Below are 143510 nucleotides of genomic sequence, written 5' to 3'. Positions count from 1 at the left end.
GTAGCTTGTAGTGGGCTTTTCGCCGGTCTCCATCTCCTTCTTGGCGTGATCTCCCGACATCACTTCGAGCGGTTAGGCTCTAATGAAGCACCGGGCTCTGATACCAATTGATAGTCGCCTAGAGGGGGGGTGAATAGGGCGAAACTGAAATTTACAAATATAAACACAACTACAAGCCGGGTTAGCGTTAGAAATATAAACGAGTCCGCGAGAGAGGGGGCAAAACAAATCGCAAGCAAATAAGGAGAGTGACACGCGGATTTGTTTTACCGAGGTTCGGTTCTTGCAAACCTACTCCCCGTTGAGGAGGCCACAAAGGCCGGGTCTCTTTCAACCCTTCCCTCTCTCAAACGGTCCCTCGGACCGAGTGAGCTTTCCTTCTTCTCAATCAACCGGGAACAAAACTTCCCCGCAAGGGCCACCACACAATCGGTGCCTCTTGCCTCGGTTACAATTGAGTGTTGATCACAAGAGCAAAAGAGAAAGAAAGAATGCGATCCAAGCGCAAGAGCTCAAATGAACACGGCAAATCACTCTCACTAGTCACTTAGGGTTTGTGTGGAATTGGAGAGGATTTGATCTCTTTGGGTGTGTCTAGAATTGAATGCCTAGCTCTTGTAAGTGGTTGAGAAGTGGAAAACTTGGATGGCAATGAATGTGGGGTGGTTGGGGTATTTATAGCCCCAACCATCAAACTTGACCGTTGGCTGGAGGCTTCTGTTCGATGGCGCACCGGACAGTCCGGTGCACACCGGACAGTCCGGTGCCCCTGCCACGTCATCACTGCCGTTGGATTCTAGCTGTTGGAGCTTCTGACTTGTGGGCCCGCCTGGGTGTCCGGTGCACACCGGACATGCACTGTTTGATGTCCGGTGCACCGGTATGGGCAGCCCTGACGTCTGCGCGCGCTGCGCGCGCATTTAATGCTGCGCAGGGAGCCGTTGGCGCCGCAGAGAGCCGTTGCTCCGCTGGCACACCGGACAGTCCGGTGCACACCGGACAGTCCGGTGAATTTTAGCGGAGCGGCTGCCGCGCGAACCCGAGGCTGGCGAGTTCAGGAGGCCGAGCTTCCTTGGAGCACCGGACATGTCCGGTGCACACCGGACAGTCCGGTGAATTATAGCGCGCCGGCTTCCGAGAATTCCCGAGAGTGAAGAGTTGGAGTCTGAGTCCCCTGGTGCACCGGACAGGTACTGTTTACTGTCCGGTGGCACACCGGACAGTCCGGTGCGCCAGACCAGGGGTGCCCTCGGTTGCCCCTTTGCTCCTTTATTGAATCCAGCACTTGGTCTTTTTATTGGCTAGATGTGAACCTTTTGCACCTGTATAACTTATACACTAGAGCAAACTAGTCAGTCCAATATTTGTGTTGGGCAATTCAACCACCAAAATTATTTAGGAACTAGGTGTAAGCCTAATTCCCTTTCAGGGGGCGCGTCGGGCGTCGACCTCGCGTTTGAGACGAAGGCGAGCGCCGTCCCCCCGCGACACACCAATCCCGAGCAAGTGGACGACGCCAGCGCGCTCGCGGAGGGCCTGCAGGACGTCGCCCTCGTACCTAAGACGACGGCGCGATCAGCCCCCGACGTGACTGTGTCGCTCCTCGTCGATCAAAAGGTACTGACTGATTCCCATCCTACGTCATTTCGACTCGGCCTCAACCCGCCTAGCGACCTCGCTTTGGCGGGCGCTCTCGTTGAGGCGAGTGCAACCCCTCTGGGGTTTCGTATGCGGTCGCCTTGGGACCGATTGACGGACGTCTCGACCTACGGACCCTCTGGGTCCGAGGAAGATGACGATCCCAGCGTCTGTTGGGATTTCTCTGGATTTGGCAACCCCAGTGCCATGCGGGACTTTATGACCGCATGTGACTACTGCCTCTCCGACTATTCCGACGGTAGCCGCAGCCTTGGCGACGAGGACTGCGGCCCAAGCCGCGAATGTTTCCACGTCGAGCTAGGGGATCCCTCCGAAGGCAACCATCTCGGCATGCCGGAGGACGGTGATCTCCCTAGGCCGGTGCCTCGCGCCGACATCCCGCGGGAGCTAGCTGTGGTCCCCGTTTCGGCGGGGGGTCACGACCCACAGCTCGAGCAAGTCCGCGGGGCGCAGGCCAGGATCGACGAGGGAGCAGGAGCGCTTGAGCCGATCTGCCGGGACGTCGGGCAGGCGTGGGCGGACCAACCCCCGGCCGGAGAAATACGTCACCTGCCCCAGGGTCTCCAGCACCGCGTCGCCAACGACGTCAGGGTCAGGCCACCACCCGCATCCAGCGGGGTCGGTCAGAACCTGGCCGCAGCAGCGATGCTCCTCCGCGCGATGCCGGAGCCATCCACCACCGAGGGTCGGCGAATCCAGGGAGAGCTCAAGAATCTCCTGGAAGGCGCTGCGGCCCGACGGGCCGAGAGCTCTGCCTCCCGAAGGCAGGGATACCCCTCGGAACCTCATGCCGCGACTTCCCGATTCATGCGGAGAGCCTCGGTCTACACCGGGCGCACGCGCAACACCGCGCCTGCGGCCCCGGGCCACCTCGGCAACGAGCACCATCGTCGCGACCGTCGGGCCCACCTCGACGAAAGGGTGCGCCGAGGCTACCACCCCAGGCGTGGGGGACGCTACGACAGCGGGGAGGATCGGAGTCCCTCGCCCGAACCACCCGGTCCGCAGGCCTTCAGTCGGGCCATCCGACGGGCGCCGTTCCCGGCCCGGTTCCGACCCCCGACTACTATCACAAAGTACTCGGGGGAAACGAGACCGGAACTGTGGCTCGCAGACTACCGCCTGGCCTGCCAACTGGGTGGAACGGACGACGACAACCTCATCATCCGCAACCTCCCCCTGTTCCTCTCCGACACTGCTCGCGCCTGGTTGGAGCACCTGCCTCCGGGGCAGATCTCCAACTGGGATGATTTGATCCAAGCTTTCGCCGGCAATTTCCAGGGCACGTACGTGCGCCCCGAAAATTCCTGGGACCTCCGAAGCTGCCGGCAACAGCCGGGAGAGTCTCTTCGGGACTACATCCGGCGATTCTCGAAGCAGCGCACCGAGCTGCCCAACATCACCGACTCAGATGTCATCGGCACGTTCCTTGCCGGCACCACCTGCCGCGACCTGGTGAGCAAGTTGGGTCCCAAGACCCCCACCAGGGCGAGCGAGCTGATGGACATCGCCACCAAGTTCGCCTCTGGCCAGGAGGCGGTCGAGGCCATCTTCCGAAAGGACAAGCAGCCCCAGGGCCGCCCGTCGGAAGAGGCTCCCGAGGCGTCTACTCCGCGCGGCGCCAAGAAGAAAGGCAAGAAGAAGTCGCAAGCGAAACGCGACGCTGCCGACGCAGACCTTGTCGCCGCCGCCGAGTACAAGAACCCTCGGAAGCCCCCCGGAGGTGCTAACCTCTTCGACAAGATGCTCAAGGAGCCGTGCCCCTACCATCAGGGGCCCGTCAAGCACACCCTCGAGGAGTGTGTCATGCTTCGGTGCCACTTCCACAAGGCCGGGCCACCCGCAGAGGGTGGCAGGGCCCGCGACGACGACAAAAGGGAAGATCACCAAGCAGGAGAGTTCCCTGAGGTCCGCGACTGCTTCATGATCTACGGAGGGCATGCGGCGAATGCCTCGGCTCGGCATCGCAAGCAAGAGCGCCGGGAGGTCTGCTCGGTGAAGGTGGCGGCGCCAGTCTACCTAGACTGGTCCGACAAGCCCATCACCTTCGACCAAGCTGACCACCCCGACCACGTGCCGAGCCCGGGGAAATACCCGCTCGTCGTCGACCCCATCGTCGGCGACGTCAGGCTCACCAAGGTCCTGATGGATGGGGGCAGCTGCCTCAACATCATCTACGCCGAGACCCTCAGGCTCTGCGCGTCGATCTGTCCTCCGTCCGAGCAGGCGCTGCGCCCTTCCACGGGATCATTCCTGGGAAGCGCGTCCAGCCCCTCGGACGGCTCGACCTTCCCGTCTACTTCGGAACGCCCTCCAACTTCCGAAGGGAGATTTTGACGTTCGAGGTGGTCGGGTTCCGAGGAACCTACCACGAGGTATTGGGGAGGCCATGCTACGCGAAGTTCATGGCCGTCCCCAACTACACCTACCTGAAGCTCAAGATGCCGAGCCCCAACAGGGTCATCACCGTCGGCCCCACGTACAAACACGCGTTCGAATGCGACGTGGAGTGCGTGGAGTACGCCGAGGCCCTCGCCGAGTCCGAGGCCCTCATCGCCGACCTGGAGAACCTCTCCAAAGAGGTGCCAGACGTGAAGCGACATGCCGGCAACTTCGAGCCAACGGAGACGGTTAAGGTCGTCCCTCTCGACCCCAGTGGCGACACCTCCAAGCAGATCCGGATCGGTTCCGGGCTCGACTCCAAATAGGAAGCAGTGCTCGTCGACTTTCTCCGCGCAAACGCCGACGTCTTTGCGTGGAGTCCCTCGGACATGCCCGGCATACCGAGGGATGTCGCCGAGCACTCGCTGGACATTCGGGCCGGAGCTCGACCCGTCAGGCAGCCTCTGCGCCGATTCGACGAGGAGAAGCGCAGAGTGATAGGCGAGGAGATCCACAAGCTAATGGCAGCGGGGTTCATCAAAGAGGTATTCCATCCCGAATGGCTTGCCAACCCTGTGCTTGTGAGAAAGAAAGGGGGAAATGGCGGATGTGTGTAGACTACACTGGTCTCAACAAAGCATGTCCGAAGGTTCCCTACCCTCTACCTCGCATCGATCAAATCGTGGATTCCACTGCTGGGTGCGAAACCCTGTCCTTCCTCGATGCCTACTCAGGGTATCACCAAATCCGGATGAAAGAGTCCGACCAGCTCGCGACTTCTTTCATCACGCCCTTCGGCATGTACTGCTATGTCACCATGCCGTTCGGTTTGAGGAATGCGGGCGCGACGTACCAGCGGTGCATGAACCATGTGTTCGGCGAACACATCGGTCGCACAGTCGAGGCCTACGTCGATGACATCGTAGTCAAGACAAGGAAGGCTTCCAACCTCCTCTCCGACCTTGAAGTGACATTCCGATGTCTCAAAGCGAAAGGCGTCAAGCTCAATCCCGAGAAGTGTGTCTTTGGGGTGCCCCGAGGCATGCTCTTGGGGTTCATCGTCTCTGAGCGGGGCATCGAAGCCAACCCGGAGAAGATCGCAGCCATCACCAACATGGGGCCCATAAAGGACTTAAAAGGTGTACAGAGGGTCATGGGATGTCTCGCGGCCCTGAGCCGGTTCATCTCACGCCTCGGCGAAAGAGGTCTGCCTCTGTACCGCCTGTTAAGGAAGGCCGAGTGCTTCACTTGGACCCCTGAGGCCGAGGAAGCTCTCGGGGACCTGAAGGCGCTCCTCACCAAGGCGCCTATCTTGGTACCCCCAGCTGATGGAGAAGCCCTCTTGGTCTACGTCGCCGCGACCACTCAGGTGGTTAGCGCCGCGATTGTGGTCGAGAGGCAAGAAGAGGGGCATGCATTGCCCGTTCAGAGGCCAGTTTACTTCGTCAGCGAGGTACTGTCCGAAACCAAGATCCGCTACCCACAAGTACAGAAGCTGCTGTACGCAGTGATCCTGACGAGGCGGAAGTTGCGACACTACTTCGAGTCTCACCCGGTAACTGTGGTGTCATCCTTCCCCATGGGGGAGATCATCCAGTGCCGAGAGGCCTCGGGCAGGATCGCAAAGTGGGCGGTGGAAATCATGGGCGAGACCATCTCGTTCGCGCCTCGGAAGGCTGAAAGGGAATTAGGCTTACACCTACTTCCTAATTGATTTTGGTGGTTGAATTGCCCAACACAAATAATTGGACTAACTAGTTTGCTCTAGACTATATGTTCTACAGGTATCAAAGGTTCATCTACAACTATACTAAATCGACTGTCCGGAATACCGTAGATTATTCCGGACAGGAGAAGCTTTTTGGAAAAATAGGCCAAGCGCGGACCGTCCGGGCCCTTGTGGCGGACCGTCCGCGACACAAGGATGACCCTCGGACAGAACCAATGCAAAAACCTGAGTCTGCACTATGGACCGTCCGGAGGATAAGCGCGGACCGTCTGAGACCTCGCGCGGACCGTCCGGCCTCAGGCGCGGACCGTCCGGTAGGTGAGGAACCGAAAAACCCGAAGGTAACGGGTTCGGTAAAATGAATTTTAGCGTCCGCGCGGACCGTCCGGGGTGCACGACCGGACCGTCCGCGCCAGGCTTTATCTGACATCTGACGACGCATTAAATGCAATATAGCCGTTGATATAGCCGTTAATGCTGACCGTTGCATTTTCAGCCGTTGATCTACAGGCGCGGACCGTCCGGACCAGGCGGGCGGACCGTCCGCGGTCGGCAGAATGGAGCAACGGCTAGGAAGTGGTTGGGGGCTATAAATACCAACCCAACCACCTCCATTCACTTCATCCAAGCATTCCAACCTTCAACATTCAATACAAGAGCTAGCAATCCATTCCAAGACACATTCAAAGTCTCCATCTCTCCAAGTTTCACAATTGAGAAAAGAGATCATTAATGATTAGTGACTTGAGAGAGAAAGTGATCCGTGTGTTATTTGTCGCTCTTGTCGCTTGGCTCTTTTTTTGCAATCGTGCTTTCTTTCAATCTTTCATTGCGATCAAACTCACTTGTAATTGAGGCAAGAGACACCAATCTTGTGGTGATCCTTGTGGGAACTTTGTGTTCCAAGTGATTGAGAAGAGAAAGCTCACTCGGTCCGAGGGACCGTTTGAGAGAGGGAAAGGGTTGAAAGAGACCCGGCCTTTGTGGCCTCCTCAACGGGGAGTAGGTTTGCGAGAACCGAACCTCGGTAAAACAAATCCGCGTGTCACACTTCTTATTTGCTTGCGATTTGTTTTCCACCCTCTCTCGCGGACTCGATCATATTTCTAACGCTAACCCGACTTGTAGTTGTGTTTATATTTGTAAATTTCAGTTTCGCCCTATTCACCCCCCTCTAGGCGACTATCAATTGGTATCAGAGCCCGGTGCTTCATTAGAGCCTAACCGCTCGAAGTGATGTCGGGAGATCACGCCAAGAAGGAGATGGAGACCGGCGAAAAGCCCACTACAAGCCACGGGAGCACTTCATCGGAAGAGTCCCACACCAAAAGGAAGGAGAAGAAGAAGAGCTCCTCCAACAAAGGGAAGGAGAAGAAATCTTCTTCTCACCACAAGGAAAGGAAGGAAAAATCTTCTTCCCACAAGCCGCATCGGAAAGGCGACAAGCACAAGAGGATGAGGAAGGTGGTCTACTACGAGACCGACACTTCATCAACATCTACCTCCGACTCCGATGCGCCGTCCGTAACTTCTAAGCGCCAAGAGCGCAAGAAGTTTAGTAAGATCCCCCTACACTACCCTCGTACATCTAGACATACTCCATTACTTTCTGTTCCATTAGGCAAACCGCCAACCTTTAATGGCGAAGATTATGCAATGTGGAGTGATTTAATGAAATTCCATCTAACCTCACTCCACAAAAGTATATGGAATGTTGTTGAGTTTGGAGTACAGGTACCATCCGTAGGGGATGAAGACTACGATACGGACGAAGTGGCCCAAATCGAGCACTTCAACTCCCAAGCCACAACCATACTCCTCGCCTCTCTAAGCAAGGAGGAATACAACAAAGTGCAAGGGTTGAAGAATGCAAAGGAGATTTGGGACCTACTCAAGACGGCGCACGAAGGTGATGAACTCACCAAGATCACCAAGCGGGAAACGATCGAGGGGGAGCTCGGTTGTTTTCGTCTTCGCCAAGGGGAAGAGCCACAAGACATGTACAACCGGCTCAAAACCTTGGTGAACCAAGTGCGCAACCTCGGGAGCGTAAAGTGGGACGACCACGAGGTGGTTAAGGTTATTCTAAGATCTCTCATTTTCCTTAACCCCACTCAAGTTCAATTAATTCGTGGTAATCCTAGATACACTAAAATGACCCCCGAGGAAGTTATCGGGAATTTTGTGAGCTTTGAATGTATGATCAAGGGCTCAAGGAAAATCAACGAGCTTGATGAACCCTCCACATCCGAAGCTCAACCCGTCGCATTCAAGGCGACGGAAGAAAAGAAGGAGGAGTCTACACCGAGTAGACAACCTATAGACGCCTCCAAGCTCGACAATGAGGAAATGGCGCTCGTCATCAAGAGCTTCCGCCAAATCCTCAAGCAAAGGAGAGGGAAAGACTACAAGTCCCGCTCCAAGAAGGTTTGCTACAAGTGTGGTAAGCCCGGTCACTTTATTGCTAAATGTCCATTATCAAGTGATAGTGACAGGGGCGACGACAAGAAGGGGAGAAGAAAGGAGAAGAAGAGATACTACAAGAAGAAGGGCGGCGATGCCCATGTTTGTCGGGAGTGGGACTCTGACGAAAGCTCAAGCGACTCCTCCGACGACGAGGACGCCGCCAACATCGCCGTCACCAAGGGACTTCTCTTCCCCAACGTCGGCCACAAGTGCCTCATGGCAAAGGACGGCAAAAGGAAGAAGGTTAAATCCAACTCCTCCACTAAATATGAATCGTCTAGTGATGATAATGCTAGTAGTGAGGAAGATAATTTGCGTATCCTTTTTGCCAACCTTAACATGGAACAAAAGGAAAAATTAAATGAGCTAATTAGTGCTATCCATGAAAAGGATGATCTCTTGGACTCCCAAGAGGACTTCCTAATCAAGGAAAATAAGAAACATGTTAAGGTTAAAAATGCTTACGCTCTACAAGTTGAAAAATGTGAAAAATTGTCTAGTGAGCTAAGCACTTGCCGTGAGATGATTGACAACCTTAGAAATGAAAATGCTAGTTTAAATGCTAAGGTTGATTCTCATGTTTGTAATGTTTCAATTCCCAATCCTAGAGATAATAATGATGATTTGCTTGCTAGGATTGAAGAATTAAACATTTCTCTTGCTAGTCTTAGATTAGAAAATGAAAATTTAATTGCTAAGACTAAAGATTTTGATGTTTGCAATGCCACTATTTCCGACCTTAGAAGTAAGAATGAAATATTGCATGCTAAGGTTGTAGAACTAAAATCTTGCAAACCCTCTACATCTACCGTTGAGCACACTTCTATTTGTGTTAGATGTAGAGATGTTGATATTAATGCTATTCATGATCACATGTCTTTAATTAAACAACAAAATGATCATATAGCTAAATTAAATGCTAAAATTGCCGAGCATAACTTGGAAAATGAAAATTTTAAATTTGCTAGAAGTATGCTCTATAATGGGAGACGCCCTGGCATTAAGGATGGCATTGGCTACCAAAGGGGAGACAATGTCAAACTTGATGCCCCTCCTAAGAACTTGTCTAATTTTGTTAAGGGCAAGGCTCCCATGCCTCAGGATAACGAGGGTTACATTTTATACCCTGCCGGTTATCCTGAGAACAAAATTAGGAGAATTCATTCTAGGAAGTCTCACTCTGGCCCTAATCATGCTTTTATGTATAAGGGTGAGACATCTAGCTCTAGGCAACCAACCCGTGCTAAGTTGCCTAAGAAAACTCCTATTGCATCAAATGAGCATAACATTTCATTTAAGACTTTTGATGCATCCTATGTTTTAACTAACAAATCCGGCAAGGTCGTTGCCAAGTTTGTTGGGGGCAAACACAAGGGGTCAAAGACTTGTGTTTGGGTACCCAAAGTTCTTGTTTCTAATGCCAAAGGACCCAAAACAGTTTGGGTACCTAAAGTCAAGAACTAAATTTGTTTTGTAGGTTTATGCATCCGGGGGCTCAAGTTGGATACTCGACAGCGGGTGCACGAACCACATGACTAGGGAGAAAAAGATGTTCTCCTCATATGAGAAAAACCAAGATCCCCAACGAGCTATCACATTCGGGGATGGAAATCAAGGTTTGGTCAAAGGTCTTGGTAAAATTGCTATATCTCCTGACCATTCTATTTCCAATGTTTTTCTTGTTGATTCATTAGATTACAACTTGCTTTCCGTTTCCCAATTATGTCAAATGGGCTACAACTGTCTTTTTACTGATGTAGGTGTCACTGTCTTTAGAAGAAGTGATGATTCAATAGCATTTAAGGGTGTGTTAGAGGGTCAGCTATACTTAGTAGATTTTGATAGAGCTGAACTCGACACATGCTTAATTGCTAAGACTAACATGGGTTGGCTCTGGCATCGCCGACTAGCTCATGTTGGGATGAAGAATCTTCATAAGCTTCTAAAGGGAGAACACATTTTAGGATTAACAAATGTTCATTTTGAGAAAGACAGGATTTGTAGCGCATGCCAGGCGGGAAAGCAAGTTGGAGCCCATCATCCACACAAGAACATCATGACGACCGACAGGCCGCTTGAGCTACTCCACATGGATCTATTCGGCCCGATTGCTTACATAAGCATCGGCGGGAGTAAGTATTGTCTTGTAATAGTGGATGATTATTCTCGCTTCACTTGGGTATTCTTTTTACAGGAAAAATCTCAAACCCAAGAGACCTTAAAGGGATTCTTGAGACGGGCTCAAAATGAGTTCGGCTTAAGGATCAAGAAAATAAGAAGCGACAACGGGACGGAGTTCAAGAACTCTCAAATCGAAGGCTTCCTTGAGGAGGAGGGCATCAAGCATGAGTTCTCCTCTCCCTACACGCCACAACAAAATGGTGTAGTGGAGAGAAAGAATCGAACTCTATTGGACATGGCAAGAACCATGCTTGATGAGTACAAGACACCGGACCGGTTTTGGGCCGAAGCGGTCAACACCGCCTGCTACGCCATCAACCGGTTATATCTTCACCGAATCCTCAAGAAAACATCCTATGAACTCCTAACCGGTAAAAAGCCCAACATTTCATATTTTAGAGTTTTTGGTAGCAAATGCTTTATTCTTGTTAAAAGAGGTAGAAAATCTAAATTTGCACCTAAAACTGTAGAAGGCTTTTTACTAGGATATGACTCAAACACAAGGGCATATAGAGTCTTTAACAAGTCCTCAGGACTTATTGAAGTATCTTGTGACGTTGTGTTTGATGAGACTAACGGCTCTCAAGTAGAGCAAGTTGATCTTGATGAGATAGGTGAAGAACAGGCTCCATGCATAGCGCTAAGGAACATGTCCATTGGGGATGTGTGTCCTAAGGAATCCGAAGAGCCTCCACATGCACAAGATCAACCATCCTCCTCCACGCAAGCATCTCCACCAACTCAAAATGAGGATGAGGCTCAAGTTGATGAAGGACAAAATCAAGAAGATGAGCCACCTCAAGATAATGGCAATGATCAAGGGGGAGATACAAATGATCAAGAAAAGGAGGATGAGGAAGAACCAAGGCCGCCACACCCAAGAGTCCACCAAGCAATCCAAAGAGATCACCCCGTCGACACCATTCTCGGCGACATTAATAAGGGGGTAACTACTCGATCTCGGGTTGCACATTTTTGTAAGCATTACTCTTTTGTTTCCTCCATTGAGCCACACAGGGTGGAGGAAGCACTTCAAGATTCGGATTGGGTGATGGCGATGCAAGAGGAGCTCAACAACTTCACAAGGAATGAGGTATGGCATTTGGTTCCACGTCCTAACCAAAATGTTGTAGGAACCAAATGGGTCTTCCGCAACAAGCAAGATGAGCATGGTGTGGTGACAAGGAACAAAGCACGACTTGTGGCCAAGGGATATTCCCAAGTCGAAGGTTTGGATTTCGGTGAAACCTATGCACCCGTAGCTAGGCTTGAGTCAATTCGCATATTATTGGCCTATGCTACTTACCATGGCTTTAAGCTTTATCAAATGGACGTGAAAAGTGCCTTCCTCAACGGACCCATCAAGGAAGAGGTCTATGTTGAGCAACCTCCCGGCTTTGAAGACAGTGAGTATCCTAACCATGTCTATAGGCTCTCTAAGGCGCTTTATGGGCTCAAGCAAGCCCCAAGAGCATGGTATGAATGCCTAAGAGATTTCCTTATTGCTAATGGCTTCAAAGTCGGCAAGGCCGATCCTACTTTATTCACTAAAACTCTTGACAATGATTTGTTTGTATGCCAAATTTATGTTGATGATATCATATTTGGGTCTACTAACGAATCTACATGTGAAGAATTTAGTAGGATCATGACAAAGAAATTAGAGATGTCTATGATGGGAGAATTGAAGTATTTTCTAGGATTCCAAGTCAAGCAACTTCAAGAGGGCACTTTCATTAGCCAAACGAAGTACACTCAAGATATACTAAGCAAGTTTGGAATGAAGGATGCCAAGCCCATCAAAACACCCATGGGAACAAATGGGCATCTCGACCTCGACACGGGAGGTAAGTCCGTGGATCAAAAGGTATACCGGTCGATGATAGGATCATTACTCTATTTATGTGCATCTCGACCGGACATTATGCTTTCCGTTTGCATGTGTGCAAGATTCCAATCCGACCCTAAGGAATCCCACCTTACGGCCGTAAAACGAATCTTGAGATATTTGGCTTATACACCTAAGTTTGGGCTTTGGTACCCTCGGGGATCCACTTTTGATTTGATTGGTTATTCGGATGCCGATTGGGCAGGGTGTAAGATTAATAGGAAGAGCACATCGGGGACTTGCCAGTTCTTGGGAAGATCCTTGGTGTCATGGGCTTCAAAGAAGCAAAATTCAGTCGCTCTTTCCACCGCCGAAGCCGAGTACATTGCCGCAGGTCATTGTTGCGCGCAATTGCTTTGGATGAGGCAAACCCTGCGGGACTACGGTTACAAATTAACCAAAGTCCCTTTGCTATGTGATAATGAGAGTGCAATCAAAATGGCCGACAATCCCGTCGAGCATAGCCGCACTAAGCACATAGCCATTCGGTATCATTTTCTTAGGGATCACCAACAAAAGGGAGATATCGAGATTTCTTACATTAATACTAAAGATCAATTAGCCGATATCTTTACCAAGCCACTTGATGAACAATCTTTTACCAAACTTAGGCATGAGCTCAATATTCTTGATTCTAGAAATTTCTTTTGCTAACTTGCCCACATAGCTCATTTATATACCTTTGATCATATCTCTTTCATATGCTATGACTAATGTGTTTTTCAAGTGTATCTCAAACCAAGTCATAGGTGTATTGAAAGGAAATTGGAGTCTTCGGCGAAGACAAAGGCTTCCACTCCGTAACTCATCCTTCGCCATCAAGAAAAGGACCTTGTCTTTGGGGGAGAGAGTACGAGCCCAAAGCAAAAGGACCGGACTTCGTCTTTGGTATAATCTTAACTCATTTAGTTATGACCAAAGGGGAAGATAGTACTTAATGGGCTCTAATGATTCCGTTTTTGGCGATTCATGCCAAAGGGGGAGAAAGTATGAGTCCAAAGCAAAAGGACCGCACCACCACCAATTTCAAAAACTTAGTTTTTCAAAGAGTATTTTCAATTGGTATTCTACTATGTTCAAGAAGGGGGCGAAAGTAATATTTCAAAAATGATATATCAAAACCCTCTTGAACACTAAGAGGTGGATCTCATTTAGGGGGAGTTTTGTTAAGTCAAAGGAAAAGCATTTGAAACAGGGGTAGAAAATTTCAAATCTTAAAAATGCTTTGCAAATCTTATTCATTTACCTTTGACTATTTGCAAAAGATCTCTGAAATGGATTTACAAAAGAATTTGCAAAAAAAAAACATGTGGTGCAAAAGTGGTCCAAAATGTTAAAAATAAAGAAACAATCCATGCAAGAATTCTTATTGGCTCAATTCCAAGCAACCTTTGCACTTACATTATGCAAACTAGTTCGATTATGCACTTTTATATTTGCTTTGGTTTGTGTTGGCATCAATCACCAAAAAGGGGGAGATTGAAAGGGAATTAGGCTTACACCTACTTCCTAATTGATTTTGGTGGTTGAATTGCCCAACACAAATAATTGGACTAACTAGTTTGCTCTAGACTATATGTTCTACAGGTATCAAAGGTTCATCTACAACTATACTAAATCGACTGTCCGGAATACCGTAGATTATTCCGGACAGGAGAAGCTTTTTGGAAAAATAGGCCAAGCGCGGACCGTCCGGGCCCTTGTGGCGGACCGTCCGCGACACAAGGATGACCCTCGGACAGAACCAATGCAAAAATCTGAGTTTGCACTATGGACCGTCCGGAGGATAAGGCGGACCGTCTGAGACCTCGCGCGGACTGTCCGGTAGGTGAGGAACCGAAAAACCCGAAGGTAACGGGTTCGGTAAAATGAATTTTAGCGTCCGCGCGGACCGTCCGGGGTGCACGACCGGACCGTCCGCGCCAGGCTTTATCTGACATCTGACGACGCATTAAATGCAATATAGCCGTTGATATAGCCGTTACTGCTGACCGTTGCATTTTCAGCCGTTGATCTACAGGCGCGGACCGTCCGGACCAGGCGGGCGGACCGTCCGCGGTCGGCAGAATGGAGCAACGGCTAGGAAGTGGTTGGGGGCTATAAATACCAACCCAACCACCTCCATTCACTTCATCCAAGCATTCCAACCTTCAACATTCAATACAAGAGCTAGCAATCCATTCCAAGACACATTCAAAGTCTCCATCTCTCCAAGTTTCACAATTGAGAAAAGAGATCATTAGTGATTAGTGACTTGAGAGAGAAAGTGATCCGTGTGTTATTTGTCGCTCTTGTCGCTTGGCTCTTTTTTTGCAATCGTGCTTTCTTTCAATCTTTCATTGCGATCAAACTCACTTGTAATTGAGGCAAGAGACACCAATCTTGTGGTGATCCTTGTGGGAACTTTGTGTTCCAAGTGATTGAGAAGAGAAAGCTCACTCGGTCCGAGGGACCGTTTGAGAGAGGGAAAGGGTTGAAAGAGACCCGGCCTTTGTGGCCTCCTCAACGGGGAGTAGGTTTGCGAGAACCGAACCTCGGTAAAACAAATCCGCGTGTCACACTTCTTATTTGCTTGCGATTTGTTTTCCACCCTCTCTCGCGGACTCGATCATATTTCTAACGCTAACCTCGGTAGTTGTGTTTATATTTGTAAATTTCAGTTTCGCCCTATTCACCCCCCCTCTAGGCGACTATCAAAGGCCATCAAGTCCCAGGTATTGGCGGACTTCGTAGCCGAATGGGTCGACACCCAGCTGCCGACGGCTCCGATCCAACCGGAGCTCTGGACCATGTTTTTCGACGGGTCGCTGATGAAGACGGGAGCCGGCGCGGGCCTGCTCTTCATCTCGCCCCTCGGGAAACACCTACGCTACGTGCTACGCCTCCATTTCCCGGCATCCAACAATGTGGCTGAGTACGAAGCCCTGATCAACGGATTGCGAATCGCCATCAAGCTAGGGGTCCGACGCCTCGACGCTCGCGGCGACTCGCAGCTCGTCATCGACCAAGTCATGAAGAACTCCCACTGCCGCGACCCGAAGATGGAGGCCTACTGCGATGAGGTTCGGCGCCTGGAAGACAAGTTCTATGGGCTCGAGCTTAACCACATCGCTCGACGCTACAACGAGACTACGGACGAGCTGGCAAAAATAGCCTCGGGGCGAACAACGGTTCCCTCGGACGTCTTCTCCTGGGATCTGCATCAGCCCTCCGTCAAGATCAACGACACGCCCGAGCCCGAGGCACCCTCGGTCCAGCCCGAGGCACCCTCGGTCCAGCCCGAGGCGACCTCGGTTCAGCCCGAGGTACCCTCGGCCCCCGAGGGCGAGGCGCTGCGCATCGAGGAGGAACGGAGCGGGGCCACGCCTGATCGAGATTGGCAGACCCCGTACCTGCAATATCTCCGCCAAGGAGAGCTGCCCCTCGACCGAGCCGAGGCTCGGCGGATAGCGCGACGCGCCAAGTCGTTCGTCCTGCTGGGCGATGAGAAGGAGCTCTACCACCGCAGTGTTAGAAATATGCCCTAGAGATAATCATAGAGATGAGCATATTTCTTTGTATCCATGATATATATATATTGCTTAATTGAATATCCATGGAAGGCACCTTGTATTGATTAGCAATTATGTGAATTGTTTGTGAGATTCTTTACTTATATGGTTATTCTAAATGATGTCCCTAGTCAGAGTCGATGACTAGCACATGTATTAGTTGATGACTACATTTCACAAGTCATGAACATGGAGATGTTAAACTAATAATGTGGGCGCATGTATGACATGAGGCTGGACCGACCCAACGTGAGATATTGTAATATAGTTCTCTTCTTGCAACATGAATACTGTATCCTTAGACCTGAGATTGTCGCATGTTCTCAAGATGTGAATTGACTTACTTAGGGACTATCAAACGCTATCCCGTAACTGGGTAGTTATAAAGGTAGTTTTGGGTTTGTCAAGAAGCATGCTATGAGGCATGGTCAGTCAAGATGGAATTTGTCCCTCTCTTTGTGAGAGAGATATCTCTGGGCCCCTCGAGTGATTGGATCAAGAAATGCATGGCCGTGCTAGGGTTAAGAGTTAACCATTGAAAGGATTCCAATTCACAGTATCGAGAAAGAGAGGTCAGCTTAGAGCCAGACCAAATATCGTGAGACAAAGGGAACAGCATGTACTTAATGTCGCAATGGTTCGTCTGATATGATCTTTACGTACACATAGGAGTTGACATGTCTTGCTAGAGGCCGCTGTCAATTATTGGGCCAAGTAAGAGTACTCGGGCTATGTCTATTTGTACGTGAACCTATAGGGTCACACACTTAAGGGGAAGGAAGCCTAATTCGGATGAGATCTGAAATTAGACTGGGCTTTAGGGTTAATGATGGGCCTCGGCGTCAGAAGCCCACCATAACGCCTATATATTGAGGGGCGGGGGCGCGGTTAAGTATAACCTAATTCGCCACCAGCGAACTAACAGCCGCCGCCCACCTCTCGCCCTCGCCAAGCCGCCGTCGCGAACCTAGCAGTTCGGTACGCGGCGCTTCCTCCCTGTACGTGTGGATACCTCGGAGGTGCTACATCTGGAGCACTTGGGCGAACCGTGCGAGGACGTGAAGGACGCCGGCGACTGCACGGCACTGCTCGACGCGTTCGTCTACATCGAGACGTCTTCCGCTGCTCTGCGCGTCTAGTGGTAATTCCATGACCTATAACCGCAGTAGTTCTTGGTATTTTGGGGATGAAAATTTTTGTTTTGCGCTAGCGTAGCCTCCCCGTAATCCTACAGTGGTATCGGAGCCAGGTTCTGCGTAAGTTTTAGGTCTGGATCTAGGTTCATGTGATGGATCTACTTGTTGCACGGTTTGATTAGATCAATTGGTAATAAAGGGTTGAAGTAGATTACATCGGATATGACTGGAGAGATCAGTTCGTCCTTCTCTGTTGTATGCGCGACTTGCCCCTACCGGCTGGAATCACCATCGGGGCTAACTGCGTACACAACCAGCAGATTGACGCAACAGATCGACGTCATGAGTGTAATCTTCTTCGGGTCGAAAGTCTCGGATTTGGGTTGATTTGATCAACCGCATGAGATTTCCAGTGGAATTTCCAGTGGACCGCCGTGGCTATCTGCTGTAGTGGCGAACGTATAGAAACGTGTTTGTCTAACCTGTTTTTGCAGGACATGTGATCGGTATGGCTATTATGTGTATGTGATGCATGTTAATAAATTATTCATGACCTGCGTGTCGTGACCAGGGCAATACGGCTGGAGCCAAATGTATTGTCCAAATTTAATGTAATGACCTGCGTGTCAACATGTGATGATCCAAAGCGTATATGTAATTTGTTTACCAGCATACGTTAGATAGGTCTTGAAGGACTCATCACCTGGAGGATGGCATACCTATATCATGGAGATGGAGATCATCGTGATGGACAGATTATTGGAGATGGGGATCACCATGTGAAAGCAAGCCATACCGAATCACAACTGTTGTGTGAATGCCATTCTTATTGTTCTACTTGTTTATATTGCATATATGTCCTTGCGTGCGATGTTATAAGTAGGACGATCCCTCATAAATGTTTAAGCTTTAATGCCTCTCCAAACCTTGCACTATCATAAGTCTTGTACAATTGGTGGTGGGTCTATGAAATTAGGGTGCCACCAGTTTTCCTTGACTAGATAGGTTTGTATCGGATACGAACTGCAGAAAGGGTTGGTTAACTTAAACAAAGTCAGCTTAATGGTTAAGGACTTTGAGGCATAAGGTTGGGAGCCGAGACATAGAGATGTCACCCAACAACAGGAGTCATATATATGATATGATTAGCAAGAAGTTGCTTACCGATCTACCTTGTCTTCTAGCGGTGATGCTAAAGCTCACTAGTAGACTTGTTAGTTGTGGGTTCTGAATCACTAAGTATCAATCGAGGGATATTGATTTTAGTGGGAGTAGACTATTAAATGTTTAATATGATTTACTCTGTCATGGATATTTTTGTCTTAGTATTTTGCATTATTTTGTTGTAGATGGCACCTAGCACACCAACATTTACTTTGCGATCAATTCTTGAAAAGGATAAGTTAAATGGAACAAACTATACGGATTGGATCCGTAACCTGAGAATTGTTCTCAGGGCTGAAAAAAAGGAAGACGTTCTAGACACCCCACTGCCAGAGGATCCTGGTGAAAATGCAACTGCTGCAGCTAAAACCGCTTACAAGAAAGCAATGGATGCTAATCTTGAAGTGAGTTGCCTAATGCTTGCTTGCATGGAGCCTGAGCTCCAGATGCAGTTTGAGTCAAACCATGAGGTGTACGATATGATCGTGGCGCTCAAGGATATGTTCCAGACTCAGGCTAGGACTGAAAGGTTCAATGTGTCCAAAGCCTTTCTGGAATGCAAGCTAGCAGAAGGCGCAGCAGTTGGGCCACATGTAATCAAAATGGTTGGTTACAGTCAGAGGTTGGAGAAGCTAGGCTTCCCAATAAGCCAAGAGTTGGCCACTGACTTCATTTTGGCATCTCTTCCGCCCAGCTATGGAAACTTCATCACGAACTACCATATGCATGGGGCGGAGAGGGGCCTCAATGAACTATGTGGCATGCTGAAAACAGCAGAGGGGGACATAAAGAAAAGCGCTGGCAGCAGCGGCCATGTGATGGCGGTCCAAAACAAACCCAACTTTAAGAAGAAGGGTAAATCTCAAAAGAAGAAGGGCAAGGCAAAGGATACAGTATCCAAGCCAAATCAAAAGCCCAAGGCTGGACCAGCTGCAGATGCAGAGTGCTTTTATTGCAAAGAACTTGGTCACTGGAAAAGGAATTGCAAGCAGTACTTGGCCTCTATTAAGGATCGCGGCGGTAAGGGTACAACCGCAGCAGGTACACTTGCTATTCACATTACAGAAATTTTTCTTGCTGATTCTTATATTAATTCTTGGGTATTTGATACCGGATCGGTTGCCCATATTTGCAATTCGATGCAGGGAATGATAAGAAGTAGAAGCGTGAAAAGAGGAGAAGTTGATTTCCGGGTAGGCAATAATGCAAGAGTTGCTGCGTTGACTGTCGGGACGATGCAACTCCACCTCCCATCAGGATTTATTTTGGAGTTAAATAATTGTTATCTAGTTCCTAGTATGAGTCGAAACATTATGTCTCCTTCATGTTTGATGAAGGATGGTTATTCATTTGCGAGTGAAAACAATGGTTGTGTGATCTCTAAGAATGGCATGTTTGTGGCTTTTGCATCCATTATGAATGGGTTATTCATTTTAAATCTTGATGATGCACCTATCTGTAATATTAGTGCTAAAAGGCCTCGGCCTAATGATTTAAGTCCTACCTACATGTGGCACTGTCGTTTGGGTCATATAAGTGAGAATCGCATGAAGAAGCTTCATTCTGATGGGCTTTTAACTTCGTTTGATTTTGAATCATACGAGACATGTGAAGCTTGCTTACTTGGTAAGATGACCAAGGCGCCCTTCACGGGTTTACCGGAGAGGACGTTAGATTTATTGGAACTCATACATACTGATGTGTGCGGACCAATGAGTACGACAACTAGGGGAGGATTCCAATACTTCATAACCTTCACTGATGATTTTAGTAGATATGGGTATGTCTACTTAATGAAACACAAGTCTGAATCCTTAGAAAAGTTCAAAGAGTTTCAGAATGAAGTAGAAAATCAGCGTGGCAAGAAAATTAAAGCACTGCGATCAGATCGTGGTGGTGAATATTTGAGTCATGAGTTTAGCAATCATCTAAAGAGTTGTGGAATTGTTCCACAGCTTACGCCGCCTGGAACGCCTCAGAGGAATGGCGTGTCTGAGCGACGTAATCGGACTTTATTGGATATGGTTCGATCAATGATGAGCCAGTCGGACCTACCTTTGTCGTTTTGGGGATACGCTCTAGAAACAGCAGCTTTCACACTAAATAGGGTACCGTCTAAGTCCGTAGTTAAGACACCATATGAGATGTGGACTGGGAAGACTCCCAGCTTGTCTTTTCTGAAGATTTGGGGTTGTGAGGTTTACGTCAAGCGACTACAGTCGGATAAACTCACTCCAAAATCGGACAAGTGCATGTTCGTGGGATATCCAAAGGAAACTTTAGGATATTACTTTTACCACCGGTCAGAGGGCAAAGTGTTTGTCGCCCGGAACGGTGTGTTCTTAGAGAAAGAGTTTCTCAAAAGAGAGAAAAGTAAACAAAAGGTGTATCTTGAAGAAGTTCAGGATGAGCCAGTGGGACAAGATTCAACAAGTGATGCTAATGTAGCAGAACAAGTTGAGACGTCTATGGCAAGAGAATCACCACCACAACCATGAAGGTCAGCAAGGCTTCACGAGGCACGAGGAGAAGTGCTATTGTTGGGCAATGGGGAAGTGTTGTTGTTAGACAACGACGAACCTGCAACATATTCAGAAGCGATGATGGACCCAGATTCCGAGAAATGGCATGTCGCCATGAGATCCGAGATAGATTCCATGGGAGAAAATCAAGTTTGGAACTTGGTTGACCCGCCTGATGGTGTTAGACCTATAGAATGCAAATGGATCTATAAGAAGAAGAAAGACATGGATGGAAATGTTCACATCTATAAGGCTCGACTTGTTGCAAAGGGTTTTCGACAAGTTCAAGGAGTTGACTATGACGAGACATTCTCGCCAGTAGCGATGCTTAAATCTATTCGGATCATTCTAGCTATTGCCGCATATTTCGATTATGAGATTTGGCAGATGGATGTCAAAACAGCTTTCCTTAATGGAAACCTAGATGAGGACGTGTATATGATACAGCCCGAGGGTTTTGTCGATCCGATCAATGCTGGAAAGATATGCAAACTTCAGAAATCCATTTATGGGTTGAAGCAAGCATCTCGGAGTTGGAACATTCGTTTTGATGAAGTGATCAAAGGGCTTGGTTTTCATCAGAATGAAGAAGAAGCTTGTGTTTACAAGAAGGAAAGTGGGAGCGCTGTTGTATTTCTGATCTTGTATGTGGATGACATATTATTGATTGGGAATGACATTCCTATGCTGGAGTCCGTCAAGGCTTCACTGAAAAAGAGTTTTTCTATGAAGGACTTAGGGGAAGCAGCATATATTTTGGGCATAAGGATCTATAGAGATAGGTCGAAGAGGCTTATAGGATTAAGTCAAGATACGTACATTGACAAGGTTTTGAAACGGTTCAACATGGAACAGTCCAAGAAAGGTTTCATACCTATGTCACATGGTAAACACCTTAGCCAGATGCAATGTCCTGCGACGGCTAATGAGCGAGAGCGCATGAGTAAGGTACCATACGCCTCAGCGATTGGATCAATCATGTATGCCATGATAAGTACACGCCCAGATGTTTCATACGCTATAAGTGCTACGAGTAGATACCAGGCTGATCCAGGTGAGGATCACTGGACAGCGGTAAAAGGCATTCTTAAGTACTTAAGAAGGACTAAAGATATGTTCCTGGTATATGGGGGTAAGGAGGAGCTCGTTGTAACTGGTTACACTGATGCTAGCTTCCAAACTGACCCAGACGAGTTAAAATCGCAATCAGGTTTTGTGTTCACAATAAATGGTGGTGCTGTTAGTTGGAAGAGTTCCAAACAGGAGACTGTGACTGATTCTACAACAGAAGCCGAGTACATTGCAGCTTCTGAATCTGCGAAAGAAGGTGTTTGGATAAGGAAGTTCCTCATCGAGCTTGGTGTGTTTCCTAATGCATCTAGCCCATTGAACCTCTACTGTGACAACAATGGGGCTATTGCGCAAGCTAAGGAGCCAAGGAACCACCAGAAAAACAAACACGTACTGCGGAAGTTTCACCTCATACGGGAATTCATTAGGCGGGGTGAGATAAAGATATGCAAAATACATACGGATTTGAATGTTGCTGATCCTTTGACAAAACCTCTTCCACAACCTAAGCATGAGGCACACGTGAGATCTATGGGTATTAGATATCTTCTAGATTAACTCTAGTGCAAGTGGGAGACTGTTAGAAATATGCCCTAGAGATAATCATAGAGATGAGCATATTTCTTTGTATCCATGATATATATATTGCTTAATTGAATATCCATGGAAGGCACCTTGTATTGATTAGCAATTATGTGAATTGTTTGTGAGATTCTTTACTTATATGGTTATTCTAAATGATGTCCCTAGTCAGAGTCGATGACTAGCACATGTATTAGTTGATGACTACATTTCACAAGTCATGAACATGGAGATGTTAAACTAATAATGTGGGCGCATGTATGACATGAGGCTGGACCGACCCAACGTGAGATATTGTAATATAGTTCTCTTCTTGCAACATGAATACTGTATCCTTAGACCTGAGATTGTCGCATGTTCTCAAGATGTGAATTGACTTACTTAGGGACTATCAAACGCTATCCCGTAACTGGGTAGTTATAAAGGTAGTTTTGGGTTTGTCAGGAAGCATGCTATGAGGCATGGTCAGTCAAGATGGAATTTGTCCCTCTCTTTGTGAGAGAGATATCTCTGGGCCCCTCGAGTGATTGGATCAAGAAATGCATGGCCGTGCTAGGGTTAAGAGTTAACCATTGAAAGGATTCCAATTCACAGTATCGAGAAAGAGAGGTCAGCTTAGAGCCAGACCAAATATCGTGAGACAAAGGGAACAGCATGTACTTAATGTCGCAATGGTTCGTCTGATATGATCTTTACGTACACATAGGAGTTGACATGTCTTGCTAGAGGCCGCTGTCAATTATTGGGCCAAGTAAGAGTACTCGGGCTATGTCTATTTGTACGTGAACCTATAGGGTCACACACTTAAGGGGAAGGAAGCCTAATTCGGATTAGATCCGAAATTAGACTGGGCTTTAGGGTTAATGATGGGCCTCGGCGTCAGAAGTCCACCATAACGCCTATATATTGAGGGGCGGGGGCGCGGTTAAGTATAACCTAATTCGCCACCAGCGAACTAACAGCCGCCGCCCACCTCTCGCCCTCGCCAAGCCGCCGTCGCGAACCTAGCAGTTCGGTACGCGGCGCTTCCTCCCTGTACGTGTGGATACCTCGGAGGTGCTACATCTGGAGCACTTGGGCGAACCGTGCGAGGACGTGAAGGACGCCGGCGACTGCACGGCACTGCTCGACGCGTTCGTCTACATCGAGACGTCTTCCGCTGCTCTGCGCGTCTAGTGGTAATTCCATGACCTATAACCGCAGTAGTTCTTGGTATTATGGGGATGAAAATTTTTGTTTTGCGCTAGCGTAGCCTCCCCGTAATCCTACACGCAGTCCCTCGGGCATCCTCCAGCGATGCATCTCCATTGCTGAAGGTCAGGAACTCCTGCAAGAAATACACTCGGGGGCTTGCGGCCATCATGCAGCGCCTCGAGCCCTCGTCGGGAATGCCTTCCGGTAAGGCTTCTACTGGCCGACGGCGGTGGCCGACGCCACTAGAATTGTCCGCACCTGCGAAGGGTGTCAATTCTATGCGAAGTAGACCCACCTGCCCGCTCAGGCTCTACAGACGATACCCATCACCTGACCCTTTGCTGTGTGGGGTCTGGACCTCGTTGGTCCCTTGCAGAAGGCGCCCGGGGGCTACACGCACCTGCTGGTCGCCATCGACAAATTCTCCAAGTGGATCGAGGTCCGACCCCTGAACAGCATCAGGTCCGAGCAGGCGGTGGCGTTCTTCACCAACATCATCCATCGCTTCGGGGTCCCAAACTCCATCATCACCGACAACGGCACCCAGTTCACCGGCAGAAAATTCTTGGATTTTTGCGAGGATCACCACATCCGGGTGGACTGGGCCGCCGTGGCTCATCCCATGTCGAATGGGCAAGTAGAGCGTGCCAACGGCATGATTCTACAAGGGCTCAAGCCTCGGATTTACAACGACCTCAACAAGTTCGGCAAGCGATGGATGAAGGAACTCCCCTCGGTGGTCTGGAGCCTGAGGACAACGCCGAGTCGAGCCACGGGTTTCACGCCGTTCTTCCTGGTCTACGGGGCCGAGGCCGTCTTGCCCACTGACCTGGAATACGGCTCCCCGAGGACGAGGGCCTACGACGATCAAAGCAACCAAGCTGGCCGAGAAGACTCGCTGGACCAGCTGGAAGAGGCTCGGGACAGGGCCTTACTACACTCGGCGCGGTATCAGCAATCCCTACGACGCTACCACGCCCGAGGGGTCCGACCTCGGGACCTCCAGATGGGCGACCTGGTGCTTCGGCTGCGGCAAGACGCCCGAGGGAGGCACAAGCTCACGCCCCCCTGGGAGGGCCATTCGTCATCGCCAAAGTTCTAAAGCCCGGAACGTACAAGCTGGCCAACAGTCAAGGCGAGGTCTACGACAACGCTTGGAACATCCAACAGCTACGTCGCTTCTACCCTTAAGATGTTTCCAAGTTGTTCATATACCTCGCACCCACGCAAAGTTTAGTCAACAAGGAAGGGTCGGCCTCGCCTCGGCAAAGCCCGACCCTCCCTCGGGGGCTAAAAGGGGGGAAACCCCCTCTGCGTCAAATGTTCCTCGAAAAAAGATCTCTTTTACCAGAATATCTTTCGTGCTTTTTAACTACTTCGAAAAGTGGGTCCTGGAAACGACGGAGTACACGTAAGCAGCCAAGGCTGACCGAGCCGAGGGACTCCTACGCCTCCGGGATACGGATACCTCACTCATCACCTTCTGCGATAAGTAACTCGCGTTCGGATAAAGTGGCTCCGCGGATCGAACAAGTCTTTACGTTCGGAAGCCCTTCTGCCGAAGCGATCCTTCGAGCCCTCTCGACCGAGTCGGTGACAGGGCCTCATGGACGGGTGAAAGTACGCGTAAGCGGCAAGGCCGACCGAGCCGAGGGACTCCCACGCCTCCGGGATACGGATACCTCACTCATCACCTTCCGCGAGAAGCAACTCTCGCTCGCACAAACATCCCTGTTACCGACAAAAAGTCCAGATACTCGAAACAAGAGGAAAAGAGACGCAGCTTTACAACGCAGCGAGGGTGTGTGTTCTGGCCTCGGCGGCCACAGAAGGCACACGCTACAAGACACTTTGACCCTGCAGGCTCGGGTCTTGACGCTGGAAGGGGGCAGCAACACCCTCGGCATCGACGACACCTTCGGCGAGGCCCGACCTAGCCTCGGACGGCGACGCGGTCCGAGGATCTCCGCTCCGAAGGACGACGTCATCACCACGCCCGGGCAATCGCTGCCAGGGACTTCTCCGGGAACCCGGCCCGAGCAGGCGGCTCGGCCGGTTACCCCTGGGGCCTCGGCCAACCATCTTCCAAGGGCGCCAGCCCGGTCCGAGGCCTCGGCTGATCAACTCCGGCATTGGTCCCGCTGACGGACAACCCGGCTAGGCTCCGGCCAACCAGGTTTCATTTTCGAGCTGACTCCGCCTCTGTTCATACTGATATCGCTACCCCTGGCCTCGGCTCGTCGAAGAGCGGCCGAGGGGTTTCTTTAACTAAGCTAGAGGAGCCTCGGACAACAAGGCCGACCGAGCCGAGGGACTCCTACGCCTCCGGGATACGGATACCTCACTCGTCACCTTGACACGGGGCGACTCATGCTTGGTGAAGCGATTCAGATAATCAACAGACGAGTCTTAGCGCTCAAAAATGAGGAAAAAACACGACTCCGTGCCAACGTTACATACATGTTCAGGCCCCGAAAGCCACAATGAACAAAAAACCCTGGCATGCGAAGTGCCATTACAAACGGAACTCCGGTTCCGTCTCCACGGGTATGGACGACCTCCGCGCCGGGGAAGCCCGTGGAGCGACAAGCTCTGGGCGAATCACCAGCAAAACTGAGAGCACCTAGAGGGGGGTGAATAGGTGATCCTGTAAACTTCAAAACTTAAGCCACAAAACTTTGATTAAGTGTTAGCACAGTTAATGCCAAGTGGCTAGAGAGAAGATCTTGCACAATAGGATAATCACACGGAGTTCAACACAGAGAAGACACAGTGATTTATCCCGTGGTTCGGCCAAGTACAAAACTTGCCTACTCCACGTTGTGGCGTCCCAACAGACGAGAGTTGCACTCAACTCCTCTCAAGTGATCCAATGATCAACTTGAATACCACAGTGTTATGCTTTTCCTTTCAATTTCCCGTTTGCGAGGAATCTCCACAACTTGGAGTCTCTCGCCCTTACACTTGAGATTCAACAAGAAATACGGAGTAAGGGAGGGAAGCAACACACACAAATCCACAGCAAAATGCGCACACACACGGCCAAGAATCGAGCTCAAAAGACTATCTCAAAGTTCTCACTAGAACGGAGCTCGAATCACTTAGAATGACAAACGAATGCGCAAAGACTGAGTGTGGATGATCAAGAATGCTCTAAGGTTGCTTGTTATCCTCCTCCATGCGCCTAGGGGTCCCTTTTATAGCCCCAAGGCAGCTAGGAGCCGTTGAGAGCAAATCTGGAAGGCTGATCTTGCCTTCTGTCGTTGGGCGCACCGGACAGTCCGGTGCACACCGGACACTGTCCGGTGCCCGATTTCCTTCCTTAAACAGCGCAGTCGACCGTTACTGATCTGGGAGCCGTTGGCGCACCAGACATGTCCGGTGCACACCGGACAGTCCGGTGCCCCCTTCCGACCGTTGGCTTGGCCACGTGTCGCGCGCTGAATCCGCGGCCGACCGTTGGCTCACCGGACAGTCCGGTGCACACCGGACAGTCCGGTGAATTTTAGCCGTACGCCGTCAGCAAATTCCCGAGAGCGGCTACTTTGGCTGGGGCAGCCTGGCGCACCGGACACTGTCCGGTGCACCACCGGACAGTCCGGTGCACCACCGGACAGTCCGGTGCCCCAGCCCGAAACAGCCTCTTGGCTGTACACAGCCACCTTTTTCCTTTTCTTTTTCTTCCTGTTTCCAATACTTAGACAAGTATATTAGTACACAAAACCAATGTACTAAGACTTAGAAACATACCTTTGCTCTTAATTTGCACTTTGTTCATCCATTGCATAAATTCACATTTTAAGCACTTGAGTTGGCACTCAATCACCAAAATACTTAGAAATGGCCCAAGGGCACATTTCCCTTTCAATCTCCCCCTTTTTGGTGATTTATGCCAACACAACATAAAGCAACTAGAACAAGTGCAAAACCACTTCAAATAACACTTAAATTTATTTTGATTCATGTTTGGCATATATGGATCATCCTTTGCCACCACTTGGTTTGTTTTTGAAATCAAACTCAAATCTCTATCTCTAAGTCAAACACACATGTTGAAGCATATAGAGAGTTATTCCAAAAGAGATTGATCAAAAACTCCCCTATTTCCCATAATCACCACTTCTCCCCACAAGAAGCCAACTTTTGACAAGAGACACAATAAAAGAGTTTTGCTAAAACAAAAAGCTCTATTCTACTATTTTCAAAATCTCTCAAGTGGTAGCTGATCCATTTATCGCTTTGGCCTTTATTTTCTCCCCCTTTGGCATCAAGCACCAAAACGGGATCAATCTTGGCCCTTTAACCCCATTGCCTCACCAAAATCTTCAATTAAGAGTACAAAGGCAATAAGATCATAGAGATGAACTTGGAATAAGTTACCCTCTCATCGGAGTGCAGTGGAAGTCTTGCATGGTCCAAGTTCACCTTTCCCTTTCAATTCACCTTCGAGACTAAATCAAGCAAACTCAAGCAAATGGTTAGTCTCAAAGGGTCAAGTTGTAACACATCTCCCCCTAAACATGTGCATCACTTTGCACCGGACTTGTGAGGTCCAGGGAGTGTTTGTACAACTTGAGCACCACAATAAGCAACAAAATGCAGAATGAACCTGATTAAAGGCATAAACACATGTATGCTATAATTCAATCCAAGTTCCGCGAATCTAAGACATTTAGCTCACTACGCAGCCTGCAAAAGGTCTTCTCATCTAGAGGCTTGGTAAAGATATCGGCTAGCTGGTTCTCGGTGCTAACATGAAACACTTCGATATCTCCCTTTTGCTGGTGGTCTCTCAAAAAGTGATGCCGGATGTCTATGTGCTTTGTGCGGCTGTGTTCAACAGGATTTTCCGCCATGCAGATAGCACTCTCATTATCACATAGGAGTGGGACTTTGCTCAGATTGTAGCCAAAGTCCCGGAGGGTTTGCCTCATCCAAAGTAGTTGCGCGCAACACTGTCCTGCGGCAACATACTCGGCCTCAGCGGTGGATAGGGCAACGGAGGTTTGTTTCTTAGAATTCCACGACACCAGGGACCTTCCTAAGAATTGGCACGTCCCTGACGTACTCTTCCTATCGACCTTACATCCAGCATAGTCGGACCCTTTGGATACCAGAGCCCGAAGCAAGGCGTAGCAACTAAATATCTAAGAATTCGCTTCACCGCCACTAAGTGACATTCCTTAGGATCGGATTGAAATCTAGCACACATGCATACGCTAAGCATAATATCTGGTCTACTAGCACATAAATAAAGTAAAGACCCTATCATTGACCGGTATGCTTTTTGATCAACGGACTTACCTCCTTTGTTGAGGTCTGTGTGTTCGTCGGTTCCCATCGGCGTCTTTGCGGGCTTGGCGTCCTTCATCCCAAACCTCTTTAGCAAGTCTTGCGTGTACTTCGTTTGGGAGATGAAAGTGCCGTCCTTGAGTTGCTTCACTTGGAACCCAAGGAAGTAGTTCAACTCGCCCATCATTGACATCTCGAATTTCTGCGTCATCACCCTGCTAAACTCTTCACAAGACTTTTGGTTAGTAGAACCAAATATTATGTCATCGACATAAATTTGGCACACAAACAAATCACCATTACAAGTCTTAGTAAAAAGAGTTGGATCGGCTTTCCCAACCTTGAAAGCATTAGCAATTAAGAAATCTCTAAGGCATTCATACCATGCTCTTGGGGCTTGCTTAAGTCCATAGAGCGCCTTAGAGAGCTTACACACGTGGTCGGGGTACTGTTCATCCTCGAAGCCAGGGGGTTGCTCCACGTACACCTCCTCCTTGATTGGCCCGTTGAGGAAAGCGCTCTTCACATCCATTTGGTACAACCTGAAAGAATGGTGAGCGGCATATGCTAGCAAGATACGAATTGATTCTAGCCTAGCCACAGGAGCAAAAGTCTCCTCGAAATCCAAACCTGCGACTTGGGCATAACCTTTTGCCACAAGTCGAGCCTTGTTTCTCGTCACCACCCCGTGCTCGTCCTGTTTGTTGCGGAACACCCACTTGGTTCCCACAACATTTTGCTTCGGACGAGGCACCAGCGTCCAAACTTCATTTCTCTTGAAGTTGTTGAGCTCCTCCTGCATGGCCAACACCCAGTCCGGATCTAGCAAGGCCTCCTCTACCCTGAAAGGCTCAATAGAAGAGACAAAGGAGTAATGCTCACAAAAATTAACTAATCGAGAACGAGTAGTTACTCCCTTGCTAATGTCACCCAGAATTTGGTCGACGGGATGATCCCTTTGAATCATCGCTCGAACTTGGGTTGGAGGTGCCGGTTGCGCTTCTTCCTCCATCACATGATCATCTTGTGCTCCCCCTTGATCACACGCCTCCTGTTGATGAACCTGTTCATCGTCTTGAGTTGGGGGATGCACCGTTGTTGAGGAAGAAGGTTGATCTCGTTCATCTTGTTCCTGTGGCCGCACTTCTCCAATCGCCATGGTTCGTATAGCGGCCGTCGGAACATCTTCTTCATCTACATCATCACAATCAACAACTTGCTCTCTTGGAGAGCCATTAGTCTCATCAAATACAACGTCGCTAGAAACTTCAACCAAACCCGATGATTTGTTGAAGACTCTATACGCCTTTGTATTTGAGTCATAACCTAACAAAAACCCTTCTACAGCTTTGGGAGCAAATTTAGAATTTCTACCCTTCTTCACTAGAATGTAGCACTTGCTCCCAAATACACGAAAGTACGATACATTGGGTTTGTTACCGGTTAGAAGCTCATATGACGTCTTCTTGAGGAGGCGGTGAAGGTAGACCCTGTTGATGGCGTGGCAAGCCGTGTTCACGGCTTCCGACCAAAAACGCTCGGGGGTCTTGAACTCTCCAAGCATAGTCCTCGCCATGTCGATTAGCGTCCTGTTCTTCCTCTCTACCACACCATTTTGCTGTGGTGTGTAGGGAGCGGAGAACTCATGCTTGATCCCTTCCTCCTCAAGGAACTCCTCCACTTAAAGGTTCTTGAACTCGGACCCGTTGTCGCTCCTTATCTTCTTCACCTTGAGCTCAAACTCATTTTGAGCTCTCCTGAGGAAGCGCTTGAGGGTCCCTTGGGTTTCAGACTTATCCTGCAAAAAGAATACCCAAGTGAAGCGGGAAAAGTCATCAACAATAACTAGACCATACTTACTTCCTCCTATACTCAAATAGGCGACGGGTCCGAAGAGGTCCATATGCAGCAGCTCCAGGGGTCTTGAAGTGGTCATCACATTCTTGCTGTGATGTGCTCCTCCCACTTGTTTACCTGCTTGACAAGCTGCACAAGGTCTATCTTTTTCGAATTGCACGTTAGTCAAACCTATCACATGTTCTCCCTTTAGAAGCTTGTGAAGGTTCTTCATCCCCACATGTGTTAAGCGGCGATGCCACAGCCAGCCCATGCTAGTCTTAGCTATTAAGCATGCATCTAGACCGGCCTCTTCTTTTGCAAAATCAACTAAATAAAGTTTGCCGTCTAATACACCCTTAAAAGCTAGTGAACCATCACTTCTTCTAAAGACAGACACATCTACATTTGTAAATAGACAGTTATACCCCATGTTGCATAATTGACTAACAGATAGCAAATTATAACCAAGAGACTCAACTAAAAACACATTAGAGATAGAGTGCTCATTAGAAATTGCAATTTTACCTAACCCTTTTACCTTGCCTTGATTCCCATCACCGAAAATTATTGAATCTTGGGAATCCTTATTCTTGACGTAGGAGGTGAACATCTTCTTCTCCCCCGTCATATGGTTTGTGCATCCGCTGTCGATAATCCAGCTTGAACCCCCGGATGCATAAACCTGCAAGGCAAATTTAGGCTTGGGTCTTAGGTACCCAACTCATGTTGGGTCCTACAAGGTTAGCACAAATATCCTTAGGGACCCAAATGCAAGTTTTGTCTCCCTTGCATCTTGCCCCTAATTTTCTAGCAACTATCTTCCTATCCTTTCTACAAATAGCAAAGGAAGCATTTAAAGCACAATAAATTGTAGAAGGTTCATTTACTACTTTCCTAGGAGCATGAATAATATTAGGCACATGATGAATAGCATTTCTCCTAGTCACATTTCTACCATGCATATAGGAAGAACTAGAAGCAGTCATGGCATAAGAATCATAAGCATGTGAATTAAAAGCATCATAACTTCTAAAAGCATTTCTAGAATTTTTCCTATCATGATATAAGAAGGCATGGTTCTTTTTAGCACTAGTAGCCATAGGGGCCTTCCCTTTCTCCTTAGCAGGAATGGGAGCCTTATGGCTTGTCAAGTTCTTGACTTCCCTCTTGAAGCCAAGTCCATCCTTAATTGAGGGGTGTCTACCAATTGTGTAGGCATCCCTTGCAAATTTTAGTTTATCAAAATCACTCTTGCTAGTCTTAAGTTGGGCATTAAGACTAGCTACTTCCTCATTTAATTTAGAAATGCACTCTAGGTGTTCACTACAAGCATCAACATTAAAGTCTTTACACCTAGTGCAAATCACAACATGTTCTACACAAGATGTTAATTTACTAGATTTTTCTAGCTTAGCATTTAAATCATCATTTATGCTCTTTAAGCTAGAAATTGTCTCATGGCAAGAAGATAATTCACAAGACAGCATTTCATTTCTCTTAACTTCTAAAGCATGGGATTTTTGTGCTTCTACAAATTTGTCATGCTCTTCATATAAAAGGTCCTCTTGTTTTTCTAGTAATCTATTCTTGTCATTCAAGGCATCAATCAACTCATGAATCTTATCAATTTTAGATCTATCTAATCCCTTGAATAAGCATGAGTAATCTATCTCATCATCATCACTAGACTCATCCTCACTAGAAGAAGCATAAGTAGGGTTTTGAGTACATACCTTCTTCTCCCTTGCCATGAGGCAGGTGTGATGCTCGTTGGGGAAGAGGGATGACTTGTTGAAGGCGGTGGCGGCGAGTCCTTCATTGTCGGAGTCGGAGGAGCAATCCGAATCCCACTCCTTTCCAATATGTGCCTCGCCCTTGGCCTTCTTGTAATGCTTCTTCTTCTCCCTTTTGTTCCCCTTTTCCTGGTCACTTTCATTATCGGGACAGTTAGCAATGAAATGACCAATCTTACCACATTTGAAGCACGAGCGCTTCTCCTTTGTCTTGGTCTTGCTTGGCTGTCCCTTGCGACCTTTAAGCGCCGTCTTGAAACGCTTAATGATGAGGGCCATTTCCTCATTATTTAGCCCGGCCGCCTCAACTTGTGCCACCTTACTTGGTAGCATCTCGTTGCTCCTTGTTGCCTTGAGAGCAATGGGTTGAGACTCATGAATAGGACCGTTCAATGCGTCGTCCACGTATCTCGCCTCCTTGATCATCATTCGCCCGCTTACGAATTTCCCAAGAACTTCTTCGGGCGACATCTTGGTGTACCTAGGATTTTCACGAATATTGTTCACCAAATGAGGATCAAGAATGGTAAAGGACCTTAGCATTAGGCGAACGACATCGTGGTCCGTCCATCGCGTGCTTCCGTAGCTCCTTATTTTGTTGATAAGGGTCTTGAGCCGGTTGTATGTTTGAGTTGGCTCCTCGCCCCTTATCATTGCGAACCGTCCAAGCTCGCCCTCCACCAACTCCATCTTTGTGAGCAAGGTGACATCATTCCCCTCATGAGAGATCTTGAGGGTGTCCCAAATCTGCTTGGCATTGTCCAAGCCGCTCACCTTGTGATACTCGTCCCTGCACAAAGAGGCTAGCAACACAGTAGTAGCTTGTGCGTTTTTATGAATTTGTTCATTAATAAACATGGGACTATCCGTACTATCAAAGTGCATTCCACTCTCTACAATCTCCCATATGCTAGGATGGAGAGAGAACAAGTGACTTCGCATTTTGTGACTCCAAAATCCGTAGTCTTCTCCATCAAAATGAGGAGGTTTACCAAGTGGAATGGATAATAAATGAGCATTAGTACTTTGAGGAATACGAGAGTAATCAAAAGAAAAATTCGAATTAACCGTCTTTCTTTTGTTGTGGTCGTCGTCATCCTTTTGGGAGGAGGAAGATTCGTCGTTGGAGTAGTAGACAATTTCCTTAATGCGCCTTGTCTTCTTCTTCCTCCCGTCTTTTCTTTTGTGGCCCGAGCCTGAGTCAGTGGGCTTGTCATCATTGGGCTCGTTGACGAAGGACTCCTTCTCCTTGTCGTTGATCACCATCCCCTTGCCCTTGGGATCCATCTCTTCGGGCGGTTAGTCCCTTTCTTGAAGAGAACAGCTCCGATACCAATTGAGAGCACCTAGAGGGGGGGGTGAATAGGTGATCCTGTAAACTTCAAAACTTAAGCCACAAAACTTTGATTAAGTGTTAGCACAGTTAATGCCAAGTGGCTAGAGAGAAGATCTTGCACAATAGGATAATCACACGGAGTTCAACACAGAGAAGACACAGTGATTTATCCCGTGCTTCGGCCAAGTACAAAACTTGCCTACTCCACGTTGTGGCGTCCCAACGGACGAGAGTTGCACTCAACTCCTCTCAAGTGATCCAATGATCAACTTGAATACCACAGTGTTATGCTTTTCCTTTCAATTTCCCGTTTGCGAGGAATCTCCACAACTTGGAGTCTCTCGCCCTTACACTTGAGATTCAACAAGAAATACGGAGTAAGGGAGGGAAGCAACACACACAAATCCACAGCAAAATGCGCACACACACGGCCAAGAATCGAGCTCAAAAGACTATCTCAAAGTTCTCACTAGAACGGAGCTCGAATCACTTAGAATGACAAACGAATGCGCAAAGACTGAGTGTGGATGATCAAGAATGCTCTAAGGTTGCTTGTTATCCTCCTCCATGCGCATAGGGGTCCCTTTTATAGCCTCAAGGCAGCTAGGAGCCGTTGAGAGCAAATCTGGAAGGCTGATCTTGCCTTCTGTCGTTGGGCGCACCGGACAGTCCGGTGCACACCGGACACTGTCCGGTGCCCGATTTCCTTCCTTAAACAGCGCAGTCGACCGTTACTGATCTGGGAGCCGTTGGCACACCGGACATGTCCGGTGCACACCGGACAGTCCGGTGCCCCCTTCCGACCGTTGGCTTGGCCACGTGTCGCGCGCTGAATCCGCGGCCGACCGTTGGCCCTAGCCGACCGTTGGCTCACCGGACAGTCCGGTGCACACCGGACAGTCCGGTGAATTTTAGCCGTACGCCGTCAGCAAATTCCCGAGAGCGGCTACTTTGGCTGGGGCAGCCTGGCGCACCGGACAGTCCGGTGCCCCAGCCCGAAACAGCCTCTTGGCTGTACACAGCCACCTTTTTCCTTTTCTTTTTCTTCCTGTTTCCAATACTTAGACAAGTATATTAGTACACAAAACCAATGTACTAAGACTTAGAAACATACCTTTGCTCTTAATTTGCACTTTGTTCATCCATTGCATAAATTCACATTTTAAGCACTTGAGTTGGCACTCAATCACCAAAATACTTAGAAATGGCCCAAGGGCACATTTCCCTTTCAAAAACGTGGGTCGCCCCCAAGCATACCGGCAGATCCTCGCTGCCGTCCTCGCCGCGAATGCAAGGAAGAGGGGCGGAATGTTGCATCCTAGCTGGGCAGCAACAGTTCGCCTTCCCCGGCATGGCTGGAGGACGTCTCCGCCGTAGGGCCAGAGGGCGATTGCCACCACCAGAAGCTGGAAGAAGAGGTGGTCCGCCGACCCGCGCAGAAGGTGGAGCCCCGGCTCGCCTCGCTCCCCGCCCCGGCGAGGATGACGAACACCCTCAACACTGAGGGCGGGATCGGGATCACAGCCCGGTTTGCCTCTCCCCATCCAGGAGCTGGAGGTCACCGTCTTGGGTGACCACCAGCGGAGGGGAGCAACCGGGCTGTGTGATGAAAATCCTTGAAGCCGAACGATGGCTGAAAGGTACCAACTCCCACGGAGTCACGTGCCTCCAACGACGAGGCAAAAAGACGGCGGGTTCCCCCCGTCCGGGGGCTTGGAAGGTGGAAAGACGCGACACATAAGGGAGGAAGAAGACATGGTCGCCTTCCGAAAGGGGTTACCCTCCTTTTAAAGGCAACTCTCCCTGCTTGCACCCCCAACCGTCACGGGCTGAGTCTTCTCCAACACGCTCCAAAGCCCTCCCCTGCGGCGCGGGGGCTGGGTCCCGCATGTCATGCAGACTGGCTCCGAGCAGAAGAAGCCAAACCGCCGCGCGTGGTGCACGCGACCGCCCAACGGTTACAAGTGACCCTCCACTTTTGCCCAGACCAACGGGCGAAAGAGGCGGGCAGCCATGCAGGTGGCATGCAACCGCGCCAAGTGGACGCACTTCTCCGACTCCCGACACGCCAGCATGGGGGCCCAGGCCCACGCGTCGCGCAACCGGCGCGCCGGATGCTGCATGCAAGCAACTGCACCACCTGCGCCACCACCGCACCTCCTCGATTGCGGAACCAATGCCGCGACTCGAGGCGACCCAGCGCGTGACCCGGCAGCGCCAGCCTGACGCGGCGGCCAACGCGGCCAAAAGTGGGCCGGCAGTAATGACGGTGGCAGGCGCGCGGGAGCAGCGGTCACGTCGTCAGCCAAGCTCACGTCCCATCCGGGGGCAGCAAGAGAACCCCCTCTCACGGCGTGAAGACGACGCGCCCGTGATCCGTTCCTCGAACGGCTCGCGCACGCGCAACGGCTGCCCCGCCAACTACTCGCCCCGTCGCATTAACTCCGCGGCTGGACAGGCGGCGCTTCTGGCAGGAGTAGTGGGCGACGCTTCGCCTTCGCCATAATAACCGCGCCAGAAAAGGTACGCCACGTCGTTCGATTTCGAATCCTTTTCCTTTTTTCCTCTTTCTCTTGCAACAGGGACCGGGAAAGGGGGATACCCCGAAAGGGATCCTTCCCCGTGAAGGAACCAGGCTCCGAGCCTCCTTACTGATCAGAGGTTCGAAGGCTGGCCCCCCGAAGGGTTCAACAGCCGCCTCAGATCGCGTGGGCCCTACACCCACTACTGGTCAGAGGTTTGAAGGCCGGCCCCCCGAAGGGCTCCACGGCCGCCTCAGGCTACTCGGGCTCCGCGCCCATTACTGATCAGGGGTTCGAAGGCTGGCCCCCGAAAGGTTCACAGTCGCCTCAGACGCTGAGCGAGGGATGACCAGGGGTACGTTCGATACATAACCAAGGCTCGGGCTGCGCTCCCGAGGTACCCTAGGACATTTCCGAGACCAGCGGGAGTGATCTTGTAACGGAATCCCATCGGAGGGAGGCATCGAGCCCTCGGACCCCGTCGCCAGGGGACCGGGTCCGGCAGATCACCCGCCGGTACTTTTGGGCGTGCCTCTGGGCCCCTAGCCGACCCCCAACGAACGGGGCACGGACGTCCACTCGGATTACCCGCTTGCAGCTCACCGGAGACACCATGTTCGGTGCCCATCGAGGGTAACATGGCGCTCTCGCCCCCTCCTCCTTGCGGAAAGGCGACGTAGGGGCGTATGTAAAAAAGCCGAGTCTGTCCCTGATCGCCCTCTCGCCCTGTGTAGAGGCTCGGGGGCTGCTCTCGCAAACCCGGCTCCGGCCAAACCGTTGACAGCGTCAACATACCAGCCCGAGAACTTGGGCCCCGACCGTACACCCGGGCTACGGCCAGTTCGCATGAGGGAACCACCAGACCAGCCGAAGCATTACGCAAGGCATTAAGACCTCGAAGGAGTGAAACCACTCCTCCGAGGCCTCGGGGGCTACACCCGGCGGGTGCGCTCGCGCGCACCCACCGGAACAAAATGCAACCGAGAAAGGCTGGTCCCCTTGCAAAAAAGTGCGACGAAAGCCTCCAAGCGAGTGCTAACACTCCCTTCGAGGCTCAGGGGCTACTGTCGGGGACCATAATTAGGGGTACCCTCAAGACGCCTAATTCTCAGCTGGTAACCCCATCAACATAAAGCTGCAGAGGCCTGATGGGTGCGATTAAGTCAGGGATCAGTCCATACGAGCGACTCGATCACGCCTCGCCCGAGCCTAGCCTCGGGCAAGGGCAGCCGACCCCGAGGGGTTTCCGTCTCGCCCGAGGCCCCCCTTTAACGGCGGACACATCTCCGGCTCGCCCGAGGCCTTGCCTTCGCTAAGAAGCAACCCTGACTAAATCGCCGCGCCGACCGACCGAGTCACAGGAGCATTTAACGCAAAGGTAGCCTGACACCTTTATCCTGACGCGCGCCCCCCGGCAGAGCCGAAGTGACCGCCGTCACTTCGCCGCTCCACTGACCGGTCTGACAGAAGGACAGCGCCGCCTGCGCCACTCCGACTGCAGTGCCACTTGACAGAGTGAGACTGACAAGCGGTCAGGCCTTGCCAAAGGCGCCATAGGAAACTCCGCTCCGCCCGACCCAGGGCTCGGACTCGGGCTAAGGCCCAGAAGACGGCGAACTCCGCTCCGCCCGACCCAGGGCTCGGACTCGGGCTAAGGCCCGGAAGACGGCGAACACCGCTCCGCCCGACCCAGGGCTCGGACTCGGGCTAAGCCCCGGAAGACGGCGAACTCCGCTCCGCCCGACCCAGGGCTCTAACTCGGGCTAAGACCCGGAAGACGGCGAACTCCGCTCCGCCCGACCCAGGGCTCGGACTCGGGCTAAGACCCGGAAGACGGCGAACTCCGCTCCGCCCGACCCAGGGCTCGGACTCGGGCTCAGCCCCGGAAGACGGCGAACTCCGCTCCGCCCGACCCAGGGCTCGGACTCGGGCTCAGCCCCAGAAGACGACGAACTCCGCTTCACCCGACCCCAGGGCTCGGACACCGCCCTGGCCTCTGCCGACGACCTCCGCCTCGCCCGACCCAGGGCTCGGACTTGGCCTCGGCCATGAAGGACAGACTCGACCTCGGCTTCGGAGGAGCCTCCACGTCGCCCGACCTAGGGCACAGGCCCGCCACGTCAACAGGAAGCGCCATCATCACCCTACCCCGAGCCGACTCGGGCCGCAGAGAACAAGACCGGTGTCCCATCTGGCTAGCTCCGCTAGATAGGCAATGATGGCGCCCCGCTAGCCCTGTGACGACGGCGGCTCTCAGCTCCCTTACGGAAGCAGGGGGACGTCAGCAAGGACCCAACCGCTCCGACAGCTATCCCTCCGTCAGGCTCCGTTGCTCCTCCGACAGCCACGACATCACACCAGCAGGGTGCCAAAATCTCTCCGGCTGCCACATTGGCATGTACTTAGGGCGCTAGCTCTTCCCCCGCTAGACACGTAGCACTCTGCTACACCCCCATTGTACACCTGGATCCTCTCCTTACGCCTATAAAAGGAAGGACCAGGGCCTTCTTAGAGAAGGTTGGCCGCGCGGGGACGAGGACGGGACAGGCGCTCTCTTTGGGCCGCTCGCTTCCCTCACCCGCGTGGACGCTTGTAACCCCCTACTGCAAGCGCACCCGACCTGGGCGCGGGACGAACACGAAGGCCGCGGGATTTCCACCTCTCTCACGCCCGTCTCCGGCCACCTCGCTTCCCCCCTTTGCGCTCGCCCACGCGCTCGACCCATCTAGGCTGGGGCACGCGGCACACTCACTCGTCGGCTTAGGGACCCCCCGGTCTCGAGACGCCGACATGAGCCTAATGAGTCAATTTGTTGGTCTTAAACTTATATTAATTTCGTATGTATAATGTATTACACTTTACAGTTGGTTGATGCTTAGAACTAGATCCTATAAAATAATATTGTTATGGCTGTCACTTTGTTTTTAAGTATAGGTAATCAATAACAGATTATGGATGTAACATGTATAGTATGAAGTATGAACCATGGGGTGTAGGGTGTAGTAATATGGTATATATACTTCAGCATATACTCCCTCCAGTGCAGTAAAGGTAGTCGTTTAGGACATGATTGTGCATACCAAGGAGTGATTAATTATCATAGAGTTTTCCCTGTTTGCCCCTATTAAATAGGGATATGGGTGCATTAACGTCACTAAAACAAGCAGGCTTGATTGGTTGCTGCAGCAGCTCCAAGGCATTCTAGACTGGAGGTCTCAAGTTCGAGTCCTCTTAAATGCATCTTTTTTTGTGCAATTACTAGGGACAACAACGTCCAAATCCCAGACCCACGCGCGCTATGACTTCTTTTTGTGCACGCTCCGTCACACGCAGGATGACTTCTTTTACTGTACCGGAGGGAGTACTACTTTATTTGTTTGATTTAAGGTTAATGGATGTGTTACTTTTGTGTTATTACTAGTCTTAATCTTTAGATAAATACAAAAGTAATATTTTTATTTTTATGTCGGACTCTCCAGATAAATGATCCAACTCAAGCTCATATATAAGCCAAGCTAAGATACCCTTCTAGCTCGTAAAGATAATGAGTCGTATTGGGCTGGCTCGATACCTTAATAAGCCGAGCCAAGCTGATTCGTTATCTAGCCCTTTTCTTGATATAAGAACCAATAGTCTTATTCACTTTAATACTCACTATACCATTACAAACAACTTGCCCAATCATTCTACACTATTTTTTTTATTAAATTCTCTCCACACCAAACATTCAAACAAGAACTTTCAATTAACCTCGTCATACTTTTTTTAAAAAAAAACTTAGTATCAAAATTACTGTCGCCCCCCCCTATCCTCATCATAATCCCTAACATAAATGTTTCTACCTTTTAGTATGAGCTTTATGAATAAGTTTGTTAGCAACTAACTTAAGCTTGATGCTTAAAGTTTGTATAACCAACTCAAGCCCTCAATGAATAGTAATTCAACAATATAAATTGATTTTTCGGACTCTTCGCACATTTATGTGGCCATGGGCCGGGGATTCAAGTGGCCACTAAAGATGACCCGAGGTTATGCACCAAATTAAATAGACATAAAGCATGCAAAAAAACTATCACCATAGTTATTGTTGTCTCTCTTATACTCACTCAAACCACAATTTACAAATTATGTAAATGAGAATGTTCTTTATATATACCTTTTCACCCTCCAATTAATGGCTTCATTGTATTTTGTACGCAATCTAGCAAGTCAACCCTTCTCCAAGAGTATCACTATATCTTGTAGGAAATCCAAAAAGTCAACCCCACTCTCTATATTAGGTATCGAGAAATCTAAAATAAATGACACTTATATTTGAAGATATAATTAAAGAAATAGTTAAAAAATATTTTTATCAAAATCTCTACTTATCGATTAGCAAGGATACAAATATCAAATATAAAGGATATAAAGAGAAGTTTTGAGATGCTAGAATAATTATTTGATCCATGCCGGCATGGCACCAAGCACATTTTACCTGCGTGCCCGCGGTAACAACCCTATAGGGTGCGAGTTTGTGTGTGAGTTTGTACTCGCTGGTACGGGTGCGAGTTTGATTCTCAATCCGACGGATTTTTTTTTCTCGCGAGTATGAAAATATTATATCTATGCCCGTAAACCCGCATACCCCGCGATAGATACATATGTTTGTTTGTGTGTGTATATACATATTTGTATATGTATATTTATACGTGTGTATAAATTTATGTATATATCGATGATATATATGTGTGTGTTTATAATTATGTGTCCGTGGGTTGTGGCACCCGCAGATCACGGGTATGAGTAGCATATTGTACATATCGTAGATAACAGGTACGGGTGTAGATTCAATATTAAACCCGCAAATGCGGGTTTTAAAACCCTCTAATACGTTGACATCCGTATCTTGCGAAAACAAAAGAATAATATATGGTCTGTATATCCACTGAATTAATAAAATCATTTTAAAATTTTCATTTAAAAAAAGCCACGCAGGCTCAGGCAGGGAGCGGGACATTGGCCCGATCGCGGTACTCGGGTCGGGCCGTCCTCCGAGAGTCCCAGTCTCCCACGGTCCCACACTCCCACCCCCGGAGCGCTCCACTGACTCCGCCGTGCCTTTCTCTTCTCTCCTTCCCTCGGCCTCCGCCTCCGCCTCCGGCCCCGCCTCGTCTCTCCTCCCCCATTTTAAATTTCAAACCCCTCCCACCTGCTTCATCCTCTTCCCCTAAAACCTCCTCCTCAGTCCTCTCTCCTGCTGCCACGAGGTACGGCCCAGCTCTTCCTCAAAGCGGGCGAAATCCACGCCGCGCGGCGGCGGCGGCAGAGGAGGAGGGGGGATGATGGGGTGCCTCTTCGCCTGCTTCCGCGCGTCCGGCGGCGATGGCGAGGTGAAGGGCACCGGCGGCCAGCTCGCGCATCCGTCCCAGCCCCCCGCGACGACGACGACGACCAGCCACCAGGTCCAGGTTGGTCTGCTTGCGCCGTGCTCGCGGAATCTACCGCGCCTTCGTAGCCGTCGATGAGGTCCTGCATTTGTGTGTCAGTGGGGTGGAATGTGAGCCGCGGTTGGTTAACGCTGCCGGATTGTGTGGCTGTTCGTCAGGATGGCGCGGGCAGGAGGGCCAGGCCGCCGTCGAGGAACGCGCTCTCCGCCGTGTTCCAGCGAGAAGGTGCACGATTTTATGTTTTCAACCTGCCGTTCCGGCGTTCCGTACTGTCCTTTGATCATTATTGAGTTGAATGGTCGGTGGTGATTGTTTCTGTTTTTATTTATTTATTGTTGTTGCTGGCTTGTATTGTTTTGGTTCAGATGAGGGATCAAGGACGGCGCAAGTGGCGAGCTCGTGGGCGGACGAGAGTGGCGAGAGGAAGGAGATGGATCAGGAGCTTGTGCATCAGGTGCGGCCATTCTGAAAATCTGGATTCGTTTCTTAATGCGCTTGGTTATCAATGCTGCTATCTCACGGTTCCAAATCACCTGAATCTACCTAACTAGTATTAGAAATATGAGTTGTAAGGCTATCCCCAGGTCGCGCCGCTAATGCGCATTTTGCGTGACTGTTCACAGTTTTATCAGATTGCAGATGAGGACGTGCAAAATAAGTTCTCGGATACAGAGAGTGGGTGAGAGGAAAGAAGATGGCGGTAATGGATTAGGATCCAAATGTTTCTTCACAATTTATTTGAGTCCTTAATTAGTTTTAGTTCAAAAATGAATAGAAAAAGAGCCTGAACCTAATCGATTCGATTCTTAAATTTTATAGTGTAAAATTTAGAACTTATTACCACCCCTAAGAATAAGAGAGGACTTGTGGTTAGATATCTAAAAGAGGGAAACCCTATCCCTAATTGGGGCAGGGGCTGTATTAATATATAGCCAATTATATGGGCCAAGGCCCATTACAGTGATAAGGTACACAACACGCTAATAGAAGTGTTTACACACATAACGCTTGTGGTGTTGCACTGACATCGGGACATGCTAATTTCTTTGGATGTTGGCATGTGGACTTGTGAGTCAGTTCATTGCTCATTCCATTGAACCTATGCTGCCATGCTGGTGAAGAGTCGACACAGCAGCCAGTTGTTGTTATAAACGCAATGCGATTCTGTTTCTTAATCTGGCTGTTTCTCATATTCGTAGATAACCTTGCCATTTTCTAATATATTGTTATGTGCAGTCTAGTTAATCAATAGTAGGGCGAGTTCTATTTATTAGCTCATAGCACACACCACATGGTCTTGGGTGTCGCAGACTGATTTATCTCCATGATAACAGGCCATTATCCAAAGAAGCTGTGGTGCGTTGCTGCAAACTACAAATAACATTCAAGGAGCGCTCATCAAATATGCTGATTCAGTTCATCAGAAGGAAACACATTCAGGATGTCTTCCTGTTGTGTCTGATGATCTACATTTCATGGAAGCGCCGAAGGTTGAGAAATGTGAAACTCCTTCAAGGTCTCATCAGAGTTTCACTGTTCCAGATGCAACGAGGTATGCAAACCTGTTCCTTTTCCTACTACTAGTAGGATGACTGAAGAATAAACTTACCATTCCTGCTTCCGAAGATGCCACAATACTCTCTTTTTCGGTTTCTTTATTGTACTAATGAGTAGTACCTAAAGTAATTTAACATTTTGGATGTCTGTGTGTCATCATCACAGTTCTTCAAAAACAAACGATGAGTTGCAGACTTCCGCTACTTCCCTTGCAAATAATGTGAAAGATTCGATGAATGAGAACAACATGGAGGCACTTGTGCAGGATGAAGAGCAACACCAAGCTCTGGATCTTGAAGAATGTGGGGTCTCAAAAGAAGAATCCTTTCACCCTGAAAAAACAGAGGAACCAAAGTGCGCAAAGAATCACCATGTGGTCTCCATGGAAATTTCAATATCTGATGAATGCTCCCTTTTCCAGAGCTCTGAGGGTTCTGTACCATCTTCTTACAAGATAAGAGAGAGCATGAACACAACATCTGTGGAGAAGTCCCCGAAAACTGAGGCAACTATCCATGCCACCAGAAAGAAGTTACCGAAGAGCGATAATTCAGAACTGGAGCTCCCAAGCTTAGCCCAATGGTTGAAGCCCCCAAATCCTAAGAAGACATTCAGAGATGAGGCCATGGCAGGAGACAGGTCTCATTCGGGTAAGAGTTCAGATGAGGATAGGCCTATTATTGGAATGGTTGCAGCACATTGGAAAGATAAGGTGCCACTGCCAGCAAATTTTACCTCTAAATTGCGGGATGGAAATGGCATTCCCAATTCAACAAATAAGTACAAAGAAGTAAAGTCTGTCTCTCTTTCTCTTGCTTTATACTTTACGTTCAAGCAAAGTGGACTTACCCAGAATAATGTATCACATGTGCAGGACCAAAAGGTGAGTTGGCATGCAACGCCATTTGAGGAGAGGCTCGAGAAGGCTTTATCCGAAGAGAAGTTGCTGTCTGAAAGGTTTGTAGGTGTTCTTTGACTTTTGCATTATATTTCATTCTCATCAAATCGTGTATAGCTCCCAACGCCGTAACTCTTTTCACCCCATGCTGCAACAGGAGCTGTTCGAGTGGAAAGACGTCTCAGTTTTTAGGAGTGGAAGGCGAGGAGAGTGACATGGCCGAATCTAACCGTCTGTACACCACTGCTTATGCATGCCAATTCAGTTCTGCTAGCCATGAGCCACAGAAGCTTTCAGTATAATGGTTCTCTGGCCATCACCTTCCTGATTGATGGCATTTGCACAGCCCTGTTTCCCCTCTGTCCTTTTAGTAGGTAGTATCTGGATGTGATGTTTCAGCTTGTGCTTAACTCAATCAGTTAAGATATAATATTACTGCTGCCACTAGTCCACAGATATTGTTGTTAGCTTCTATTGTTCTGTTTTGCTTGCGCTGCTACCTACCTACCTGACTGATAGGCATGCTTCATTCTGCAATTCTACTTGTCCTGCGCAGCACATTAATCCCTTACCCTGGTATCTGTTATTTTATTGGATTCCTGACTGACAGGCACGTTTCCAGTTTACCTCGACAAGTCGCAAACAAACTAAAACAACCTACGCCTGGCGGAAAATACTATGACTTGGGAGTCGCCCTTGAAAATAATACCCTTTCGCCCTTGTCTTGGGATCGATTCCCGTAGCTCTGGTCTGGAGTGTTTGTGGTATAAACACCTTCCAGTTTGGCCATTTTGTTTTCTTTTGTATATATTCTGAACATTTGAACAGAAAAGGTCGGAGAGGCCGTAGAACCAGGTGGTATGTCTTCTCGATTATCCGAACATGTTGATGAATACTATAGTCCCTCCCGATGGTTGTTTAGCAGGGGGGAAATGCTTCATTTGGCTGAATGTTTCCTGCACGCGCTGTCGCTGTGTTGAATTTAAAGACGGCTGTTTTGTCGTCTGGGAGGTCACGTTCAGACTCCAAACCAGAATGGTGTCTACACCCATTCATGGTTGTGACCTAAGCTATGTATTCACTCTACTGGTTTTTTTTTATTTAAAAAAGCTATGTATTCAGATAAGATGGATCCTACTCATGCTCCAAGTGGCTACGAAATATCTGAATCAACTCCTTGGCTTTTGGGCGCAAGGGTCAAAGCAGGGGGTCAGCACAAGAAATGTTGAAACCGATTCATCCTTTTGTTTACGCCATCCAAATCACAGGTGTTCTATTTGTCCGAAAAAAAATGACAAACCCGTGATCTCACCCGAACATCTAAACCGTGCAGGACGCGTCACGTGCGCAGCTTTGAGTGACTTGGGGGCATGCGATCAATCTAGGGAGTGACAGCATGGGCGGGTGTTCTAGGTTGTCTGCACCTTCACCTTCACCTCACACCTCACTCGTCTCCGAAAGTGACTAGGAGTGCGAGGAAGAACTTCTATGAGCGGAACGGTTGAGCTGTGTATCCTTTCAATTGCCTGCCCAAAACCGTAGCCAAGTCAGAAACTGCCATTTCGCTTTGCTTTGCTTTGCTATGCTTTGTTTTGCTTTGGGTGAGAGTTGTGAAAGTGGAGGTTCCGTAAATGGCTGATGGAACTGAAATACAGGGAATTTGGAGTTTCCTTTCTTATGTTTGACAGAACTTATAGAAAAAGAGAACTGATATTCAGACACCAAATATCAACATCGTTTGACTTTAGGCCAACTCAAATCTTGCCTATAATTTTCGGAACAGAGACCAGAGCAGGTGCTAAAGTCACGATTCTTCATGGCTGAACTATGTGTTTATTTTGGTCACAACAACGTCCTGTATACAATACATTCGATCAGGAAAATAGACACAAAAGGGTGCGCAAAATTGCCAGTCTCTCATGCTTGCATCATCCCTTGGTCACCTAACCTGGGTCTGGGTGTCTGTCTACGATCTGCCTGAACTTGCTACCGATCAAGCGTATCTACAGTCGTGAAGCACCGTTGGATCGTTGACCTCCATGAACCTCGCGATCTCGTCCCAGTAGTACCCGTCCTTGCAGCACTCGCTCGCAGCGGCAGCGGCAGCGGTGGCGACGCTCTGGTCGTCGTTCTGATGGAACGCGATGGCCATCGCCGACGGGTCCAGGAGCTGCGGCTTCTGCTCGACTGCTGGCGCGGCGGGGAAGCGGCTCAGCCACTGCTCGTGGAAGTGGAATTGCTGGCCGCCGTGCACGCTCTCCCTGTCCCTGAAGAAACTGCTGCTGCTGCTGCCAGTGGCACTGACGACGCCTCCTCCGTTCAGCATGCCGCCGATCTGATGAGCGGTGGCCGTGGCCGTGGCCGGCACCGGCAGGCAGCGGTTCATGTACTCGTCCCCGCCGCCGCCGCCGTCGGACTCGAAGCTCCCCGTGTTGGAGCTGGACTGCTGCTGCTGCCTCCACGCCGGCAGCTGCGGCTGCCTCTTGTAGGCGATGTTCCTCTTGAAGATCCTGCAGATGGTCCACACCTCCTGCATTTTTTTTCCAGAACATTATCTTTATTTGGTGGAAGCCAACAAATTCTCTTTGGTGGAAGTGGAACTGCAATCTGCATGCCATGCATTCATGTCGGAAATGCATGCTGTCGTGTGGTGAAACTGTGAACTGGATTGGTGGAATTGAAGTTAGCGTGGAATGGATTTCGCTTACAGCTTCTTGCATGCTCGTCGGCGTTGGCGAGGGCGAGGCGGCGGCCGGCGGGAGGCGGAACTCGTGCATCATCCAGTCGGTCTTGGTGCCCTTGCCGGCGCTGCCGCGGTAGTACACGAGGGACTTCTTGAGCCCGACGGACACGGACTCGACGGGGTTCGCGGTGGCAGGGTAGATATGCCGGTCGATGCCGGTGGCCTTCCAGAAGCCGGAGCCGGTGACCCTGTTGGGCCTGATGCTGTTCCGGTACTTCCTTCCTCTCAGGCAGAAGAAGTACCACTCCTTTTCGCCACCAGCAGCCGTGCTCGCCTCTGAAGATCAATACAGTGATCAGCATCAGTAATATACAATCTACTACTCTTTGATTCTTTTTACATATATATATGTTCTTTGCAGTCTGAGATATATAGATAGAACACTAGCTACTCACTAGGGAGGTCCCATGGATCATGCTTGTAGATGTCCATCTCCTTGATGATCTCCATGCTGAGCGGCTTCCTGGCCACCTTCCGGCGGAGGTAGAACGTGACGAGCTCCTCGTCGGTCGGGTGGAACCGGAACCCAGGGAGCACCGCGTCATCTTTCTCTTCATCTCCGGCTCCGGCTCCGGCGGCCATGAGCGCTTCTCCACCCCTCTTCACCTTGTCCATGCTCATTACTACTTCTCTTCCGAACTCCTTGACTACCATGATCTGCCGATCTTTCTACCAAGAAACTGTGGCTGTGGACGTATAGTATACAATATTATATTTCCCGCCACCGCCAGGAGTAGGAGCTCGATCGATATGTCTGGATGCTCTTGATGCAGCTAGCAACAAGCATGCAGTCTTCCACTCAAGCAGATAAGCTGGAGGAGTCGGTAGTTGCTCATGCTCCTCCCATGTCTTAAAAGGAGCTAGCTAGCGAGCGTCATTTATTTGGTCCAAGTCAGACTTTATTTAGATACTCTCGTATTCACCTCAATCTATATGTATTGAGCTAGATTATAGTATAATTTAATTTAAGATACACCTCAATACACATGATACACATGAATTGAGGCGAATACCTCACTGTTTGAATTACACTACTAGCTACTTGCTTATATAGTATAGTACCATCTTGACGAATTCTCAGAGGCAGAGCAACTACTGACACTTTGAATTACACTACTAGTATAGTCTCTGTTACTTCGCATAGGTTGGTTATGTTTTTTTTTCGTTTTTCCACCCCGTCTGAAGAAGGAAGGAAAGCTGCTTCTGGTCCGTGTGTGTCGTTGTTGTGTGCGAAGGCTACGTGCACCTCGCAAGGGCAGCCATGCAAGCAGCCCTACTAGCTAGCTATCTGACCTATCTCGTGCGTGACTGATCTCATAGTAAAAGTCGCTGAGAAATCAACAGTGCTGATCTCATAGTTTGACTCCTCGGTCCCCCTGTTTAAGGGAATTAATGAATATTTTACGCAAATTAAAGGGGCTTTTGTGTTTTATTTACTCCTACAAATATATATACAAAAGGTAGTATGCCGATATGATCGAGTTAAAACTGAACTTGATCTTATCACAGCCTGCGCTGCAAGGCTGACAAAGTGGACAAAGAAAGAAACACCAGCAGGACAAGTCGTTGTGATTCGACTAGAGAATCGTTTCCGTGCGGAAAGTCATGGTCGAAACTAGATCACCGATAGTAATAACACGTACTACTACGGTACCACGCACGCATCTTCTAGAAGATGCATAACAACAACGGAAGGGTGATTTACACGTTAAGTTCTGTTTGATGTACTAAAGACATGTACCATGATGTTAAATATAGAGTCTCTTTAGATGTCTAAGGAGGTATTTACAAAAAAAAATATGGAACCGTCTCTTCTTCGTGAAGAGACGTCTCTAGCTTGTAACCCAACTATCCGAGTAGTAACAGACGTCTTCACTTTCTTGTACGAATATGTAGTATGTCATTATATCGATGCTATACAGTCACATTTACTTCTGTATTTATTAATAGACTATATTTATAGACACTCTATTGTATAATTAAGTCTCTTGTGTGCTACCATAATCGTTTTTTTTTTGCGTTGGTATGCTTCTTGTTCAGTTCAGTCCTTCTTGTTCCCTGTAGTTATATAATTATTCATTGAAATAACATTCTTAAAACGTTCCCACCATATGGATCGAGAGACAGGTTCATTGGCAGACATTCTTCGCGTCTTGTAGTTCATGCACCGGGCGTACGAACTATGTAGTAGGATCCACTCCTGCGGCGCTATTCCGCTATGGCCCAAGTTTGTCAGCAGATGAACAGGTTCTGTACGTCTTCAAGAAAAAAAGAGAACGGATCGATCGGGAGAAGAGGACCAAGCAAGTAGTAAAAGCTATTCGATGGAAAAGAAAGGTCTGCTAGGACGGGATCGTCCCCTGACGTCCTTTCTTGTCCCTCCAATTTTGAGGGACAACAGGGGACAACACAGGATAGTACTGTCCCAACCCTTGATCTAGAACCAAACAACCTAATTTGAGGGATCGTCCCATCCCATCCCGTTCTGTCATTACAACCAAACGCACCCTAAAGGGCTGGACAAGGTCTGCTTGTCTCCTCCTCCCAGGTCCCAGCAGCGTGGGGTCCTATGCACGTGCGGAAGAGCCGCAGAAACTAACCCTAATAAAGCTAGCTATTTAGCTAGTCTTCTTGGAAACTAAACTGCCGGATTAAAGAAAGCTCTAACAGCCACCAAACATTCTAGCGTCCGTTTTCCTTGCAGTCGAGGAATTTCAGAACTCTGCTCCACACACGCATCTTCTTTCTATTGCACTGTGTGCCAGCGACCGAGCTAGAAAAAAATTTAGAAGAGACTGAACCAGATCTCTACGTAGAGTATAAGAGTCCCTCTACCCTATATTGTACTACCTTTATTTTTCTTTATTCGACGTTGGATAGTACAGATATACACTTTAAATGTCAAATAAATAAACCAAAGGTAATATACATTTTAAATTTTAGAGATATTCTATGAGGCTCCATAGTCTCGGCGGCGTCCGTGTACAATCCTGCCTTCCTTTCACATACAACGCGTCCGCGTTAGGGCTGGAAACGAGCCGAGTCGAGCTCGGCTCGGCTCGATGCAGTTCGGTGGCTGACCGAGCTCGGCTCGGCTCGGCTCGTCCATTTAACGAGCTGGGGAACCAGGCTCGGCTCGCAAGCCACACCATAATATTATATAATTGCACTATATAATAAATTATTAGTATATAAATACAAAATATATAGATAGCATTCATTATTATGATTAATATAAATTATTAATTGTCATATTCTATCATGAAACCCTAAGGAACAAACTGACAATCTATAAAATTAGCCAATATTCATCATTATTCTACATATTAAGTAATTTGACATAGCTCGCGAGCCGGCTCGCGAGTCGGAACGAGTCGGCTCGGCTCGCTATAGGAATGAGCCTAAAAGGTGGGCTCGGCTCGGCTCGCTCGAGGCTCGCGAGCTGCTTCGAGCCGAGCTGAGCCGCTCCGAGCTCGAGCCAGCTCGCGAGCCTCGAGCTTATTTTCCAGCCATATCCGTGTACCACCTACTAGTTTGGAAATACTGTTTTTCTAAGGGTTGGTTCCTCATTTTTCAAGGGATTTTTATTTTCCGAAGGGAAAATAAACTAATTTTTCTTAGAAAAATGAAAATATCATGAGAAAATGAAGTTCTCAAATTAGTTCTAAGGGTTTTTAATTTTCACAAGAAAAAATAAACTATTTTTTTTAAAATAATGAAAATCTCTTGAGAAAATAGAGTTCCAAAACTAGCTTGACCCTCCACATTTGGGAGAATGAACTAACCTGATCGCATCTACGTTGCCAATTCCCACGGGCCGCACCATCCACCGTATATATCATGCATGGAACCAAACAGCTAGCACGTGAGGCCAGGTATATATATATATATGACTTCAGACAATTCTCGTGCAATTGCACATATATAAGGGTTCCATCTAAACCCACTTTTGTTTTCTGACCTGAATCTAGTATTACGTCCATTTTTTTTATATAAGAACACACTCTACCAAACTGATAGAAATCTGTAACTTTTTAACCTAATCATACCAAACATGAGAACCATATAACTTGTGACTCGCATTATGAATTGAATTGATTCATGATTTATATCAATATCTTGCCATAAACCATCTTCCCTTCCAAGCTTTCCACCACCACGTACTTACATAATAGACTAATATTCATTTTCCCCCAAATTCTTGATGCCCAAACCCTCCTTTTTCCTTACTTTATTTTGCAATTTCTCCAAGCTTTTTCACATATTATTCATCGTATATCACTAGTAGAAAAAGACTCAAAGCCTGCGGTGCGTTATATTTTTATAGGCGGATTCGGTTATCAACCGTCTGTGCTATTTTTAGTGGCGGTTTCTTAAGAAAACTGCCACTAAAAATCGTATTTCTAGAGGCGGTTCCTTATGAAAACCGTATGTAGAAATCTATGATTTCTAGTGGCGGTTTTCTTAAGAAACCACCTGTAGAAATCGATTTCTAGTGGCGGTTTTCTTAAGGAACCGCCACTAGAAATCATTTTTATCCTTATTTTTTTGAGTTTTTCAAACGACCTCGTATGATGAAACTATCAAAATAAAAGTTGTAGATCTCTAAAAATTATAAAACTTTGTAGTTGATAACTTTTTATTTAAAATCATTTCGGCTCTCAAAAATTGTATCTAAATTTGTCAAATTTAAAATTCAAATTTTGCAAACAACCTTGGATGAAAAAAGTGTCAAAATGAAAGTTTTAGAACTTCAAAAATTATTCAACTTTGTAGTTGACAATTGTTTTATTTGAATTTGTTTACGGTCTCAAACAAGCAATTTACACTCAGTTAGTTGTAATACGTGGACAACAAAACTACACACTAAACACAAAGCATGCCATAGCCGGAGTGATAGAAGAGGGTACGCGTGAGGCTGAGGTCGGTGGGTGGGCGGGCCGCGAGGTCTCCCTAATAAAAATATTTTTTTACTATTTTTAAAATCTGTTTTATGTTTCCTAGAAACGATTTTCACTGGCGGTTTTATTACGTCGACCGCCAGTGAAAATCGATTTCCACTGGCGGTTCTCAGTTACCCGCCTGTAAAAATGATGATTTCTACTGACCCCTAGCACTGGCAGTTACGAAAAACGCCACTGTAAATAGGTTTACGACCGCCACTATAGAGCTTATCTGTACTAATGTATTCCATGGAATGCCTACTGGCCGCGCGCGATACGTTTTATGTCGTCCTTGGTCCTTGCTACAGTCAGCAAACAAATTCTCAAAATGCGGCGATGTATAGACTTGCACGTATCTTCGGGAAAATATCCTATGCAATCATTTATCCTGGTGCAAGCATGCAATCAAGCGATCTGGTGCATCCGATATAGATCTAATGGTAACTGTTATTTTACATTTAACCCCTTCCACCTGAAACCTAGTGTCTATTTTACATTTAACCACTTCCATATGAAACTGTTGGATCTAGACTGGATGCTCTGGATAGTTTGATTGCACGCTTGCACCAAAATGAGTGATTGCACAGGATATGTCCTCTGTATCTTCTAGGTGTTATGTTACTGTCAGCTTTCTATTGCTACATACACTGTTCTCAGTGATCAACAAACATATGAACTTCAAAGTACATTACTGCAAAGCACTGCCTTCATTCCTAAACCAAATTTAATTCTAAATGAGGGGTCCGACTTCCAAATTTTTGATCTGTCAACCAACAAAAAAGAAATGGAAACTGCAAAAGCTTTTACTATTGTTATATACATCATTTTTTTGGCCTCTTACATTAGGTGGTAGTGTCATTATTAGATTCACCTTCAAAAGTACTTCTATCAAAAAAAAAGTGACGTAAAAGGCTTTGTCATTAACTCATTATACATCAAAGAAGTAAACCAGCGAAAAGTATAGAAAGTGACATATAAAATTGAGCTGTTAAAAAAATGGGTAAATCTAATTGACTTGTATGCAACCTGTATGCATGGTTCTTGGTAGCTAGCTAGCGGACAGCTACATGGTAATTAATATCCATGCATTTGCTTCTTGGAATGAGCAAGCCTTTTTTTCTTTAAGACAATTGGGCAGCGCCAAACGGGGACTCGCGGAATCTCTGCCGTTCCCATGAGCACTACTACTAGCTCTGCAATATGCATGGCTCCCCGTTCAGCTTTCTGTTTTCAGGAGCATCATCCCCTTTGAAACTTTCGAGGAAGAAGGGTACTGTACCTAGGCGCATTCGGTTCTTCGGTTCGGTTCCTCGGTTCTTGTAGAAATTCGGTTCTTCAAAAATTAGAACCGAAATAGCAAGATAAAGAAATCAGAACCGACTAGTTCGGTTCCTCGGTTCTAACCGAACTGTAACAGCCACTCTAAAATTATGAATAACGACAACTTTTGTGAGAAATTTCAGCAACATCTCCCCACAAACAACGACAAGTGCACAATGACTATAATTTCATAGATAATACATGGATGATTAGAGGTTCAACATAAGTCGATAACACAACATCCGAAGTTACAAACACATGTAACAAATTGAATCTAATACTTTTGGGTTTTTCGGTTCTTTCGGTTCTTTGGAGTGCAGAACCGAAAATATCTCATTTATTTCGGTTCTCAAAAAACCAGAACCGAAATTCATAACGGTTCCTTCGGTTCCGGTTCTCGGTTATTTCGGTTCGGTTCCTCGGTTCCGGTTCTTTTTGCCCAGGCCTAACTGTACCTGCCTGAGACTTTTTGAACGGCTCTCACAGGTCAAGTCGTCAAGAGGAAGACGTTGGACATGGAGGGGGTGTTAGCGTGTGGTGGAGAAGGGAGCAGCAGAGGGGAGAATCAGAGGTAGAAGAAGAAGCCTGGGGAGGAGGCGGCGGCCAGAACAGCCAGGAGGCGGCGGCCAGAACAGCCAGCCACCAGAGGTAGTATATTATCTTCTTCTGTTTCATCATGCCCACGATCGTTCCTAGGGTCTGATTATTTATACCACTTCATTACAATACGGCCCATCCGGCCTTACACGGCCCATTCCGGCCCAGAAACTCTCACGCTCCGGCGTTTCACCCGTGGCGTCCGTGTAGCAGCTCCTTCCTCTGGCTCGCCACCAGCTTTGTTGCCTGCTCCCACGTTGTCTTGGGTGTCGGTGCTGACATTCCCCCGCTCTTGAAACGTCGCTTGTCCCCAAGCCGGCGCGTGTGGAAACCTGTCTTTGAGTGCCTTCAAGTCTTCCCAGGTTGCCAAGGACTCATCCATGTCGGACCACAGTACTTTGACTTGCGCCACCGTCGCGCCGCCCTTTTGTATCAGCCTGCTTTGTAACACCTGAATAGGTATCTGGAGGGCATCAGGATGAACAGGGAGCGAAGCAGCTACCACTTGATGTCTGCTGATTACCGCTTTCAGCTGCGAGACATGAAAAACTGGATGAATTTGAGCTGAATCAGGTAATTGTAGTTTGTAAGCAGCAGCACCCACACGCTGTGAAATGGTATATGGGCCAAAATATCGGAAAGCTAGTTTTTGATTGGAGCGTCGGGTCACCGAGGACTGAACATAAGGTTGTAATTTGAGATATACGCGATCGCCAACAGAGAAAACTCGCTCAGATCGGTGCTGGTCAGCATACTTCTTCATGCGACTTTGAGCTCTGAGGAGGTGCTGCTGGACTAGTTTTGAAACCACTTCCCTTTCCTGCATCCATTGATCCAGATCTGTCACAAGAATAGCTGAGTTGTGATGTAGACCGAAGTGTTTAGGAGGATGCCCATATAACACCTCAAATGGGGATCGGTCTAGCGAGGAATGAGAGTTGGTGTTGTACCAGAATTCAGCTAGCGGTAGCCAGTGACTCCATTTGCTAGGGCAAGCATGGACGAAACATCTGAGGTATGTCTCAATACATTGGTTCACCCTTTCCGTCTGACCATCCGATTGCGGGTGATACGATGAACTCATGCAAAGTTGTGTGCCGGACAATGTAAACAGTTGCTGCCAAAAGGCGCTGGTGAAGACACGATCACGGTCGGACACAATGTTGTCTGGCATACCATGTAGTCGATAAACCTGATTCAAAAAGAGTTTGGCGACTTTGGGGGCTGAAAAGGGGTGAGACAAAGCTAGAAAGTGTCCATACTTGGAAAAACGGTCCACTACCACCAGTATACAATCCACTGTACCAGACCTCGGAAGTCCCTCAATGAAGTCCATGGAAATGGAATGCCACGCATGAGGAGGAACCGGTAGAGGAGCCAGCAGTCCTGGATAACGAGATCTATCTGGTTTGGCCTGTTGGCAGGTGCTGCACGACTGAACATAATTTCGCACTGCTTGTTTCATTCCTTTCCAATAGAACAGATGTTTAATTCTGCTGTAAGTCACTGGAAAACCTGAGTGGCCGCCAATAGGTGAATCATGAAGGGCCGAAATGATTTGGCGTTGTATATCCGGGCTACTCCCCAGCCACACGCGTCCTTTATAACGAATGATTCCCTGAGATAGGGTGTATGGAGCAGCAGCGGTTGCGGATACAGACAGTTTGGTCAAGAGGTCCTGCGCCTGCGGATCATCATTGTAGCTTGCAACAACCCCTTGGATCCATAGTGGAGTACCCTGAGAAATATGCATGACTTGCCCCTCTGTCGGAACCCGAGAGAGAGCATCAGCAGCCATATTATCGCAGCCCTTTTTATAAAATGATGCGATATTGCAAACCAGCCAGCTTAACGTATAACTTCTGTTGCCAAACAGTATGGAGTCGCTGTTCATTTAATTGCACCAGGCTTTGATGGTCAGTATAAATATGAAACTCAGCCAGCTGTAAATATGATCGCCACTGCGTCACTGCAATTAGAATGGCCAAATACTCTTTTTCATATGTTGAGAGTCCTTGATTTTTGGGTCCCAGAGATTTGCTGAGAAAGGCAAGTGGATGGCCTCGCTGCATGAGAACTGCGCCAACACTAGTGTTGCAGGCATCCGTATAAATGCAGAAGGGAACTGCGAAGTCCGACAAAGCAAGGACAGGTGCTGAACTTAACGCCTGCTTGAGTAACTCAAAGGCTTTTTGGTGTTCCACAGTCCAAATAAATAGCACATTCTTCTTTAACAGATCAGTCAGAGGACGGGATATCATGCCAAAATGTCTTACAAACTTACGATAGAAACCCGCGAGTCCCAGAAAACTGCGCAACTCTTTGCTATTTGCTGGTGTAGGCCATTGTTGCACCACAGTTATCTTGTCGGGATCTGTTGAGACACCCTGTGCACTGATTATATGGCCGAGGTAGGAAATACTGGTTTGAGCAAATTCACATTTGGACAACTTTACTTTCCACTGATCTTTCCAAAGCAATTGAAATACCGATGACAAATGCGTCAAATGAGAATCAAAAGTGGGGCTATATATAAGAATGTCATCGAAGAATACCAGGGCACATTTACATAAGACTGGTGCTAAAGTGGTATTCATGGCTTCCAGAAAAGTGTTGGGAGCTCCAGTGAGTCCGAAAGCCATTACCCGAAACTCAAATTGTCCCAAATGCGTTTGAAAGGCTGTTTTTGGTTCTTCGCCTGGTCTCAATCGGATTTGATGATAACCAGCCTTCAAGTCTAGCTTGCTGAACCACTTAGCTTGAGTGAGTTCGTCGATTAACTGATCAAATACCGGAACTGGATATTTTCCTTTTACTGTGATAACATTGAGATAACGGTAGTCGACACAAAATCTCCATGTCCGATCCTTTTTCTTCACTAATAAAACTGGGGATGAGAACGGACTATGACTTTTCTGAATTACTCCTTGGTCCAGCATTTGTTTCACCTGCGTCTCAATCTCATCCTTGAGCGCTGGTGGATAACGATACGGACGCACAGCAAAAGGATTGGCGCCTGGCAACAATGGAATGGCATGATCACACTGTCGGGTAGGAGGCAAGCCAACCGGGTCATCAAAAACTTCTGTGAATTGGGAGAGCACTGCCTGCACCCTGTCGTCGGTAGGAATTTGTTGTCGGTCGCTGGTTGGTGTTGGAGAGTCAGAAAACAACCTCAGTTCAATCACCGCGCCCACTGGTAACGTCGACCGCATTCCTTGAAGACAGACTGAGGTGCCCTGATAAGGAATAGTAATCCACTTGTGATACCAATCAATATGCATGGGACTATAATGCTGAAGCCAATCCATGCCCACCACTAAATCCACTGAGGGAAGAGGTAAAAAAATGAAATCAGAAATGAACTGGAAAGTGGCCATAGACCAAGTGGCCAGTGGTAAATGTTGAGAGCAAGTAATGAGTTGTCCATTAGCCACTCTGACTGCCATTGGACGATGCAATGGTTGGCTGCCTGTCAACAGTGACAAAAATCGGTTGCTAATAAATGAATGGGTCGACCCAGAATCAATAAGTATCATCAAAGGCCGCTGTTGAATATTGCCCTGAAAACGCAATGTGGAGACTGCCTCTTTCCCTGTCCACGCTGCATCAGACAGTGTCATCAGCAATTGAGGTTGACTGTCTTGCACGGCTTCACTGTCGGCTGGCTCATCCAGCAAATCCCAAACCTCCTCAATAACTTGTAGTTGCACAGTATTGGGACATTTGTGTCCTCTGAACCACTTTTCTGCACAGCGATCACCGAGGCCTTGGGCGCGACGATAACTCTTCAATGAAGCGACACGATCTGTTGATGAACCCAGCCGGCGGCCGTCCGTCACCGGCTTATCAACTCCTGGAGTTACGCCATCAGCACGATCATGATCAGTCGTCGTTGCTGTGTGAGGCCAAGCCATCCGGTTGGAAATAGGCTCGACCCGTCGGCGTCTTGTGGATTCCAACGCCTCTTCCTGCACAAGAGCCAGAGCGCAGGCAACATCGAGGTTGGGGGGACGCTGAACCATAATTACAGCCTTAATGTCATGTCTAAGACCATCAATGAAACGCATAGTGTAATACAATGGATCGGTGCGAGATTCATATGCTGCTAACTCATCCACTAGTGACGCGAATTGTTCTACATACTCGGAAACAGGACCTAGCTACCTGATATGAAACAGCTGTCTAATCAGTGATTCATGTTGCTCCCTACCAAATCTCTCATGAATGAGCTCACAAAATTCTTCCCATGACATGAAACGTAAACGACGCTCTACGGACTGCAACCAGCGATGAGCCTTTCCCTCAAAGTGCATTGACGCTACCTTGACCCACATGTGGTATTCAGTTTCGTACATCTCAAAGTAATTCTCAGCTTGAACTCGCCACAGTTGTTGGTGTGAACCGTCAAAGCGAGGAAAGCTAATCTGAGGCAAACGACCAGGCGTCGAGCGTCCTATGTCGCGTCCCGATTCATACGGATAATACTGCTCAGGCATGAATCTAGAGAGGCGATTAGGATGGGGAGGATGCGTACCCTTGACCGGGCCGTGAGATGGGGTAAATTCATACCCATACTCACGCTCCCGGTGGTATGGTTCTTGACGGTGGCCATACGGCCCTGGGACAGGTGGTGGCGCGGCCGCGACGCGTTGTGGTACTGTCGCCGCGCGAAGGGGCGCCTCCGTACCGGAACCGAAGATGCCCGGTTTGTCGATGGAGTCGGCTCGACGCTCCCGCTCGAGGAACTTGTTGACGCGCAGAACCTCGAGGGCGACGTCCTCGACACGCTTGACCAGATCCGGACGCCAGCGCTCAATGTCGGAGCGCATTTCCTCCAGCGCCACGAGACAGTCGTCGCCGCGGAGAGCCGCCACGTCGACCTGCTCCTGGATCTTGTCACAGCGCGTCGTGAAGTGGGAGTGGATATCCTCAACACGCCGTTCGATGTTGTCGCAGCGTCCGGCGAACTTCTCGGAGAGCCGCGCTTCCATCAGGCGCATTTCCTCGAGCACCTGATGGTTACTGGCGTCGGTGTACTCCATAGCTGCGGAGGTGGCACGAGTACGCCGTGGACAGTTGGTACTGGGATCCAGAGTGCCTGAGTCTGATACCAGATTGTTAGCGTGTGGTGGAGAAGGGAGCAGCAGAGGGGAGAATCAGAGGTAGAAGAAGAAGCCTGGGGAGGAGGCGGCGGCCAGAACAGCCAGCCACCAGAGGTAGTATATTATCTTCTTCTGTTTCATCATGCCCACGATCGTTCCTAGGGTCTGATTATTTATACCACTTCATTACAATACGGCCCATCCGGCCTTACACGGCCCATTCCGGCCCAGAAACTCTCACGCTCCGGCGTTTCACCCGTGGCGTCCGTGTAGCAGCTCCTTCCTCTGGCTCGCCACCAGCTTTGTTGCCTGCTCCCACGTTGTCTTGGGTGTCGGTGCTGACAGGGGGCTCCTGCTTCGTCTCAAGAGAAAGCAGAATCACCAGATGAATATACCTGACATTTTTCCCCCCCAGTGCCATTAGGCATGGCAAATATTCTACTTCCTGTGGAATTCCACGCAGCCTGTCATTATCAGCCAACGTTCGAGCTCCGAATCAAATGGTACGCGCGGTTCTTGAGAGTCAGTCTTACCACCACGTACTGTATCGATCTTTAAAACCTTCCCGTGCAACCACCATACAACAAACAAGCTGAAATTGACACTCGAAATTTTCAGAACACAGACGGCAACAAGTGTCGCCTTTTTTTTTTCTACTACCTCGTATACAATTCCTGGAAGATGCCAGCCCGTGCAACAAACAGTACTCCTCTTAACATTGTCAAGACGACGAACATTGACGAGCGCTACCGAATGGACTTGGAATGGTTCAAGACATTTCAGTCATAGAGTCTAAACCAGAGTTCTAGAGTCTTGGTACTAGGTCAGCAGAAACAAATGCTTAATAGTGTACAGGAAAATCTATCTCGGCCACATTTTCATGTTGAAGTCAAGCAGACATAGTTCGCAGCAGTGCAGAGGAAGAGAGCTGTTCTGCCGATGGTTCAGAGACGGGTTGTTCCTTTCAAGTTGGCCTGCTGTACCTTTCAGTCTTCCAGTTCTTGCAAAAAAAAAAAAAAAACGTCAGAAGCCATGGGAACGCATCGCATTACTCCATTGACTGTTTTCTGGTCCGCTTCAGCTCAGTTTCTGCGTATGATTGATTGGTACGGGCTTGTGCGTGCACGAATGTGGCGTCCTTGTTTCTCACAAGACTGCGCAGCCATCCCAAGTACAGTACAGTAGGTGGAAGAGATGATGCAGTCCAAGAGGAAGGACCGCTCTGTTGGATTTTCCCCGCTGCTGGTCCAAGGTCCATGGATAGGATGGTTGCTAGTACTTGGGATCCGCAATTAATTGCAGCTGACTTTAAAATAGTTCGACCTTTGACTGGAGAATTGGCATGAGTACAGTTGAATGCTTGCACTTGCATCATAGGAGATAGGGACTTCGTGTTGTCGATTTTGGACTTCCTAGAGAAGATGATTTCAAGTTGAAGCCTTTCAGATTATGATACGTAGTATATGGAAGCTCTGTTTCTTGGGATGATGCAATGCCAATATGATTGTGTCAAACATGTCATGAATTGGTCCTAGGAATCTAGGATGGGCTACGCTATATGGAGCTGATATCAACTACGGGTGTTGCTTATAATCTCTACTACTTATTAAGTAAGCAATAGTAGTCTGCCTTTTGACCGTTCTGCCTCTGACCGGTTCTGCCATCTACGTACCCCACAGCCGTACACACAGGTCTCCAGCAAAAATTTTATCATACCTGCGCAAGAGCTGAACATAACCAATTCAGCCACCAACAGACTTCTTACTATCCAGTCCGCGCCCACGCTTATAAGCCGCTCCATGTCTCCTTTAGTAGCCAATATGGTACTAAGTTTTTGCAAGACAGCAGGAGAGCGGTTCTTCTCGGCCCATTATCCCTTCCGCGCGGCCCATGTGCTGAGTGTCACTCGGACGGCCCATTTCGTGCGGCGTTACCCTCAGGCCTCAGGCGGTCTTCTTCCCCGGCCGTTCGCACGACGGAGCGCTGAACCGCTCGGTCAGCCACTCAGCCGGTCAGCCCCACTCTCGCATCCTCCCTCCCCACGACCTCCACTTCCAATGCGTGCGCTGGATGATGCCGCTATATGGTGCCGCGTCCGAGGCAGTTCCTCTCTCTTTCACTTCCTGCAATTTGCCGAGGTCTGCAAGCTCCGCTTCCTGCTTTGTCCTTGCTGCATCGGGCGCCGGAGGACCTCGCCTCCTCCCTCCCTTCATCGGCGCGACAGCTGCCTCGGCGCTCGGAACAGCGCTGCCGTCACGCCGGTGCTGCTCAACGTGTACGGCGCGCTGCTCTGCTCCGACCTCCTCTCCGAGCTCTCCTCTGCCATTGACGAGGCCCCCAAGGTCCACCCCACTGCCTCCTGACCTCATTCCCTGAAGCGCTGATCTGACCGTTAGGGCAAACTGATCTGTTGTTTGTGGGACGGCAGTGAAGTATGCAACAACAGTGGTCTCGCTTTTGCTTTGAGTAGCTCTGGTGCACATGAAATGATTTATATAAAATATGAAAGGCTGAGAAATCATGCTGTACCAACTGTGGAGTGCTGTTCAGTGTGAGATTGGCCTTTCTTGGTTGCCTCAGCTTGTACATTTTGTAATGAATATGCTCATTTTAGTTGGCAGACCAGTTGCTTGTTTGGAATTGGTACTGACGTATTGCTCTGCTAATTTTAGGATTTTTCAGGGATTAATATTTCAGTCTTCTTTTTTCATGCATCGCTGCACGTCTGTTGTTTGTTCCTGTGTGGGTTCCCTCCCCATGGTTGCCTTTCATATTTGTAGTGTAACTACTAAACCGTTCTGTAATTGAACTATACAACATGGATTTAAATAAACTATAGGTGGAGCAAAGGCTTCCTTTTCATTGGATTTAATCCATGTTCTCAGTGATAATCTTGATTTCACCGTTCTGCAACCCTTCCATTTTTTTAGTTCGCAAGTGGGTATCACCAAGACTGCGCGCGTGCCGGAGAACGAGGACGACTGAAATCACATAGAGGTAATACTCTTTGTAGTTCTATTTTTATGTTGAGAACTAATTCGATAGCCTTGTAGTACCGGAGAGCCCATGATAGCTATGTGTCGAATGTTATGCACAAGTTTAAATAAGTTTTGTAGCAATATGTTTCTGTCATGTGATTTAGGACTACAATCATAGACTCATAGTTAACATCTTTGTCCTGTTGTTCAGTTTAAACATATCCTATACGATCTCGACGATGATGAATAGTTTGGCTTGCTGTTGACACCAATTCAGAGTACCATGTAGTGTTTGGCTTGCTGCTCGCATTAGTTCAGACTGTTTAAAAGCTCAAGGGACAGACGACACAGTATTTGTTGTTCTGCTTTTTGTTCATTGCACTGACCCAACGCTATGCTGAATTTTGCTTCCCATCAATCCCACTAATAGCTAGGCTGTTGTTCTCCTTGCTGTTTATTGCATTGTGCTCCCATCAATCCCATTAGTTGGATTAGCATAAGCTGTTTTGATTTTCAGCAGTCCAAACTCATACATATGTATGCTCCCATCAATCCCATCAATTGGATTAGCTAATCTGTTGTTTGTGGGACGGCAGTGAAGTATGCAACAACAGTGGTCTCGCTTTTGCTTTGCGTAACTCTGGTGCACATGAAATGATTTATATGAAATATGAAAGGCTGAGAAATCATGTTGTACCAACTGTGGCGTGCTGTTCAGTGTGAGATTGGCCTTTCTTGGTTGCCTCAGCTTGTACATTTTGTAATGAATATGCTCATTTTAGTTGGCAGACCAGTTGCTTGTTTGGAATTGGTACTGACGTATTGCTCTGCTAATTTTAGGATTTTTTAGGGATTAATATTTCAGTCTTCTTTTTCCATGCATCGCTGCACGTCTGTTGTTTGTTCCTGTGCGGGTTCCCTCCCCATGGTTGCCTTTCATATTTGTAGTGTAACTGCTAAACCGTTCTGTAATTGAACTATACAACATGGATTTAAATAAACTATAGGTGGAGCAAAGGCTTCCTTTTCATTGGATTTAATCCATGTTCTCAGTGATAATCTTGATTTCACCGTTCTGCAACCCTTCCATTTTTTTAGTTCTCAAGTGGGTATCACCAAGACTGCGCGCGTGCCGGAGAACGAGGACGACTGAAATCACATAGAGGTAATACTCTTTGTAGTTCTATTCCTTTGATTTATCTTATGTAATGCTTTTTATCATAGTGCTTCTGTATCTCAAGGTTATCCTGCGTAGTTAGTATGACCAGAGGGTCCTGTCCATTATGTTTTTCCTGCTAGCAAGTATCCATCTCGCAAACAAACTCATCAAAGTTATCTATGTTAACAAACTGATCGAAACAATTTAATATTTCCCTGTATACGTATGTTTGCCGTTTAAACTCCAAACATTAAACCGCTATTCATAACTTTTCCGATTTTTTATGTAATAGAAGGCTAAACCTCGAACATTGGCGATCTTATGTTTTGGCACACTTGGCCAGCATCTTGAGGACATCATAGCTGGTATTTTTGTATTTCCTACCTTATAATCGTTGCTACCTGTTGCATGGTTGCTAACTATTCATGTTTGCTCTATTACTTTGAACAGAAGTTTGAACTTGTTTTGTGTTGCTGAGTGGTGCTTGCTGGACATTGCTGGATTTTTAGGTAACCACTGAAACTTCAACACCTTCTTTCCCTGAAACTATAATGTTCACCATCTTATGGTTAGGACACTTAGGCAACATATATTGTTCTAGCACTAATATGCTACAATCAGTGATAATTAAATTCTGCAATATATAACACTTTGTATTTGTTAGCTGCTAAATTCTGAGTCCTCTAAATTGTAATTTGACATAATCTTAGTGGTTGTTCATTATTTATCACTAATCAGTAAATGGTTGATAATTAGGGACATTAAATAAAATACCAGACTTGTGTGTATTTGGGGTATTCTTTGGGCTGTATATAGTTTATAGCATGCTTCCGGTATATAGAGGTTGATGCTAATTATTGGATAACAAAATTATAGTTGGGAGGCTTAGCTGGTAGCATGCTTTTTGTATGTTGCACTTGCACCCGCCCATAATTCTTTCTCTCCCCTCTTCTTTTTGAACGATACACTTGTACTCGTCCACAATTCTTTCTCTCACCCGCTTCTCTTCATGCTTCTTTTTTGGATCTATCATTTAGCGCAAGCGAACATCTTTAAGGGAAAGTATTGTTGCTTATATCTCTTTTTTCTAAACTTCTTTAGTGCTTTCCTTTGAGTTTGAGTCCTGCTTGTTGAACCACACAAGTTGAGTAAACTATGAGCCAGCACATGTTCAGGAAACTAATCTCCATCAACAACTTCCTCTTAAAACGTCACTATCAAATATTGTAATGTGCAAATCATTGCGTGTTACATGACATCTTAAATATCTAACTTTGAGAATACGGATATATGAATATGAATACAAATCAGGTACGGATAAAACATTCAGTATCCGGCGATAGGCCCAACAATGATGCACAGGAGCATTACAACACAAAGAAATTCAGCTTATTGTTCAGTCACTGTCCATCTTCTATTTGACACCAATTTCTGGAGTATGAGAGGGCCTGTTTATTCATTAGTCAGCTGAGGATTTTGATCTAGGCATTTTGCAGGCAGAAACAATAGGCCAAATAAAAAATAGTATGTGAATTCAAATAACCTGTCCTTGTAACGTTCTGATGAATATTGATGAAAATGTCTGTGAATTGTTGAACAATTGCAACTTGAACAGTTGAACTGTAAATATGAGACAATAAGATCAGCACCTTTAACAGTATAATCACTGGAAGTTGTAATGACACTGCAAATAGGAGGAAGGAAACTGCCTGGAACATGAATGAATGTATGAATACTGAAATGCTGAACCTAATCCAAAAGAAATAAGAAGAGATTGAAAACTGCAGCCTGCAGTGTGTTGGCGAAACCGACATAATTCATTATGGGTGCATTATATAATTTCTGGTGTTCTATGTTGCATGGGAGGACTTTTTGTACAATACACTTGTACATGTCCCCAATTGACAGAGTGACTTTGTTTGTTGCTAAATTCTGATATCTCTAAATTCAGTCATATTAATACAGCGATATATTGTACATATTATTTTAGCATTTTAATAGACAAGAGATTATATGTCATATAGTCGTTTTAATGTTTTTTGTATCTTTGCAATAATGTCATGATAGATCCTATAAGAACAATGGCATTAGGTAGACGTACTCAAAATAGGACGGTGGCAGGCCTGTCTCCCTTTCCTCCGTAAGTTTATATAAGGTTATTTACTTTTTACATCTATATGTATGAAGAACTTAAACTAAAGTTCGTGTTTTATGTAGTTTCGTGCTATTTGACGATATTCAAGATGTCAATAACTTACCACAAGTCAAAAGTGTCTTTGCGAGAGTAGTTGTTAAGTTCCCTAGGCGTCGTAATAGTCAGCACTACATCCTACAGGACATCACTGTGAGTCACTTCAACAAGCATTGAAATAGAGCCAATATATTCATGTTATTATAATTAAATTCTTTGACTCATACAACATGTATTCCCAAATATCTAGGGATCCAAAATCGAAGCAATTTCTAACGGCCATAATGTCCAACGGTTCGATGCCTTACTCACACAAGGATGCACATATACATTGTATAGAGTGGCATTTTGTCTAAACCGGGAGGAACTTCAATTTCGCAATATTGGTCATGGGCTAGAGTTGGGATTGATAACACATACTATTGTGGATCCATTCACGAAGCCAATCCAATTTCCTCCATTTCCAAAGTATCTTATGCCATTTCATGAGGTTTACCAACAACCGCATAAGACATTCGTAGGTAATAACCCTTCTTTCCATATAGTTTATATATATATATATATCACTAACGCCTGAAGTCTAAATGATTCAAAGGTAACTAATCATATGTGAATTGTTCAGATGTTATTGGCATAGTTCTTCATTTGGAACCATTAAAGCATATCGGTGGAAGACCGTATAGAGAAGCTGTACTAATGGATTCTAGGTGGCACTAATTTTCATATATACATTCTTTTTTAATAGCATTATGCATTTGTTAGGTCTTATTCAGACGATTAAGGTTTTTAATAGGTGGGATCTAATCATCGTGGGGGTATGGACTGACCTCTTGCAAAGAAATGCTCTACGATGGTCGTTAGCTAGAGTTGACAAGAACATCATTATTGGAACTTTGCTGCGTTGTAACCATAATCACAGTAATTTCTTCTGTGCCTAACATCTTTCAATATATACTTAATTCTTACTCTTATTAATAATTATATACTATTATAACAATAGGGTGCTTGGAAACCTCGGACCACAGCACTATTCATTTCAACCCGGATCATCACACTATATACCGCTTGAAGAGTGAGTGGTTCTTATAATATATTTATAGATTATAGATATAGATACAATTAGAATGACAATAATTTAAAATAATCATGTCCTTACAAATCATGTTCTAAATTGCAGCAATTCGTCGTTCGTTGATTGACAATCCAAGGAGTCGTTTCATCGATAAATTTCTAGAGAACAGACGAGCACATTTGGCGACTATAACATCGGATTGAGACATGTGTTCTAGCTTGTTATAGTAGAATACTTTGTTAGTCATGTATCAGATGAAACTTATTAATAATGATTTGTGTTCTGTTTTTATTGGTCGTGTATTCGATCTCAATGTTAACCGCTTTGTATAGAACTATGTGACCTCTCTATTATCTAATAAATAAGTTCATCATCATTAGTTTGTTTGTCAGTGTTCTTATTAGTAACTACTTCCTTTACAGTGGGGCATTTTTCTGGTTTCTTGTTCCGTCTGCTTGTATATGTGTCTTTCAGTGGTTGTGTGCACACTCTGTTTGTCTAATTTACATGCAGTGGCAACTTTGTTGTAGTGTTGCGGTTCTAAAGTACTACTGTATTTCCGTTCGAAGACCTGGGAGAACATTTTGGTTCACCTGAATAAAGTGGAGACAAACAATTCAAGAAATGGCCCTCCCGATGCTGCTTTATTTAGTTCGTGCAATTTGAAAGACATTTTATACTAAGACTTTAATCTAACTGCTATACTACAGATTCAGATAAGTGAGCTCTCAAAACCCAAACCTGAGGTGATATCAATTTCTAGATTTGAGCACGAGTCACTCTATAAGAGCATGGCTGAAATCCTACTTTCCTTTCCTTTTTGTAAGCATAGAGAACCTAAACCAAACAAAGAAGACAAATCTTATAAAGGCTCAGAAGTATTCATTGGTTTCTCTTGTCATGGATCTAAAAATAGGTATGTATTTTTTGTCATCACATCCTCAAGTTAGATCCTATGAGAAAAGCAAGCAAAAGAAAGGAGTGTCAAAATCCAAAGAAAATATAAAAGAAATTGAAGGTGATAAATGGACAGTCCTCACCCACCCCTACTCTGATCCAAGCATATCCCTTCACAACGAGTGTACCTTGATCCGTGTGGTGGGGGCTCCTGGCCGACCACGATGATGGCGCAGCTGCAGCTCCCACCGATTCCGCAGCAGCTTTATCTGTGAGATCGACAACTTACTGGCTCTGTTGAATGGCTCTTGCTCTTGTTATTACCACTGCTGTCACTGCTCCCTTGGGACTGAGATGTATTTGTCTCAGGTGTTGACGTTGCAAGGCCAGCAAAATGCCTAGATCAAAATCCTCAGCTGACTAATAAATAAACAGGCCCTCTCATACTCCAGAAATTGGTGTCAAATAGAAGATGGACAGTGACTGAACAATAAGCTGAATTTCTTTGTGTTGTAATGCTCCTGTGCATCATTGTTGGGCCTATCGCCGGATACTGAATGTTTTATCCGTACCTGATTTGTATTCATATTCATAAGAGATCCGTATTCTCAAAGTTAGATATTTAAGATGTCATGTAACACGCAATGATTTGCACATTACAATATTTGATAGTGACGTTTTAAGAGGAAGTTGTTGATGGAGATTAGTTTCCTGAACATGTGCTCGCATGTAGTCACTGTCCATCTTCTATTTGATCTGGGTCCTCGCTGTTGCATGTAAAGAAAAGTCAGGTGTGTTGCATTTTGAGATAGACATGCAAAATTTGAGAAAGGCATTCCACTGTCAGCAAGAGAAATTACCTGGAGCTCAGATAGGATCCCAAGAAAAAGTAAAGGCCCTCATAAGATTTGAATTGCTCAAATAATTTGATGCAAGCATCAAGCCATCAACCCCTAGCTGCTCAGAGTGTTCTTTCGCGGCCTGCATATGTCCCCCAAGATTTCACAATAATTAGAACCAAGAAGGAAGAAAATAAATGCCAATGGGTTGGTACAAAGGGGTAGGGGGCATAAGAAACTGAACAGGAATACCTGCACAACAATCTGAAGATTTCCCTTCAGATTAACCAGTAGAAGGTCTTTCATGCATTCCAAAGCCCACTCTCGACAATGTGCCAAAGAACTCAACAAGTGTCTATCCAAGGAAGTTGTTAATGGGCAAAACATAAAAAAAGATATCTGAAAATAACTGAAGTCGACAAACCTGTGGTTCAATGACATGGGTATTTACAATGGCACGCTTGATATCAGGCAACTCTGAGTAATGTTGCATTACAAAATGTAAGGTTAGTTAAACAGGAATACGAAGCGGAGATATCAGCTGCACCAATGCGAAGGTACTGACCTGGAGGGCTCGCAAGTACAACCCAGCCTTTTTTAATAAGACGTTTGGGAAGTGGGGTAATAGCAGCATAAAAGGGCCTGTATTCTGTGAGAATGACAGGCAAAACCTGAACTACTTAACACCGACTGTCCCACACAACAGATCAGTTCCACATTGGAAAGAAAGTGCTCAATGTAAAATCCTCATATGCATTTTGTTTTATACCAGCAGAATAACAGAAATAGCAGATCCCCTAGGTGGCTAGGTAAGGTTACCGCTTACCTGACAGATGCTGCATTTCATGTCATCAACGGTTGATTTGTTGACTTCTAAAGCGACCTGACTATATATGCTTCTTTTGAGGCATTTTGTGAACTGCTCCTCCGAAAGAGCTGTGCTCACAGAGCCTATTCTCTCCTCCAGTGCCAATAATTCCTGTTCAGAAGATACAAGCACCTCTTCCGTGAGGATAAATATGAACGAAGAGTATTTTGTAAAGGATCATAGTTACTGCTCGAATCACAGTAAGGGCTTCAAACACAGAATAAGGAAGAATCCTCCAGAAAGAAAAGCATCCTCTAATAAAACCCCTCCACCATTCAGGCAGTGGCACGTCGACCTTTCCATTTGGCTGGATTGCCAGCCATGTCTTTTAGCAATCCATAAACCACCTTCCCACTGCATTAAAATGAAGCATGCCTTTTTTCAGTTTATGACTAGCAAAGACCAAAACATAGATCCACGTGCCAAATCTATTTCATTGATTCAGACATAGTTGCACCTGTAGACTGGATCAAGGACAATGCCTGTTGATGCAGCTATGTCTTTGACAAACTTAAGCTCCTCGGCTGTGTTCATGGCATAGACTAACCCCTTAGCCTGTCAAGGAGAAGTTGAAGAGAATGCCAAATGCTAATGTACTGTTCACAATTTTTCATTATGAAATGTAGTTAATATATGTAAAAACAAGTTGAGACAAGGCACTGCAGATGAACCTTTTGGAGTTAGCACATCAAAATGATTTACTATAAATAATGCAAATTCTGAAGTGCACTTACATTTTCGATTCTAACTTAATTACGTGAATCCAAACCAGAATTAAGTCCATCAATCAGGCCTTGGACATAGTCATAGAAGTATTCAGGGTCATCACAAACAGAGAGTGCATGAACCTATCCAGTAAGAGGATATTACTCGGAAAGTTCAGTGTCAGATAATATAACAGAAAAAGGGTAGATCATACTTTTGTATTTAAGCTGCTCAATCTGGATCCTAAAGCAAGGCCAGCAATGGTTCCACCACTGCATGAAGTTAAATATTGTCCGACTATAGAGCGATGTCTTGCAACTTTCAGAATCTAGGCATGACACAACAAGAACTGTACACACAAAATTACCCATAAGAAGTATACCTGCCACATGCAACAACAATATCATGAAACTGAACATCAGCAGATTGCAGAAGAGCTGTGTAAGAAGTTGATTCAGCGAGTACGATGTGAATTTTTTTTGGAAGGGGTTATCTGTGGATGTATTATGTCATTGAGTGTGCTGTTGATCTACAAGTTTGTGAACTGCTCCTCCGAAAGAGCTGTGCTCACAGAGCCTATTCTCTCCTCCAGTGCCAATAATTCCTGTTCAGAAGATACAAGCACCTCTTCCGTGAGGATAAATATGAACGAAGAGTATTTCGTAAAGGATCATAGTTACTGCTCGAATCACAGTAAGGGCTTCAAACACAGAATAAGGAAGAATCCTCCAGAAAGAAAAGCATCCTCTAATAAAACCCCTCCACCATTCAGGCGGGACAAGACACGATAAAAGATAGTACCTCATAGGACATATCATCAATATCCATCCGCATGTCTCTATGTCGATCATAGGAGGTAAAGGCGCCAAAAACTAGATTAGCCTCCAACATTAGCAATTGCTGCAAAAACAATTTATTCAAGGTTTCAGGCAAAAGAAAGATGATAACGGGCTTGTGGAGCAAAGGGTAAAAAAGAACTAACATCATAGGTCAGCTCTGCTTGCTGTTCAATCCTCTCCAATGCAACCAAAACCTACAGAAATAAACCTATTTGATCAGGGGTAGCAGGTGGGCTTGGGAGAGATATAGTAGATGTGTTTCCTGTTCAGAATTGCAATAATCTAAGTATGAATATGACTAATATTTTTCTACACAGGTTTGTTGGTAGACTAAAAGACGTAGATGGATCCGTTCAACAATAACGATGTTCGACCTCCATTAAGAGAATTGTCTAGCAACACCCTTGAAGGTATATCTACTAATAAAATGCAATATTTGATCTCTCACCAAGGTTTTAAAAAGGAAAATAACGATGTTCATATTTTGTAGATGAATCTCCAGAGGTACCTGTCAGCGACGGAAGCATAATTGATTTAACTAAATCGTGTGATAACACTCAAGGTGAATATGTTTGTTTACCATGTATTGACAATGGAGATTATTGATGGGTAATATATGATGGTTCAGGAGGTCGAACTGATGCGAGACAATGTAAGAGAGAACGAGAAAGAGCACGATATGCGGCGATGAGTGCTGAAAAAAAAAACGAATTGAAGAACCGTCGTCAGTCACGCAAAAAAGAGAACGTTGTTCACCATGAGTATTCAAAAGGTAAATTAAGGCTGCTTGTGCGTCACTCATCTTTAAAATAATGCTTTTCTTATGTGTTATCGAGTTACTTTGTGTAGATGATTGTCCAGATGTGGCTATAGGCGACGGAAGCATCATTGATTGTACTATACCGTGTGGTATCACTCTAGGTAATTACATTTCTTTGTTATGTTAATTTAACAACAACGATTAATAATGGAAAAGGATATAACTGGTTAGGTGGATGTGATGATGCGAGACAATGTAAGAGGGAAAGAGAAAGAGCACGATACGCCACGATGAGTGATGAAAAGAAAAATGAATTGAAGAGGCGTCGTCAGTCAAGCAAAAATGAAAATGTTGTGCACCATGAGCGTTCAAAAGGTATGTTAACTATGCTCGTGTGTCACTCATCTTTAAAGTAATGCTTTTCTTATGTGCTCTTGGGTTAGTTTGTAGATTGCAGCATACCTGCACACAAAGAGAATAATAATCATCAAAGCATTGACACTCTAGGTTATTATGTTTCTGTGTTATGTTATTGAAAGACGAAAATTATAACAAATGTGCCCCAATAGTGAGTTGAGCTCTCATCATTCAACCTATAATATATACACCTAAGAGCTTTGTTACTTTCAACTTTAAGGCGCATCAGCTCAGACGGGTCATCAACATGATTCCAATCCAAGTTCAGAAGTTTTAGATGCAAGGGAACGTAAGAGAATTCGAGAACAGATTCGATTTGCAACTCTAACAAGGGAACAAAGGGCATTGCGTAATACTACACCATGTCAAAAGAGTGCAAGGGAAAACTATAGTAGAAGACAACAAGCAATGCTAGCTCAAGACTCGATCGCAATTGAGAATCCGAAGTTTACGCCGGAGCTTGTGTGGAGTTCAGCAGATTCTCAACCTCCTACTGTGTCTCTATCTAGCTCCAAGGACATGGTTATCTCTGAGTTGAGTGCAACACCTTTTGTTTATGCTTCATTGCAGACTAAGGATGTTGACATGGACAAAATGATACAGTCTCCTAGACGACAGCGGCATGAGCATCATGTGTCGTCTGGCGAAAGACAGAGCCTGATATCTCGTCAAAACCAGAAATTTCAATCTGCCATTAGAAGAAACTTTGCTACTGCAACTAGGGATCACGGAATGGAAGGCGGTGAGCACAATGAAATTGATCACGCGATTGCTTCAGAGATCGAAAACAACAGTAATTACTAATTCGTCCTTAATTGATATGATACTTAACTTATAGTGGCCAATTGATTTAACACAACTTTCCGTCAATAGAAAGTACAAGCCCATGTCCAGTCACTGCTCCACATAGTGACATAATGACTGAAGGAGCAGACGTTGGGATGCAACGACAGATAACCCCGAATGTCACCACCAATGGTAATTACAAGCTCCTTCCACAATTAGTTCCCTAATTATTCTTAGTGGTTAAAACCATGTGAATCAATAGATGCCGATGAAGGTGTGCTCTTTGTAGAGAATCATGACGAGGATGTACTTTTTGAAGATGATGACGAAGAAGATGGATACCTATTCGCTGGGCAAGGTACTTACATAATGTTTGTAATAGTATATATATATAGGATATAGGATTTGAAAGTTTCTAAAGTTATTCGTCTTACCCGTTGTTCCTCGAAAACAACTTTAGATGGTGAATCTATTGAGGATATCGAGATTGATGAAACCCAAGATGCCTTTACTGTCAACCCTGACGTACCTGACTTGTACGACAAGGTGTATAGTAACATACCTGAAGAAACACATTTGCTGAGCACTGTTGCTGACTGCGATTACTGCAAAGCGAAGAAGTTTCAGTATGAACCACCTGGATTTTGTTGTCGTAATGGACAGATTGATCTAGCCCCGTTCGAGACACCACCCCAACTTAGGAGGCTGTGGGAGTGTTCAGATGCTGATGCGAGGCACTTCCGTGATAACATTCGATTTTTTAACGGCCATTTCTCATTCACTTCTCTGTATTGTTGCCTTGATAGTATGACTACAAACATGGATTGTGGTATCTACACGTTCCGTGCACATGGCATGATGTACCACAACGTAAGGTCGTTCGGTAGGGAAGTTGGGGCGGAACATAAACACCTTGAACTCTACTTCTACGATGATGATCCCAGCCTCGAGCATAGATATCGTAAATGTCGTCAAGAGCAATTTGAGAAAGACAAGGCAGTTATTAAACAGTTGGTTGAAATACTTAAGGGAAACCCATACTCTGAGCACCTTAGGAGTATGGGGAACGTTGATAACATTGAAGACTACCATATCGCCTTGAACCTTGACCAAACGCTGAACCAGAAGTTATATAATGTACCCATCACTTCGGAGGTCGCTGCAGTTTGGATTGAGGGGAGTGAACGTCGAGGTCAATTCAGTAATAGTGTTATGCTGCATGGGAAGGATAGGTCAAGCCACGGCATCCGTTCATATCATGGATGCTATGATGCACTATCATATCCATTGTTCTTCCCTAAAGGTGAACTTGGATGGCATGCCAATATTCCTAAGTCCAATGTTTCCATGGACGAAGTAGACGCGTACCGCGATCAACATAGGAGAAGTGATGCAAACAATGATGATACAGGTTAGTTATTTCTTTGTGATTCTTATATAATCCTTTGTTAAATATGTTTTTAGCAACACTAATTAATAAACCTTGCGGTTGCAGAACGACCTAGCCATCTATGCGTGTCTGTACGTGACTATTACTGCTACAGATTCCAAATTCGTCCAAGTATATTCAATCCAATACTTCATGGGAAGCGGCTTTTCCAACAGTTCGCGGTTGACACCTACATCAAGATTGAGAGCTCTCGTTTGGATTTCATACGTAAAAACCAAGACAGATTAAGGGCAGATCTATACAAGGGTTTGGTAGATAGCTTGCATGAAGGCGAGAACAGAGCAGACAAAATTGGAAAGCGAACCGTGCTGTCTACATCATTTATCGGTGGTCCTCGTGACATGAGACGTCGGTATATGGATGCTATGGCCCTTGTGCGGAAGTTTGGGAAGCCAGACATATTCCTCACTATGACGTGCAACCCCAATTGGGATGAAATAACCAGAGAGCTTCTCCCTATGCAGTCACCACAGGATCGTCCGGACCTTGTTGTTCGCATATTCCGTGCAAAACTAGAGGAACTGAAGAAGAGATTGACTAAGCATCATATTCTTGGAAAAATCCGAGCTTATGTCTATGTCGTGGAGTTCCAGAAGCGAGGTTTGCCTCATGTCCATTTCCTACTCATCATGCAGAGAAAGTACAAGCTAACTTGTCCTGATCAGTATGATCACCTTATCTCCGCTGAGATCCCTGACAAGAAGAAGTACCCTGAACTATACAAGATGGTTATCAAGCATATGATGCATGGACCGTGCGGGTTGCTAAATCCTAAATGCCCATGCACTAAGGGTCGTGCTTCATGCAAAAACCATTATCCTAGAGCTTTTAGCAATGCAACGTCTCAAGGAAAGGATTCATATCCTATTTATAGGCGTCGTGATGATGGGCGTAAGGAAACAGTTCGAGGTTGTGAATTGGACAACAGATGGGTCGTCCCTTACAACCCTTACCTCCTCCGGCTCTTCAACTGTCACATCAATGTTGAGGCATGCGGGAGCATCAAGGCTGTCAAATACTTGTTCAAATACATATACAAAGGCCACGATCGTGCGTCTGTGGCTGTGACAGACGCAAACAAGGCTGATGGTGACGTTGATGAGATCAAGCAGTATAGAGATGCTAGGTGGGTGACCCCTACAGAAGCCCTTTGGAGGATATTCAGCTTTGATCTAAGTCAAAACTCTCCTCCAGTGATGCAACTGCAGCTCCATCTTGAAAACATGCATATGGTGTCATTTCACGAGCGTGCTAAAGTAAATCATGTTGTCCAACGTCCAGGTGCCGATAGGTCAATGCTTACGGCATATTTTGAGGCAAATAGGCTACACGAGGAGGCTCGGGGCATCCTTTACCGTGATTTTCCTGAGTGGTACACTTTGCAGCAAGGCAAAGTGTGGCAAAGGAGGAAACGAAACACGGGTGGACAGGTTGGTAGAATAGTCTCTGCTCATCCAGCTGAGGGGGAGCGCTTTTATCTTCGACTTCTCTTAAACCATGTGACGGGTGCTACCTCCTATGCGGATCTAAGGACAGTAGATGGTGACACACTACCATCTTTTCGTGAGGCAGCACAGAGGAGGGGACTGCTTGAAGCAGACGACACAATAGATGAGTGTCTCAACGAAGCCGCTATTTACCAAATGCCGTCAGCACTACGAAGGTTGTTTGCAACAATACTGGTATACTGCGAGCCGAACGATGTGGCAGAATTATGGCAGAGACACCTTGACTCAATGTCAGAGGACTATCACCGTAGTACTCAAAGCAAAACCCATGTGCAACAGATGGTCTTGATTGACATTAGAAACATTTTGCAGTCAATGGGTAAAGACATAAAGACATTCCCTCTCCCTGCTATCATCGACAAATATGACGATTCACATGGTACTGATAGAGAGATTTACGAGGAGGAAAGTATCGAGCCGACAGCAGAGGACGTTGCTATGAAAGAAACCCTAAATGAGGAGCAGAGGTTTGCCTATGATAAGATCCTATCTGTCGTTGACACCAATAACGGTGGAGTGTTCTTTGTGGATGGGCCTGGTGGGACTGGAAAGACCTATCTGTATAAGGCATTGCTTGCGGCACTACGCAGTCAGGACAAGATTGCAGTTGCAACAGCTACATCTGGTGTTGCGTCTTCCATATTGCCTGGGGGGAGGACTGCCCATTCACGCTTCAAGATACCACTTACTATTGATGATGGTGCTGTATGTAGCTTCACGAAACAAAGCGGGACAGCAAAGTTGCTACAAAAAGCATCGCTCATTATCTGGGACGAGGCATCAATGACTAAGAGACAAGCAATTGAGGCGCTAGACAATAGCATGCGTGATATAATGGGACGGCCTGGGCTGCCCTTTGGTGGGAGGACTGTTGTGTTCGGGGGTGATTTCAGACAAGTACTCCCTGTTGTACGCAAGGGGTCAAGGGCTCAGATAGTTGCTGCCTCTCTACGGAGTTCTTACCTCTGGGAATCCATGTGCCACCTAAAGCTTGTTCAAAACATGAGGGCACAGAGCGACCCATGGTTTGCAGAATATTTGTTGCGCGTCGGTGGTGGAACTGAGGAAGCGAACAACGATGGTGATGTTCGTCTTCCAGATGAGGTATGTGTGCCATATACTGGTAATGACCGCGACCTTGATAGACTGATAGATGACATTTACCCCAATCTAAATGAAAACATGTCTAACACAAGCTACATCACTTCAAGAGCAATATTGTCTACACGGAATGACTGGGTGGATATGATAAATATGAGGATGATCGATCGTTTCCAAGGGGAGCAGATGATGTACCATAGTTTTGACACCGCGGTGGATGATCCTAATAACTATTACCCATCGGAGTTTCTAAACACGCTGACTCCTAATGGACTACCCCCGCACGTTCTGAAGCTCAAAGTTGGATGCCCAATCATGTTGCTTAGGAATATAGACCCTGCTAATGGACTTTGCAATGGCACGAGGTTGGTGGTTCGTGGTTTCCAAAAAAACAGTATTGATGCTGAAATTGTCCTTGGCCAACATGCTGGAATGCGAATTTTCTTGCCTCGTATACCCCTGTGCCCCTCTGATGATGAGATGTTCCCTTTCCAGTTTAAAAGGAAGCAGTTTCCGATAAGACTAAGTTTTGCCATGACAGTTAACAAGGCCCAGGGCCAGACGATTCCTAATGTTGGTGTGTACTTGCCGGAACCAGTGTTCTCTCATGGTCAACTTTATGTTGCTCTATCAAGGGCCACCGCTCGATCAAAAGTGAAGATACTTGCCATTCCAGTCCACGATGAGAAGAAGAAGAAGAAGGGGGTTGAAAGGAACTCAGCGATAAATGGCGCAACATACACAAAGAATATCGTTTATAAGGAGGTCCTTACGCCGTAACTGACATTGATGAATGAATGGCAATTAACAACTTGTAATGCACTTAATTATTTTGGTTTTTAGGTGAAGATGTATTTTTGTTTTTTATTTCTCTATTTTGGCTCCTTTTTAGCTTCCTATTGTTTAGTGGTCATTTGGTTGATACAACAAAGAAAGCAGATGAGCATTGAATAGATGTTATTGAATACACACAATTTAATTTGAAAATGCACATTTGAATTTGAAATGATCTGACAAGCAAGTTGTGATTTCCATCTATCTTAATGATCACCTAAATAACATATTATAAAACTCAGACTGAATTACATCTTCCTTTTCTCTCCAGTTTCCAGGTGTAACCTTGAGCTATTGTTACGGCCGGGAACATTTATAGGCGCTCGTAACAGGGGTTAATTAGGCAAAAGGAGGGGTATTTGGGATCAATCAGGAAGGTCTGGTTCAGCAATAAACAAGCAATTACAGCCAATCTCATTTTCACCTCCTTTCTAATCATGCTGCTGCTAGCAGGATCAAAACTTTTTTCTGTAAGCATATGTGTAGCCTTTGAGGATCTGCTGTTGAGCATAGCCTCATATGTCATGAACATTAAGAACTCAAGAAACATGCATCTTCCTATGTCCTCGTTGTTAGCCTGGGGGTCATCCTCCATTTCCCTTCGTGCCCCGTCAATTATATTTCTTGTAGCACCATCAAAAACAAAAGAATCTTCTCTGAGCTTCTCAGCCCACATGAGGGCTCTATTCCCAAATCCTTGCTTGCAGAAATGAGAAAGGAAAACGTTGAGTGTGATAGTGTTTGGCTTAAAAGCCATTTTAATAAGCCTGCCAGTAAGTATCATTGCTCGATCAAGAACATTACTGCAAATGCCATCCATTAATGTGTTGTACGTAACAGAATTTGTTTGAATATGTCTGGGAAGGCGAGCACATGTGCAGTGTGAAGAGCCATTTCAATGTTTGGAAGGCAAACTCATGTTCTCGAGTCCACTGAAACACTAAGCCCTGTTTGGCAACTCAGTTTTTTCATAGTTCCAAAACAATACCACGGTATTTACGAATACTGTAGTTTTTCAGTCAAAAGGTGTTTGATAGCTCATCTAAAAACTTTGTAACTTAAACCATAATATTGCTAATACTGTAATATTTTTAGAGTATATAAAACCTGGGTCTGCATCCAAGTTTTACATTGTGCGCGCGAAGTCGCTGGCCCTGCCCAGCTACGGTGCTGCTGCCTGCTGATGTGTGTGCCAGGCCAAATCCACCACCGCTGCTTCACTACGCCCGTAGCATGACCCACTTTCTTTCCAAATCAGATCTGCATCTTCTACCAGAATGTCACAAAATATTGACGGCCCGTTACCAGTCGCATGTCTGTCTTACATGAATGACACCCGATCCGTAGACAACGTACAACACACCTACGAACAAGATCTACTATGCTTGCCGAATCAGATTTGCATCAAGAAGCGTATCCAGTGTCCATGATCTGCGTAGCGTCACGAAAGGTAATACGACCATAACAAAACCATTGTCCACATTCCAAGGACATTCGCTTCTGGATAATGCAATCTATACACGTTAGTTGGGGGTGGGGTTTATAAGACAACATATCTTGTGCATCAACCTGTGCACCCAGACATTTAGAGACATTCAATTCGCATCCAACACATAAGCGTAGTAGTTTTTTCTTGCAAAACAAAACACCCACATAATAATCCAATGTATATGTTTTACAGAAAACCACCACCTCAGCTGATGTCCATTGGATGTGAATCGAAATAACTTCCCACGTTCCCAAGAATCAAATGTCGATCCAAAAGAGGCTGCTTTAGAACCTTAACAGATTATCATAACAAGAGTAACTTAAGAGTTAAGCTAGCTTTGCAGAAATGTGTCTATTAGTTTACAACAATAATAAGTTCACTCGATGAAGTAACTAACTAGAATGTTAAGGTGATTGGTGAGGTTTGATACATGTCAGCTGCAGTTCATACAACAGCACAACTATTCTGAGCCCCTGCCATGTGCCTGGAGAAGGCTTTTCCCAAACAGAGCAAAGATATCACATTTAGATGTGGAACTATAGATGATATTGTTTGACACTGTTTGTAGAGTGGAGTTTGAGATAGGGGATGGGATAGGAGATCAGTTGGTAATAGCCTTAGGAGTGGTTCTAGGCTTTACCATACAAGCATTTACTCTTTACTGTCTGACAGAAAAGAAACAACCTCATCAGATTGCGGCTGCTCAGAAGTAAAACACATGAGGATATGCAGTGAAGCATAAAAAATATATAATGGTTCCTTCTGTTTCGTATTGTCCAAAAACAGATGCATAGTTTTGCATCTAACAGCATGGTTTGCACACTAGGTAAAACTCATGCACTAGAAAACTTCATTTGTAGAGCATATTCATCATGTAGAAAAATCAAACGCACGAAAAGTGGGATCACACCCACCATCGTATCATCCACAACTCCACATGAATTGCCAAGTACTCCTTCCATTTCAAATTATGACACGTTTTTGGGTTTTCTAGATACATCGCCTTAACTATATATATCCAGACATAGTGTACACCTAAGTACATAGGTTCCTGTTTGGAACCCCTAGAGATATTAGTTAGCTAGCTAACAAATTGTTAGCTGGGTTGAGTCAGCTAATGAACTAATTGTTAGCTGTGAGTTAGCTAACAAATAATTGGGATATTAGTTGTGGGTGTTTGAAACCTATACAACTAATTTTAGCAGTATTAGCTCTAGAGGTTCCAAACAGGGTCATAGCAAACACTATGCATCTAGAAAAGCAAAATGTCTTAGAGTTTGGAATAGAGGGAGAGTAATTGGTAGCGATTGTCTCCAGCAATCCAAATTGCATTAGCTATCATGCAAAAACATTAGCAGCAAGACAAAATTGTAAAGGCCAATTATACCTCAGTAATCTATAACGATTGGTGTCGCCATGGAGGCTTCATCTATAGAAACTTCAGCAATTGCATCTGAATGGGTGTTATTTAGCACCGGCATCTCCTTCTCTCTCCAAATTGCATGAACTTCATCAGTTCGGAATCTTTGTGTAAATGTCGACTCCTCAAGGGGAGTGGTCATGCCATGTGCATATGCCAGTAAACCAGTATATGCAATCATTGCCCCATTGTCTATACAATAGCGGTCATCAGTTGCAAACAGCCTACCCCCTCTTTCTGAGCACATAATCTTCATCATCTCCTGTAAACGTTTGTTGCAACCGACGCCACCAACAATAAGAACGTCCTTTGAATCACAGTGTGCCATGGCACTTTCAGTAATTTCGACAAGCATGGCAAAGATAGTTTCCTGAGAAATTAGGACTTTCATCAGTGTCACTGTCAAGAAAGCATAACCAATTATTATCCACAAGGGGGAAAAGTTTAAGAGCATGCAAGTACCTGCAATGAGTAGCATAGGTCCGCAGGTGTGCACTCATTATTTTTAAGCTTTTCAATCGCCGCAGCTTCAATAAAGCTCAATATACCACTAAATGACACATCCATACTCTTCACAACATAAGGGACATCAATGAATTGTTCTCCCTTCTTTGCAAGCTGGACAAGGAAAATAAATATGGTAAATTAAGAAACCAAACTCAAGGATGAGAAAAGAATGCGCCATATTGTACAAAAACATAAATCTGTTCAAGCTTCAAAGTGAAAATGTCTTCAAAAACAAAACAAAAATGAAAGAAAAATGCTAATGGTGACAGCTAATACAATGATGAAGGTAGAATGGTAGATAACAATACCATGTGGAACTACTTCAGAAGTAGTCTCTTGAAAGATTCACACAGACATAATCTATAGTGTCAACAATGTTAATAATAGTATCGAAGTTCAATCTTAACATAGGCCAATCAAATGGGGACTTCCTGGGATTATCCTATAAGCTCAAGCCCTATGTATCCAGGGATAAAATGTGAAGGCTTCCGGTGCTCAAAAGCTTATTGTCCATCCATCTACACGACCACTCAAATAATTTAGCACATACAGCCAACCAAACACCATTCAACACATGCAGCCCTACTTCAGACAGTCAGCTAAATTTAGTCTCAATTTATTCGAATAAAGGTTTGAGAAAAAGGAACATATATAGAATGAAGCTAATTATGACCCCATACTGGTCAAAGTGCTTAAACGACCAAACAACCCATTTGATACATTTGACCTGGCCGTGATACAATAAATGTTCATCAGCTGTATGTAAAAAGATAAGTTCTGTTGGCTGATTGTATGAGTTGGCAAAATAAGAGTAAGATAGTGTTTGGCTACCTACATGTGTTAGTTTAAAAGAAAACAAGGAAACATAAGTGATTGCATAGACTGAATAAATCTATGGTGAACTTCATTATGCAAGCAATGCCACTCTGCCTCATATTCTGCTCTAACTTAAAGGCTTCAGTCATATTGCCTGCCTTACAAAGTGTAGATATGATGGAGTTGTAAGTAATATTGTTTGGTACAATTCCTCTGCTCGTCATCTCAGCAAATGCCTGATAAGCCTCATTCACGTAATCTAATCGGCTTAGGCCATTAATATATGCTGAGAAGGCAATAAAATCAGTCTGCAAACCAATTTTGCCCATATCATCCCAGCATTTCAGTGCGCCAACTGCATTACCGTCTCTGAAGTATGCATCCAAGCTGATAGTAAATGATGTACTTATACAATATCCTTTGATAACCTTGTGCTCTAAAATAAGCTGTGCCTCATCAAGTCTTACTTGATTGCAGAGTCCCATTATCAAGTAATTAAAAGTAGACGAGGATGGTGCCAGTCCTAACTTGTTCATAATTCTATACAGTTCAGAAGCTTCTTCGTGGAGTCCCTCCTTACTATAAGCAGCGATCAATGCATTAAATCCAGTAACACGCAATGGAACACCCTGCTCAATAGCACCAAGCAGAAGCTCCCAGGCATCATCCAATCGATGATCCCAACAAAGCCTACAGACCAACATATCCAACCCATCAGCCGACATATGTGAACTAAACATGTCATGGTCATGGACTAACTGGGCAGCATACCCGAACTTGTGAGCTCTAGCAACAATAATGTTGAAGGTGCAGGAGTCTGGCACTAATCCCCTCGCTTGCATCTCCCTATAGGCTGCACTGGCCTGATCCATCTGTCCACTCTTTGCATATCCATCAATCCAAACATTGAACGTGATTGTATTTACTTGGATCCCCACCTGGGCCATTTGATCGAACAGCCTCCTTGCTTCTGGCATCCTCCCCTCATAGCATTTTTATAAGGAGCAATGTTGTATATTTGCAATAATGCCATGATATACATCCTATAAGATCAATGGCATCGGGTATACTTAATCAAAATAGGATGGTGGCAGGCCTGTGTCCCTTTCCTCTGTAAGTTTATACAAGTTCACTTGTCACATCTATATGAATGAAGAACTTAAGCTAAAGTTCGTTTTTTATTTAGTTTCGTGCTATTTGACGATGTACTTTATATACTTAAAATACTTTTGTCAATAAAATTATGTTTGACACTTTTAATCTGATGGGTAGTTGGTACAGACCAAATCACAATGGATATAGTGGTGGAGAAAGAAAATGTCGATGTTGGCAATACTGCTGAACCATCGTATGAGGTTGTGGCTAGAAGTGGTTGTTCAGCACAATTGTCAACTAATGACACCGATGAACATGAATTGGGTAAGTGCTATTATCAATTACAAAAAACTAAGGTCTGCATAATAAATATTTGTTTGACACTTAATTCTTCTCTTGTGCGCCATATATATAGAGAGCGAGGATAGTAAGGTCAGTGTTGGTAATGCTGCAAAACAATCACACGATGTTGTGGGAGTAGGCATTGACTGTATTTTCAATCATGTAGAAGTGTCAACTGAAGCCGATCTTGGGCCACAACCGGGTAGGCTCTCTTATCTACACTCCTAAATGTAAATATTGTCTTATGAGTACTCCTAACAATGCTTTTGTCAAGATACTTATGTTTCATTCACTCCTCATACAGATGTGATACACCTGACATCTTTGGATGTTCCAAATGAATCAAGTCAAATAAGTTCTGATGCGGATATGGTAAAGCAGAACCAACAAGATGCTTTGGATACACTTATTAGAATATCACAACATAAGAAACCAAAGAAATTGAATGTAGCTCGAGTTGTCTCTGAAGGTAATTTTTTTGTTCTTGCCTTATTGCATCTTATTGGTTTTCGCATATATCATTTGCTTATTAAGTATAATATTTTTCATTGTATAGATTATAAGTGCACCCCAGAAGATGTTCAGCTTATTGAATACATTAAAACATTACCGGGGAAACAAGTTGTGGTGAACATCGACAGCGCATGGTTAAATAGAAATGATATGGAATGTCTTTTTCATGGTGACATGCAATTGTCTGACAAAGTAAGTACATTTGTATGTCCATATTATATACAGTAATAAAGTATATATATTTATAATTATCATATTATACAGTATGGTATACATATTTAAAGCTAGCATGTATTTTTGATCTGTTAATTGTATTCTTTTGGTGTACAGGCCCTCAATGCATATATACACTGTATTAGGGGTGAAGAGCATTTACTTCATAGAGAAGGTGGAAAGGTCTTCTTGGAGAACACATTCATTTCCAGTCTGCTTAAGCGTGATGGCGACCCTAAGGTGCTCTTAAATTGTAAGGAAGACACAATTGAACAAAGGGTGGACAACTATTTACAGTCTGACATGGTTGACCTAAAACTCATCTCATTTTTAATATATGTAATATGTAATATATTGGTGCACAATACTTACAAATTAATGTTAATGTATGTTCTATGAAGGTGTTCCTTCCAATGAATATAGAAGATTTTCACTGGTACCTGGCAGTTCTGAATGCAAAAAAAAGTGAGGTACATGTACTCGATTCTATGGGACAACAAATAACGGATCGCCGAGACCTTTATACTACAGTGAGTAATCATTTCTTTTATATTATGACTATTTCATCATTACATTATTTGTTATCTATAAATCTTGATATGTTTTATATATACACATAGTTAAAAGGTCTAGAAAGACAGATTAAACTTGCAGCAAAACATAAAGAGCTTTACCAAGGCAAGTGGTCGAACCTTGATGTTGCATCATGGCCAGTTATAGAGAAGATCACAACACAAATGCAAACCGATGGGTAAAATTCATGTGACCACAACTCTACAAAATTGGTTTTATTTATTTTCATATATACATAGAAACTCACCTGATCTGTTAAATTTCATATTAGGGTATCTTGCGGGCTATGGATGATAAACTATATGGAATACTGGACAGGATCCTCCCTATCTGATAACGTAACTCAGGTAGAGGACGTATATTTATTTATAGGAACAATGTTTCTTTTGTTTTAATTTATATTTATATACTTGCAGGATGATATAACAATGTTTAGGTTTAAGCTACCTGCAATATTATGGGACTCGAGATTAAACACAAAGAAAGGACATCAAAATCTTGACCACAATGTGGATGAAGATGGAGAGAGTTCAAGTGATGTTCAAATAATCGATACTCCATGTGAGTTATCTAAATCGTCAAATACATCACATCAGATTGAACCATATATATCTCCATATGTTCTGCCTGCTAAAGTAACATCAACAAACACACAAGAACTGATGTTTGTATTATGCACATATATCATGGGGATAGACAACGACAAATATTTAAAGTAAGTTAATTCTCATTTCATATAGTATATGCATGGTAAATATTCAACACATATGTACTTGATTTAACTATAAAAACAATTGTTCATTTAATAGGAAACATTGGATTCAGAGCACTAAACCTTATCCAATTTCTTTAAGTCTTCAAAAACTTAAAGATATATTGGATGTAAATAAGCCGATGGATACAGATTGTTTTAACATGGCTGTTCGGATGATCGCATGCAATGATTCCTTGTTCTTGTTGGAAGACAAATACCACTACATGGATCTACAGTTCTGTGTAAGTTCAAGTAATTCGTCTTTATTTATATAAGTGTGTTCATTATATAATTATTTTACTAACAAAAAGTAGTCCATAACTAAATTTGGTCGAGACCCTCGCCTTCGTGCAAAGCCAGATATCAACATGTTGGCAAAATTATTAGAATGTTGGCCTGACATGGAGTACGATGTTTCAGATTGCAAACAAGTAAGCTATACTCTTCATCATTTTTGTAATCTTGTTTTTTTCTCTTACTTGAACTAATTATTTAACTTGCAGATTCTATTGCCCTTTTCTTTCTTGGGTCACTTTACCTTATATGTACTTAACATGGACACTAGAAGCATCTATATAATGGACTCCATGCCTATACCATCATGGTTTAAGGGTGATCATCCTAGCATGCATTATATCCATAATATACATTATATTGCCAATAATATGAATGCTGCCATGGAATTGGCCAATCCTACATGGAAAGACGATATTTATATGTGGCGTCGTATAGTACCAACATGGGTTCCAAGAACATTAAACTAGTAATTTTTTTAACCCGAACAACCTATTAATTTTGTCTACATATATGTAACAACATATTATTTTAATTTGTAGGGATTTATCTGGCTTTCTTGTTATCAACTTTATGCACGATTGGAATGGTATAAGGTTACCCTGCATTTGTACTGTGAGTACCCTATTTGTTCTAATACTTTGTCAATATTGTTCTTCTATAATTGATTATTAATCGAGTTCAATGATATGTAATAATGAATGTGCAGAATGGGAATGACCTGAGGACCAAATTCTTAATAGAATTATTGAAGTACAAGGACAATGAATCCAAAGACAACATTCCAGAAGAAATACAAGAAATTATTAGGCACATTAGATAGATATGATTTTATTTGTAATGATACTCAACTTATTATCCTAATTAATTTTGTTGCCTTTTAGGTTCGTAGTATCGTTAGGAACATTTGCCAACATATATTTTAGTTATATGTTGCAAATATGAAGGCAGTTCAGATTTCTGTACTTTCAAAGATGCATTGGTGTTTTAGAAGCTTCAGCTTATCCTACTGTAGTACTGTTCTTAAAAGACTCCTATGGGTTTCCATCTTTTTATTGGAAACGAAGTACCATACTATTGTACTGTACAATGACTTACAGGTATGGAGGGATAGGGCTCATCGCACCTTCTAGCTTTGTGAGTCAAATGATTTTATAATTATTTCTTTCTATGCTTTTGTTCTTATTTTGTGCTAAGCTGAACGGTGCTTGGTTGTAGTGAGCACAAAGGGATCTTTCTAGCTTACTCAAGGTAGCAGGCAACTGGCGACTGGTGAAACCACAAACTGGTGCCACCAAAGTGGAAGAAATACACTCGAAGAACCATCCTGTCAGTCTGCTTGTCATAGAGCATTCACCTTTTCTTGCAGGTAACTTGTGTGGACTGTGGAAGGCGAGCGTGTAGGCGGGCAGTAATCTACAGCAGTGTGCAGAGCTCTTATCTCAGCACGACCCATCCCTCCTGACGGGATAGAATCAGTGGGACAAGAGGTCCGAATTTCCCTTTCCCCCTCCTTCCCTGTGAACCAAGCAGCGGGTGAGCTTTCCATCCCTTTGTCTAGCCTCTCATATCCCGTTATACAAACATCACCTAATTTTGGTTGCAAATCCTTTCTGTTGCTGTTTCTGATTTATTTTATTTGATCAACAGTAGGCACAATATCCTTTGCTTGTCTGCAGTATTAAAGTACACAAGTGCATAAGCGACTAGATTTGGAGTGGTAAAGACTAGAACCAAAGAGCTGGTGGATTAGAGGTGTAGGGAGATGTATCGTGGGGGCCTTGACCGCTTCGAGAAGGCACAAGCCTTGGAGCCCTTCTCAGTGAAGTCCAAGACAGGCACCAAGAAGGCACCTGCAGCTGCAGGAACAACTAAAGCACTGGCTCTATTGACGTTGCCACAAAATTCTATTTTTTTGCCGGGTTAGAATCTCCAAAGTCCGCAAAGGCACCAGCTCGAGGGTGGCTGGGCAAGATGGTGATGCTCCCAAGCATGTTGGGACACAGGTCGGTGGAGGGCAGTCGACGTGGCAACCTACAGACTGCGCGATTGAGCCACGCCCAGGGGTCTACTATCTTGATGTGGTGAAAGATGGGTAGGTCTTTGATAGGATCAATCTAGAAAACATGAGGCATCTATTCGGGAGGCGGTTCTTGCTTCTGACTTCGTGTCCATGGACCATCAGTCTATGTCACGTCAGCATGCTGTTGTTATTCCACTCGGGAATGGAAGGTTAGAATCCTCATGTTCGATCACTTGCAATTCTATTCTATGTTCTTATGTATTCCATGGTTAGTAAGGCACATTTATTTAGACTTTATTTATTCTATGAATGTCAAAATTTCTAGCATCTCACGATTAACTTTTTTTGTGAGTACCAACAGGCTAATAGATGTGCCTGCCTTTTATAGTTTGACGTCTTCAAAATGCTGAGTTATCTCTTACATGTGCATCTATAATAATAACAGATCAATTTTCCTTTTTCCTTCATGTATAAACTGATTGAACCTATATATGCTTTGTTGTAGGACCTCAACAACCATCCATAAGAGAAACTCCAAGAAAGAAGATACAACTATCTACAGAAACAATAAAAAAATTTTCTTCTCGGACTGCTCAATCTGGTATGCAAGCCACTCATCTCTATAATTAGTTCTCAAACTACTTAATCCAGTAAGCACACCACTCCTATCTCTGATCTGTGCACTTATTCTGCTTCTTTATGGCTGTGAGTGCATAATGTGCCTGACGCTACACAACAACGAGGGGAACTACCTGGGAAGCGGCGCCAGACCAACCTCGCTAAGCGCGCTGCCTGCGAAGCCAAGGACGCGCCCGCACAACCGTTTCCCAACAAGGTCAAGATCGCCCCAAGTCTGGTGCATGAAAAAACATAATCTCTCCACTCCCCTTTTATCTGCAAAACTGATGTTCTAAACTAGAATCAACAATTACTATCTGTGTCTCCTGATTTACTTTCTACAGTTGTTTGGACTTTGTGTGGTCCAATCAGATAGAAGTATGCTATTATGCTTGTTCAGAGTGTTAGAGTGTTTACAATGAAGAAACACGTTGAATATCTCTAAAATAGGTACATGTACATTTAATTTGATTGATAAGTTTGTTTATAAATACGTTCAGTTAGCTTTCCCTATAGAGAAAAGCACCAATCACACATTATTTTGTTAATAAGCAATACAAGAAAAAAGATATTTCACTGTAGTGACATAGATTATGCTCAAGCGTTGTCGAGAGTAGGCCCATTTTGTTCAGGTTTACCTTGCTAAGGAGTTGTCACAACCTTGAAAACCTACAAGTAAAGGTAATGGTTGTTGCCTTTGGAATATTTCTATTTAAACTGTTTAAAGGTCATATTGTTGTTTAGAAGTCGGAGTGATGTTGATGAGACATTTGAGATAGATTGGGGATTCTTAAATGCTCAATGGACTGATGGCATGTGTGCGAATCTTCAAATTGTGCAGACGATTGGTATTGCTTGGCTTCCAAATGAATTTTCATTTATGAAGCTTATCCTCTTTAAATCTAGAGATCTATTTTGTAAAAAGTAGTAATCCGAACATCTTTTTGGACTGTCTTATAAGTGGCTTCTATATTTCACTGCACATTTCAGCAAATGGAACCAGCGAAACAGATAAAGGTCATGAAAGGATTCTAGAAACGATCAACACAGTTGGACATGACGGTAATAACATTGACACTGCTGATTTTTGTTTATGTTACTTGAAAGTTTAAAGATCTCTTGTGTCATATAATTTATGCTATAGACATGAATCAACTAGACAATGTAAAACATTAAAGGCACTATAAAACATAATGAGCACTATGTATCAGGTTTTGATCTAGAGTAGAAATTGATCACTATGCAACTTCAAAATATAAGCTTAAATCCGATGAGATGCATGAGTTCAGAGGAATTTTCATGTAGTTTGGCAGAGAATAAGGTCTCACAAATGCATTATATTTATGTTTGGCCCAATGAAGCAGCCCATTGAACTGCTCTGTTTACCTTTATTATGAGCCTGGTATATATTTCTCGAAGACCTCTTGTACTTTTCTTTGCTTATATGACTCTTCAGTCATCATTGCTGTCATGAGAGAGTTATTGTGTTCTTAAAATGAAGAGTATAATATTGCACAATCCATTAACTTTCCACTTATCATTTTGTTGTTTCATTTCCTGAACATAGATCTAAAGGTGCTGCCGGGATTGCATTTCATGCCCCAATCAACAACTGGGCCAGAAATTTCACCAGGTAAACATGCATATTTCTTCAGTGTACCACTCCATTTTTTTATAAAAAAAGGTTTGCACTGCTCGTCTGTCCAAGCAAACTTAGTTTGTTGTGCAATTACAGTTTGTGTTTCGTGAGATTGGACATGTTCATAATGTATCGTAACTACATGACACATGCATCATGCATGCGATGCACATCTCATAGTTCATAACGCTTTAGTACTTTGTGCTATTGTTTATGTCAACTACTCTTACTGTGTTGTAATGAAGAGTGCTTTGTAATTTTGTTGCCATGTATGGACTATTGTGTACTTTGTGGTAATCAGCACTTGTACTTGTCTATGCCATGGTTTGCCTTCCTATGAAGGTTATATAAATATCTTTTGATACATATGTCTTGGCGCAGCTGCTATCCCTGAATTGATGTCCAAGCCAACGGAGGCGGTTCCACCAGCTGGATCAATGGTTCGTTCAGGCACTGAGGTCATCAGTTCCCGTGGTGGTCGCCGTTGTGCTGTACGTGACGCCGTCCCAGGTTTTGATGGTCATAGCCATGCTTTACCTGCTGCGACATCCCCGGTTCCGCAGCAGGATGCCCTCCGTGCCTTTCAACTTCTATAGGAGACTGCCTGCCAAGTCTGATATGCTCCTTTAAGATCCAGTATTCACCATCAGAGAAACAGGTGCAAGTCTTACTTATTTATGTTTGTTCCGCTCTGTTCCTTCTGGTTAGCATCAGATCCGATGTGAATATACCTGATGAGTTCATATATTAGAGGTCATTAGTATCCCCAGAATAAGGTGTCGGTTTAATGGTTTATTTCCTTGGTTATGCCAAAGAAAGGGAACAATTGGATCCCTTTTGAGTTTTGGGATATAGTGGGAGGAGGTTTTTGGTGCAGAATTGTAATATTAACTTCAGGTTATTAGCATAGAACTAAAGGCAGGAACAATATTATCCCCCCGTGTATTATGTTTGTACTATTTGTGTCAATTTTGCTTGTGTTTCAGTGATCTTTTGCCTGCAGTTGGGTCATGCTGTTTGTATTTATGTGTTCGAATCCCTCACCTTGTTTGGGTTCACTGGACATGCCTGCTTGCTGCGCTTCATATCGGAGATCTGTGTGCCGTCCTCGCTCTTCACCAGCCGCTTCTACATCTGCTCCGAGAGCGACTACCAGGACCTGCTGCGCAACACGGATGCCAACCAGACGGCGCTCGACAGGAACATAGGTACACAGTGCCAACGTTGCCTCCGTCGGCCATGAAGAGGGTGTACTCTAAACTGCTTACATTTACATGCTTCAGTAAGTTCCAGGTACCCGTTTTGAAATCTGTCCTATTTTTGCGCTTCTTATATGTTATATATATTAAGGTCAATTATCATCTGAACACATGTTTTTTGTTTTCTCTCTCGTAGTTCCAGGTACCTTTTACTTTGGTACCTTTGGCACTGTCCTGAGTCATCATCATCTATGGTCTGTGCCTTTATGAATGAGCGGCAGAGCGGGCACCCCGTTTCTCCCAGCCTCCCAGGTAGTGCGATGCCTTTACTGGCAAAGGATGTGCCGAGCACCTGTATGAGCAGCGACATCCACCGGTTTATTTTCGTCCTGCAAAATGCCAGTGCACGTTCATGCTCCCAGCGACATGAAGATTTCAGGGCCATGGGTACATGAAGTCTTTCAAATTTGATCAATGTATCAGGTACAAATTGCACCTTATAGGGGCAAAATTTGCACAAGCCGGCATGTATACCCGTGTTTGTATCAGGTACAAATTGCACCTTATCAGGTACAAATTTCAAATTTGATCAATGTATCAGGTACAGATTTCAGGGCCACGGGTACAAATTGCACCTTATCAGGTACCCGTTTTAGAGTGTTTTGTAGAATACAGAGAATATTCATTTAAAAGATAAAATTTAAAGTACGCAGCAGTCTCGTTCCCCTCCGACTGTGGACCCAAGCCTCAAGGTTCTCTATCTCCAGGTGACCCCTCCGCCTCGATCCCGTAGGATTTTCCAGCTGATTTCTTCGCCAAGCGGCATGTATACCTGTGTTTGTGAACGATTTGGGCTTGCCGCCCGCCGCTTGTGATGTGATCCGGTACTTTTTGGTGAATATTGCGGAGTGCTATGCGTACAAAGAAACATCATGCGGAGAGCACAATGGAGCCACATTCAGTTATATGTTACATAGCTTCTTTTAAAAGGTAAAGGGTAGATGGATGATAATTCTGCATGTTTTTGTTCTGCTCTTTATGTTACATTCAACGACTTCTCCATACTTCACGCTTGTATTTGTTGGGGGACCAACAGTAGGTGGCTACTTTTGCCTCTCTTTTCTTATTTTCTTGCTTCTTGGCTACAATACCAGTCTCCCTCTACCTATCCAACTCCATGTTTAAGAAAGTATTGTCAATGTAAATTGTCTGTTTTCACCCTAACATATTGTCACAAAACATTGTAATCGTTGTGAACTAACATTTTATCAAATAATTGACATGCCGTAGCAACGCACGGGCACTATACTAGTAATGTAATGATTTGTGCAAGCTCATACTAGAAGGATTTAGCAAAGAATTTTTAATCGACACACTTGATATCACTCTATTTTTTTTAACGCAATGGCAGGAGCTCTACCTTTCATTAAGAGGGGAAACATAATGTACAATCTGACACCAAGATAAACAGTGCTATTAAAACAATCTGACACCAAGATGGAGTACTTCTGGTACTCACTGACAATTGTCATGTGTGGAAGGGGAACCGAGATGAAAAGAAACTGACAATTCTCGTGTGTGGAACTAATATGAAAGGATACAGAGACTTCACAAAGAAAAAGAACCGATGGAACTTTGTTCATATTTCTACAAGATATATTGTTCCAAAAGGTATCTCGTAATAAGGTTCGCCTGCTAATTTGTAATTTCAGTTAGATAAAAAAAAGTTTATCAAAGGTTGACCTTTGACAGTACTGGTTGCTGACTTCCTGCAATTTTCGACAGCAGAAGTGGAAGCTTCGACACCAGAACGAATGAACAGTGTCTGCCAATGTTTATCTATTATGGAAGAATGACTAATTCTTTAACGAACATAACGATCATCCAGAACCTAGAGCAGTTGACACAGTATTCTATGAAACTTCATCCATAATTTCCCCCCTAGACGAACTGAATAATTATTAGTTACCAATTAATCATGATCTGCCATCCAGTTGCTAGAACTATGCATCAGAGAGGTCCAGTCCAAGAAGCAAAGGTGTAAAGACATCGAGACAAGAATTGGGGGCTCTGAGATATACATGGTTACTATTTCCAATCAGGCCAAACAATAACTTAAGACCCAGATAATAAGTTGATTCAATTCTGTATCTGTATCTGTATCCTTTATGATATATGGTACAAGCAGCAGAGCATTGTTAAGAAATTTGAAACGTGCAACTGTCAGTCCCTTGAAAAAGCTACAGCCTGATCACGCCACAGCAGAATGAGCTTTGTGTCAGCTAAAAGATCGAAGACCCGGACTTCCCTTTTCCCATCAGCATGTCCTTTGCCTCGTTGATCTTGGAAGCGACGTAATGGCTGCCACCAGCATCAGGGTGGTTAGCTACCATGACCCTCCTGTGAGCCTCCTTGATCTTGTCCACTGTAGCACGTTCTCTGAAACAAGCAGGAAAGATTGTACAAAATCAGCGACAACAAATAACACACTGTGGTAGTTCTCTTCCCTTTTCTCACAGGGATCACTAGAAATCAACTTGGTTGACAAGCACAGGTATTGAATAAAATGATCACCTGACGCCGAGGATCAATGCAGCTTCCCTTCGATTCATTTCCCCCTGGAATCCACCAGGGTAGAAGCGGCGCACCCGCGGCATTGCCGCCTGGGTCCGGAAGGCTTGCCATGCTCTAATCATGTATCTTCCGCTTAATGCAGCGGCAGCCACTGACAACCCAGCAACCAAGGGAGTAGCCTGTCGATTAACAAAGGCATGCAGTGTCAGACTCCTGCGAAGAAATTAGAGTATCAAGCCCCTAACGCTTAAACTGCAATTGTTCAGCCCTGCCTTCCCAGAGTGTACAACTTTCAGACACCCTGCTACTAATGTACAACTTTCAGACACTAGGAACAATATCTTAATACAGTTGAGCAAATTGTGTGCGTGTATCTTCATGCAGTTGAGAAATTGTGTGCGTGAATTATTCCGGGTCCAGGTTATAGTAAGTATCATTGGAGCCAAACAGCAAGTAAGATCCCATGCTTATAATGGTCCCATTAACTATATCCAACAAACCACACACAAAAAAAACACAATCTATCATTGGCTCATGGCTATCGTGAGTCAAGGAACGACTACAATCTGCGAGGGGACCAAGGAAGCAGAGAGATACAGTCAGATCATCTACCGGGAAGAGCATGCGCAAGTGCAATCCAATCCAACACGCCGGTTTCCTGCCTCGGATCGCGTAGAACAGAGCAGTCCGGTAAAATCCGAAGCGTATAGGAACGAGAAGGGCGCAGGCAAGGAGAGCTAGCAAGTACCATGTCGAACTCGACGGATTGAGCAGCGGGTCGGCCGGCGTCCAATTCCAACTCGCGAAGCATCGACCGAACCGACTGGTTGTTTCGTTGCCGCCAGGAAGCCGGGGGCAAAAAGGCCAAAACCGCAGGACAGGGGAAAAGCAGGAACGTGAACGGACTGGCCTGCAGGCGGCGGCCGCGGTAGATAAAACCGGCGCTCGTTCTTGCGCGGCAAGAAAGAGGAGTGGAGAGGAAGGCGGTCACGGGTCTATACCGGCTGGAAGTTGGGGTCGTCGGTCTTCTTGGCGAAGAAGAAGAAAGGGAATAGAGGAGAGAAGAAGCTGGCCCAAGTAGGATTCCAAGACCAACTGGGGGACTCTCGATGGTTCCGGAGAACATGGGCTGGGTCGATTTCTGCCTACGGGTCGGCACGGCCCAGCTGAGGTTTAAGGGCAGTCGCCAGCAGGCAGCAGCTTATCAATCCTATTTTCTATCGCTGATAGTAATTGTTACCTTAATTTCGTTCTATAAATAATATAGTATACAATGTAAAATATTTTTTATATAACAATACGCATGATCTGTTGGAAAGTGTGAGAGACGTGCCGGTTAACCAAACCATTTTAATTTAATTCCTCACTAACCACAAAAAAATGGAAAACTGAATGGATTTTGAATTTCTCGACCGATTAGAAATTCAAATTAAAAAACAGTCTTCATGGATTCACCGAGAATTTGTGTTTCCGGCCGAGAAACCATGTGTTCCCGGCTGTTTTTTTTTGTGTTTTTCGGTAAAATTCGTTTTTCTGGAGAAGTTTTAAAAAAACGAGTTTCGGTTTAAAAAACCATATTTTCTCGATGAAATTTATTGCTTTTACCCAAAAAATGCCAACTAATATATATAATAATTAAATATGGGACATAAAATATTCCTTAAAAATACATAGTTTTTGTCATACTTTTTCGAGTTTTTTATATCTCTACTACTTAAGAGCGGAGTGTAGGCGTCCACGTCGGGCGAGGAACGAGGCGGGGGCCACGGCCACGTCGGGCGTCGACTTCCACCTTCCTGACGAGATCCTGGCCGTGATCCCCACCGACCCGTACGAGCAGCTGGACGTGGCGCGCAGATCACCTCCATGGCCATCGCCTCCCGCGTCTCCCGCCTCGAGGCCGACACTGCGCGCCTCCGCCGTGACCTCGCCGACCGTGACCGCGCCGAGGCCGACCTCCGCGCCTGCCTCGCCGACTCCGACATGCGCCTGGCCGCCGCTCTCGACGAGAACGTAAGCACCCCGCCCGAACCTTCCTTTGCCGGAATTGTTCCCGTAGAGTTGTGGTCTGTAATTGGCTTATTTGCCTCTCATCCTTTGGCGTGCAGGCGAAGGAAAGGGACTCGCTCGCGGCGACGGTCAAAAAGCTGACCAGGAATTTGGCGAAGGTGCGTCCTTTACTAGCTTTCTAGGTCCATCGGATGTGCGAATTCTATCAATTCTGATCTGAAGTTTTGGCTTTGGCATGAATTGTTATGTGAACCCTGCAACATTTGATTAGAGGTGTGTTTCAAGTGTACAGTTACTGGAATTGTTGGGGACTTTGATCAGACACTGTTCTTTTAGTGTTGTTTGCTTGTGTATGTCAGAAACGTGCTTTTCAGTGACCATGGTTTTGGGCACTTGGTAGAGATGGGACAAACACACATTTGATTGTTGTGACTTTGTATGATACGGTGTGTCTAGCCTTGTTTGTAGCATAGTTGTCATCGCAGTGGATACGGGAGAGTATGTCTTATATTTTATGATTTCTTACTTACTATGTATGATGGAAAAATACAATTTGTGATTTGTTCTTGATGATTTGGACAACACAGTAGATTTTTTTAGTTTGACCAGATGGTTCAGCTTTGGCTGGGTACAAAATTGTGACAACTGCAGGCGTTTTTCTATCTTTCAGTCTTACTTAAGGATTTTGTATGGAAAATAGATAATTTTGCTGCAAACATTGAAAGTTGAAACTGTGACAAATTTAATTAATGATAGTTTAGAGAAGCCCGCCCGTAGTAAATAATTTTGAACGCAATGTTATTAGTACCAGATTGTCAAGCCAATTTGTGGAAACTGATTCAATAGAGAAATATCATAGATATAAGGGCATGTTCAATTACTACTTTAATGTCAGTTACTTTACTTTGCAGTTTCAGGCACAGTGTTCCAGAAACTATAATAATTTGTCTGTGACTCTGATCTATAATAGGGTGAGCATACCATTTTCTTGGAGGTCCAAACTTACCTGTTGTATAGATTTGTATTTTATGATAATTCAATTGAAGTTGAGATGCTCTTATCTTTGCAGGCATATTTGTCCCCAACATGGATCGTTTTAATGAAGAGAGCGAGCATGGCCTTACTGTCGCTAAGAGATCAAATCTGAACCCGCTGCCTAAAATGGAGTAAGTCATAACCTTTTATTTCTTGGAAGGATCAATCTTAATCCATAGTCCGGCCGACAGAGCATTAGTTCCTAGCCAAAGCTTCATAAAATTCTAACCAGAAAGTTATGCCATGTCACAATCCAAAAATGTTTTACATTTGTAAAAAGAAATTCTAAAATGTTTTAATTCATAAAATGAGATTCTAGCACTCTCTTGCTTGTTTCTGTAACCTGTACAAAAAACGCTTTTGCCCTGCTATATAACTCTTTGGGCCACATCTCCTTGACATAATATTAGTGGCAGAACAATTTGGAGATCCTAACCTTGGAATTGTCATTTAGTTTTCTTTAGAAATAGAAACAAGAAGTTTATTAGATTGCTTACTTTGATGAACTTTGAGAAACTAAAAAGCAATGGTTTTTTGTGCCTTTTGACAATAAAGAGATCAAGTTAACTGTGATTTTCATTAGAGATGAAAATTTCAATCAATAGTCAGTATAGTGTACAACTTTGCTCGAATAGCCACATAACTTTGATCATACCTATATGTCTCCAATTGTCAATTATACTTCACAAGTTATGTTTATACATGTGTTCTGAACCTGCCATGCTAAGTTTACCTTGAAAGCAATGCTTTATGATTTTTTTTGGAATGTTAAGTTTTCCTGGAGAGTTGAGATTGAGCATGCTCTTTATCTTATGACACTAGATCTTTAGGATTAGGAGAGAACCGGTAGAGAAGATCTGGTTATTCATGCTTTACACTGAACTGTACTTTCATTTATCATTTTAGTCCATTATTGGTTCCGCTTGTACTCTGTTTGCACTTTCCTGTACACAAATGCTCACATGGAGAGACATATAGAGATTACACATGATGTTGCACTTGTATTTCAAGGTCATCATGAATAGATTAGAAAATGAACATCTTGGTGTCTGACATCTTATTTGTGAAACACTCTTGTGCAGAAACATCTATTAGCAATATCAAAAAGAAAAAACTCGACCGAGGTGGGAATGACCACCCTCCCTGTATTATATTAAGAAGAGACCAAAACAATGGTCCCGGTCGAGAAAATCCCCGAACCCTGGCACCCATCACTAACGGGTCATCATCAATCGTCCACTCTATAACGACCCAACCGGAGGGCGCACAAGACATCATAACAAGAGAGCGGATGGTGCACAACGAGGGGATTTTTTAACCAAGCCTAAAAATTGTCCCTGAGGGGAATCAAACCGGAACTTGGAGGTGCTACTCAGAAACCTTTAACCACTAGGCTAGAGGCCCTTTCGCTCGATTGGCAATATCTGCTGTGGATAAAAGCAAGGAGACATGATGTTGCCGCGATCATGGATGTGGGGACACTGTGGCCGCGCCCACCAGGGTGTGTCCCTTACTAAGGCCCAACATTGTGTACTATGTTGTGGATCTCGAGGGGAGAATATGATTATATGTCGTTGCAACACACAAACATTGCACTATTATAACATATGAGAGAAATTAAACTCATCATGTGTGTCTCATACAAAAAATCATTTGTTATAGGTCGTTGCCTCACTTATTAAGTTTTTGTTTCCTTTATTTGCTTGAATTGATCATTCTACAATCTATCATTTGCCTAATATCCTGGTTCCGCAGTTGTTCTATCCATCCAAAAGCAGTACATCGATTTTTAGGATTGTTGCATGCATCCTAACAAAGCGACTGTGAAAAGTAGTCCACTTGTTTATTGGTAGCTGGTTTGCTACTTTTGATTACCCTACAAAGGGATAAAATTGATTATGATGCTTATAAGTGTATGGGATTGTAGATAATGTTGATAAGAAAAGATGAGTGATACCACATACTTGTTTTTTAGTGTTGGTCTTTTCCTTTTGCATGATCATCTAACTATGTTCGTCGTCTACTGCTCACGGGAGCCGGCGAGGTGCCTGCTAGACTCGGCGGAAGTGGAGTTTAGTTACGATGCCGACATCAGCCTCGTGTCCCTGCTCATGCCGGACCAGGAGTTGTACCGATGGAGGCTGGAGATTATGGTGTAGGTTGTGACACGCGTGCGCAGGAGTCGATGTCGGCGCTTTTCTTGGGACTGATTTATTCTAAGTTGGACGACCATTGACATTTGTGATGTGCACGAGATGTATTGTGGTGTCTCGCTGTATAATTGGTACTGGGAGTATGTTTTGCTATGTCCGTATTTATATATCATGGGTGCTCTGAATGTTGTATAATACTAGATAATAAGACCATCTCCAGCAGCTTATCCATACTCATATTCAAACTACACTCTACAAACAATACAATCTACAGTGCACAAGGTGTTTTTGTGACCATATGGGTGAACTATTGTACATTGCACCTATATGATCACTAAAAACACTGTTTTGCATCGTTTTATATTGTAGATTGCACTGTTTATAGAGTGTAGTTTGAATATGGGTATGGGTGTAGTCTGATCTGCTGGAGATGGTCTAAACTCTAAAGGATGATCTCCTTCAATAGGAATCTCTTATCTAAACAATAAATGTTTTTAATAGGAACCTCTTATTCATTTCGATCATGTATTATTAACTTAGGAGATGCCTATTTCGATTAATAATGACATTGAGCCAAATTTTGGTTATTCAAAATGGTAGACTTCAACATTTATGATTGTTATGTTGATGATTGATAGCATCACTAAATAATGACCTGCGCGTGCACAAGTGCCCTCCGTTGCAACGCACGGATATATACCTAGTTTTTTAAGAAAAAACAACCAGAAAAGTCATCTCGAGCAATGGCGAGGAACGGGAAACCGACACGGTTTTTTCTATTCTCTTACGTCTGGCCGAAAGATGTGTATGAGTTCTGTTTATCTTTTCTGTGCTACTAGTAGCAAATACTACATTCGTTCTTAAATATTTGTTGTCTCTTAGTTTATTTTTAAATAAATAACGACAAATAGAAAAAATGGAAATAATAGTACATAACAGAAAAACTAAAAAAATATATCGTCGATCTGGTTAATTTCAATAAGCTAATGACACAGTCAACGTGCCACTTCTTGTTGGTTGTGTCACTAGCATGCTGGTCGATGTTTAGCGTGCACTTCTTGCTTGCCGTCCTCAGTAGCATCCTGGTTATATAGTATTTAGTTATTGTTCGTAATTCATTATTAATTAATAGTTATTTAGTAATTAATTATTTTAACTAATTCAATATTAGTTATTAGTCGGTTAGTATTTAGTTATTAGGGTTTAGGGTGGTGGTTAATATTGGGTGGTGTTTAGGCAATAACCATCCATAATGGTCATTAAATGTTTAATTTGTGTTTCAAATATATGGACAATTTTTTGAGCATGTATCATGGAGGCAATGTGAAAGATCACTATAGAAATGCTAAGTTCATTGACATGCGACTTGTGCTCGTGCTATTCGTTGATAGACCTTCCTTGAGTGAGTTGTTTACAAAGGCTAAACAAAAGCTAGGTTACCATAAAGATGACGACAACGCGATTGACAGAGTGCTTAACATTGGTCATCCACCAAACGTCATAAGACATGTCATCCCATCCCAATTGATTATCAACTGGACTGAGAGAATTATGTTACTTCGGCTATGAAGACCAACTTGCAAGTCATGGAGGTTGTGGTGCGGCGGGTTGTAGTAGACTGTCCCATGAAGGCAATGATCGTATTGTGGATGACGTGTCAACTGTATTTGATGTTCAAACTGACCCTAATTTGATCCCATTAAGTCAGTCAGGAGATGATTGTAGGACTCATGACCTGCAGACAGATTCTCCTGCGGGTATCACTTTGGCACAGACCACTTGTATTAAGTTTCACTAGTCGGTTGCCCCTTGCCCGTGTGTTGCGACGGCTTACAACAATACCCATGTAAACTATTTTCATCATTCATTGATTACCGCTCTATCAGATGAGTTACATTCTCTTTTGTGTGATTTACCACAATAAACTATTTTAGAGTTAAACTTTATTATATTTGAATAGAGAGTAATAATAAAAGAATAATTAGGTATACCAATAGTTGAACAAAGTAATTTTGTTGTGTTTGGCAGCGCACCACTTGATCTAAATCCAATATTTAATAATTTGGCACCATTCTTATTTTCCTAAAATTGAATTTTAATAAAAAATTTTGGAGATGACAGGAGTTTAACTTGTGCCTTTATCATGCAAAAATTAACGCTCTACCAGATAAGCTACATCCGATGTGTTTAATTTAGCACTATAAAGCTTTTATAATTAATTTTGTTCTATTTTAATAGAATTTAATAAAAAATAATTAGAGATACAAGTTGAAAAAGTAACTTTGTTGTGTATGGACTACTGTAGCACCAAATGATCTTTATCTATTATTTAAAAATTCGTAGCCATTCTTATTTTGTTTCTTAAATTGGATTTAAAAAAATAGTGGAGATGCGAGGAGTTGAACCCCGTGCCTTTATCATCATTCATTATTTAACGCTCTACCAGATGAGCTACATTCCCTTTTAATTGGTATTGCACAATAAATAATTTTATAGTCAAATGTTGTTCAATTTGAATAGAGAGTAATAAAAAGAATAATTAGAGATACCAATAGTTGATAGATAGTGCATAATTTCGAGCTCATTTTATACGTAGTCGTAGCAATCACTAATATTTAAAACCAACAAATAACCTTTTATTTTACTGTTAGTTTGACAAATCATTGTTGTCCCATCCAATCCAGTAACCTCAAACACCATGGAGTCCATTGTGCCAATGTGGTCTCAAAAACGACCTAATATTTGCAAGAGCCAAGAACATCGTGACGTGTCGAACCGTCATTTGGCCATCTATAGTCATACAGCGAATTAATTTAAAATAGCTGTGAGGGGTTATTTGTAAAAAGATGACGCGGGGCGACCGTTGAAACTGATGCTTTAAGTATAGTATATATTTTGAATATGGAAATATTATTAAAGATTCTATTTTAAAGAATATTTAAAGAATTTTGCTTTGCAGAATGAAGATTATGTAAAAGATATAATAATTAGTTGTCATTATATTATATATATATATATACATGCATACATACTTTACTTGATTTTTTGCTACAATTTTGACCAGCTGCATGACCTCTAAATTTAGCGGGACGCCCCTATATACTTGCTACTATATATTTGCCAAAGCTTATCATGAGTAACAGATTATAACAAACTTATCTTAGCTAATTAACCTCCTCATTAATCTTCAAAAAGTAATATGAGATGGCTGCATGAAAGTTTGTTACAGACTTATCCTACAGGTAGAGATTTATTGATTACATTTTTTCAGATAATGAAATATCTTACCTTAGACTGCCCGCATCGGTTGCCGCGCGCCCGCCCCCTCCCCTTGCATGGCGGCTACATGCGCACGCGGCAGCCCGCAGCACGGCCCCCTACGGCGCTTCCCACGTCACGGTCCTCTTCTCTCTCCCCCAGCTGCAGCGCGCATCCGAGTCCCCCCATCTACTGTACTTGTGTACCCGCCTTAAATTAATAGTATAAGAAAAATTGATAGTATTATATTTGAATAGAGAGTAATAATAAAAGAATAATTAGGTATACCAATAGTTGGACAAAGTAATTTTGTTGTGTTTGGCAGCGCACCACTTGATCTAAATCCAATATTTAATAATTTGGCACCATTCTTATTTTCCTAAAATTGAATTTTAATAAAAAAATTTGGAGATGACACGAGTTTAACTCGTGCCTTTATCATGCAAAAATTAACGCTCTACCAGATAAGCTACATCCAATGTGTTTAATTTAGCACTATAAAGTTTTTATAATTAATTTTGTTCTATTTTAATAGAATTTAATAAAAAATAATTAGAGATACAAGTTGAAAAAGTAACTTTGTTGTGTATGGACTACTGTAGCACCAAATGATCTTTATCTATTATTTAAAAAATTCGTAGCCATTCTTATTTTGTTTCTTAAATTGGATTTAAAAAAATAGTGGAGATGCGAGGAGTTGAACCCCGTGCCTTTATCATCATTCATTGTTTAACGCTCTACCAGATGAGCTACATTCCCTTTTAATTGGTATTGCACAATAAATAATTTTATAGTCAAATGTTGTTCAATTTGAATAGAGAGTAATAAAAAGAATAATTAGAGATACCAATAGTTGATAGATAGTGCATAATTTTGAGCTCATTTTATACGTAGTCGTAGCAATCACTAATATTTAAAACCAACAAATAACCTTTTATTTTACTGTTAGTTTGACAAATCATTGTTGCCCCATCCAATCCAGTAACCTCAAACACCATGGAGTCCATTGTGCCAATGTGGTCTCAAAAACGACCTAATATTTGCAAGAGCCAAGAACATCGTGACGTGCCGAGGGCGTGTTCGGCTGGCTACAAGCCGACACTGTTGCAGCTGTTTGGATTGCTGCGGCTGCAATCCATAGAGAGAAAAATACTGTAGAAGCCGCAGCCGCAGCCGGATTGCAGCCGCAGCAAGCCGCAGCGAACAAGCTGCGAACCGTCATTTGGCCATCTATAGTCATACAGCGAATTAATTTAAAATAGCTGTGAGGGGTTATTTGTAAAAAGATGACACGGGGCGACCGTTGAAACTGATGCTTTAAGTATAGTATATATTTTGAATATGGAAATATTATTAAAGATTCTATTTTAAAGAATATTTAAAGAATTTTGCTTTGCAGAATGAAGATTATGTAAAAGATATAATAATTAGTTGTCATTATATTATATATATATATACATGCATACATACTTTACTTGATTTTTTGCTACAATTTTGACCAGCTGCATGACCTCTAAATTTAGCGGGACGCCCCTATATACTTGCTACTATATATTTGCCAAAGCTTATCATGAGTAACAGATTATAACAAACTTATCTTAGCTAATTAACCTCCTCATTAATCTTCAAAAAGTAATATGAGATGGCTGCATGAAAGTTTGTTACAGACTTATCCTACAGGTAGAGATTTATTGATTACATTTTTTCAGATAATGAAATATCTTACCTTAGACTGCCCGCATCGGTTGCCGCGCGCCCGCCCCCTCCCCTTGCATGGCGGCTACATGCGCACGCGGCAGCCCGCAGCACGGCCCCCTACGGCGCTTCCCACGTCACGGTCCTCTTCTCTCTCCCCCAGCTGCAGCGCGCATCCGAGTCCCCCCATCTACTGTACTTGTGTACCCGCCTTAAATTAATAGTAGAAGAAAAATTGATAGTAGATGAAAAGTAGGTATAAAAAATGATATTTTATAGTTGTAGTGGGGTATATGAGGAGTATTTAGGGGAACCGCTGCGAGAGATGAAAAAATAGGGAGTAAAATATTGATGACGTGACGTAAAAAAGTGATATAGAGAGAAAAATTTAGAAAGAACCGCTGCGGATAGCCTTATAGATCTAACCACCTCAGATCCACCTGTCGTGCTGGCACCTGGCAGAGTTCGAGATGGACTTGGTCGGACGTACCCTACCATATATACATGCAGGTACGCACAACGAAACCTAACGTACAAACTCCTTGAGATCGATCGATCTAGCTCTCGCCGGCCGGCCCCCTCTTTCCCAAACTCGAACGTATAGATCGATCACCAGTCGAGTTGACAAGTAAAGGCGGGGCGGCCATGGAGGACGAGTGGATCTTTCTTGGTGATGGCATCGGCGGCAGGAGCGACACAGACAGCGCCTCCTCCGACGACGACAGCGGATTCACGATCGTGCTGCGGCGCCGCAGAGGCGGCGATCGCTGCAGCGTCGTCGTCAGCGACGCCGACGACGCGCCGGCGCAGCCACGGGTGGCGCCCGCGGCCGTGCCGCAGCCCACGCCACCGGGGCTCTCCTCCCACATCTTTGATATGCTGTTGCCCAGGGAGCGTACCATCGACGACGCGCCGGCGCCTCAGCCGCGGGTGGCGCCCGTGGCCCTGCCGCAACCCACGCCACCGGGGCTCTCCTCCCACATCTGTGATATGCTGTTGCCCAGGGAGCGTACCATCGACGACGAGGAAGGGGCATGCGGCGCCGACATGGACGACTATGAGGACGAGAGCGAGCACGGCTACATGGACTACGAGGCGGAGATTGGCATGCTGTTGCCCAGGGAACGTGCCATCGACGGTTCCGACGGCGAAGAAGAAGCTGCTACTGCGGCGGCTTGTGGCTACAACGCTGAGCCGAGCGACGGAACCCGACAGCCGGAGTTTGCCGGTCGCGCTCGCGGCTACGACTACGACGACGTTGATACTGATTCTGACAAGGAAGATCAGGGCGACGACTATGAGGTTGCGGCCCATGTCAATGGGACAAGCCTCCTCTACGGTTGGCCAAGAGCCACGAGCGGCGTCGAGAGCCAGCGCTGGAGAATTGCTAGCCAACGTCAGGCGGAGAGGCTGGCGTTGTGGGAGGATTTCGAGCTGTGGGTGCTGGATGACCTGCTGCGGCAACTCACGGCGGAGGCGTTCGAGCTGTGCCTGCACGCAGCGGCCCATGGTGGTCCGGCGGCGGAGCGCTGTGCTTGCGCGCGGACGGGGGAAGCCCTGTTGACACTGCGGCACTGGGAGCGTGCGCTGGCGATCGAGGAGGTGCGGCGTCGGGAGGCCGCGCAGCAGGAGCTGGACCGCGCGCTGGCGAGGGCGGCGGCGGCGGCCGACATGGCGTTGGAGTTGGCCCTGCACAGCTGTCCCACTGCCAAGCCAGTCGTGGACCGTGAGGAGTCTAGTGTTTGGTCTGTTATAGAGTCCCCATTAGTTTCAGATAGGAGTTTGGGTCGTCCATCTAGGATCCAGTTAATTGTTGGTTTAAAATTGTTGGGATAGCATTGCCACGTATGGTCTCTGTAATCGGTTGATAGATTGAAATAAAGTTCTGTTTCTGTTTAATTTGACCCGGTTCTAGCGGCCGGGGAGTGCGATCGTGAACAAATTAAAGCTGTACACCAGAAAACTGTTTCCAGCACTCCAATATTCCATACTGCAAATTAGACCTGACATTTGTTTCCACTGAATCTGGAACCTCCATGTTTCAAACAAAATCCGCCCAGCGACAAACATTATACGATTTACTGTTTCGCAAGCAAAAATATACTATAACCCAGATTAAGTCCTCATGTTTCGCACAAAAAATATATGACAGACTAGGAAGTAATCTGAATATACTGTAACCCAGATTAGTGCTATATTCTTGTTTTCTACACCAACCAACCTCAACATTTTCTTTTCTAATGATGTAATCTATTTCCTAGAATACATGATTTACAGCTTAGCTATTGGAGCTCAATTTATTTTTAGTGCCCTAAACACTTTAAATGACGTAGTATCTTAGTTTTTGAGACGTTATATTTTTAGTCGCTTTGTTAGAGATGCTCTAAACGAGTGAAATCCTTAATAAATTCTTGAAAAAAAATTAAGCATCATCTCCTAAATGTTTGGACGACAATACCAACTCTATTGACCAGGTATTCGACACGAGCGGTGTGCCTCCCGACGAGTCACCTCTTCAATGAAGATATTTGGACTTGCATGTTTGGTAAATGTTTGGGCCCATCGGACTTGTATGTGGTTTGGATGTTTGGACATGTGGACTTATGTAAGTGGACTTGTATGTGGATTTATGCATGTGGACTTGTATGTGGACATGCATGTAGATTTGTGATGTATATATGTGATGATTCAGGTTTTTAAAAGTATAAACCATGTTCTGGAGGCTTTCCATCCGGAGAAGGATCCATAACATGATTTATATTTTTTAAAAACATTTAAGAACGTCGGTATGCATATCGACGTTCTTATGGCCATGTCAACTAAGAACGTCGGCTTACCAACGTTCTTACGGCCACGTGGCAACGCCCGCAAGATGGTCGGGTGGCTAATTAAGAACGTCAATTGTGTTGGTCGACGTACTTAAGCCCTTAAGTATGTCAGTCGACCGACATACTTAACGCCATGTGGCTCCTCCACGAAGCTCCCGCAATCTGCCATGTAGTCGGGTTTTAAGTACATCGGCTAGTTACAACTAACATACTTAATGACTTAAGTACGTCGGTTTCAGTCAGACCGACGTACTTAATTTAAGTACGTGAGGACCGACAATCTTAATTGTTTAAGTTCGTCAGATTTGGTACGTCGGCATACCGACGTACTTACCCTAAATATGTCGGCTTATTAGAGTAAGAACGTCGGTTTCTGGCCGACGTTCTTTTGATGGTTTTCCTCTAGCGAGTGTTTTTTCTTTGTCTAATATTCACCACTAGCTAAACCACCTCTTTGACGAGTGTTTTTCTTTGTCTAGTGTCCAACACTAGGCAAACCACCTCTTTACCGAGTGTCTTTCTTTGCCTAGTATAACATTTGACAAATATACTCTTTGCCTGATGCCCGTGGATTTTCACTCGGCAAAGAATTTAACACTAGGCAAAGATCATCCCTCTGGTAATGCGAACTTGTTAGCGACAGAGGATGAAGATAGGTAGAGGCGAGATTGGTTATTGATGAGGATGCCATGCTTTTGGTTGTTTGTTGTAGATGGAATCCTATTTAGGCTCCGATTACCATGATAAGAATCAGAGGAACATAAGCTTTAGGTTAAGCTCATTGCCTTTGCCTTTGCCTTGGCTGAGCATGTGTGTTTAGGCCCTCTTTGGCAGGGCTCCAAACTCTGAAAATAGTTCTGGTTCTTGCTCCTTTGGTTCCTTGTCTTCTTTAGAGTAGTCAGAGTCGTTTTGTAATTTGTTTGGCAAGACAACTTCTTATGTATTCCTTTCGAATGATGTATGAGGAAAATGAAGGAGGAGCCGGTAGAAGCCAAGTATTATGTGCTTTAGCTCCTAACAAGGAAACGACTCCAACTCTTGCAAGGCTCTCGACGAGAAGTCATTTTTTATGACCATTTGGTATGGCTTCAGATGAGCTGGAGCCACCCAAAGAGCCATGCCAAAATGGCCGAACATCTCCAATAGTTATGAAAAATTAGCACCCTAGAAGTTGCTAAAACACTTTAATGAGTAGAAAATGTTTGTGCTCTAACAATTCTCTATTTATTGGTTGCTAATTTTTAAACTTATCCATGTCAACAAAAAAATAATTTTCTATTCTTAATTGAACTGGCGACATAAATCAGTATCAACATCCTTCCCCAACGTCTTGGGAGGTCGGAGCTATCGATGGAAGACTAGAGACGGCAGCGTGAAGGTATATATCTGACGGTGCCTCGACATAAGAGGTTATCTAGCAATGGCGGTGTCAAGGCATTTGAGGTCTGGAGATAGATTTGTGGTCAACAAGATGGTAGGACGACGCGAAACAGTGGTCGGAGTATGGTTTTCACGATGGATTTAACATCAATGTTGATTTAGGGAGTTCCAACGAGGTTGGTACATGTAGGGATAAAATTTGGTTTTGTAGGGAGTTTGTAAAATTAGGAACATGCTTTACATAACCGTTGGAGAGGAATTTTTTCTTGAAAACTTATTAAATTTATATTTAGAGAGTTGTTTACGTAATAATTGGAGATTATACAGTAAAGAAAGATTATCTGATAAGGTTTGTTACCTACGATAAGATTTGTTTCGAGATTAGTTTCGAGATCTATCTCAACTAACCAGGATAGGCGTGTTTTCTTCAACAAGAGTTCGAGATCGATCTAAAATGCAGAGTTCGAGACGGACTTGGAGTCCAGGAGATCGTTTGGTATACGCATATAAATATGCACGTACGCACAACCAAACCAAAGGCTCTCGATCGCTCTTGCCGTCTTGCGCAGCAATTCCTTTAGATCGATCCATCTAGTTCTCGCCGGCCGGCCTGCTCTATAAATCGCTCACCGATCGAGTTCACAGGTAAGGAGTAAGGACGATGGCGGCCATGGAGGAGGACTGGATCTTTATTGGTGACGGCGCCGGTGGTAGCAGCGATACAGACAGCGCCTCCGACGACGACGACAGTGGATTCATGATCGTGAGGCGGGGCCGCAAAGGCGGTGATCACAGATTCGACGCGGCGGCGCACCCGCGGGTGGCGGCCGTGGCCGTGGCCATGCCTCAACCCACGCCACCGGGTCCGGGGCTCTCCTTCAGGGTGGTATCGTCGGACGGCGGCGGCCGCCGCGAGCATCCCGGATGCAACGACGAGCCGTCGGAATCCTTTCACGACGACATTGATAACGACAGGTCTGACACGGAAGATGACTTCTCTGGGTCTGACGAGGAAGCAGAGAACGGCAACCGAGACATCTTCCACATGCTTTTTCCAAGAGCTACGGGTACGGCATGCGACGCCAATATCGACAACTATGAGGACGAGAGCGAGCACGGCTATATCGACGACGACGAGGAGGATGAAGATGGGTCCTCGTTTGACATTGATAGTTCCGACGGCGAAGAAGAGGCTGCTACCGCTACTGCGGCATGTGACTGGTACAACGCCGAGGACGACGATGGCATCGCTGATGTAGCAGAGAACGGCAACCAAGACATCTTTGACATGCTGTTGCCCAGGGAGCGTACCATCGACGACGCTGCTATGACGACTGCGAACATCTTTCGCATGTTGTTTCCCAGAGCTAAGGCATGCGTCGCCAACATCATCGACGGCGACTCTGAGGACGGGAGCGAGCACCGCTACATCGACTATGAGGCGGAGTTTGGCATGCTGTTGCCCAGGGAATGTGCCATCATCGACGACTATGAAGACGAGAGCGAGCACGTCTACATTGACTATGAGGCGGAGTTTGGCATGCTGTTGCCCCGGGAACGTGCGCTGTTCACATCGGCGGCCCAGAGTGGTCCGGCGGAAGCCCTGTTCACATTCACAGTGCGGAGCAGGGAGCGTGCGCTGGTGGCGATCGAGGAGGTGCGGCGGCGGCGGGAGGCCGCGCAACAGGAGCTGGACCGCGCGCTGGCGAGACAGGCGGCGGCGGCTGCCGAGGCGTTGGAGTCGGCTCTGCGTGGCGGTACCACCACTGCCAAGCGGCAGGCCACTGGAGTCACGCAGCCCGCCGTGGCCGACCTTGATGCCCCGGCTGACTTCAACTTCATCATCGGCGTTTGTATGTTCGTGTACCTTGTTGTTTCTCTTTTTCTCTAGCATTGTCAGGTAGGTAACTGATTCTTTGGATGCGGTGATGCTGCCGAAGTCCGGGTGTTATCTCATAAATTAGTTTGTAAAATAATTCGATAGTAAAGCATGGTTAGTTTATTTCAATTCTGGGCAAATGTTAATGTTGATATGCACGTAAATTATTTTAATGACAAACGATCCCATCAGATTCCAGGAAACTATACACCAGATGACTGTTTCAGGAAACGGTCACAAGCAAGCACTCGAATATTCCATACTGCAAATTAGACCTGAATCTTGAACCTTCCAGGCTCAATGCTTCGCACAAAATCCGCCCAGCAACAAACATTATACGATTTTCAAGTTACAACCAAGCCTGCTGAAAACCAAAACCTTTGCCAGTTGCTCAATTTGAATTCTCGTCACTTCAGCCGCCAAACTGTCATCATCTTCATTCTTCAGGAAGCTCGCCTACCATGATAAAAATTCTGTGCTAAAACGATGATGCGAAGTGTAAGCTATGTGCATCAGTACACGAATTGGTCGCCTTTCGTAGCTCAACATATAATATAGATATAGATCTTAACTATATATATACCAGTCTGGACATCTACTCGTCAACATGCGCGATCTCACCCATCATGATACGGGTGCTCTGAACCTTGAACCCCAAAGCTGACGTGCTCAGCTTTGTACCTTTCTTCCCCTTCTTATGAATGTCCAATGCAGTAGACCTTGTATTGACCACGGAACTCGGAGGTGATTGGAGTCTCGGCCTGGTTATGCATTACACAGAACATAAATATCTTTCAGCAGATTGCAAAGCATAGATAGCTCCATGTTACTGGTACTGGGTTTGATTATGAGCATCGATAAATCCAACTACTTTTTATCAATAATCAATCCATGAATGGGAGTAACAATACAAAATCATATGCAGTAATATAACCTGAGAATTCATTTAATTTAGTGCTGGAAACCTAACTTACATGTTTCGTCGTTGTAGCTTTGTCCCAAGTCAAACTTTTCTAGGTTAGACCAAATTTGTAGAAAAATGCTAAAATATCAAGCAAGATTCATTCGATACACCATGCTATCTATTTTGATATTGCATTTATTTGATTTTGTAGATGTTGACAATATATTTTTTTAAGCTTGCACAAACCACAACCTATGCAGAACAAGGACTTGAACAGTTTGATATTCTAAAGTTAAACATGTTGCATCAAAGTGTCCCTATTTCGTTCCATCTGGTAGAAACAAATGAAGCTACCCCTTTTACCCTTTATTCAGAGCACAATATTGCACCCTATTCATTCTTCAACTAAACAGCTGTTTGGCCCGTTCAAAGTACAAACACCATTTAAATGCTACAAGGTGCCCAGCCGTGTCCATTTAAACTGTTTAAACGGCCATGTAGCCCATTTAATGGCAGTTTTGCCCAATAATAATTGCCTAAACAACAGGTGACTAACTTATTACATTTAGGTGAACATTTACTTTTAACCATTATATTATTTATTACCATATATTTGGGAAATATACAAAATAAGGTATTGCAGAAGTAAGAATAATTTACTAGTACCATTTTCGGATATATGAATGACATTTTATTTTAATGGTCGAGGAATAGCAAACATATTGCGTCAGGCCAAAGAAAGTTGTAGAGTTGTGTTGTTGAAAGATCAAAATCATATTGCATACACCTCAATAGTGAAACATGTTAAGTCAGTACAGGTGCAAGGACACATCATGCATGTTACTGCATCCACTATAGCAAGTTTATATAACAGATAAAACATACTCAATCGCAAAGGATAGTAATGAATGTGAATAACAAAATGTAGTACTGACTAGTCCATGCACATGATGGACTAAGTCTATTAACAAACTCTTGCCACGCCAAGCAAGAAAATAAGAACAAAACTGGCAAGATTTAGATGCAGATTAACTTAAACAGAAATGGCTACAGTGCAATTTAATGTGTATCAGTCATAATTTTGCTTCCAGAGGGTATAAGCTTAGCAAGAAGGTCCATTTTTTCATTAATAAAAAGAATGAAGAAAAGCTGACAAAGTTGAGCCCGTAGTTAAGAACATACTTATCTTGCTTTGCATGCTCACGAGGCTCCCAAAACAGATACTCTTCTGAATTAGGAGTGGAGTGACTGGAAACATGAGAAGTCATTTTGAGGAATTCGTTACCCCTCGATGGAGGTGATTCAGAACCTTGCCAGGATGAATTGTTCCCATGAATATGCTGGTCCATAGGCCCTTTTGCATGGGATGATGCTGGTACTAGTTGCTGAAGATTAGCTGATTCCTGTTCTTCTTCCACCTGAATATTTCTCAGAGAACATGGTTCGCGTACCTGTGCAGGATCAGTAGCTGGTCCAGGTATAACATTTGCATGTGATGCTGGGGTTTTAACTGCAGAACCTTTGGGTTTCTTCCCCCTGTTACTTATCTTTCTTGTGCCCTTGAACTCAATGAAATCAGCACCATCATGAATATGAGCATCAGACTGAGTAATAGAAGGTGCCAGAGGAGGAAAAGATGTATCATCAGCACTGTTTATGATAACACCAGCTTTAGCATTTGACTTTATCAGTTCCTCTCTTGCCGATAAATCATGTAAATGACTTCTGTTACTCTGTGATATATTGTCATTTTTTTTATCACACATAGGTCTAGCCTGATCTCCAAACTGTTGCCCAGAAGTTTCAACCAAATCAACCCAATGAATAGATAGCCCGGAAGCTGTTGTTGTAGTTACCTTTGTATTTTCCAGGGCTATTTCCCTCTGAGTTTCCAATCGTTCCTCTGCTTGAATTTCCAACACTGATTTAGCCCTAACACCTGGAGTAGGTTTCCATGAATGAGGATGGACAGAGGAAATATCCATTTCATGAACTTCATTTGAGATATGAGATGCTACACTTTTCGGTTTCTGAAGACCTTGAAATGGTTGAGGAAAACCTGTAACTTCAAAAACAGTCATCTTGCTATAATCGTTAGAACCATAACTTGGAGTTTTCTTAGATGGTGAGTCTACAATACTTTCTTTTTGTGAAAGAGCATCAACAACTGCAGAGCCCTGTGTGAGACTAGCAGAACATTCTTTCCAAGCTGCATGACCCATCATTTCATGGGGCAGTGGTAGGGCAGTAGCGCAACTTTCCGACAAACCAATATTTCCTGTGTCTCTCAATTTCACACTTGCATGTAGTTGTAGATTATGCTTACCATGACCAGGTAACTTCAGAGCAAGATCAAGAATCTCTTCTGTTCTTTGAAGACAAAGCTTCATACGGTCACCAGATGACAATGAAGTATGTATTGTCCCATGGGAAGAATCATAAAGCTGCTGCATGGAACGATCATGAGGTATGGACTGAGAAATGTATTGTTGCTGTTGCTCCTGCTGCCTGAGCTGTAGCATGTTGTTCAATAGAGAGGATTGAGGTTCAGGGACTCCAGGAATCAGGGGTTGCAAGTGTAGCTCTGATAGCAGATACTGTTGTTGGTTGATGTTTAACTGAGGATCATGATATATTCCACCGAGAAACTTTTCTGGCTGTGTGATTTGAGAGTTCAAACAAGCTAAAGTTGGTTGATTCTGTGTTAAAACGTAATGCTGTTGAGCATCAATACCTATTTGCTGAGAATTATGCAGATTTTGGTGCACATTTAGTATCTCTTGAGTAACATCTATACCACACATACCAGCATGCAGATTTCCAGAGTCAGCATTATTTGACCGAAGTGACAATCCAGAAGTAGCAGTCGGTGCTTGTCCTTTTTCTGCAGGAAGCAGCATTGAGAGCAGGTTAATATTCTGAGGTTGGAGGGCTTCACTCGATGGGTCAACCATTTGCGGGAAGAATGTTGAGTGTGAAGTTGACTGTACTGATTCTTTCTTTTGTGACTCTCCAACTGATATGACATCACCTTCTATTTGAAAGGTATTTTCTGTCTCTAACTGCACCTTCTGTACTTCAAGATGGTTTATACTATTCACTTTCTCACCGGAAACAAACCTCCATTCATTCATACCTGAAATTAAAATAAAATAGCAATCACATCATGACTGGCACAACATGAGAAAATGTCAAGAAATGGGCATAAAGAACGCCATTGATGAGAAACAAACCTCCAGTAACAACATTAGTTGCTGCTCTAGGATTCTGGATTTTACTAGACACTGGAGCCTCCAAAAAGTAATTTTCTGCTTCAGTTACACAGCCATTCTTGTTTATGGATCCATAATCAGATGTTCCAAGATACACTGATCCTAGATGTGAGGCATCTGTCATACTTCTTGGTTTGGTATTGCTGAAGCCTGGAGGCACCCTTACCTTTGCCCGTAAGTGTGGCATGACATCCCCAAGTAATAAGAAAGGAGAATCACAGGGAGCACTGGCAACACGAACTAGCAAATCAATACCAAAATATCCAGCTTCAAACCAACCAATGATGTCATATCCAGGAAAAGGACCTTGGATGCACCCTTTTGGATCCTTGTAGTACAGAGAGAGGTTTTCTGGGTTAACATTTTCACCATCACCAACTTTAGTTCCTTGGTCCAAGGCATTGCGCTGATGTCCAAATTCAGCACATGGCCCATGGATACCACCACCACCAGACTCAGATTCTTTTGGAGGAGATTTATCAGACTTCAAGTGTTCCCTCAAATCAGCAGCCCCAAGAATTCCTAGGAAAGGCAAATATCATAAATAAAATAATTTAGTAAATAAAACGTATAGCAAAATTATGTAGGAATATAAAGCAGTAATACATAACATCATGATTACAGTTTCAAAGGCGGGTTCCAGATGCAGGCAAATGCAACAATATGGAAATCTAAATATTATTGCTAGATGTAGTTACCCATTGTATAAAGGGCTTAGTGCATATTTATCCTCATGTACCGGTGTATATATAGTGGCCATAGAGCCTCATATTGAATACAAGTACTATTAATAACATGGTAATCAAAGACAGGAATTAGGGTTAGGGGTTTTTTCCTTCTCTAATCTTTCCTACGCACTTGCCTGCTCACCTCTTCTTTGTCTTGAAGATTGCCGCCGTTCTACACTTCCCGCGGCCAATGTGCTTGCCCTCGTTCGCCGTCAGTGCGGCCTTCATCAGCCGCCCGCGCAGCCCCCATCCGTTACCCACGTGCGGGGCCTCCATCCGCGGCATCCGCCACCCGCGAGCGGCCCTGCTCGACGCCCACGTGCGACTCTGCTCGCCGCCCGCATGGCCCCATCTGCTGCTCACGTGTGGCCCTGCTCGACGCCCGCACGTCCTCCATCCGCTACTCGCGTGCGGCCCTGCTCGCCACCCTCGCATCGTCTTGTCAACCGCCGACACAGTCGTGCCAGTTGCTCGCCGAAACGTGCAGTTTCACTCACCCGCTTATGCTCTACGATCGGATTGAAGCGCTTCCATATGATTTGGTAAAATTTTTGCTCAAGCCGCTTATTTCTCTGTGCTCTTGCTGTCTATTGTTGTTGCTCTGTCATGGCACCATCTTTGTCTTCTTCGAACACGGGTGTGCCCATTACATGCCCATCTTTAATGGCACCAACTATAATCTTTGATAGCATATGCGGGGTCTTCGTCTATGGGATTTTCTTAGGGGCGAGCTTCCCTGCCCGCCTCGTCCTATGGCTAGGGGCGGTAATGGATCACGATACAAATGACTCTTCACAAAAAGTTAAAGCCCTTAAATAATATTAGTTTAAAAATTAAATAAAAATAGAGCCTAACCCTGATCCGATTCGATCCTTAAAATTTGCAGCATAAAGTTTAAAGCCCATTACTACTCCTACCTATGGCTCTTGTCCAACCTATGATATCGAACAAGGTGACTCCTAAGACTAAGGAGCAGTTGCTTGCAGATTATGATGGTCACTTGGCATCATATGAGGCTCAGTATAATGCATATCGGATATGGATGGATGAGGATGCTCGAGCCGGTACTATTCTCACTGCTAATATGGAAGATCGCTTTGCTGCAAAGGTCATTGAGTGAATGAGTGTGACAGTTCCCATCGGATGTGGACCCTTCTTCATGATCGCTAGAAGCGTACTAGTCACCCTACTTATCTTGCTGCTATTTCTCAGGAGCAGTCCTTATGTTAGGCTGATTCTACAGTCAATGAGTTCTACAGCTAGATGTTTGTTGTCTGGCGTCAGCTACTCAGCTTGATACTCTTGGTCCACATATGTCTCCTAGCACGTGAGTTCTTCTGACTCGATCAAAATATTGACCTTGAGTTTTGTCGCACATATGACTTGACCCTCTTCGTTCGTGTCCGGTTACATGTTTGTCATCCTTGTGTCTCTGGTGTATGCTCTTGCTGATGTTCGCAATGAGACTCGATTTCGTACAACTGGTCTGTTGTTTTCTTCAGCTTCGGTTTTGGCTGCTCGGTCTTCGTTCTTGCCTTCCCAGCCTGTTGCTCCCGCGCGGTCGTTCCCGTCTTCAGCACATTCTCCTTCTGGAGATGGAAAGGGTAGTGGTCTTCATTGTCATCATTGCGGACGTGGACAGGATGGACATGTGGAATCTTTCTGTTACAAGAAAAAGAATCAACGGCTTGCTCGTCGTTCTTCACATACTACTAGTAGTTCTAGTGCTGCAGGTTCTCAGAGGAGTTCTACTAATGCAGCTACCCAGGGGATGCTCATGCTCTGTCGCCTTGCTGTCTCTACACCACCGGGAGCCGCTGGTTCAGTAACTCAGTTTTCCGCTTCGACAGGTTATGTTGTTGCTTCTGGCCTTCTGTCTTCTACCAAGGGACCACCTATTCTTCTAGGTACTCATGTCTGGATTCTTGATCCTGGTGCTTCTTTTCATATGATTCCTTATTCCACCCATCTTTCCTCCATGTAGGTTCCATCTCGTTCTCTCACTATTCATACAGTTGATGGTTCCCCTTTGTCTGTTGCTGGACAGGGCACTCTTTTATCTACCTCGTTTCGTGTTCTTGAAGTTTCTTATGTTCCTGATATCACCATGCAACTTATGACCGTCAGTCAACTTATTGATCATGACTATTGTGTTATTCTTGATCCTGATTTCTATTATGTTCAGGATCGTTCCACGGGTCGTCTGGTTGGTACTGGCCCTCGGCGTCGTGAGTAATGACTCTCATCGCCTTTGGGAGCTTGATTGGCTTCATCTTCCTTCCACGACACCTGCCAGTTCTGTCGGCTCTGCATTAGTTGCTTCATCCATGTCATATTTTGCTCAATGACATCATTGTCTGGGTCATCTTTGTGGATCTTATTTGTCTACCTTGATTTGTCTAGTTTCCTAGGTTTGGTTTCAGGTCATAAGTCCTTAGCTTATTGTTAGGGTTGTCGATTAGGCAAGCAGATTAATCTTCCTTATCATTCTAGTGAGTCTATGTATGGGCGATCTTGTTCACTCAGATGTATGGGCCCCGGCTCCCTTCGCTTCAAAAGGGGGTCATCTATATTATATTATTTTTATAGATGATTTTTCTAGCCACACATGGATTTGTTTTACGAAAAACCGTAGTGAGGCTTTATCCATCTATAAGATATTGTCTACTATGTTCAACACTCAATTCAACACATTTATTCGTGTTTTTGTGTTGATTCTGCAGGAGATACCTTTCTGGAGCTCTTTGCAAGGTTCTTGATACGCAAGGTATGTTTGTTTACTTTTCTTGTCCTAGTGCTCATGCTCGAAAATGGTGTTGCTGAGCGCAAGCATTGTCATCTTCTTGAAAATCCTCGCGCTCTCATGCTTGCTTCTTCTGTTTCCCCTCACTTTTGGACTGAGGTTATCTCTACTGCCACTTATTTGACTAACATTCAGCCTTCTTCAGCTCTTCGAGATGACATTCCTTTTCAGCGCCTTTTTGGCAAGATGCCTGATTGATCTAGCCTTAGTCTTTTTGGTTGTGTGTGTTATGTGCTTGCAAATCACGAGCACTCAAAATTGACTACACAGTCTTATGAGTGTCTTCCTTGGGTATAGTGTAGAGCATGAGTGTTAGAGCCATGTATAGGGTTTTGGGGTTAGCCCCTTGTAATTACCGTCATACCCTTGTGCAATGGGTCAGGCCCAACAACTCTTGGTCTATTAATACAAGTCCCAACCCTAGTTAGGGTTAATGTTTCATACATGGTATAGAGCTAGGTTTCCACTTCTCTTCTCCCTCCCTCCACCCCCTCAGCCGCCAGCCCTCTCCTGACAACCGTCGGCCCTCGCTCTAGCTCCTTGCAGCTTCATGCCTACTATGATGCGACTTGATCTAGTGATTCCTCATATGGTTGGTCTCTTTCTGCCTATTGTGTTTTTCTTGGTGGTTCCCTCATTACTCGAAAGACTAAAAAACAGTTAGCAGTTCCCATTCGGGTACAAAAGTTGAGTTGCGTGCTATGGCTATTGCGACGACAGAGGTGACTTTGCTACGATGGTGGCTTGCTGATTTTGGTGATTCTATGTCTATACTCTATACTGACTCTCTTTTGCCTGACAAGTATGTTGCTATTAGTATTGCTCGTGATCCGGTAAAACTTGAGCTTACTAAGCATATATATGTTGATGCTTATTATACACGAGCACATGTTCAAGATGATGTCATTGATCTTCGATATGTGTCTTCAGAGCTTCAATTGGTTAATTTCTTCACCAAGAGACAGATCAGAGCTCGACATTGGTTCTATCTCTCCAAACTCAGTGTTCTTGATTCACCGTGAGTTTGAGGGGGTGTTAGATGTATATAGATATAAATTTATGTTTTTTGTATTTCCCCATTGTATAAGGGGCTTAGTGCATATGTACCATCATGTACCAGTGTATATATATTGTCATACTGGCCTTAGAGCCTCGCATTGAATACAAGTGTTATTCATAACAATTATATACATAGAATTTTTACTTGAAGATGTAATTTCAGATGAAATAAATTGGAAGGAGACGGATTGAATAAGTTCACCATAATTTGTTAATATGCACAGAACATTTGCTAGGGTGCAACAATCTTAAGTATATTGATGAAAGCTGCAAATATATTATCCTATAAGGAAACATGTAGTTCTAAGCTCTGAGTTTTAGTTTTAAATAGTCGTAACAGAAAAAGGAACCTCAAAAATATTCTGTTGGATACATTCAGCCAGGTATTTCTGTTCGATTGGAAGACTTCCTTGAGTCGTTTCAACATAGCCGGTCCCAAGCCCGTTAAAGGAGGAGGGTTGTGTTAGGTCCGGCAAACCAACGTAAAAACCAGCCAAATCTTATGGAGATGAAACCACAAAGAAAATCGTTGGGGCGTAACCCTCTTAGCGACGCGCCATATCGGAACCCGGGTATGGTGTTAAATGAGCAAGGGCTGGGCCGTCACCCCTTAAGTGACGCGTCGTCTCTTGATCTGGAGCCGGTGATAAGTGAGCAAGGATCGGGTCGTCGCATCCTTAGTGGCGCACTACATCGGCGCCCGGGTGTAGTGGAAAATGAGCAAGGGTCTTTGCATCTTCCTCGGCGGGTGCGAAGGGTAAGGAAGCTAGTCGAGCCAACTAGGGTCCGTGTAGGTAGTTGGAACGTAGGTTCCTTAACAGGTAAGTTACGAGAAATAGTCGACGTTGCGGTGAGGAGACGGGTAAATATTTTATGCGTTCTAGAGACCAAGTGGAAAGGACAGAAGGCGAAGGAAGTGGAAGGTACAGGCTTCAAGTTGTGGTACACGGGGACTGCAGCAAACAAGAATGGAGTAGACGTCTTGATCGACAAGAGCCTTAAAGATAGGGTAGTAGATGTTAAGAGGCTAGGAGATAGAATCATCCTAGTCAAACTGGTCATTGGGGACTTGGTTCTCAATGTTATCAGCGCGTATGCTCCTCAAGTAGGCCTTAATGAGAACTCAAAGAGGGAGTCCTGGGAAGGCCTGGAGGACATGGTTAGTAGTGTGCCAGTTAGCGAGAAGCTCTTCATAGGAGGAGATCTCAATGGCCATGTGGGTACATCTAGCACCAGTTTCGAGGGTGTGCATGGAGGCTTCGGCTTTGGGACTAGGGATCAAGAAGGAGAGGAAATCCTGAACTTTGCCCTAGCCTATGACATGTTTATAGCAAACACTTTCTTTAGGAAGAGGAAATCCCACCTGGTGACCTTTAGTAGTGGCCAACACACTAGCTAGATTGATTTCGTCCTCTTGAGAAAAGAGGACAGGCATGCCTGCTTAGATTGCAAGGTTATACCTGGAGAGTGTGTGGTAACCCAACATAAGCTTGTCGTAGCTGACTTTCGTTTTAAGATTCGTTTACAACGGAATAAGCATAACAAGGTCATTAGAACAAAGTGGTGGAAGCTTAAAGGGGATGTGGCCCAAACTTTCAAGGAGAGAGTTATCGAGGAGGGCCCTTGGGCAGAAGAGGGAGACGCAAACATCATGTGGAGGAAGATGGCGACATGCATCCAAAAGATAGCTTCAGAAGTGTTTGGGTTGAGTCAAGGAAACAGAAGGGAAGTTAAAGACACTTGGTGGTGGAACGAAGATGTCCAACAGGCTATCAAGGAGAAGAAAGATTGCTACAAACGCTTACATCATGACAAGTGTGTAGACAACATAGAGAAGTATAGGATAGCGAAGAAGTCTGCAAAGCGAGCGGTTAGTAGAGCCCGAGGTCAAGCCTATGACGACCTTTATCAACGGTTGGACACAAAGCAGGGAGAAAAAGATATCTATAGGATGGCCAAGATTCGTGAAAGGAAGACAAGGGATGTCAACCAAGTCAAATGCATCAAGGATGAAGCAAACCAACTATTAGTGAAGAATGAAGAGATCAAGAACAGATGGAAGGAGTACTTCAACAAATTGTTCAATGGAGGGAATGAGAGTTCTACAATAGAATTGGACGAACCATTCGATGACAACAACAGGGGTTTTGTACGAAGGATACAAGAATATGAAGTTAAGGAGGCGCTGAAAAGGATGAAGGTAGGAAAGGCGATGGACCCTAATGGTATCCCTATCGATGTATGGAGATGCCTTGGAGACATAGCGATAGTATGGCTGACTAAGCTTTTCAACACCATCTTTCGGACAAACAGAATGCCCGACAAGTGGCGGCGGAGTACGTTAGTACCAATCTTCAAGAACAAAGGAGATGTTCAAAGTTGTACTAATTACCGTGGAATTAAGCTCATGAGCAATACAATGAAGCTATGGGAGAGAGTCATTGAACACCGCATGCGGAAGATGACGAGCGTGACCCAAAATCAGTTTGGTTTCATGCCTGGGAGATCAACTATGGAGGCCATTTTCTTACTAAGACAACTTATGGAGAGATTCAGAGAACAAAAGAAAGACCTGCATATGGTCTTCATAGACTTGGAGAAGGCTTATGACAAAGTACCTAGGAGTGTAATGTGGTGGGCCTTGGAAAAACACAAAGTATCAACAAAGTACATTAATCTTATTAAAGATATGTACACTAATGTTGTGACAAGTGTCCGAACAAGTGATGGAGACACCGATGACTTTCCAATTAACAAATGACTACATCAAGGGTCGGCTTTGAGCCCTTATCTTTTCGCTTTGGTGATAGATGAGGTCACAAGGGACATACAAGGAGATATACCGTGGTGTATGCTTTTTGCCGATGATGTGGTACTTATTGAGGAGAGTAGGAGTGGTGTTTCGCAAAAGTTGTAATTGTGGAGGCAGACGCTGGAAGCAAAAGGTTTTAGGCTTAGTAGGTCTAAAATAGAGTATATGAAGTGCGATTTCAGTGCCATGGGGTATGAGGATGGCGATGTTAGTCTTGATGGGCAAGTGGTACCCAAGAAAGACACTTTTCGTTACTTAGGATCAATGCTTCAGAAGGAGGGAGACATCGATGAGGATGTCAGTCATAGAATTAAAGCTGGATGGTTGAAGTGGCGGCAAGCTGCGGGTGTCTTATGCGACCCCCGAGTGCCACACAAACTAAAAGACAAATTCTACAGGACAGCAATCCGACCGGCTATGTTGTATGGAGCAGAATGTTGGCCCACTAAAAGACGACATGTCCAACAACTAAGTGTGGCAGAGATGCGTATGTTGCGCTGGATATGTGGCCACACAAGGAGAGATCGAGTCCGGAATGATGATATACGAGAGAGAGTAGGAGTGGCGCCAATTGAGGAGAAGCTTATGCAACATCGTTTGAGATGGTTTGGACATATCCAACGAAGACCTGAAGAGGCACCAGTGCATATCGGAATAATTAGGCGTCCCAAGAATGTGAAGAGAGGTAGAGGTCGACCAACCTTGACATAGACAGAGGCTGTGAAGAGGGACCTGAAGGAGTGGAATATTGATAAAGAGCTCGCCGTGGATAGGAAGGGGTGGAAGTATGCAATTCACGTGCCAGAACCCTGATTTATAGTTTCGCTTTTCCTCCTTAATCGTTTGACCTTTTCTTGTGCCCCTTTAGATCTTGTTGGTTCTTGTGGGTTTTATCTCTTTTTATGTGTTTCCCTGTTTTGTCGTTTTTCGGTTCTCCTTTGCCTTTGTCTCCCTTTTCTTTTCTTTGGGGGTTGAGCTCTGAGGTTTTCATATGAGGTTTCATCTCTAGCCTACCCCAACGTGCTTGGGACAAAAAGGCTTTGTTGTTGTTGTTGTTGTTGTAAATCTGTAGGAGTTAACCATTCTCAAGCATAACCATGTCTATTAACACGAATACATCTAAGTTCCAAGAAATGACTGTATTTAAAGTGCATAGAATAAATACTGTTACACAATCGTTGGAAACCGTTACACATGATGCTGATACTAAACAAATATGTTGAATTCACAATATATGCATGAGATTTATCGCATACCTCTGATATCAATGGTCATTTTACCATTGAATTCTTCATTGTTTCCTGTTTGATCTTCTCTTCCACCTGCATAAAGCGAAGCAAAAACCAATTAACACATAATTCAAGAACTTCTGCAGATTGATAGCAAAACCGAGGAGCTGCTTCTCACTTAATTTCATTTGTTCTAATGCTGCCACGCCTGGAATATTTTTGTCATCAGAACCATCTTTGCAAGCTTGTGCCAAACTGTTTGTGATATCTCCTTTTTCAATTCCTTTCAAAATCACCTATTAACACAAGCAAAACTAAAAAGATAAGGGCATCATATCATTGCAAGATCTTATGCCAGTAAAGACAACATAAAAGTGAAAATTACCGCTTCTTCAGCATTAGGTGCAATGAGAGCTAAAGGATCCATAGGATCTTCTTGCCACAACGAAGATATCTCATTGTTACCAATATCATTTATCGGCATTGTGAAGTTTCTAACATCAGTTGTTCTATATATTTCAAACAACTTTATCCTGCTATATCTCACAGAGTTACTAGATGGACCAACAGGCCTCTCAGAAAGTACACCAAGATGGAATGGTCGTGAAGACCGACTATTGACTCTGCTTGTAACAGATGTAAACCTTCTGCGAGAACTTGTAGAGTTTGGGCTATCACTTTCCTGCCTATAGCTACTGTATCCAAATGAAGCAGATAACTTCTGTGGATCCGTAAAAAGATGATCAGATGTACCGCCTGCACCACGGTTTGCAAAATAGCTGGAGTTCCACGATCGAGAAATATTACTGTCCCTTTCATTAACCTTCTCATGATTGGTACCATCCTTTTCTTTCCCATGGCATGTACTGTAAGAAAAAACTTTTTCACAGGAGTAATCATCTTTTATATCTGAATCTGTTGACTTTTCACGCCAATTTTGAGAATCTTTACTACTTGCACCCCAGCGAGAATTCCAATTATTCTCATGGTGTTGGTCATAGTTTCTTTCGTTACTAACCCAGCGCTCTTTTCGACTCCGCTGGCTACCAAGATATTGCTTGGGGTCATCACAGTGCTGTTCCACTTTGTTCATATCACTATGTTCTTTTTCCATTTCCCTCCATTGATTTCGATGGGAATCTGAATTCAGTCTGGTGTCTTCATTGCACCATTGGTCACGGTGGCCAGATATTCTATCAAACACAGAAGGCCTGAAAACATCTCTTTTCTTTCCAGTATTGTTCCCTTCTTCACTGTTTCCTGTCGTGTTTGCAGAATTAAAGTGGATATCATGTGAACCAGGCTCCTGCAACAAATAAATGAAAATATTATAATACATCACTAATACAGAAAGAGCAATCTGAGGTCATAGCAATCTAAAAGCAATTCTATCATTCAGCAATCTATGTTGGTACATTTTACATAACATAGCCAGACTAGCGAATAGAACTGCTCTACCTAATAGAAATTTAACAAGCTTAGGTTCATAAGATCTTTCTGAGAAAGGGAGAGAAAGTGCAACTAGAAAAACGCATTACAAGGGGGGGGGGGGGGCTTGATTGTTAAAAGAAAATGTGATGTATCCAGAAAAAATATATGATACTACATCCATTCTCGAATATTTGTTGTCCGCTAGTTCATTTTTGAACTAAAACGCGACAAATACAAAAGAATGGAGGGATGTCTAGTAACTGCCATCACCTTGTTTTCCCCCGGTTTTGGCTGAAGCAACTGAATAGATGGCGCGCTCTTGGTATCCAAATCCGATTTGTCTGCAAAGACAAAATGGTACCGTAAGCAAATCATTGTGCTCGGAAACAAAAGACAGGTCACCATATATAACCAGCAAAAAAAATGCTTACGGATAAGACATAAATATCAAAAGAGAAGAGACAGGGAAGGGTGCAACAGAATTTAAACATTTGTACAACTGCAACAGAGGATACTGGTTATGCAATAGTCAATAGTGTGAAGTTTGCGTATACAGAAAATATCAAGCTCAAAGCTAGCTAGTACAACCAGCATTTACCAATTATATCGTTTCAAAAAAAAAACAAGATAATTTATTAAAGTGGTTCATGGCAAGTTTACGTTGGTTTGCCGGACCTAACACAACCCTCCTCCTTTACCGGGCTTGGGACCGGCTATGTTGATTGGAAGACTTCCTTGAGTCGTTTCAACATAGCCGGTCCCAAGCCCGGTAAAGGAGGAGGGTTGTGTTAGGTCCGGCAAACCAACGTAAAAAACCAGCCAAATCTTATGGAGATGAAACCACAAAGAAAACCGTTGGGGCATAACCCTCTTAGCGACGCGCCATATCGGAACCCGGGTATGGTGTTAAATGAGCAAGGGCCGGGTCGTCACCCCTCAAGTGACGCGCTGTCTCTTGATCTGGAGCCGGTGATAAGTGAGCAAGGATCGGGTCGTCGCATCCTTAGTGGCGCGCTACATCGGCGCCCGGGTGTAGTGAAAAATGAGCAAGGGTCTTTGCATCTTCCTCGGCGGGTGCGAAGGGTAAGGAAGCTAGTCGAGCCAACTAGGGTCCGTGTAGGCAGTTGGAACGTAGGTTCCTTAACAGGTAAGTTACGAGAAATAGTTGACGTTGCGGTGAGGAGACGGGTAAATATTTTATGCGTTCAAGAGACCAAGTGGAAGGGACAGAAGGCGAAGGAAGTGGAAGGTACAGGTTTCAAGTTGTGGTACACGGGGACTGCAACAAACAAGAATGGAGTAGGCGTCTTGATCGACAAGAGCCTCAAAGATGGGGTAGTAGATGTTAAGAGGGTAGGAGATAGAATCATCCTAGTCAAGCTGGTCATTGGAGACTTGGTTCTCAATGTTATCAGCGCGTATGCTCCTCAAGTAGGCCTTAATGAGAACTCAAAGAGAGAGTTCTGGGAAGGCCTGGAGGACATGGTTAGTAGTGTGCCAGTTGGCGAGAAGCTCTTCATAGGAGGAGATCTCAATGGCCATGTGGGTACATCTAGCACCAGTTTCGAGGGTGTACATGGAGGCTTCGGCTTTGGGACTAGGAATCAAGAAGGAGAGGAAATCCTGAACTTTGCCCTAGCCTATGACATGTTTATAGCAAACACTTTCTTTAAGAAGAGGCAATCCCACCTGGTGACCTTCAGTAGTGGCCAACACACTAGCCAGATTGATTTCGTCCTCTTGAGAAAAGAGGACAGGCATGCCTGCTTAGATTGCAAGGTTATACCTGGAGAGTGTGTGGTAACCCAACATAAGCTTGTCGTTGCTGACTTCCGTTTTAAGATTCGTTTACAACGAAATAAGCATAACAAGGTCACTAGAACAAAGTGGTGGAAGCTTAAAGGGGATGTGGCCCAAACTTTCAAGAAGAGAGTTATCGAGGAGGGCCCTTGGGCAGGAGAGGAAGACGCAAATATCATGTGGAGGAAGATGGCGACATGCATCCGAAAGATAGCTTCAGAAGAGTTTGGGTTGAGTCAAGGGAACAGAAGGGAAGTTAAAGACACTTGGTGGTGGAACGAAGATGTCCAAAAGGCTATCAAGGAGAAGAAAGATTGCTACAAACGCTTACATCATGACAAGTGTGCAGAAAACATAGAGAAGTACAGGATAGCGAAGAAGTCTGCAAAGCGAGCGGTTAGTAGAGCCCGGGGTCAAGCCTATGACGACCTTTATCAACGGCTGGACACAAAGCAGGGAGAAAAGGATATCTATAGGATGGCCAAGATTCGTGAAAGGAAGACAAGGGATGTCAACCAAGTCAAATGCATCAAGGACGAAGCAAACCAACTATTAGTGAAGAGTGAAGAGATCAAGAACAGATGGAAGGAGTACTTCAACAAATTGTTCAATGGAGGGAATGAGAGTGCTACAATAGAATTGGACGAACCATTCGATGACAACAACAGGGGTTTTGTACGAAGGATACAAGAATATGAAGTTAAGGAGGCGCTAAAAAGGATGAAGGTAGGAAAGGCGATGGGCCCTGATGGTATCCCTATCGAGGTATGGAGATGTCTTGGAGACATAGCGATAGTATGGCTGACTAAGCTTTTCAACACCATCTTTCGGGCAAACAGAATGCCCGACGAGTGGCGGCGGAGTACATTAGTACCAATCTTCAAGAACAAAGGAGATGTTCAAAGTTGTACTAATTACCGTGGAATTAAGCTCATGAGCCATACAATGAAGCTATGGGAGAGAGTCATTGAACACCGCCTGCGAAAGATGACGAGCGTGACCCAAAATCAGTTTGGTTTCATGCCCGGGAGATCAACTATGGAGGCCATTTTCTTACTAAGACAACTTATGGAGAGATTCAGAGAACAAAAGAAAGACCTGCATATGGTCTTCATAGACTTGGAGAAGGCTTATGACAAAGTACCTAGGAGTGTAATGTGGTGGGCCTTGGAAAAACACAAAGTAGCAACAAAGTACATTAATCTTATTAAAGATATGTACACTAATGTTGTGACAAGTGTCCGAACAAGTGATGGAGACACCGATGACTTTCCAATTAACATAGGACTACATCAAGGGTCGGCTTTGAGCCCTTATCTTTTCGCTTTGGTGATAGATGAGGTCACAAGGGACATACAAGGAGTTTTACCGTGGTGTATGCTTTTTGCCGATGATGTGGTACTTATTGAGGAGAGTAGGAGTGGTGTTTCTCAAAAGTTGGAATTGTGGAGGCAGACGCTGGAAGCAAAAGGTTTTAGGCTTAGTAGGTCTAAAACAGAGTATATGAAGTGTGATTTCAGTGCCATGGGGTATGAGGATGGCGATGTTAGTCTTGATGGGCAAGTGGTACCCAAGAAAGACACTTTTCGTTACTTAGGATCAATGCTTCAAAAGGAGGGAGACATCGATGAGGATGTCAGTCATAGAATTAAAGCCGGATGGTTGAAGTGGCGACAAGCTGCGGGTGTCTTATGCGACCACCGGGTGCCACGCAAACTAAAAGGCAAATTCTACAGGACAGCAATCCGGCCGGCTATGTTGTATGGAGCAGAATGTTGGCCCACTAAAAGACGACATGTCCAACAACTAAGTGTGGCAGAGATGCGTATGTTGCGCTGGATATGTGGCCACACAAGGAGAGATCGAGTCCGGAATGATGATATACGAGAGAGAGTAGGAGTGGCGCCAATTGAGGAGAAGCTTATGCAACATCGCTTGAGATGGTTTGGACATATCCAACGAAGACCTGAAGAGGCACCAGTGCATATCGGAATAATTAGGCGTCCCGAAAATGTGAAGAGAGGTAGAGGTCGACCAACTTTGACGTGGACAGAGGCTGTGAAGAGAGACCTGAAGGAGTGGAATATTGACAAAGAGCTCGCCGCAGATAGGAAGGGGTGGAAGTGTGCAATTCACGTGCCAGAACCCTGATTGATAGTTTCGCTTTTCCTCCTTAATCGTTTGACCTTTTCTTGTGTCCATTTTAGATCTTGCTGGTCCTTGTGGGTTTTATCTCTTTTATGTGTTTCCCCGTTTCGTTGTTTTCGGTTCTCCTTTGCCTTTGTTTCCCTTTTCTGTTCTTTGGGGGTTGAGCTCTGAGGTTTTCATACGGGGTTTCATCTCTAGCCTACCCCAACGTGCTTGGGACAAAAAGGCTTTGTTGTTGTTGTTGTTGTTGTATGGTAAGATCTTGCCATTAAAATAAGTTACTTCAGCGAGAGCTATCATGATTAGTGTGCGAGTTTGCTCATACAGAAAAAACGAAGCTCGACGCTAGCAAGTAAAACAAGCACTTACCAATCATAGCATTTCAAAAAAAGGTAACAATTTAATTTATTAAAGTATGCACGTAAATCAGTTACTAGAACGTAAGCTATCGTGACTAGTAGAGTGGATTTCAAAAGACCCCTGAAACCAGCATCACTGCAGAATTGTTAATAGTAAAATAACCGGCGAAAGAACGACCTGAGAGCGATCATCAACGAGATCTAACATCTTTGTGACATTACTGGCAAAAAAATGTGCAAAATACTTAAAAACAGCATGTAACGACTAACGAGCAGTGCTGCAATCAAATCTAACCGATCCAAAGTTCATACTGTAGCCCACATGTTGGACATACCAAACCATAACACGCACGTCAGTGTGAGAACGATCGTTCATAAAACACACCAGTTTGGTTTAGATCCACACCCAAAGCCCGCAAACACCAGAAACCCCAGAAACGGCGCGCAAACCCGCATACGGCACACCGCACACGTAATAAGTCGGAACCACGCACCGGCTCGTACACAAGCACGCGATCAACCAAGTCACCAACGGGAAATCAAGCTAACCCACCAAGCTAGGCTTAGGCTAGCGTCGGGGCCTCGAATCGAGCACCTGATCGACAGGACACGAAAGTTGGGATAAGTAATGGATGGGACTGGGGACGGGAAATCACCTTCGGTGTTCTCGTGAGACAGCGACGCGTCGGCGATGGAGCAGAGGTTGGGGTCTGCATTCTCGCGGTCTCCGGTCCCTTTGTCTTCGGCGGCCATGGATGCCGCGGCGGTGGCCCGATGTGTGATTGGGGACTTGGGGTTTTCGAGCGGGCGGAGGAGCAACTGAGGTTTCGGCCGAGGAAGGGGCCGAAGAGAAGGAAGAAGTGAGTGGGGTTTACGAGCGCTAATAAACGAGAGAGGCGGGCGAGGAGCCGAGGAAACGTGGGGACGTGGGGTTAGCGATGAGAACGGATGGGACTGTTCGCAAAACCCTATAACCACTTTCAAATCTATATATCTATATCTATACTACTTAATTAAGTCTGTAAAAATAGTCTGTGATTCTGTGTTCTGCCACCATTTCTTGTTCTGTCATTCTTATTATTTCCGCACACAAACGATATCAAGAGGATTTAAACTCACGACCCCTTAGGCAACTGTGAGTAGTAACTACCGCTACACCACATATGTGTTTATGTCTACATATATGTCGGGGATCATAATTAGGGGTACCCCCAAGACTCCTAATCTCAGCTGGTAACCCTCGTCAGCACAAAGCTGCAAAGACCTGATGAGTGCGATTAAGTCAAGACTCGGTCCACTCAAGGGACACGATCTCGCCTCGCCCGAGCCCAGCCTCGGGCAAGGGCAGCCGACCCCGGAGGATCCACGTCTCGCCCGAGGGCCCCCTCAGGCAAGGGACACACCTTCGGCTCGCCCGAGGCCCAGTCTTCGCCGAGAAGCAACCTTGGCCAGATCACCACACCGACCGACCGTGTCGCAGGAGCATTTAATGCAAGGATGGCCTGACACCATATTCTGACGCGCGCCCTTCAGTCGACAGAGCCGAAGTGACCGCAGTCACTTCGTCGCTCCACTGACCGGCCTGACAAGAAGACAGCGCCGCCTGCGTCGCTCCGACTGCTGTGTCACTCGACAGAGTGAGGCTGACAGCAGCCAAGTCCGGCCTCGACCGCCATAGGAAGCTCCGCCTCGCCCGACCCCAGGGCTCGGCCCCCGTCTCGGCCTCGGACGACGAACTCCGCTTCGCCCGACCCCAGGGCTCGGACTCAGCCTCGGCTCCGGAAGACGACGAACTCCGCTTCGCCCGACCCCAGGGCTCGGACTCAGCCTCGGCTCCGGAAGACGACGAACTCCGCTACGCCCGACCCCAGGGCTCGGACTCAGCCTCGGCTCCGGAAGACGACGAACTCCGCCTCGCCCGACCCCAGGGCTCGGACTCAGCCTCGGCCTCAGACGATGGTCTCCGCCTCGCCCGACCCGGGGCTCGGACTCGACCTCAACCTCGGAAGATAGACTCGACCTCGACCTCGGAGGAGCCTCTGCCTCGCCCGACCCAGGGCTCAGACCGACACGTCACAGGGGGGCCATCATTACCCTACCCCTAGCTAGCTCAGGCTACGGGGAACAAGATCGGCGTCCCATCTGGCTCGCCCCGGTAAACAAATAATGATGGCGCCCCACGTGCTCCATGACGACAGCGGCTCTCAGCCCCTTACGGAAGCAAGGAGACGTCAACAAGGACTCGACAGCCCCGACAGCTATCCTTCCGCAAGGCTCCAGCGCTCCTCCGACGGCCACGACATCACATGAACAGGGTGCCAAGACCTCTCCGGCTGCCACGACGGCATGTACTTAGGGCGCTAGCTCCTCCCTGCTAGACACGTTAGCACACTGCTACATCTCCTATTGTACACCTGGGCCCTCTCCTTACGCCTATAAAAGGAAGGTCCAGGGCTCTCGTACGAGAAGGTTGGCCGCGCGGGGGAACGAGACGACGCGTGAAGTCTCTCGCTCTCTCCCACGCGGACGCTTGTAACCCCCTACTGCAAGCGCACCCGACCTGGGCGCAGGGCAACACGAAGGCCGTGGGTTTCCCCTTTTCCGCCTGTCTCCCTCTCTCTTGCCCCCCTTCGTGCTTCGTCTCGCGCCGACCCATCTCGGTTGGGACACGCGACGACAATTTACTCGTCGGTCCAGGGACCCCCTGGGGTCGAAACGCCGACAGTTGGCGCGCCAGGTAGGGGCCTGTTGCGTGTTGACGAACAGCTTCCCGTCAAGCTCCAGATGGGTAGTCTCTGAAAGTCGCCTAGAGGGGGGTGAATAGGGCAAAACTGAAATTTACAAAGTTAATCATAACTACAAGCCGGGTTAGCGTTAGAAATATAATCGAGTCCGCGAGAGAGGGTGCAAAACAAATCGCAAGCGAATAAAGAGTGTGACACGCAGATTTGTTTTACCGAGGTTCGGTTCTCGCAAACCTACTCCCCGTTGAGGAGGCCACAAAGGCCGGGTCTTTTTCAACCCCTTCCCTCTCTCAAACGGTCCCTCAGACCGAGTGAGCTTTCTCTTCTCAAATCAACCGGGAACAAAACTTCCCCGCAAGGACCACCACACAATTGGTGTCTCTTGCCTCGGTTACAAGTGAGTATTGATCTCAAGAAAGAATGAGAAAGAAGAAAGCAATCCAAGCGCAAGAGCTCAAAGGAACACAACAAATCACTCTCACTCAACACTAATGCTTTTGTGGAATTGGGAGAGGATTTGATCACTTGGGTGTGTTTTGTATTGAATGCCTAGCTCTTGTAAGTGGTTATTTATAACCCCAACCACCAAACTAGCCGTTTGGTGGAGGCTGTCTGTCGCATGGTGCACCGGACAGTGTCCGGTGCGCCAGCCACGTCACCAGGTCGTTGGGTTCCGACCGTTGGAGCTCTGACTGCTGGGCCCGCCTTGATGTCCGGTGGCACACCGGACATGTACTGTAGGGTGTCCGGTGCGCCACTTCGCGCGTGCCTGACTTCTGCGCGCTCTGGCACGCATTTAATGCTTATGCAGGTGACCGTTGGCGCGAAGTAGTCGTTGCTCCGCTGGCTCACCGGACAGTCCGGTGTACACCGGACATGTCCGGTGAATTATAGCGGAGCGAATTCCCGAAGCTGGCGAGTTCAAGAGTCGCTGTCCCCTGGGGCACCGGACACTGTCCGGTGTACACCGGACAGTCCGGTGAATTATAGCGGAGCGCCTCTGGATTTTCCCGAAGGTGAGGAGTTCAGCGTGAAGTCCCCTGGTGCACCGGACACTGTCCGGTGGCACACCGGACAGTCCGGTGCGCCAGACCAGGGCACACTTCGGTTATCCCTTTGCTCTCTTTGTTGAACCCAATACTTGGTCTTTTTATTGGCTAAGTGTGAACCTTTGGCACCTGTATAACTTATACACTAGAGCAAACTAGTTAGTCCAATTATTTGTGTTGGGCAATTCAACCACCAAAATCAATTAGGAAATAGGTGTAAGCCTAATTCCCTTTCAATCTCCCCCTTTTCGGTGATTGATGCCAACACAAACCAAAGCAAGTATAGAAATGCATAATTGAACTAGTTTGCATAATGTAAGTGCAAAGGTTGCTTGGAATTGAGCCAATATAAATACTTATAATATATGCATGGATTGCTTCTTTTATTTTTAACATTTTGGACCACGCTTGCACCATATGTTTTGTTTTTGCAAATTCTTTTGTAAATCCTTTTCAAAGTTCTTTTGCAAATAGTCAAAGGTAAATGAATAAGATTTTGCAAAGCATTTTCAAGATTTGAAATTTTCTCCCCCTGTTTCAAATGCTTTTCCTTTGACTAAACAAAAATCCCCCTAAATGAAATTCTCCTCTTAGTGTTCAAGAGGGTTTTAAGATATTGATTTTGAAGATACTACTTTCTCTTCCCTTTTGAACACAATAAGGTACCAATTTGAAATTTTCCAATTGAAAAACCTTAGTTTTAAAATTAGGTGGTGGTGCGGTCCTTTTGCTTTGGGCTCATGCTCTCTCCCCGTTTGGCATAAATCGCCAAAAACGGAATCATTAGAGCCCTTGTAAATTACTTTCTCCCCTTTGGTAAATAAAATATGAGTGAAGATTATACCAAAGACGGAGTCCTTTTGCTTTGAACTTAGGCTCTCTCCCCCAAAGATGGAGAGTTGCTTGGAGCGACGGTGAAGGATGAGTTACGGAGTGGAAGCCTTTGTCTTCGCCGAAGACTCCAATTCCCTTTCAATACACCTATGACTTGGTTGGAAATAGACTTGAAAACACATTAGTCATAGCATATGAAAGTGACATGATCAAAGGTATATGAATGAGCTATGTGTGCAAATCAACAAAAGAAGTTTCTAGAATCAAGAATATTTAGCTCATGCCTAAGTTTGTTAAAAGTTTGTTCATCAAGTGGCTTGGTAAAGATATCGGCTAATTGATCTTTAGTATTAACGTATGAAATCTCGATATCTCCCTTTTGTTGGTGATCCCTTAGAAAATGATACCGAATGGCTATGTGTTTAGTGCGGCTATGCTCGACGGGATTATCCGCCATTTTGATTGCACTCTCATTATCACATAGAAGAGGAACTTTGGTTAATTTGTAACCATAGTCCCTAAGGGTTTGCCTCATCCAAAGTAGTTGCGCGCAACAATGGCCTGCGGCAATGTACTCGGCTTCGGCGGTAGAAAGAGCTACGGAATTTTGCTTCTTTGAAGCCCAAGACACCAAGGATCTTCCCAAGAACTGGCAAGTCCCCGATGTGCTCTTTCTATTAATTTTACACCCCGCCCAATCGACATCCGAATAACCAATTAAATCAAATGTGGATCCCTTAGGATACCAAAGCCCAAACTTAGGAGTATAAACCAAATATCTCAAGATTCGTTTTACGGCCGTAAGGTGAGCTTCCTTAGGGTCGGCTTGGAATCTTGCACACATGCATACGGAAAGCATAATATCCGGTCGAGATGCACATAAATAGAGTAGAGAGCCTATCATCGACCGGTATACCTTTTGATCAACGGATTTACCTTCCGTGTCGAGGTCGAGATGCCCATTGGTTCCCATGGGTGTCTTGATGGGTTTGGCATCCTTCATCCCAAACTTGCTTAGAATATCTTCAGTATACTTTGTTTGGCTTAGGAAGGTGCCCTCTTGGAGTTGCTTCACTTGAAATCCTAAGAAATACTTCAACTCCCCCATCATAGACATCTCGAATTTTTGTGTCATGATCCTACTAAATTCTTCACATGTAGACTCGTTAGTAGACCCAAATATAATATCATCAACATAAATTTGGCATACAAACAAGTCATTTCCAAGAGTTTTAGTGAAGAGTGTAGGATCGGCCTTTCCGACTTTGAATCCATTAGTGATAAGGAAATCTCTAAGGCACTCATACCATGCTCTTGGGGCTTGCTTGAGCCCATAAAGCGCCTTAGAGAGTTTATACACATGATTAGGGTACTCACTATCTTCAAAGCCGGGAGGTTGCTCAACATAGACCTCTTCCTTGATTGGTCCATTGAGGAAGGCACTCTTCACGTCCATTTGGTAAAGCTTAAAGCCATGGTAAGTAGCATAGGCCAATAATATACGAATTGACTCAAGCCTAGCTACGGGTGCATAGGTTTCACCGAAATCCAAACCTTTGACTTGGGAGTATCCCTTGGCCACAAGTCGGGCTTTGTTCCTTGTCACCACACCATGCTCGTCTTGCTTGTTGCGGAACACCCATTTGGTTCCTACAACATTTTGATTAGGACGTGGAACTAAATGCCATACCTCATTTCTCGTGAAGTTGTTGAGCTCCTCTTGCATTGCCACCACCCAATCCGAATCTTGAAGTGCTTCCTCTACCCTATGTGGCTCAATAGAGGAAACAAAAGAGTAATGCTCACAAAAATGTGCAACACGAGATCTAGTGGTTACCCCCTTATGGATGTCGCCGAGGATGGTGTCGACGGGGTGATCTCGTTGGATTGCTTGGTGGACTCTTAGGTGTGGCGCTCTTTGCTCTTCATCCTCCTTGTCTTGCTCATTTGCATCTCCCCCTTGATCATTGTTGTCATCTTGAGGTGGCTCATTTGCTTGATCTTCTCCTTCATCAACTTGAGCCTCATCCTTATTTTGAGTTGGTGGAGATGCTTGCGTGGAGGAGGATGGTTGATCTTGTGCATTTGGAGGCTCTTTAGATTCTTTAGGACACACATCCCCAATGGACATGTTCCTTAGCGCGATGCACGGAGCCTCTTCATCACCTATCTCATCAAGATCAACTTGCTCTACTTGAGAGCCGTTAGTCTCATCAAACACAATGTCACAAGAAACTTCAACTTGTCCAGATGACTTGTTAAAGACTCTATATGCCCTTGTGTTTGAATCATATCCTAGTAAAAAGCCTTCTACAGTCTTAGGAGCAAATTTAGATTTTCTACCTCTTTTAACAAGAATAAAGCATTTGCTACCAAAGACTCTAAATTATGAAATATTGGGCTTTTTACCGGTAAGGAGTTCGTATGATGTCTTCTTGAGGATTCGGTGTAGATACAACCGGTTGATGGCGTAGCAGGCGGTGTTGACCGCCTCGGCCCAAAACCGATCCGAAGTCTTGTACTCATCAAGCATGGTTCTTGCCATGTCCAATAGAGTTCTATTCTTCCTCTCCACTACACCATTTTGTTGTGGCGTGTAGGGTGAAGAAAACTCATGCTTGATGCCCTCCTCCTCAAGGAAGCCTTCGATTTGTGAGTTCTTGAACTCTGTCCCGTTGTCGCTTCTAATTTTCTTGATCCTTAAGCCGAACTCATTTTGAGCCTGTCTCAAGAATCCCTTCAATGTCTCTTGGGTATAAGATTTTTCCTTCAAAAAGAATACCCAAGTGAAGCGAGAATAATCATCCACAATAACTAGACAGTACTTACTCCCGCTGATGCTTATGTAAGCGATCGAGCCGAATAGATCCATGTGTAGGAGCTCCAGTGGCCTGTCGGTCGTCATGATGTTCTTGTGTGGATGATGAGCACCAACTTGCTTCCCTGCTTGACATGCGCTACAAATCCTGTCTTTCTCAAAATGAACATTTGTTAATCCTAAAATGTGCTCTCCCTTTAGAAGCTTGTGAAGATTCTTCATTCCAACATGTGCTAGTCGGCGGTGCCAGAGCCAGCCCATGTTAGTCTTAGCAATTAAGCAAGTGTCGAGTTCAGCTCTATCAAAATCTACCAAGTATAGCTGACCCCCTAACACTCCCTTAAATGCTATTGAATCATCACTTCTTCTAAAGACAGTGACACCTATATTAGTAAAAAGACAGTTGTAGCCCATTTGACATAATTGAGATACGGAAAGCAAATTGTAATCTAAAGAATCTACAAGAAAAACATTGGAAATGGAATGGTCAGGTGATATAGCAATTTTACCCAATCCTTTGACCAAACCTTGGTTCCCATCCCCGAATGTGATAGCTCGTTGGGGATCTTGGTTTTTCTCATAGGAGGAGAACATTTTCTTCTCCCCTGTCATGTGGTTTGTGCACCCGCTGTCGATGATCCAACTTGAGCCCCCGGATGCATAAACCTACAAAACATGTTTAGTTCTTGACTTTAGGTACCAAATGGTTTTGGGTCCTTTGGCATTAGATACAAGAACTTTGGGTACCCAAACACAAGTTTTTGATCCCTTGTGTTTGCCCCCAACATATTTGGCAACTACCTTGCCGGATTTGTTAGTTAACACATAAGATGCATCAAAAGTTTTAAATGAAATGTCATGATCATTTGATGCACTAGGAGTTTTCTTCTTAGGCAACTTAGCACGGGTTGGTTGCCTAGAACTAGATGTCTCACCCTTATACATAAAAGCATGGTTAGGGCCAGAGTGAGACTTCCTAGAGTGAATTCTCCTAATTTTGCTCTCAGAATAACCGGCAGGGTACAAAATGTAACCCTCGTTATCTTGAGGCATGAGAGCCTTGCCCTTAACAAAGTTAGATAATTTCTTAGGAGGGGCATTAAGTTTGACATTGTCCCCCTTTTGGATGTCATCCTTAATGTCAGGGCGTCTCCCACTGTAAAGCATACTACGAGCAAATTTAAATTTTTCATTTTCAAGTTCATGCTCGGCAATTTTAGCATCTAGTTTAGCTATATGATCATTTTGTTGTTTAATTAAAATCATGTGATCATGAATAGCATTAATATCAACATCTCTACATCTAGTGCAAATAGTGACATGCTCAGTGGTAGATGTAGAGGGTTTGCAAGAATTAAGTTCAACAATCTTAGCACGCAATATATCATTTTTATCTCTAAGATCGGAAATTGTAACATTGCAAACATCTAGTTCTTTAGCCTTAGTAAGCAATTTTTCATTTTCATTCCGAAGGCTAGCAAGGGAAATGTTCAATTCTTCAATTTTAGCAAGCAAATCTACATTATCATTGGGAATTAAAACATTACAAGCATTTGAATCAACCTTAGCACTAAGTTTAGCATTGTCATTTCTAAGGTTGTCTATAGTCTCATGGCAAGTGCTTAGTTCACTAGATAATTTTTCACATTTTTCAACTTCTAGAGAATAAGCATTTTTAACTTTAACATGCCTTTTGTTTTCCTTGATTAGGAAGTCCTCTTGGGAGTCCAAGAGGTCATCCTTCTCATGGATGGCACTAATTAATTCATTTAATTTCTCTTTTTGTTGCATGTTTAAGTTGGCAAAAAGGGTACGCAAATTATCTTCCTCATCACTAGCATTATCATCACTAGAGGACTCATATCTAGTGGAGGATTTGGATTTAACCTTCTTCTTTTTGCCGTCCTTTGCCATGAGGCACTTGTGGCCGACGTTGGGGAAGAGAAGTCCCTTGGTGACGGCGATGTTGGCGGCGTCCTCGTCGTCAGAGGAGTCGCTAGAGCTTTCGTTGGAGTCCCACTCGCGACAAACATGGGCATCGCCGCCCTTCTTCTTATAGTACTTCTTCTTCTCCTTTCTTCTCCCCCTCTTGTCGTCGCCCCTGTCACTGTCACTAGAAATAGGACATTTTGCTATAAAGTGATCGGACTTACCACACTTGTAGCAAACCTTCTTGGAGCGGGGCTTGTAATCTTTCCCCCTCCTTTGCTTGAGGATTTGGCGGAAGCTCTTGATGACGACGTCATTTCCTCGTTGTCAAGCTTGGAGGCGTCGATGGGTTTTCTACTCGGTGTAGACTCCTCCTTCTCCTCCGTCGCCTTAAATGCGACCGGTTGTGCTTCGGACGTGGAGGGGCCGTCAAGCTCGTTGATCTTCCTTGAGCCTTTGATCATAAACTCAAAGCTCACAAAATTCCCGATTACTTCCTCAGGAGTCATTAGTGTGTATCTAGGATTGCCACGAATTAATTGGACTTGAGTAGGGTTAAGGAAAATAAGTGATCTTAAAATAACCTTAACCACCTCGTGGTCATCCCATTTCTTGCTCCCGAGGTTGCGCACTTGATTCACCAAGGTTTTGAGCCGGTTGTACATGTCTTGAGGCTCCTCCCCTTGGCGAAGACGGAAGCGACCGAGCTCCCCCTCGATCGTTTCCCGCTTGGTGATCTTGGTTAGTTCATCACCCTCGTGCGCGGTCTTGAGCACGTCCCAAACTTCCTTGGCGCTCTTTAATCCTTGCACCTTGTTGTACTCCTCCCTACTTAGAGAAGCGAGGAGTATGGTTGTGGCTTGGGAGTTGAAGTGCTCGATTTGGGCCACCTCGTCCTCATCATAATCCTCCTCCCCTACGGATGGTACCTGTGCTCCAAACTCAACAACATTCCATATACTTTTGTGGAGTGAGGTTAGATGAAATTTCATTAAATCACTCCACCTAGCATAATCTTCACCGTCAAAGGTTGGCGGTTTGCCTAATGGAACAGAAAGTAATGGAGTATGTCTAGAAGTGCGAGGATAGTGTAAGGGGATCTTACTAAACTTCTTGCGCTCATGGCGCTTAGAAGTTACGGAGGGCGCGTCGGAGCCGGAGGTGGAAGGTGATGACGTATCGGTCTCATAGTAGACCACCTTCCTCATCTTCTTTTTCTTGTCGCCACTCCGATGCGACTTGTGGGAGGAGGCTTTCTTCTCCTTCCCTTACCCCTTTTTGCGGGACTCTTCCGAGGAAGCCTTCCCGTGGCTTGTAGTGGGCTTGTCGCCGGTCTCCATCTCCTTCTTGGCGTGTTCTCCCGACATCACTTCGAGCGGTTAGGCTCTAATGAAGCACCGGGCTCTGATACCAATTGAAAGTCGCCTAGAGGGGGGTGAATAGGGCGAAACTGAAATTTACAAAGTTAATCACAACTACATGCCGGGTTAGCGTTAGAAATATAATCGAGTCCGCGAGAGAGGGTGCAAAACAAATCGCAAGCGAATAAAGAGTGTGACACGCGGATTTGTTTTACCGAGGTTCGGTTCTCGCAAACCTACTCCCCGTTGAGGAGGCCACAAAGGCCGGGTCTTTTTCAACCCCTTCCCTCTCTCAAACGGTCCCTCGGACCGAGTGAGCTTTCTCTTCTCAAATCAACCGGGAACAAAACTTCCCCGCAAGGACCACCACACAATTGGTGTCTCTTGCCTCGGTTACAAGTGAGTATTGATCTCAAGAAAGAATGAGAAAGAATCAAGCAATCCAAGCGCAAGAGCTCAAAGGAACACAACAAATCACTCTCACTCAACACTAATGCTTTTGTGGAATTGGGAGAGGATTTGATCACTTGGGTGTGTTTTGTATTGAATGCCTAGCTCTTGTAAGTGGTTGGAAGTTGGAAAACTTGGATGACTTGAATGTGGGGTGGTTGGGGTTATTTATAACCCCAACCACCAAACTAGCCGTTTGGTGGAGGCTGTCTGTCGCATGGTGCACCGGACAGTGTCCGGTGCGCCAGCCACGTCACCAGGTCGTTGGGTTCCGACCGTTGGAGCTCTGACTGCTGGGCCCGCCTTGATGTCCGGTGGCACACCGGACATGTACTGTAGGGTGTCCGGTGCGCCACTTCGCGCGTGCCTGACTTCTGCGCGCTCTGGCGCGCATTTAATGCTTCTGCAGGTGACCGTTGGCGCGAAGTAGTCGTTGCTCCGCTGGCTCACCGGACAGTCCGGTGTACACCAGACATGTCCGGTGAATTATAGCGGAGCGAATTCCCGAAGCTGGCGAGTTCCAGAGTCGCTCTCCCCTGGGGCACCGGACACTGTCCGGTGTACACCGGACAGTCCGGTGAATTATAGCGGAGCACCTCTGGATTTTCCCGAAGGTGAGGAGTTCAGCGTGAAGTCCCCTGGTGCACCGGACACTGTCCGGTGGCACACCGGACAGTCCGGTGCGCCAGACCAGGGCACACTTCGGTTATCCCTTTGTTCTCTTTGTTGAACCCAATACTTGGTCTTTTTATTGGCTAAGTGTGAACCTTTGGCACCTGTATAACTTATACACTAGAGCAAACTAGTTAGTCCAATTATTTGTGTTGGGCAATTCAACCACCAAAATCAATTAGGAAATAGGTGTAAGCCTAATTCCCTTTCAGTCTCCAGCAACCTTTCCAGCCCGGAACGGTGCTCCGTTTCAGGAGTCTTGAGTTCATGTCCCTCGACGGCAGCTACGACATGATACTCCTTCCTCCGCCGCGCGACAGCGACAATGGCGGCCGACAACCCGCCCGCCGGCGGCGGAATCAACGACGTCTTCCCCACGTGGCGGAAGAACAACATTCGGGTTTGTCCCGGCGCCTCCCCCGCCGATGGAGGAGGAGGCAGGCAACCAAGGCCAAGCAGGAGGCGACACCTTGTCGGCTGTCGAGCGAGTCGACGGCGCCGGCGCCCCAACGGGGGACACGTCGGGCGTCGACCTTGCGTCTGAGACGAAGACGAGCGCTGTTTCCCCGCAACACGCCAACTCCGAGCAAACGAACGACGCCAGCACGCTCGCAAGGGACTTGCTGGGCGTCACCCTCGTACCTGAGACGACGGTGCAGTCTGCCCCTGACACGACTTCGTCACCGCCCGTCGACCAAGAGGTACCTACCGATTCCCATCTCGTGCCTTTTGGATTCAGTCTCGACCCACCAAGCGACTTCGCTTCGGTGGAAGCCTTCATAGAGGCATGTCCAAACCTTCCGGGGTACGGTATGCGGTCACCCTGGGACCGGCTGACGACCGTCTCGACCTATGGACCCTCGGGTTCCGAGGAAGATGACGACCCCGACCCTTGTTGGGATTTCTCCGGGCTCGGTAGCCCCAGTGTCATGCGGGACTTCATGACCGCATGCGACTACTGCCTTTCCGATTGTTCCGACGGTAGCCGCAGCCTCGGCGACGAGGACTGTGGCCCAAGTCGTGAATGTTTCCACGTCGATTTAGGGGTCCCGGCGAAGGCAACCATCTTGGTATACCGGAGGACGGTGATCCCCCTAGGCCTGCGCCTCGCGTTGACATCCTTCGGAAACTAGCTGTGGTCCCAGTCCTTGCGGGGGGTCAGGACGCACAGCTCGAGCAAATCCGCGAGAGGCAGGCCAGGCTCGATGAGGGAGCAGGAACACTTGAGTCGTTCCGGCGGAACATCGGACAGGAATGGGTGGACCAAGCTCCGGCCGGAGAAGCGCGTCATCTGCCCCAGGGCATCCAGCTCCGCATTGCCAACGACGTCAGGGCAAGGCCGCCACCAGCTTCCAGTGGGATCGGCCAGAACCTGGCTGCGGCAGCTATACTTCTCTGCGCGATGCCGGAGCCATCAACCACAGAGGGGCAGCGTATTCAGGGAGAGATCAAGAATCTCCTGGAGGATGCCGCGGTCCGACGGGCCGAAAGCTCTGCCTCCCGAAGGCAGGGATACCCCTCGGAGCATCGCGCCGCGACTTCCCGATTCATGCGGGAAGCCTCGGTCCACACCGGGCGCATGCACAACACAGCGCATGCGGCCCCGGGTCGCCTCGGCAACGAGCACCACCACCGCAACCATCGAACCCACATCGACGAGAGGGTGCGCCGAGGCTACCACCCCAGGCGTGGGGGACGCTACGACAGCGGGGAGGATCGGAGTCCCTCGCCCGAACCACCCGGTCCGCAGGCTTTCAGTCGGGCCATACGACGGGCGTCGTTCCCGACCCGGTTCCGAACCCCGACTACTATCACAAAGTACTCGGGGGAGACGAGGCCGAAACTGTGGCTCGCGGACTACCGGCTGGCCTGCCAGCTGGGTGGAACGGACGATGACAACCTCATCATCCGCAACCTCCCCCTGTTCCTCTCCGACACCGCTCGAGCCTGGCTGGAGCATCTGCCTCCGGGGCAGATCTCCAACTGGGACGACCTGGTCCAAGCCTTCGCCGGCAACTTCCAGGGCACGTACGTGCGCCCTGGGAACTCCTGGGATCTCCGCAGCTGCCGCCAGCAGCCGGGAGAGTCTCTCCGGGACTATATCCGGCGATTCTCGAAGCAGCGCACCGAGCTGCCCAATGTCACCGACTCGGATGTCATCGGCGCGTTCCTCGCCGGCACCACCTGCCGCGACCTGGTGAGCAAGCTGGGTCGCAAGACCCCCACCAGGGCGAGCGAGCCGATGGACATCGCCACCAAGTTCGCCTCTGGCCAGGAGGCGGTTGAGGCCATCTTCCGGAAGGACAAGCAGCCCCAGGGCCGCCAGCCGGAAGATGTCCCCGAGGCATCCACTCAGCGCGGCACCAAGAAGAAGGGCAAGAAGAAGTCGCAAGCGAAACGCGACGCCGCCGACACGGACCTTGTCGCCGCCGCTGAGTACAAGAACCCTCGGAAACCTCCCGGAGGTGCCAATCTCTTCGACAAGATGCTCAAGGAGCCGTGCCCCTATCATCAGGGGCCCATCAAGCACACCCTCGAGGAGTGCATCATGCTTCGGCGCCACTTTCACAAGGCCGGGCCACCTGCGGAAGGTGGCAGGGCCCACAACAACAACAAGAGGGAGGATCACAAGGCAGAGGAGTTCCCCGAGGTCCACGACTGCTTCATGATCTACGGTGGGCCAGTGGCGAACGCCTCGGCTCGGCACCGCAAGCAAGAGCGTCGGGAGGTCTGCTTGGTAAAGGTGGCGGCGCCAGTCTACCTAGACTGGTCCGACAAGCCCATCACCTTCGACCAGGGCGACCACCCCGACCGCGTGCCGAGCCCGGGGAAATATCCGCTTGTTGTCGACCCCGTCATCGGCAACGTCAGGCTCACCAAGGTCCTTATGGACGGAGGCAGCAGCCTCAACATCATCTACGTCGAGACCCTCGGGCTCCTACGGATCGATCTGTCCTCGCTCCGGGCGGGCGCGACGCCTTTTCACGGGATCATCCCCGGGAAACGCGTCCAGCCCCTCGGACAACTCGATCTGCCCGTCTGCTTCGGGACTCCCTCCAACTTCAGAAGGGAAACCCTCACGTTCGAGGTGGTCGGGTTCCGAGGAACCTACCACGCAGTGCTGGGGAGGCCATGCTACACCAAGTTCATGGCCGTCCCCAACTACACCTACCTCAAGCTCAAGATGTCGGGCCCCAACGGGGTCATCACCGTCGGCCCCACGTACCGACACGCGTATGAATGCAACGTGGAGTGCGTGGAGTACGCCGAGGCCCTCGCCGAATCTGAGGCCCTCATCGCCGACCTGGAGAGCCTCTCCAAGGAGGCGCCAGACGTGAAGTGCCATGCCGGCAACTTCGAGCCAGCAGAGACGGTTAAGTCCGTCCCTCTCAACCCCAGCAACGACGCCTCCAAGCAGATCCGGATCGGCTCCGAGCTCGACCCCAAATAGGAAGCAGTGCTCGTCGACTTTCTCCGCGCAAACGCCGAAGTCTTCGC

General features: G+C 45.5%; 6 protein-coding genes, 4 long non-coding RNA genes and 1 other non-coding gene across 16 annotated transcripts; 5 read left to right on the top strand and 6 right to left on the bottom strand.

Moving 5' to 3' along the window:
- Positions 1-41508: 41508 nt before the first annotated feature.
- LOC100276394 (uncharacterized) lies at positions 41509-44631 on the top strand. Its single transcript, NM_001150199.2, is given in 7 exon segments — positions 41509-41757; positions 41895-41961; positions 42102-42190; positions 43071-43288; positions 43459-44083; positions 44168-44250; positions 44349-44631. Coding segments are annotated over 7 exon segments (1356 nt in total). The 5' UTR covers positions 41509-41628; the 3' UTR covers positions 44494-44631.
- A 1210-nt stretch (positions 44632-45841) lies between these two features.
- On the bottom strand, positions 45842-47847 carry LOC100280103 (uncharacterized). 2 transcript variants are annotated; one of them, NM_001153041.1, is made up of 3 exons: positions 47330-47740; positions 46900-47210; positions 45842-46721 (listed from the first exon to the last, which is right to left on the bottom strand). In NM_001153041.1, the coding sequence occupies exons 1-3, from the start codon at positions 47586-47588 to the stop codon at positions 46185-46187; spliced, it is 1107 nt and encodes a 368-aa protein (NP_001146513.1). In that variant the 5' UTR covers positions 47589-47740; the 3' UTR covers positions 45842-46184. The 2 variants fall into 2 exon arrangements, with proteins under 2 accessions (NP_001146513.1, XP_008673113.1); XM_008674891.4 differs by having other exon boundaries at positions 46055-47210; positions 47330-47847.
- Positions 47848-65520: 17673 nt separating this feature from the next.
- On the top strand, positions 65521-66138 carry LOC111590616 (uncharacterized). The gene is made up of 3 exons (XR_002749752.1): positions 65521-65748; positions 65850-65934; positions 66021-66138. It is a non-coding gene; the product is annotated as an uncharacterized lncRNA (long non-coding RNA).
- Positions 66139-67163: 1025 nt separating this feature from the next.
- LOC111590705 (small nucleolar RNA R41) lies at positions 67164-67245 on the bottom strand. The gene has a single exon (XR_004855745.1). It is a non-coding gene; the product is annotated as a small nucleolar RNA R41 (small nucleolar RNA).
- A 1546-nt stretch (positions 67246-68791) lies between these two features.
- LOC118473250 (probable E3 ubiquitin-protein ligase HIP1) lies at positions 68792-70827 on the bottom strand. The gene is made up of 4 exons (XM_035962208.1): positions 70822-70827; positions 70591-70641; positions 70410-70508; positions 68792-69014 (listed from the first exon to the last, which is right to left on the bottom strand). The coding sequence occupies exons 1-4, from the start codon at positions 70825-70827 to the stop codon at positions 68841-68843; spliced, it is 330 nt and encodes a 109-aa protein (XP_035818101.1). The 3' UTR covers positions 68792-68840.
- On the bottom strand, positions 69660-70027 carry LOC118476181 (uncharacterized). Its single transcript, XR_004855654.1, has 3 exons — positions 69991-70027; positions 69823-69880; positions 69660-69751 (listed from the first exon to the last, which is right to left on the bottom strand). It is a non-coding gene; the product is annotated as an uncharacterized lncRNA (long non-coding RNA).
- Positions 70828-83659: 12832 nt separating the features above from the next.
- On the top strand, positions 83660-85460 carry LOC103644100 (uncharacterized). The gene is made up of 8 exons (XM_020544397.2): positions 83660-83677; positions 83816-83938; positions 84100-84228; positions 84319-84449; positions 84543-84618; positions 84688-84986; positions 85081-85267; positions 85446-85460. The coding sequence occupies exons 1-8, from the start codon at positions 83660-83662 to the stop codon at positions 85458-85460; spliced, it is 978 nt and encodes a 325-aa protein (XP_020399986.2).
- A 4475-nt stretch (positions 85461-89935) lies between these two features.
- LOC118476180 (uncharacterized) lies at positions 89936-91810 on the top strand. Of its 2 annotated transcripts, none has more exons than XR_004855653.1 (2): positions 89936-90881; positions 90995-91810. It is a non-coding gene; the product is annotated as an uncharacterized lncRNA (long non-coding RNA). The 2 variants fall into 2 exon arrangements; XR_004855652.1 differs by having other exon boundaries at positions 89978-90892; positions 90995-91506.
- A 1059-nt stretch (positions 91811-92869) lies between these two features.
- LOC100282065 (mitochondrial import inner membrane translocase subunit TIM14) lies at positions 92870-94403 on the bottom strand. Its single transcript, NM_001154978.2, has 3 exons — positions 94121-94403; positions 93373-93551; positions 92870-93237 (listed from the first exon to the last, which is right to left on the bottom strand). The coding sequence occupies exons 1-3, from the start codon at positions 94181-94183 to the stop codon at positions 93081-93083; spliced, it is 399 nt and encodes a 132-aa protein (NP_001148450.1). The 5' UTR covers positions 94184-94403; the 3' UTR covers positions 92870-93080.
- A 15345-nt stretch (positions 94404-109748) lies between these two features.
- LOC103644098 (protein ESSENTIAL FOR POTEXVIRUS ACCUMULATION 1) lies at positions 109749-129073 on the bottom strand. 2 transcript variants are annotated; one of them, XM_020546983.2, is made up of 9 exons: positions 128812-129073; positions 124119-124189; positions 122803-123723; positions 122596-122713; positions 122445-122510; positions 113748-114308; positions 111697-113650; positions 110194-110371; positions 109749-110083 (listed from the first exon to the last, which is right to left on the bottom strand). In XM_020546983.2, the coding sequence occupies exons 1-8, from the start codon at positions 128906-128908 to the stop codon at positions 110206-110208; spliced, it is 3954 nt and encodes a 1317-aa protein (XP_020402572.1). In that variant the 5' UTR covers positions 128909-129073; the 3' UTR covers positions 109749-110083; positions 110194-110205. The 2 variants fall into 2 exon arrangements, with proteins under 2 accessions (XP_020402572.1, XP_020402571.1); XM_020546982.1 differs by having other exon boundaries at positions 109832-110088.
- LOC103644094 (uncharacterized) lies at positions 114658-123042 on the top strand. Of its 3 annotated transcripts, none has more exons than XR_002266579.2 (3): positions 114658-115056; positions 117238-117281; positions 118248-120563. It is a non-coding gene; the product is annotated as an uncharacterized lncRNA (long non-coding RNA). The 3 variants fall into 3 exon arrangements; XR_002266578.2 differs by lacking the exons at positions 114658-115056; positions 118248-120563 and adding exons at positions 115702-116421; positions 122967-123042 and having other exon boundaries at positions 116499-117281; XR_002266577.3 differs by lacking the exon at positions 114658-115056 and adding an exon at positions 115702-116421 and having other exon boundaries at positions 116499-117281.
- Positions 129074-143510: the final 14437 nt, after the last annotated feature.

Source organism: Zea mays, chromosome 1 (genome assembly GCF_902167145.1).
Source record: "Zea mays cultivar B73 chromosome 1, Zm-B73-REFERENCE-NAM-5.0, whole genome shotgun sequence".
In the NCBI taxonomy this organism is placed as follows: domain Eukaryota; kingdom Viridiplantae; phylum Streptophyta; class Magnoliopsida; order Poales; family Poaceae; genus Zea; species Zea mays.
This window is presented reverse-complemented; position numbering and strand designations above follow the sequence as displayed.

Excerpts from the sequence above, each read along its gene's own strand:
- LOC100280103 (XM_008674891.4), bottom strand. The coding sequence starts at position 47,588 with ATGGTAGTCAAGGAGTTCGGAAGAGAAGTAGTAATGAGCATGGACAAG. Across the intron at positions 47,211-47,329 it reads TGATCCATGGGACCTCCCTA|AGGCGAGCACGGCTGCTGGT; the intron begins GTGAGTAGCTAG and ends ATTGATCTTCAG.
- LOC118473250 (XM_035962208.1), bottom strand. Across the intron at positions 70,509-70,590 it reads AAGCAGAGCTGACCTATGAT|CAATTGCTAATGTTGGAGGC; the intron begins GTTAGTTCTTTT and ends TTGTTTTTGCAG. Across the intron at positions 69,015-70,409 it reads TTGATGATATGTCCTATGAG|GAATTATTGGCACTGGAGGA; the intron begins GTACTATCTTTT and ends TCTTCTGAACAG.
- LOC103644100 (XM_020544397.2), top strand. Across the intron at positions 84,229-84,318 it reads GCCGAGACCTTTATACTACA|TTAAAAGGTCTAGAAAGACA; the intron begins GTGAGTAATCAT and ends ATATACACATAG. Across the intron at positions 84,450-84,542 it reads ACACAAATGCAAACCGATGG|GGTATCTTGCGGGCTATGGA; the intron begins GTAAAATTCATG and ends ATTTCATATTAG.
- LOC103644098 (XM_020546983.2), bottom strand. The coding sequence starts at position 128,908 with ATGGCCGCCGAAGACAAAGGGACCGGAGACCGCGAGAATGCAGACCCC. Across the intron at positions 122,714-122,802 it reads CACCTAATGCTGAAGAAGCG|GTGATTTTGAAAGGAATTGA; the intron begins GTAATTTTCACT and ends TTGTGTTAATAG. Across the intron at positions 114,309-122,444 it reads AATGACCATTGATATCAGAG|GAATTCTTGGGGCTGCTGAT; the intron begins GTATGCGATAAA and ends TGCCTTTCCTAG.
- LOC100282065 (NM_001154978.2), bottom strand. The coding sequence starts at position 94,183 with ATGCTTCGCGAGTTGGAATTGGACGCCGGCCGACCCGCTGCTCAATCC. Across the intron at positions 93,552-94,120 it reads AATCCGTCGAGTTCGACATG|GCTACTCCCTTGGTTGCTGG; the intron begins GTACTTGCTAGC and ends GTTAATCGACAG. Across the intron at positions 93,238-93,372 it reads GCATTGATCCTCGGCGTCAG|AGAACGTGCTACAGTGGACA; the intron begins GTGATCATTTTA and ends TGCTTGTTTCAG.